The sequence below is a fragment of the Rana temporaria genome, chromosome 1 (assembly GCF_905171775.1).
Source record: "Rana temporaria chromosome 1, aRanTem1.1, whole genome shotgun sequence".
Lineage (NCBI taxonomy): Eukaryota > Metazoa > Chordata > Amphibia > Anura > Ranidae > Rana > Rana temporaria.
The window spans coordinates 167,327,018-167,463,357 of record NC_053489.1 but is presented as its reverse complement, the minus strand read 5'-3'; the positions used below and the strand labels follow the sequence as shown (position 1 = coordinate 167,463,357).

The window sequence follows — 136,340 nt, the reverse complement described above, 5'->3', positions numbered from 1 at the left end:
ACTGATTGGTGTGGGGAGAGGGGAGGAGCCAAACTGGACATGCTACGGTTTGTTTACAAGTGATCACTCCATTAGTGGACGGAGTGATCACGTAGTAAAGAGCCGCTGTTATTGGCTCTTTACCCCAATGCGTGACACGCCAGGTCTGGGAGACCCGACGGTCACAGACATTCCCGGGTGCATGCCCCTGAGGGCGTACGATTCTGGGAGGTCAAGCCTCCCAGAATTATCGAACCGCGCTGTAGCCATCATTCGGCTATGGCCCGATCGGCAAGTGGTTAACATCAAAATATGTTAAGGTACTGCTGCTAGTTGTATGTCATATACATTTTTAACTAGACTACTTTTCTAAGACTACTAAACTTCATTAAAAGGTGCTTTTTACAGAATATTAGATTGAAAGTACAACTAAAGTCATAACTTTTTTTAGTTTTGGATTGAGTGGAAATAGATTAGAACACCTATTAGATTTTTAATGCTGTCTGTGCCCCGTTAGGGAGATTCACTCTCTCTATTTGTCCTGTTAACAATTATAATTGAAAGTAAAATAAAATCCCCAATTTTGGGTTGTAGAAAAGTAATATGGGGGTAAATCTGCCAAGGGGGACACTAGTTCTGGTGACCTGGGGTCTCCAAGGGATTCCCTCAATTTGCAGGGATTTCCTCTCCCTTCCTTTTTGGCTATGAGACAGGAAGTGAAGGGAGATCTCCCCAATGGGACACAGATGGTAAAAAATAAACTGACAGGGGTTACGACCTGAAACAGCGGCTGCTGTTTCTCCAGTGAAAGCCCGTTGGCTTTCACACTGGAGCGGTGCGCTAACAGGACCGCTCCAAATATCCTGTTAGCCCCATCTTTGGAGCGGTGTGTTTACCGCTCCTTCCTATTGAAAGCAATTGGAAACCGCGGCTATACCGCCGGCAATGCACCTCTGCTGTAAATTCAGATGGTAAAGCGCCGCTAAAAATAGCGGTGCATTACCGCCACGGCACATCCCGCCCCAGTGTGAAAGGGGCTTTACTATATCCAAAATGCAAAAAAAATAAGTTTAGCCTATAGTTCTACTTTAAAGTGAATCTTCAGTCATTTTTTTCAACTTTCCATCTATTAAATCTTCCACCCTTGTTGTTTTAACTTTGGATAGTAAAATTTTTTTTTTCTGCTAGTAAATACCTTTATACAGCCCACTTCCTGTTTCTTGTCTGGTCAATAGCCTAGGCTTATGACATCATGCACAGCTGTCTCTTGCGAGCGTTTGGAGTGGTGGTGAGGGGGGGATAGTCATAGGAGGGCTGCAGGGCTAGAGGTGTGCCTCTGTGTAAATCCAGGAAGTCAACAGGCAGCAGCTTCAGCTGCCCACAGTTAAAATGGTTGCAGCCAGACTCAGTGAAGGGAGATTTCTGCAGCATATTTGGCAAGTTCAGAATCACAGTATATATAAAATAATATGCAAAGTGGTTGGAGGGAAGCTTCAGAATGGCAAATATGTTTTATTACAAGTTATGTGAGCAGACTGCAGTTCCTCTTTAAGTATTTTCTGAGTCTCTAAACTGGAACAAGTACCGTATACTGAAAGGTGAGAGAATGTCAAAAGTCACCTCTTTCTTCCAAGTTACATTCTGGTAAAACATTATTATAAGGAGGTCAGTAGTCTTGCTTCTGTCCAATTCTTTGACCCCCCGAGAACCCCTTTCAGCCCCAGGAAGTCATTGTCCAAAGAATCCTTACTTCTCTAATTAACTACTAATATTTGTTCAGATCTGTTTTGCATAAGACCATTCAATGAAGGATTTTATTTACCAAGGAAAAATACCTCAATAAATCCATTGGAAATGGTGCTGGAATACATGTACCATGTAGTTATGTTAAACCCAATAAGAACAGCAGTAAATTGGAGTAAATGATTGATGTATTAGGCCCCGTACACACGACCGAGTTTCTCGGCAGAATTCAGCCAGAAACTCGGTCGGAGCTGAATTCTGCCGAGAAACCCGGCCGTGTGTACACTTTCGGCCGAGGAAGCCGACGAGGACCTCGGCGAGGAAATAGAGAACATGTTCTCTATTTCCTCGTTGTTCAATGGGAAATTTCGGCTCGCCGAGATCCTCGGCGGCTTCACAAGGAACTCGACGGGCAAAACGATGTGTTTTGCCCGTCGAGTTCCTCGGACGTGTGTACGGGGCCTCAGGCTGTGTCTGTGCTTAAAATGAGAAGTTCTAGATACACATTTGGGGGATTTAAAAAAATAATCTGTATAGATATGTGCCAGCACAAATATTGTATATGAGTGTGAGTGAGTGAGTAACTTGTATAGCGCTGCAATTGAGAACTAAATTGCCTCAAGGTGCTTTGCATCCAGTGTCGTCCTGATCCTTCAGAAGAGGTGGGTCTTTCGTTTTTTCCTAAAAGCCCGATGGTTTTCTTCCATGCGGATGGTCGTGGGTAGAGTGTTCCAGAGCCGCGGTCCTTGGACTGCAAATCTTCGTTCTCCCTTAGATTTGTAGCGGGATTTGGAGGAGGCTTTGGTTGGTTGACCGGAGCACGCGATTGGTGACGTAGGGTTTTATTTTCTCGCTTAAGTATTGAGGAGCGTTCCCTTGTGCGCATTTGTGAGTGAGGCAGAGGGTCTTGAATGTGACCCGATCCTTTACTGCCAGCCAGTGGAGGGACTTCAAGACCGGGGAGATTGGTTCCCATGGTTTTTTACATGTTACCAGTCTGGCTGCCGTGTTCTGGACGACTTGTAGATGTGAAATCTGGTATTTGGGTAGTCCTAAATAAAGGGAGTTTGCGTAGTCGAGTCGGGAATTGATGATTTTTCCAACCACTGCTGCTGTATCCTCTTCCGGGATGAAGGGGATGAGTCTACGGGCTGCCATTGCTGGCTTTCTTCTGAAAATGCCTCCTGGCTGTAATGCTGACCCAATGGCTTCAATAATGTCTTGGGGAGGTAAAGAGTTCCCACCTCCTATGTATACTTGCTGTGTCAGAACCTGAAACTGAATATGCTGTGATTCTATTGCTGTGTCCACAGGAGCTGTTACTATGAATGAAACTGAGATTTAATGTCTGATATATCAAGAATATAACAAAATGTAAAAGATGACTTCCACTTCAAAGAGAACCTGTCATGGCAGAAATGTGTAGGCTGCCATTTCCAACCTCTCCTTTGAAAAAATGGTCTTTGACTGGCTGTCATGCTGCCAAAGCCTTCAATAATTTCTTAGTTGCTGGCTCAGACTAAAGTTCAGAGATAAGGAACTCTGCATGATTATTCCAGGTCTGTGATTAAAAGATTAAGACTGGATTCACACGTAAGCATTCCATTCAGGTAATAATAATTCATAATGAATCGCACCGCAATGCACAAAGAGCCGGTACATTGCCATGCTTTGTGGTAGCATGGGCGTTTATGCAACACAAAAGTATGGCTGGGTCCTTGAAACCAGGCAACTAGCATTTTCAGTAATGACAGCCTCCATATTTCTATCATGACTGGATTACTCCAAATGAGGAATAAACCCCTTGTGATTAAAAATTGTGATAAAAATGAGGTGTAAATACCTTGCGTTTTATAAAGACAATATTGTACTTAATAGAGATATATTTACAAAGCAGTGAAATTTACCAAACAGGTGCATCTTTCTGGTGCATGGATGTATTACAGTAATTGATTCACCTGCAATGAATTTTTGGAAAATGTCCCATTCACTGCATAGTGTTTTTAAGGCCTCATTCACACAGGTGGACTTAACCTGCCTGGCGGTATTCCCGAGTCTGACTCGGGGTTAGATTTTCCTGCTGCGAGCGGTAACCCCGAGTCAGACTCGGGCTAGCCTCACTAGATCCACAGGCTTGGTTTACTTACCTTGTCCCTGGATCCAGCGATGCCACCGCGCTGTGTGAGCGAGCGGGACCTCGCTCGATTCACACAGTGCCTCTGTGTGACGCAGATCTCCGTTCCCTGCGACGTTACGACGCACGGGGACGGAGAACGGCGCCAAATTCAAAAAAGTAAACAAACACTTTACATACAGTATACTGTAATCTTATAGATTACAGTACTGTATGTAAAAAAAACACACACCCCCTTGTCCCTAGTGGTCTGTCCTGTGTCATGCATGTCATTTTATATAATAAAAACGTTTCTTTCTCCCTGCAAACTGTAGATTGTCCATAGCAACCAAAAGTGTCCCTTTATGTCAAAAATAGTTTTAGATCAGCTAAAAAACAGCGATAATAAATAATAATCACTTGCAGAATTGTGCGATAGCGATTTGTGGGGAAATTCGTCATAAAAAGAAATAAATAATGACAGCGACAATTCTGCAACTGAGCAAATTTCAGTGATTTTGATTTGATTACATTGTTGAATATTTTTTATTATAATTATATTATTATTTGTTATAATTATTTATAATTATTTATTATATTATAATTTATAATTTTGTTTTTTAAAAAAAATCATACCCGGGATGCCTATTAGAATCTTGTTTGGACAGATTTAAATGAGTTATTTCTAAAAATTACAGGCCTACAATATAAAACGCCAAATTTCCTTGCAAATAATGGTACCGCTTTCAGCATGTTTTTTCTGAAAGAATCATAACGCCAGGGAGGTTAAGCATACAGTGTACAGTATATATATATATATATATATATATATATATATATATATATATATATATATATATATATACACACACATATACACGCACACACATAAAGATCCTTCACTCTAACATGAAGACAGAAAATATTAGTACAGTACTATTGGTAGTGTTTGAAAAAAATATATATACTTCTTTTAAAAAGGAATACATTTTATTTATTGTAATGTTGTAGTTAATGAATGAAAAAAAAAACACAGTCTAAAGAACTTTAAAAGAAAAGATGTACTGGCAATAAAAATTACACTTTCACAGACAATGAAAAATAAATACACAATATATGACATTTTGTAGACGGAGCATAAGTCAATTTTTTCCTGAGCCAAATGATTTGTTCTTTAGACGATTTGAGTTAAAATTACATTATTTTCCAAAATAAGGTCACATTTTGGTAGGTAATATGATAGTAATTTGGTTAGTAATCATTTTATTGTCAGTGATTTTCAATTAATTTTAAAAACACAGCAATCTTAAACTTTCTTGGATACATTTAAAAGGAAAATTTATACTGTAACCTTAATGCTTTTTTAGCTAAACAATCTTAAAAAAAAAGTGCTGATATTTTATACCAGTGTTTTTATGTATTATTTGTGTTTATATATAAATATTCCATTGAATGGTCGGTGTGATTGAAAGTCTGCAAGTCTGCTAATGATGTCGATCCCCCAGAAGCCAGAGACCACGTCATTTTTCCTTAGAGCAGTTTTTCAATTCGTGTTGTTTTTTGGCTGTTTTCACATGATGTACCAACATTGATTCATACAAAATGTCATTTTTGTAATGAAAGGTCCACTTTAGGTCTTTCTGTCAATTATTATTTTTTATTTTGATTATCCACGTTGTTTAATATAAGCTTGCACTCTCAACATTATTGGGAACAATTAAATATTCCCATTTAAGTTACACTGGCTGAAAATTTCTACCTAAGTGCCCGATCCACAAAGCACTTACCTAGAAATTTTCGGCTGTGTAACTTAAATCCGGCCGACGTAAGGCGTTCCCAATTCAAATGGGGCGAGTCCCATTTAAATTAGGCGCGCTCCCACGCCGGACGTACTGCGCATGCTCGTGACTTCATTTTCCCGATGTGCATAGCGCAAAATTACGTTACGCCGAGCTTCGTGAATCGCGCCGGGTCCAAAAAGTTGCGTCGGGAAAAAAAACGAGTTGCGGCGGGGAAAAAAATAAATAAATAAATAAAAAAGACAGCGTCGCTGGAAAGAAGGGTCTGCTTTTACAAGGTGTACTAACTTTACACTTTGTAAAAGCAGCCCTAATGTTACGATTGCAAACTAATACTTACGGAGAAAAAACGAAGCTGAAAAGCTTTGTGGATCTCCGTAAGTGCTAATTTGCATACCCGAGGCGGCATTTAGACTCCAAATGCCCCCAGCGGCGGATGCGGTACTGCATCCTAAGATCCGGCAGTGTAAGTCCCTTACACATGTCGGATCTTCTGTCTATCTTTTGGAAACTGATTCTGTGGATCAGTTCCAAAGATAGAAACAGGGATACGCAGGCGGAACAGCAGATCCGCCTGCGTATCTCTTTTGAGGATCTGGCCCACAGTAACCAATTATGTTCTTTAAAGCGGAGTTCCACAAAAAAATGGAATGTTGGCATGTCATTTTTTTGGGGGGGAGGGGGAGCGGATACCCTCTTTTTAGAGGCATTCAGCTCCCAATTCTTCCCATCACAGGTCCCAAAAGGTTGCCTGGCCAATCACAGCGTGCAGTGAGTACTTAAAGTTACACAATTCTCTAAAAAACATATTAGTTAATGAGGCTGGCCATGAATGTGATGGGCCAATAGTTAGGTAGGGGCTGGTGGACCAGAGCTGGGGACCAAAGAAGATGGTTTGCATATCATAGCACCCCAGTACTGGGAGTTACAAGACACCTTCACTTGCAGGTGTATATAATATAGTATGATTAAGTTTAATTTTTATTTCAATTAAAAAAATACCCATGTGTAAAGGGCCATAATGTAAGAGGTGATCATATCAGCAATCTGTCAGAAATGGTCTGTGTATAGACAAATCCTAAACCAGGGTTCTCTACATTATCCTTGCGTGTGGCCCAACATAGGGTCTGCCCTATTCCATCAAAAGAATTTGATCTCAAAATGCTACATGAAAATCAGATGAACTGTCCTGATCGGCTCTCGGAAGCTCTGTACTAATGATACGATTATCGAACGATCGTTTCGAAAGCGGCATTTTTCGTACGATTTTCGGATCGTGTGTACGGGGCTTAACTAACACATGTCTAAAGAAAACAGATACAAAAGCATGCAGCTGTTTGCACTTCTAAATATAAAAAAATTCTGAAATTTAAGAGAACTAATAAAAAACAAAATGGCTGATCTCCTAAACCAGATGTTCAAAATAATTAGCTGGGTGTGCCTGCCCTTTGTGAAGATTATTAGAATTTATTGTAAAGCACATACCAGTGCACAATCATCAGGGCTGTAATGTGATACACAGGAATGGAAACTCCTATTGGTTCCTAGGAGCAGAGCATTCATGGAAAAAAAAATTGCAAATAAAAAAATCAATATAGCAAATACAAATATGACACAATTCATATTGTAATTGAATGCTATAAAAAAAATGTTTTTTTTTTCAATCTGCAGTGGTGTAAATTTCTGTATGCAACCAGGTGTACAGAATGCCCCCCAGAAATGTCATTTCCTGCTTGTATGATTGAATTACTGATTTTCCCAGAAGTCTGCAGTAAAGCCGGCCACGGGTTGCAGGAAAGAAAAACACTACATTACCCCATCAACACAGTCAGTGCCGCTAGCAATAATAGCAGTTGATCAATCAATCAACGTGGGTACATTTAGCCTGCCCATACATGGCTGAACCGGTCGAGATTCAAACCGTCTATGGCCAGCTTTAGATACCAGTAGGATTTTGGGCATCCCCTGCAATAAAAGTGCCATTTCTGGTGAGATACTCCCAAAGTGAAATCGCCTCTAAAGGGATGCAGACTTTGCAAAATTCCTCATTAGAACCCTGGAAGTGCAGCAGCTGAATTTATCATTGTGAAATCACTGCTATTCACATTCATTTTGCACATGGACACAGTCAAAACTAATGCCGCATACAGACGATCATTTTTTGTGATGAAAAAAAAATGACGTTTGAAGTGATGAAAAAAAACGACATTTTTGAAACTTCATTTTCAAAAACGATGTAGCATACACACCATCATTTTGAAAAATGATGAACAAAGTGACGGCACTCTAAAGGGGAAGTTCTATTCGCCTTGAGGCTGCTTTTAGCTGGTTACTTGTTAGTAAAAGATGATTCGTGCTTTTTTGTCTGTTACAGCGTGATGAATGTGCTTACTCCATTATGAATGGTAGTTTTACCTCCCGTCTCAAAACTTGCTTCTGGGCATGTGCGGGTTTAAAAACGTCGTTTTGCCCACACACTATCATTTTCATTGACACAAAAAATGACATTTTGAAAAACGACACAAAAAATTCGAGCATGTTCGAATTTTTTTTTGGTCGTTTTTCTGAAGACATAAAACGAAATTTTCCCCACACACTATCGTTTTAAATGACGTTTTCAAAAACGTCATTTTTTTTCATCACAAAAAACGACCGTCTGTATGCGGCATAACAGCTATTTCTTCAGAATAACAAAAGTTAGGAGTCTGCAACAATTCTTTTTTTAAATCCCTGTGATGTACATAGATCACTTTAACAATGACATCATGAGGAACATAGATCTCTACAAACACATGTTCAGGCATTTAGTGTTGTTCTTTTTTAGCATCTGTGATAGGATATGGTCAGTTAGGAAGCAAATAGTACTTAAGAGGTTGATAGTCAGGGGCGGACTGGCCTGGGTGACAGGCATGCATCTTCCCCCCGGGCCGCTCTAATGTTCTGTACAAGGGCCGCTGAGCTGGCTGAGAGCGGCAGCTCAGGGGGAAGGCACGGCCGGATTTAGTACTGCAGCAGCGATGGGCTCTGTTCTGGGCTGACAGCCTGACACAGTCTCTGTGTGTCTGAGTTCAGCCCAGCCCCTCCCCTCCCTCCTCCACACGAAGCTCTATCAGGGGGTGGGTGGATCTGCTTGCTCTTTCCCTGCCCACACTGGCAGCCCGTGTTGTCTGAAGAGGATATGTGGGCGGGAAAGTTAAAACAGAGCAGTCTGCTGCTCTGCTTGGCATACACAGGCTTAAAAAAAAGAAGTGAGCCTCCTGGGACTGTCCATTGCCACCAAGTAAGTGACAAGTGACTGAGCCTCTCCTCCCTCTCTTCCTGCTCCCCCCCTCTGCATATTACCAGCAGCCTGTCATTACTAGCACTGCAGCCTGTCAGAGTTTCTTGCCCTCCTATGTTTTTTTATGTGGGTTCACACACACGTACGCTGCAGTTTGGTCGCAATGCTTGTGTACTGGCACTGTCTTGCTGCATGTTACCCTCGGTCCCGGTAGACTTCTATTAGGTTGTACATTTTTGCTGCATGTTCTGAAAGTGCACAAAAAGTCCTGCACGCTACATCTTTGGTGCAATTCTAGAAAATGCAGCAAAAACGCACAACCTAAAAGAAGTCTGAGGCACTGTGGCTATGGAAAACCGCCAGCACATCAGTGCAGTGGTGGCCAGTCCATTAAGGGTGCACAGGCGCTGCCCCCTCTATCATGCCACCCCCTATATGTAAAATTGATAGATTCCTGCCTTGCAGGAATCTATCCATGGCCGCCGTGCCCAGCCCCTATTTAGGTGTCCGTGTCCGGAGGGGATGTCATTTGATGGGGCACAGTGGCTGCGTTTGATGGGGCACAGTGGCTGCATTTGATGGGGCACAGTGAACAGTGGCTGAATTTGATGGGGCACAGTGGTTGCGTTTGATGGGGCACAGTGGCTTCATTTGATGGGGAACAGTGGCTGCATTTGATGGGGCACAGTGGCTGCATTTGATGGGGCACAGTGGCTGCATTTGATGGGGCACAGGGTACAGTGGCTGCGTTTGATGGGGAACAGTGGCTGCATTTGATGGGGCACAGTGGCTGCTTTTGATGGGGCACAGGGTACAGTGGCTGCGTTTTATGGGTACAGTGGTTGCATTTGATGGGGCACAGTGGCTGCATTTGATGGGGCACAGTGAACAGTGGCTGAATTTGATGGGGCACAGTGGCTGCATTTGATGGGGCACAGTGGCTGCATTTGATGGGGCACAGTGGCTGCATTTGATGGGGCACAGTGGCTGCATTTGATGGGGCACAGGGTACAGTGGCTGCGTTTGATGGGGAACAGTGGCTGCATTTGATGGGGCACAGTGGCTGCTTTTGATGGGGCACAGTGGCTGCATTTGATGGGGCACAGGGTACAGTGGCTGCGTTTTATGGGTACAGTGGTTGCATTTGATGGGGCACAGTGGCTGCATCTGATGGGGCACAGGGAACAGTGGTTGCATTTGATGGGTGACAGTGGCTGCATTTGATGGGGCACAGTGGCTGCATTTGATGGGGCACAGTGGCTGCATTTGATGGGGCACAGTGGCTGCATTTGATGGGGCACAGTGGCTGCATTTGATGGGGAACAGTGGCTGCATTTGATGGGGCACAGTGGCTGCATTTGATGGGGCACAGGGTACAGTGGCTGCGTTTTATGGGTACAGTGGCTGCATTTGATGGGGCACAGTGGCTGCATTTGATGGGGCACAGGGAACAGTGGCTGCATTTGATGGGTCACAGTGGCTGCATTTGATGGGGCACAGTGGCTGCATTTGATGGGGCACAGTGGCTGCATTTGATGGGGCACAGTTGCTGCGTTTTCTGGGCAACAGTGGCTGCGTTTGATGGGCAACAGTGGCTGCATTTAATGGGGTACCGTGGCTGCATTTGATGGGGCACAGTAGCTGCATTTGATGTTTTTTTCAGTTTGCTTGCTGGATGCAGTACAGCCAGCCTGTCCTTTTTTCTTTTTGTCGATCACTGCTGGCTGCTATAGCTGCCGGCAGTGATCACTGTATTCTGATGGCTGGGAAACGTTCACCTCAGAGCACAGCACACACTGACACATTTCTCTTACAGAAGCTTGGTAAATCAAATGCCAGGCCTAGCATTACACCTGTGTGGCTGCAACCAAGTCTGGGCACAAGCCAGCACAGGCTCCTGGAAACGCAGGAAATTGGCCAGTAAGAGGAAAGCACATTACTTGCATCATATCCATGCGGCTCCTAAATCTGCTCCACTGCCGCACCAGGCCAGTGCATAGGTCCTGGGGGCCAGTGCATAGGCCTGTGCCTGCACATGCACAGCACTGCCCACACAGAGAGAGGGACCACTTCACATTGACCGCACAGAGAGAGAGACTGCGCAACATTGCTTCCAGAGAGAAACGGCCATATGGATTGATTTATCTCTCTATGTTGGTAATGTGGATCGATTTTTCTCTCTGTTCCGGCAATGTGAAACGGTTTCTCTCTGTTTAGGCAACGTGGAGCAGTCTTTTTTCTGTGCCGGAAATGTGGGCAATGTGGAGAAGTCTCTCTCTCTCTGCGGGCAATGTGGAGCAGATGGATGGTGAGATGGTTCAGTGGGCCACTTGACTAGACTTGCCCCCCAGGCCTAAGGCTGCCAGCCCTCCCCTGTTGATAGTGGCATTTTTTATAAATTTATATGCATTTATTATTTTAGGTAAAAATTCTATTTGAATTATTCAGTAAACCAGGGTACATGATGATGTGATGTGATGTAATGTGATGTGAAAAAAAGGAGCTACTCAAATGACAGTCCGAAACTATTTTTTCTGGCTTCTTTAGAATAAGGTTAGATTTAGATTAAAAAGAAGGAAAACTTCTGGAGAACCAGACATCCTGACTTCAAAATATAGGCTAGCCCTAACAAAAACAGCACAAAAGTCAGATGACTTCTCTGAATCTAGCCCGCTTTGGTAGGTTAAACGCGAGCAGCCTCCAGTGGTACATGGGAGACCCAGCTAAAACAGCAATAACCACTTCCCGACCCGCGTATTGTAAATGTACGTCCTCTTTTTAAATATGGATATCTCAGTAACGGCAGCAGCCGCTGCCACAACTGAGGTATCCATATTTTCTGTGGGCGGCCGTGTAAACGATAACGGCGGTCTCCGCGGCGGATTCGCCGCGAGATCGCCGTTATCGGTGGCGGGAGAGGGCCCTCCCGCCGCTTACCGTAGCCGTCCGTAGCGGCGGAGGAGATCGGATGCTGCCGCCTGGAGAGCGAGGACTTGAGTGAGGGCAAGATGGCCCCCACCCGTCCTCATAGCTCTGCTGGGCGGAAGTGACGTCAAAACGTCAGTCCCGCCCAGCCTCTTAAAGAGACAATTTTTTTGTTGTCATTTTTTAAATGACAAATTTTCCTTTTTTTTTTTTTTTCTTGCATTTAAGTCTAAATATGAGATCTGAGGTCTTTTTGACCCCAGATCTCATATTTAAGAGGACCTGTCATGCTTTTTTCTATTACAAGGGATGTTTACATTCCTTGTAATAGAAATAAAAGTGATCATTTTTTTTATTTTTTTATTTCAGTGTAAAAAATAATAAAATCAATAAAAATAAATAAGAAAACCAAAAAAATTTTTTTTTAAAGCGCCCCGTCCCGACGAGCTCGTGCGCAGAAGCGAACGCATACGCGAATAGCGCTCGCATATGAAAACGGTGTTCAAATCACACAAGTGAGGTATCGCCGCGATCGTTAGAGCGAGAGCAATAATTATAGCCCTAGAGCTACTCTGTAGCTCAAAAAATGCAACCTGTAGAATTTTTTAAACTTCGCCTATCGAGATTTTTAAGGGTAAAAGTTTGACGCCATGCCACGAGCGGGCGCAATTTTAAAGCGTGACATGTTGGGTATCATTTTACTCGGCGTAACATTATCTTTCACAATATATAAAAAAATTGGGCCAAATTTATTGTTGTCTTATTTTTTAATTCAAAAAAGTGAATTTTTTCCAAAAAAAGTGCGCTTGTAAGACCGCTGCGCAAATACGGTGTGACAAAAAGTATTGCGATGAACGCCATTTTATTCTCTAGGGTGTTAGAAAAAAATATATATAATGTTTGGGGGTTTTAAGTAATTTTCTAGCAGAAAAAACAGTTTTAGTCTTGCAAACACCAAATCTGAAAAACACCTAAGGTCTTTAAGTGGTTAACCACTTAAGCCCTGGACCATTTTGCTGGTCAATGACCGGGCCACTTTTTGCGATTCGGCACTGCGTCGCTTTAACTGACAATTGCGCGGTTGTGCGACGTGGCTCCCAAACAAAATTGATGTCCTTTTTCCCCACAAATAGGGCTTACTTTTGGTGGTATTTGGTCACCTCTGCGGTTTTTATTTTTTGCGCTATAAACAAAAATAGAGTGACAATTTAGATTTTTTCTATAATAAATATCCCCCAAAAATATATAAAAAAAAGTTTTACTCAGTTTAGGCCGATACATATTCTACAAATCTTTGGTAAAAAAAAATTCACAGAGGGTGCGTGCCCCTCCGCTGGAAATCCCCCCATCCGCCGACAATAGCTCTCTGGCTCAAAAAGGTTGACGAGATCAGCTACATGGAGGACCTGATCCTCTCTGGGCAGCACCGACAGGAAACATACACCAAAACATGGCAGATCTGGAATGTGTTTAAATACTCGGAAGAGGGACAGTCCCTTAGAGAGGCGGACTGACCCTGGTTTAATTAAATTAATTAAAATTAATCTGCCGACCCTACAAAACTCTTTGTGTAAATTACGCCCTTAGGGGGCCTTAGGGGGCGCTTTGGGATGCTCGTGCTTGCGCAGCCCCCCCCCCCTCCCCTCTTCTCTTTCCCTTCACCTATCTTTCTTTCTTTCCCTGGGTACCTCTACTACCCTTACATTTCACTTCCTCGAGGAAAATACAGAAAATGGAAGAGGGAGCTGGACCCCACGGACCCCGGTTTTTTGGTTCCACATACATTTATGGGCGGCTACGCCCGCTAACCCAGAGAGCCAGAATTAGCATGTCAAAACTGCCCCGAGTGATACGCAGGGGAGTTGTAGGGGCTCTCAGTCTAGGAACCTCGCTGCCATCTTTGGAAGGCGGGGATCCTACAGAGACCCGTAAGTGAGGCCAGCCAAATGCTGCACCTGTGATGTTATATCTTGTGCGGTCTTCCCCTTGTTTGTATATTGATTTTGTGGACACTGCTGGACCGTATGTATATGTCGTGGTCCGGAACGGACCGGCTCCTCTGTTTGTTTATAAATAAAAAAAATTTAGAAAAAAAAAAAAAAAAAATTCACAATAAGTGTATATTGATTGGTTTGCGCAAAAGTTATAGCGTCTACAAAATAGGGGATAAAATTATGGCATTTTGATTATTATATATTTTTTTACTAGTAATGGAGACGATCTGCGATTTTTATCGTGACTTACTGTACATGAACTGCATGAATCTGCAGTCTGTAGGTCTGCTGTTGGGAACCAAGACTTGCTGGTCAGGTTATCTGGAGACAAAAAACCATCACCACCCTAACTGCATTGTAATATTTTATGATCATTTCAAATTACATCACCCTGGGATCCTAACTTGTAAAGTTTTTCATCAGTATATGTACAATATAAATTTACAACATCTGCCACCACAAAATATTAAAAACATGGGAACAATCAAAATAATATGTAGTTATCCATAACAACCAAGCAACTAAGGCCTCGTACACACGGTAGGTTAAACAGAGAACAACGGTCTGATGGACCGTTTTCATCGGTCAAAACCGATCGTGTGTGGACCCCATAGGTTATTTAACCATCGTTTAAAAAAAAAGCCAACTTGCTTTAAATTTAACCGACGGATTCCTAACCGATGGGAAAAAAAACGATCGTTAGTATGCAAAAGCATCGGTTAAAAATCCACGCATGCTCAGAATCAAGTCGACGCATGCCTGGAAGCATTGAACTTTGTTTTTTTCAGCACGTCGTTGTGTTTTACGTCACCGCGTTCTGACACGATCATTTTTTTAACCGATGTGTAGGACCATCAGTCAGCTTCATCGGTTAACCCATGAAACCGGTCCATCGGTCAGTTCTCATCGGATGTACTGATCGTGTGTACGCGGCATTACAGTTGTCATCAGTGCAGAGTAGTCAGAGTACAGAATTTTTTTTCTGATTGGTGGTTTTGTTTGTAGTACTCTGGCATTTGCTCTTTGCATTATTAGAGAAACAGTAGTAAACATTGTTCAAGTCTTTAGCAAAAATTTAAATGAAGTGCATCAGAAATATAAAAGTAGAATATATTAGTAGAGCAACGTGTGTATATTGCATGTCTGCTCAAAGCTTCTAAAACATTGTTGTACTACACAGTAAAACTACTCCCATCAGAAAATGTCTATTCAAGAAGTAAGTCACAGGAAATTACCCTCCTTAGGAGGAATTAAGAGATACAAGACATAGATAAACAAGCAAGAGATATGTGTGCTTTGTCAACATTGGAAAAATGTGTAAAATGTGTATACGCATACACACATCTTGTGCATACACAGTCACAATGGCTCATTATGAATTCATAAATAACGACATACACTATATTACCAAAAGTATTGGGACACCTGCCTTTACATGCACATGAACTTTAATGACATCCCAGTCTTAGCCTGTAGGGTTCAATAATGAGTTGGCCCGCCCTTTACAGCTTTAACAGCTTCAACTCTTCTGGGAAGGCTGTCCACAAGGTTTAGGAGTGTGTCTATGGGACTGTTTGACCATTTTTCCGGAAGCGCATTTGTGAGTTCAGGCACTGATGTGGACGAGAAGGCCTGGCTTGCAGTCTCCGCTCTAATTCATTCCAAAGGTGTTCTATCAGGTTGAGGTCAGTCAAATTCCTCCACTCCAAACTCGTTCATCTAAGTCTTTATGGATCTTGCTTTGTGCATTGGTCCAAATCATTTGGTAGAAGGAGGATAATGGTGTGGGGTTGTCTTTCAGGGGTTGGGCTTGGCCCATTAGTTCCAGTGAAAGGAACTCTTAAAGCATCAGCATACCAAGACATTTTGGACAATTTCATGCTCCCAACTTTGTGGGAAGAGTTTGGGGATGGCCCCTTCCTGTTCCAACATGACTGGGCACCAGTGCACAAAGCAAGGTCCATGAAGGTATGGATGAGCAAGTTTGGGGTGGAGGAACTTGAGGGGCCTGCACTGGGATGAATTAGAGCGGAGACTGTGAACTAGGCCTTCTCGTCCCCATCAATGCCCGACCTCACATATACGCTTTTTGAAGAATGGTCAAACATTCCCATAGCCACTCCTAAACCTTGTGCAAATCCTTCCCAGGAGAGTTGAAGCTTTTAAAGCTGCAAAGGGTGGGCAAACTCAATATTGAACCCTGCGGACTAAGACTGGGATGACATTAAAGCTCATGTGCGCGTAAAGGCCGGTGTCCTAATACTTTTGGTAATATAGTTTATCTATTTCTTAGACTAAGCTACAAAAGCCTGTAAAATTGTCATTGTGCAAAAGCACACATCTACATTTTTCCAGCTTGGTTCTGGCACATGAGTTTTCTTATCATTTATACTAGTGATCTCTAATGTACCGATCTCTAATGTACCGACTTAGACTAGTGATCTCTAATGTACCGATCTCTAATGTACCGACTTAGACTAGTGATCTCTAATGTACCGACATGCCATACTAGAATTTAATCATGTCAGACCCTTTCACAATATTTTCCATTGACTCAAATGGGCCCTGAGGTTCAGCTCCAACTAATTTTTAAGGGGCTATCATTACTTAAAGAGTGCAAATCTGAATTATTTCAACACAAATGTACAAAGATATGACCATGTATGGAGTCAGACCAAGATCAGATCAGTGACAATGGATGTAAACAATCAGACAGGAGGGAAAAGTTCATATAACATTCTGACTAGGCACTGTTCAATAAATGTGCATAATAGGTAACAGTGACTTTTACAGGGTCTTCTAGCCCATCATAGAACTAGAATAATCTCTAATGTATGGGTACCTTATATTAGCCTTTCAAGGCTCAGTTGCCAGCAAGAAGTGAGCCACAGCATTTTATCTCTGCCTACTGAATGTAAAGCCTCCAGTTTTTGGGATCAGCAGTACTGCAATCACAAGTTAAGCATCTTTATGCGGTGAGGGCATTGCATTTTCCCTAGGAAGGTTCCTGGAGACAACAGCTGTGCTCCCATTTCTATGCCTTCAGATTACTCTTTCCTGGTAAACACAACACTATAGCTGGCTGTCATGAAATTAATATTGCATAAATGTGTCCAATAATCTGCTCCAGCTGTACACACATACATCTTTGTATGAGACTCTCATTAAAATGGATCTTGACCCTGTCACTCGGTCCACATAAACAGTCCTGTGTTTGTACATTGCAGCAGGGCCAGAACTGTAGGAGTTATTCCTCTGTTAGGAGGCTCTTTAGTAGACTGTGTGCAACCTGAATTCAAGTGGAAGGTCTAAAGATATAGATCAGGGAACTCTAAAGCTCTTCCTCTGGAATTTCACTTTCCTTGTCTTGTGAGACTTCATTGTCTAGGTCAGAATTGATATCTGTAAAAGAAAATTGTCCATGTAAGTGCAAGCAACAACACTGTACATTTGTCGATAGCAAGATAAAAGTCCTTAGGAATGCCAGCGCAATGAGCAAAATGTCTACCGTATAAGCACATGAACACATTCGCCAGCACACCACGGATCGTATATAACGTCCAAAAGTTTTAATGCACAGAAAACATCACAAGAGGTGCAACGTTTCGAGGCCACGCAGGACCTCTTCATCAGGCAAGTGCCTGACAAAGAGGTCCTGCGTGGTCTCGAAACGTTGCACCTCTTGTGATGTTTTCTGTGCATTAAAACTTTTGGACGTTATATACCATCCGTGGTGTGCTGGCGAATATGTTCATGTGGTTGATTGTTCCAGTACCCAGCTGGTGATCGCTTCAGCACCCATTTTTGTATTTATGAGCCGTTTCCCCAGGAAGGTGTGCGATTGGAATATTTATTATACCGTATAAGCACTTCACACCTTAAGGAAATTATTGGTGGTTATGTACATATTGGCCTGGATTTAGAAAGCCTGGCGTAACTTTGTGCGGGGGCGTAGCGTATCTCGGATACGCTACGCCGCCGTACCTTAGTGAGGCAGGTTCTGTATTCAGAAAGAACCTGCGCCCTAAGTTACAGCGACGTAGCGTATGTGGTCCGGCGTAAGCCCGCGTAATACAAATTATCCAGGCAGTGGGCGTGTTGTATGTTAATGAATGGTGCCCCCACGTAAATGACGTTTTTTACTAACGGCGCATGCGCCGTCCATTGACGTATCCCAGTGCGCATGCTACAAATTACGCCGCAAAGCCTCATTGGTTTCGACGTGAACGTAACTTACGCAAAGCCCTATTCGCGAACGACTTACGCAAACGACGAAAACGACGCAAAATTCGACGCTGGCCCGACGTCCATACTTAACATTGGCTACGCCTCATATAGCAGGGGTAACTTTACGCCGGAAATGCGCCGGGCGGACGTACGTTTCTGAATCGGTGTATCTACCTAATTTACATATTCTACGTGTAAATCTCCGGAAGCGCCACCTAGCAGCCAGCGTAACTATGCAACTAAGATACGACCGCGTAAGAGACTTACGTCAGTCGTATCTTAGCCAAATTTCGGCGTATCTTGCTTTCTGAATACAGAAAGAAGATACGCCGGCGCATCCTAGAATTTACGCGGCGTATCAATAGATACGCCAACGTAAATTCTTTCTGAATCCGGGCCATTATTTCTTTATGTATCGTCAGAACTAAGAAGATAACTTTTATAAATAGTTTTCTGGTTTTTATCTAGGCAAGTATGAAATATTGCATATGAATATTTTGTATTCTCATACTCAGTTTTTTTTGGGGCTCAATTGTACATTTCTCTTTAAATATTCAATCTTTCATGCAGTAGACTTCTAAAAACTCCCACTATTGCCCAATTCCTCTGGACAGTCAAAACTCCATCATTTATTTTCACTAGTGTTGGAACTTGCCACTGTGCCGCTACATTCCTAGTTGCTCCAGAAATCTCAAACAAGAGGAAATAAAGCCCCAAAACTATCAGAAAGTGATGAAATACTGCCTGAAAAAATTGGCTGGCATTCCATTGTGAGAGGAGGGTTTGGGAGGTTGCTGCTGGAGATTTGTCTATTATTTGTCCCAAGTGTACATGGCCTTGGGAATCCATGAGAACAAGCAAACACTGTACTGTGTATGAACAGTGGTATATTTTGGTTTTGTGCTGCCCTAGGCAAGACATAACCCTAGGTAATACCCCCCATCTAAATGTGTCCCATCCAATCCACTTCAAAATTGTGCATGCCTGTGCAACGGAAACAAATGGCATAAGTTTTACTATTCATAGGCAACGTTATGCCCCTGTGCACTATATGTATAGAAGAAGCAGAGCCCATCCAAGCAAAGGCTGTTTAGCTCTCAGTGGGCTGCTCAGCAAAACTCTTGAACAAGTTGGGACAGGCAAGTATAAAACTAGGAGGGGTACACATTTAAAGGCTTATCATACTAAAAGTACAGTTATACTTTAAAAAAAACAGGAAATATATGAAAAAACACAATTTGATCTCTTTAAAAGGATTGTTCACCTTTACAAAAAAACTCCCCATGCAGGTAAGGGTTGTGGATTAAAAAAAACTGTGTAGCTCTGACAACAGTTGAATAATACCCTTGCTATAGGTGTAGGCCAGTGATGGCGAACCTATGGCACGCATAGGGTGACCACGTGTCCCGGATTTCCCGGGACAGTCCTGCATTTTGCAGGTCTGTCCCAGGCACCTTCATTCCAGGACAATACAGTGTCCCGGAATGAAACTGACACAGCCACCCTGGCCAATCTGATGCCCCCAAAAAAGGCTGCCACATCTCCGCTTTACTCACTGACAGTACTTGTCCTGACCGGGAATGCCTGGAGAAGCACAATCCCCCGCCCCCTGCTTGTGATTGGAGAAATCATAAATCCCACCTCTTGTGTCCAATCACTGTGCTGTGGTTCGTTACAGCACAAGCTGATTTTTGGGAAGGGGGGGTGCCCCTGAATGGTAGTTTGAAAATGTGGTCAGCCTAGGCACACATGCCACAGCTGGCACGCAGAGCCCTCTCTGTGGGAACACAAGCTTATGGAGGCAGTGCTGCCAGGATGGGGGGGGAATCCCCCCGCCAGGCAGTCACTTGCACTGGCGGTACAGGCAGAGGAGCTGGCTCCCTTCCTTGCATTAGTACCGGTGGCGTTGGCGGGGGGGGCTGACAGGGGCTATACCCCCGAGTGGGCCCCAAAAAGCCTTGAGTCTAGTATTTCCTGTTCAGAATCATTAGCCCCAAGTCCTGGGGTTGGCCAGGAACTCAGAGCCAGTGGCGTAGCATGGGGGGTGGGCAGCCAGTCATCTCGCCCCAGGTCCGACATTTAGGGGGGTGTAAAGTTATCCCTCCTCTGTCCCGAGGGTCTGTGCTGCGGCTTATTGCCACCCCAAGACCCCTACACCTTCAGTGAGGCATTTGAGCATTCCTCTCTGTGGCACCCTATTCCAGCTCCCCCTGCCCCCAAGACTACTTTGGTCCAGCCTGTCCCTCTTGCACTGCGACCTGTGGAATAGCGGAGGGCAAAAGGCGGTGCTCATAGCAGATCATGACCATGGGAGAGGTGCAGTGGCTGCTAGCTGACCTCCCGGCGGTGGGGATACCAAGCAGTGCCTGGGTGGCAGGGAGTCCTGCAATACTGCCTTCCCAGTGCTGGGGAGAGCTGAACAATGAGGACATGGAGAGGTATGGAAAATGATGGATCCTCCGATCTACATTATACTGTGTGGTGGGGAGATGGGGGTGAGCAGTGCAGGAAGTATGTGTCAAGTAGGTCAGTGTGTGTGTCAGGTAGGTCACTCTATGAGTGTATGTGTCAGGTAGGTCAGTGTATGGGTCAGGTAGGTCAGTGTATCTGTGTATGTGTCAGGTAGGTCAGTGTATGGGTCAGGTAGGTCAGTGTATCTGTGTATGTGTCAGGTAGGTCAGTGTATGGGTCAGGTAGGTCAGTGTATGTGTCAGAGGGGCTCAGTGTATGTATCAGGTAGGTCAGTGTAGGTGTCAGGTAGGTCAGTGTATGTGTCAGAGGGGGTCAGTGTATGCATCAGGTAGGTCAGTGTAGATGTCAGGTAGAGATACAAAAGGTAGAGATTCACAAAGAGATACGACGGTGTATCTACAGATACACCATCGTATCTCTGACTTACACTGGTCCTATCTATGCGCCTGATTCATAGGGCCAGATTCACGTAGCTCAGCGGATCTATAGATCCGCTCGATCTACGTGAATTAAGATCCGCTCCCGCAAGTTTAGGAGGCAAGTGGCTAATTCACAAACCACTTACCTCCAAACTTGCGACGGCGGATCCTAAATCCCCCAGCGGAATTCAAATTCCGCGGCTAGGGGAGTGTCATATTTAAATCAGGCGCGTTCCCGCGCCGATTTAAATACGCATGCGTCGTCCGGGGAATTTCCTGGCGTGCATTGCTCCCACTGACGTCAACAGGACGTCAGTGGTTGCGACGTGAGCGGGACTTGCGACGCGCGTGTTCGTGAATCGGCGTACGCAAACGACGTAGGAAATTTCAAATTCGACGCGGGAACGCCGGCTATACTTAACATTGGCTGCGCCTGATAAAAGAAAGGGTAAGTATACGACGGAAAACCGCTACGGAAACGACGTAAAAACAATATAGATAGGGCTTAGATTCGACAGTGTTACAATGTGTTACACTATCGGATCTTATTTTCGATTTAAAAATGGCGCCGGGGGCGTTCCCGCTGATTTACCTTGAATAATATGTAAATCAGCGAGATACGCAAATTCACGAACGTACGCAGACCCGACGCAGTCTTCTTACGACGTTTCCGTAGCGGCTTTCCCGTCGTATACTTACCCCTGCTTTTATCAGGCGCAGCCAATGTTAAGTATAGCCTGCGTTCCCGCGTCGAATTTGAATTTTCTAACGTCGTTTGCGTACGCCGATTCACAAACACGTCACGCTCACGTCGAAACCACTGACGTCCTAGTGACGTCAGTGGGAGCAGTGGGAGCAATGCACGCCGGAGAATTCCCCGGACGGCGCATGCGCATTTAAATCGGCGCGGGAACGCGCCTGATTTAAATAGTACACTCCCCCTAGCCGCGGAATTTGAATTCCGCCGGGGGATTTAGGATCCGCCGCCGCAAGTTTGGAGGTAAGTGGTTTGTGAATTAGCCACTTGCCTCTCAAACTTGCGGGAGCGGATCTTAAATCACGTAGATCGAGCGGATCTATAGATCCGCTGATCTACGTGAATCTGGCCCAGTGTATGTTTCACAGTTTATTCTGGGCGTAACGCACTTCTGATCCCTGCATTCTGAGTGAATCTGGCAGAATCGTAAGTTTTTGGTCCCTTAGGGCTCATTCAGAGGGATATTCAGTCTCATCCTCTGTACAGAGCCACTGGTAGGTTTAGTTCTGTGTTAGAACTTTGAAATATATAAGTTGGTTTTGTGTCGCTGTTTGGGCACTCGGGCTCAATAAGGTTCGCCATCACTGGTGTAAGTCATTTGCGTACCTTTTCAGGCCTGACTGGAATACTCCCAGGACATTGCTAAGTGAAGCCTAGTCATCACTGCTCACCTCCACCATGAGAGTGAGCTTTTTCAAACCCCCCTCACATACTCTTTTTCTCTCAGCTGATGCCGTAGCTCTGAGCCCAGCATTTGAGAGCTCACTCCTGTGATGGTGGAGGTGAGCAGTGATGTCTAGGCCTCACTTAGCAACGTCCTGGGAGTATTCCAGTCAGGATTGATAAGGTATGTACATTAAGGTGACCAGATTTTTAAAATGAAATCCGGGGACATATTTTTCTTTTACTAGCAATGGCAGCAATCAGCTACTCTCTGCCCATCGCCGCAGCCGCCCGCCTCACAGCCTGTCAAGTTTTACTCTCCGGGCCCCGGCTGCTACTGGGTGGGGTGCGGAGGAAGATCACTCCGCCAAGCAGGCAGCAGGCCGGGACTTGAGCCAAGGCAGAAGAATATGTGAGTGGAGCTGGATGGGCATGCACCCGAAACTGAAGAAATATTCCCTCCGCTCTGACCAGCACATGATCATCAGAAAGGGACAGGTAATGGAAAAAATACACCCCCCTAAGCTAGCGGGGGGGTGTAATTCAGAATTAGAATTTTTTTAATTCTGCACTGACTGTCTTTGAATTTGCCCCAGGCCCTGTTCAAATACAATCTGGGGACAAAACTGGGGACAGACTTGGTCTGGGGACAGTGTCCTCAATCCAGGGACTGTCCCCTGAAACCGGGGATGTCTGGTCACCCTAATGTACATGGCCTACACCTATAGCAAGGGTATTATTAAACTTTAGTCAGAGCTGTACAGGCAGTTTGTGGTAAAGGTGAACTATCCCTTTAAAGAAGATTCAAAATTTCTATTCAAAGACTGATAACAATTGAAGTCAGTTGTTGTACACTAATGACCTGACAGCAATAACACCAACATAATCAACAGAATCTTATTCCTTTCCTTGACTAGAAGAAAAACTGGCACTGACACGTTTTTCAGGCGGTTTAGCGCTAGAAATAGCACTGCTACACCGCCTGAAAAATCGCATTGAAATCAATGGGAAACCGCGGTAATACCGCCCGCAATGCGCCTCTGCAGAGGTGCATTGCGGGTGGTATTAACCCTTTTCCGGCTGTTAGCGGGGGTTAAAACTGCACCGATACCGGCCGAATATCACGGTAAAATCCACGGCACCTCCTGCGCCCAGTGTTAAAGGGGCCATAGATACTGATCAGAATACAACACCTTTAACACAGTTTGTGTATGTGTACTCCCCACCACCACCTCTAAACAATGTCAACTGACAGCTCAGCTTTCAAAAGAATAAGGAAGTTTATTAGATAAAGCTTTAGTTCCTCATTCAGACCTCCATGTTATGGCATGCTCGGGAGTCTTGTGGATACCAATTTAACTGCAGTAATGTCATATGCCCTTATGTTGTTATTTGACAAATTTAGGTATAAATAGTGCTTAGAAAATTTAGGATGTAACATGTTCCAGCTCCTGCCAACTTTCCCTTGAGCTCCCTTTCAGTGTGACAGTAGGCGGGGGATCTTCTCCCCTCATGCGCTGTCATAATTCAAAAACAGCATGCAGGGCTCTGCTATTCACCAGGCCGCATCATTCATTCACAGTTTCTTGTGACTGAGAAAACTTCAAGTACTGTCAACCACCACAACAGGTGGCTTGCAGCTCTGAATGAACTGCTGATTAGGCCCATGTAATGCATTTACAAGCCCTGCAGCCTTAAAACTGAAAGCTGCAGGGCTTGTCTGCAGAAGACTGACGTTGCACCCCTCATCAACTGATCAGGGGTGCAATACTTTCCAAGCACTTGCAGGAAAAAAATATAAATGCACATTGCCCCTCCTCCCTCAACCCAATTATACTTCACATATACCACTCTCCTCATATGGATCATCTTGTTCTTTTGGCATCTATGCATCTAGTGTTTGTTACTCTAAAAAAGAAAAAAAATCCTGTTTCCTTAAAGCATGTTATACAGCACAGTGTTTGTGCTGTGTAATTTGGCCTCCTGTATCACCTAAAATTGCTGGCTATACCCTCACCCTTGTAAACTGACCCTGGTGTATCATGGCTGCTGAGCCCTGACACAGTGGTCAGTTTACGTGCCTCCGTCATCTGCTGCTATCTGCGTCTCTCCTCTGTCCTCCTCCCCCTCCCCTCCCCTCCCTGCCTGTTAGCTCTCACTCTGCTCCTCTACCCACTGCTACAAAAATATAAAAGCTTTATACCATCCCCATTGTTCGATAACAACCTGTGTCCTAGTGCCTGTGTTTTTTTTTAAATAAAGCAGATTTCTACCTGATTTCACAACGCCTCCTGGCATTTATGTGACTCCTCCCCACTTTTCCAGCTGACATCAGAGGGAGCTCTCAGGCCCACCCGCTGGAGCTGTCAGACGGTGGAGAGGAGAGAGTCAAGAGTCACGTGAGCGCCAGGACGCTCTGTGAAATCAGTTAGAAATCTGCATTTTTTTTCCATTAAGCACAGGCACTAGGACACAGGCTGTTATCTAACAGAGGAGATGGTATAAAGATCACATAGTGGTTTAACAAGCACTTTAAGCCGGACAAAGACGAAGCAATTTTCCCCATCAACACTCCCGCTGAGCCATTGTGTGCTCCCAGCGGGTACTTGGGTACATTCAGCCTGCCCATACATAGTTAGAATCTCGGCCGGTCCCTGCTGAACTGGCCGAGATTCGAACCGTCTATGGTGAGCATTAGCAATCATGCATATATCTATTCCCTGATTAATAAAAAAGTTCAGGCCCTCACCTTACTCATGAGGACGCCATTCAGATCACTCATACATGCCTAATACTAGCTCCCTACAACCAGAGCTGTTGCACACTAAGGCCCGGATTCACAAAGGAGTTACGATGGCGTATCTCCAGATACGCTGTCGTAACTCGGCGCCTGATTCATAGAATCAGATACGCCTCACAGTTGCCTAGATACGAGCGGCGTAAGTCTCCTACGCCATCGTATCTTAGGGTGCATATTTACGCTGGCCGCTAGGTGGCGCTTCCGTATATTTCCACGTCGAATATGTTATTTAGATAGATACGCCGATTCACGAACCTACGTGCGCCCGGCGTATCAAGATACGTTGTTTACGTAAGACATACGCTGGCGTAAAGTTACCCCTCATAAAGCAGGGGTAAGTCATGTTAGGTATGGACGTCGGAAACATACGAACAGCGTCGTATTTTACGTCGTTTGCGTAAGTCGTCCGTGAATGGGGCTGTGCGTAGGTTACGTTCACGTCGACTAAGCATTGAGCGGGCGTAATTTACTTTGAAAATTCAACAAGATACTGAGCATGCACGCGCATGCGCCATTCGTAAAAAGCATCATTTACGTGGGGTCACAACACATTTACATACAACACGCCCCCTAACAGACTAGTTTGAATTAGGTGGGCTTACGCCGTGTCAGATACACTACGCCGCCGTAACTTAGAGCGCAAGTTGTTTCTGAATACAGGACAAGTTACGGCGGAGTAGTGTATCTGAGATATGCTACGCCCGCCTAAAGATAGGCGTTTGTATGTGAATCTGGGCCTAACTTTTTATAACAATGCAATCATTGTATATTCTGTATGCACTTAATAAAAACTAAAATTTGCACCCCATGTCATACTACTTACCAGCAGGCGGATAGTGAAATAACACTTGGTGTTTACAGATATTTCCATTTGCAGCTGGAGGGTTAGCGCAACTGTCTGTATAATGACCATTTTCAGCATTTTCAGTGGAATTTCCTACTTGTTCCGTTTCATCTTCCTCTTCTGATTCTACAAGAACCAAGACTTCAGATTGGCCGGACCTGTAACACAGTGCCAAGAACATGGAACATTCTTTCCATGATTGAGTCAATGAATCAGCTTATGACCTAAACAAGCTTTGCAAGTGTTGGAAACGTGCAAACTTTATCTTACAGCAGGGCTGCTAAAACAAGGAGGAAAATCAGGTTGTTGATTATTTCTGAAATATTTATGAAACTGATGAATATATATAAAAAAAAAAAACACAACAACAAAAAACAGGATGAGAATTACAATAAATACATATTAAACAAAATAAAGCTTTTATTACTCACCTGAAAGGGTTTGCTGTGAAAAAAAAAACAGAAAACATTATTGTTGCTTGATAATATTTGTCCAGACACTTGGGGGGGTTATTTGCGAAAGGCAAATCCACTTTGCACTACAAGTGCAAACTGCAAATGCAAAGTGCACTTAAAATTGCACTGAAAGTGCTCTTGGAAGTGCAGAGGCTGTAAATCTGAGGGGCAGATGTGAAATGAGGGGAAGCTCTGCTGATTTTATTATCCAATCATGTGCAAGCTAAAATGCTGTTTTTTTTTTTCCTTGCATGTCCCCCTCAGATTTACAGCGACTGCACTTCCAAGTGCACTTTCAGTGCAATTTTAAGTGCACTTTGCACTTGTAGTGCAAAGTGGGTTTGCCTTTCGTAAATAACCCCCTGAGGGTCTGTGTATAAAACGTTTGTTGTGCAGAAGTGACAAACATTTGCATGCTCAGGAAAAAAATTGCTGTCCTTCCTCTATTATGTGTGATTCTTATATTTTCAGTGCCATTTATTGGCAACAATGGCTCGGATTCAGATACATTGGAGTATCTTTGCGGCGGGCGTAACGTATCTCAGATACGTTATGCCGCCGTAAATTAGGGCGCAAGTTCCGTATTCAGAAAGAACTTGCGGCGGCGTAACGTATGTTGTCCGGCGTAAGCCCGCCTAATTCAAATGTGGATGATGTGGGCGTGTTTTATTTAAATTACATGTGACCCCGCGTATTTGACGTTTTTTTTTTCGAACGCCGCATTCAACGTTCGTGAAAGAATCCCAGTGTGCATGCTTGAAATTACGCCGCAAATCGTCATTGCTTTAGACGTGAACGTAACTTACGTACAGCCCTATTCGCGAACGACTTACGCAAACGACGTAACCTTTTCAAAATTCGACACGGGAACGACGTCCATACTTAACATAGGATACCCCTCATATAGCAGGGGTAACTTTACACCGGAAAAAGCCTAACGTAAACAACGTAAAAAAATGCGCTGGGCGGACGTACGTTTCTGAATCGGCGTATCTACCCAATTTACATATTCCTCGCAAAAATCGGCGGAAGCGCCATCTAGCGGCCAGGGTAAATATGCAACTAAGACACGACGGCGTAAGAGACTTACGCCAGTCGGATCTTAGCCAAATTCCGGCGTATCTTGTTTTCTGAATACAGAAAAAAGATACGCCGGCGCAGATTAGAATTTACACGGTGTATCAATAGATACGCCGACGTAAATTCTTTCTGAATCCGGGCCAATATGTTTTGTTTCAGGATTGCGTTGGAAAAAGTCAACTACTAAGTTTTCAGCCAAAATTCACACTATTTTCAATATAATCCGCTAAGAAAGTTGTGTGAATCTTGGGTGAAAACATTTATAAACAGACTTCACAGTATGTTTCAGCATATTTACACTTTGTCAAAAACCCTAAAGCCTAGGCAATTTTGTAGCCAATTTTTGTAGCATTTTCCAGATTCATAGCTAGTAATCAATGTAACATAGAAAACCTGCTTATTTACTCATACATATTACAAGGTAGACAACATGCCTGTGAGGTTGGTAGGCAACTTGTCATGGTGCCATAGAGATTTATGTACTGCTATGCATAACAAGTAAGCAAATGGATGAAAGCATGAAATGCAAGAGGTGAGACAGCAGCATAGTTTGCCTTGTCTTCTACTTCTATCTATTTAAAATCAAACTGCACTCAATTAAGCATAACTAATCCAATCCTAAAAAAAAAATTCCAAGCATCACATACACTGAGTTCTTTTTAAAGTTCCGAAGCAGTCAGCGCACAATTCTAAGCTGAATTATAGGCATGCAGATTTTTGCATAGTTACATTGGGTCAGCTTAGACTTATAGGGGCAGATGAATGAATGACTTGTATAGCGCAACGCATGCGAACTGAATCGCCTCTGGGCGCTTTTTCCAGCCAGTATCTGCTTGGCTGGTGCGGTCATTTTTACCCCGTAGGATCGTGACACGCTAGGGACACACAGTCATACACACATATATACATATATACTGGGCCAATTTGGACGAGATCCAATTTACCTACCAGCATGTCTTTGGAGTGTGGGAGGAAACCGGAGTACCCGGAGGAAACCCACGCAGACACAGGGAGAACATGCAAACTCCAGGCAGATGGTGTCGTGGTTGGGATTCGAACCAGCGAACCTTTTGCTGCTAGGCGAAAGTGCTACTCACTGCACCACTGTGCCTTTGCGCCGGGCGCAGCGTATCTAAGATACACTACACCGCCGTAACTTTATTATTTTTTTTCGAATCCTCAAAGAATTTGCGCCGTAAGTTGTGGCGTAGTGTATCTTTGGCGGCGTAATGGCGCGGAATTCAAATGGATGTAATGGGGGCGTGTTTTATGTTAATACGTCGTGACCCGAGGTAAACAACGTTTTTTTTTTAACTGCGCATGCGCCGTCCATGGGGGTATCCCAGTGCGCATGCTCGAAATTAACCCGGAACAAGCCAATGCTCACGACGGTGACGTCATTCTATGCAAATCCCTATTCGTGAACGACTTACGCAAACAACGTAAAAAATTCATAATTTTACGCGGGAACGACGCCCATACTTAACATTGAGTACGCCTCATAACAGCAGCTTTAACTATACGCCGGAAAAAGCCGAACGCAAACGACGTAAAAAAATGCGCCGGCCGGACGTACGTTCGTGGATCGCCGTAACTAGCTAATTTGCATACTCGACGCGGAATTCGACGGAAACGCCACCTAGCGCCGCGGAAAAATTGCAGCTTAGATCCGACGGCGTACCAAGACGTACGCCAGTCAGATCTACCCGAGATGCCGTCGTATCTTGTTTTGAGGATACAAAACAAAGATACGACACGCAAAATTTGAAATTACGCGGCGTATCAAGAGATACGCCGGCGTAATATCTTTGTGGATCTGCCCCATAGTATACAACTTATGTAAGTTTGTATACTATATTACCAAAAGTATCGTGACACCTGCCTTTACACGCACATGAACTTCAATGGCATCCCAGTCTTAGTCCATAGGGTTCAATATTGAGTTGGCCCAACCTTTGCAGCTATAACAGCTTTAACACTTCTGGGAAGGCTGTCCACAAGGTTTAGGAGTGTGTTTATGGGAAGGTTTAACCATTTTCTAGAAGCGCATTTTTGAGGTCAGGCACTGATGTGGATGAGAAGGTCTGGCTTGCAGTCTCTGCTCTAATTCATCCTAAAGGTGTTCTATCGAGTTGAGGCCAGGACTCCGTGCAGATCGGTCAAGTTCCTCCACCTGAACTCACTCATCCATGTCTTTATGGACCTTATTTGTGCACTGGTGCGCAGTCATCTTGGAACAGGAAGGGGCCATCCCCAAACTGTTCCCACAAAGTTGGGAGCATGAAATTGTCCAAAATGTCTTGATATGCTGACACCTTAGGAGTTCCCTTCACTGGAACTAAAGGGCCAAGCCCAACCCCTGGAAAAACAACCCCACACCATAATCCCCCCTCCACCAAACAATTTGGACCAGTACACAAAGCAAGGTCCATAAAGACATGGATGAGCAAGTTTGGGGTGGGGGGCCAGTCAAGTTCCGCCACCCCAAACTCGCTCATCCATGTCTTTTATAGAACTCCTAAGGTGAGACAACTCCAAAGGGTGAGCCAACTCAATATTGAACCCTACTTACTAAGACTGGGATGCCATTAAAGTTCATGCGTGTGTAAAGGCAGTCGTCCCAATACTTTTGGTAATATAGTGTATGTGCCATACCTGTGGGATCCATGTGAAAGCTCAAATGACTGTACTAGGTGTACCACTACTGAAGTGATCGCCACTGTCTTCCGAGTCCGGAACAAAAATTGTCTCTGGATAGCTATGACTAAGCACTAGTTTCAGTGCGAAACGCGTCAGTGTCGGGTTTTTATTTCATTTTGCTGTGACTTGTAGTGCTGTCCTTCTTTTAATAAAGGCTACATTTTGTTCAGAGTGCGGCTGTCCAGAGACAATTTTTGTTCCTGCTTTGCTAAGTGCATTGCCTGCACCTGAGTTATCTGCAACGGAGGATATTCATCTGGGTTCCCACCTGGAGCGGATACTCCCTTTTCACGGTCTTCCGAGTCCTGTGCTGAGCGGCTGCCCTGCTGCTTAGTGAAGGTCATTTAGTATGAGCGCCATTTAGAGAACACTTTGCATATCCTCATTAAATGCAAAGCATTCTTTGACTAGTAGAGATGGAGATTGTGGTATCATTGTCCCGCCTACCCATTTCGCCCAATCAAAGAACACTTGGCATTCATTCAGAAAATGCTAAGTGTTTTCTAATTGGTGCCCACGCTGAGCGACCAAGCTTCTGTTCACCAGGCACAGGACCTGGAAGCTAGCAGCAATCACTATAGTACTGGTGCCTACTACTTTCATTTTCAGCTTCCACAGGGATTGGTCAGGTATGGTCAAGTTGAACCGTATTTTCCGGCGTATAAGATGACTTTTTGGATGCAAAAAAATGCATCCGTGCAGCTGCGATCGTTCATAATTTCAAAGCCGCGCCGTCTTCTCAGCTTGTCCTGTGATTGGCGGAACACAAAACTTCCCAGCAGCGCCTCTGTTCTGTGTTCCGCCTATCACGGATGCCTTCTCATCCTCGGACGAGATGAGAAGGCATCCGTGATTGGCGGGTGGCCGCAGTGACAATGAAGACGCCGGCCGGGGAGGGGGGGAGAGGAGCGGAGCCCCGGCCGGCGCGTCGCTGGAACGCTGGAGCAGGTAAGTGTCTGTTTATTAAAAGCCAGCAGCTACACTTTTTGTAGCTGCTGACTTTTAATAAACATAAATATTGGCTGGAACTCCCCTTTAATACAAAATCGGTTGGGTTATTGTGGCTGGGGAAAAAGGCAAGTCAGATTTCAAAATGATGGTTTTGATGTTCTTAAAACAGAACTAAATGAACAGAATGCAATAAAAAAAATGACCCTTAAAAAAAGCATTACAGTATGAAACTGAATAAAGTGTTGCATAAGAGCGGCAAGTACCATACCTTTCCAGTAGACCCAAGGATCACAGTATATTATAATGCCTATAATAAGGCCTACCACCAGCAAAAAGAGGATCAGCAGAGCAGACACAAGTCCCACGATATTACTAGGCTCTGGAAAGTAAGAATTAAAACTCAGTGTGCCAATAAAGCTTGTAATAAGCAGACATTATAAGGTAAGTTATCCTATTTTTATCAAACTTTGTGTGCTCTAATGCAGCATGGATCAGCTGAATTTGCTGATATTATAATATTGTATCATGTTGGTTTTTGCAGTATTTTCAGAGTAATGCCGCGTACACACATAACTGGAAATTCCGACAAGAAAAGTTTGATGTGAGCTTTCGGTCGGAAATTCTGACCGTGTGTAGGCTCCATCTGACTTTTTCTGTCAGAATTTCCGCCAGCAAAAATTTGAGAGCTGGTTCTTAATTTTTTCAACGGGAAAAGTTCTTGTCGGAAATTCTGATCGTCTGTATGCAATTTTCGTTGCAAAAAAACATGCAAGCTCTGAATCAATTTGACGTATGCTCTGAATCATTGAACTTAATTTTTCTCGGCTCGCTGTAGTGTTGTATGTCACCGCGTTCTTGACGTTCGGAAATTTGTGTGACCGTGTGTATGCAACATAAGTTTGGGCCAACTTTCCGTCGGAAAAAAATCCACGTTTTTCTTGTCGGAATTTCCGATCGTGTGAATGTGGCATAAGGCTACTTGCACACTGAGGCGTTTTGGGGGAATCTATTGAAGAGAGAAGGAAAGGAGCCATTTGGGATGGTGGTAAGATTCAAGCGATTTAATCACAATTTATCTTATGATGACTATCAACAAAGTTAAAAGCAGTATGACAGAATAGAAATTTTGGAGCTGCCATTGCAGACTTATATCTAAAGATTGTAATGGCAGAAATCTTAGGTATCTCCAGCCCCTGTCTCTTGCTGCATGTCTCTAGTCTCCAGCCACCCCTGTTAACCAATGCTGACCACCTCCTACAGAATGTCAACCATCCCTGACAATCTTCTGTAACATTGTGTATTATATGATGCCCTTTGGTGGTGCCATAGGCCAATAAAGTGTCAACCATCCCTGAACGTCTTCTGTAACATTATGTAAACTGAATATTAAATAAAGCCCCTTGGCCTATAGGATGTCTCCTATCCCTGACAGTCTCCTGTAACCTTAGTGGTATGATAGACCTAGAGCAGGGGTGTTCAACCTATTGAAGAGCGAGGGCCACTTAAAGCGGAGGTTCACCCGCACAGGACACTTTTTCCCCTTAGATGGATGCTCGTTTTGTCTAGGGGAATCGGCTAGTTGTTTTAAAATATGATCCGTACTTACCGTTTACGAGATGCATCTTCTCCGCCGCTTCCGGGTATGGGCTGCGGGAATGGGCGTTCCTATTTTGATTGACAGTCTTCCGAGAGGCTTCCGACGGTCGCATCCATCGCGTCACGATTTTCCGAAAGAAGCCGAACGTCGGTGTGCAGGCGCAGTATAGAGCCGCACCGACGTTCGGCTTCTTTCGGCTACTAGTGACGCGATGGATGCGACCGTCGGAAGCCTCTCGGAAGACTGTCAATCAAGAAGGAACGCCCGCTCCCGAAGACCCATACCCGGAAGCGACGGAGAAGATGCATCTCGAAAACGGTAAGTACAGCTCATATTTTAAAACAACTAGCCGATTCCCCTAGACAAAACGAGCATCCATCTAAGGGGATTGTTCTGAAAAAATTGTTTTATGGTTGAACCCCCGCTTTAAGTGATTTGACAACTATTCAGGGGCCACAATGAAATTAAAAGGTTTAGAATTTCAATTTTTTTTTTTTAATAGCATAATGAAGATTTTAAACAACAGGATCATTGTTGTTTGTGTTTGCTTTACCTCACTTCGAAAATTATAACCTACGTAGCTTTCTTGTAGATTCAAAGAGCCTCCAAAGCCTCCATAAAAGTCTATGACAATGTTTGCTTACAGCACTTGAAGATTTTGAGGGGCCATTAGTCAGTGTTATGCCGCGTACACACGGTCGGAATTTCCGATGGACTTAGATAGAGAGCAGGTTCTCTATTTTTCTGCCAGAAATTCCGACAGAGTTTTGCCCGGTCAAAAGTCCAACCCTGTATACGCGGCATTAGCTTTGTTTTGTTTTGGAGGTATTGCAGATATGAGATATTCCATGATGCACTACAAAACCAACAAGCAATCCAGAAAGACATCATCAGCAGTCCCTTCCTGTTCATGTGTTTATATTCTGCAAGTGCCTGGTGTAGACATCTTATCTGGTGTGCAGTATGGAGAAGCAGGACGGTCAGTGGGGCCCCGAACTGCAGAGAAGTACCTAGCAGACAGCAACATGGGAACGCTCTAGTAGAAGGTCAGCATGGATTAGAGGGAGAGGACTGAGCAGCAGAGAATCAGAAGAGCTCGGGAACCAGAGGAAAATAAATTAGCAGATGGTGCATGTGGTGAGCAGAGAGAGGAGGATCAGTAAACCAGAGGATCAGCAAATCTGGGGATTACTACTGAGTGGGGTATCAGCAAAGCTTGGAGTACTACTGAGTGGGGCATTGGCAGAGCTGGGGTTACAATTAAGCAGGTGATCTGCTTAACGAGGGTACTAATAAGCTGGGAATCTGCTGAACAAGGGTAAAGTTGGGGACCTGCTAATAGGGGGTACTACTGATCCAGGGTTCTACTCGGCCCCTTTGAAACAAATAGAAAATCAACACACACAGGGCATCTTGCCAAGCTCCTTTAAATCTTCAAAAAAGCATCACCGAAGCATCAAAAACACATGAAAAAAGCATGTTGAAGTGATAGGTGCTTTAACCTCCCTGGCGGTATGATTCTGTCTGGAATTACGTACCAAAAGCGGTACAATTATTTTGCAAGGAAATTTGGCGTTTTATACTGTACAGGGAGTGCAGAATTATTAGGCAAGTTGTATTTTTGAGGATTAATTTTATTATTGAACAACAACCATGTTCTCAATGAACCCAAAAAACTCATTAATATCAAAGCTGAATATTTTTGGAAGTAGTTTCTAGTTTGTTTTTAGTTTTAGCTATTTTAGGGGGATATCTGTGTGTGCAGGTGACTATTACTGTGCATAATTATTAGGCAACTTAACAAAAAAAAAATATATACCCATTTCAATTATTTATTTTTACCAGTGAAACCAATATAACATCTCAACATTCACAAATATACATTTCTGACATTCAAAAACAAAACAAAAACAAATCAGTGACCAATATAGCCACCTTTCTTTGCAAGGACACTCAAAAGCCTGCCATCCATGGATTATGTCAGTGTTTTGATCTGTTCACCATCAACATTGCGTGCAGCAGCAACCGCAGCCTCACAGACACTGTTCAGAGAGGTGTACTGTTTTCCCTCCTTGTAAATCTCACATTTGATGATGGACCACAGGTTCTCAATGGGGTTCAGATCAGGTGAACAAGGAGGCCATGTCATTAGTTTTTCTTCTTTTATACCCTTTCTTGCCAGCCACACTGTGGAGTACTTGGACGCGTGTGATGGAGCATTGTCCTGCATGAAAATCATGTTTTTCTTGAAGGATGCAGACTTCTTCCTGTACCACTGCTTGAAGAAGGTGTCTTCCAGAAACTGGCAGTAGGACTGGGAGTTGAGCTTGACTCCATCCTCAACCTGAAAAGGCCCCACAAGCTCATCTTTGATGATACCAGCCCAAACCAGTACTCCACCTCCACCTTGCTGGCGTCTGAGTCGGACTGGAGCTCTCTGCCCTTTACCAATCCAGCCACGGGCCCATCCATCTGGCCCATCAAGACTCACTCTCATTTCAGCAGTCCATAAAACCTTAGAAAAATCAGTCTTGAGATATTTCTTGGCCCAGTCTTGACGTTTCAGCGTGTGTGTCTTGTTCAGTGGTGGTCGTCTTTCAGCCTTTCTTAACTTGGCCATGTCTCTGAGTATTGCACACCTTGTGCTTTTGGGCACTACAGTGATGTTGCAGCTGTGAAATATGGCCAAACTGGTGGCAAGTGGCATCTTGGCAGCTGCACGCTTGACTTTTCTCAGTTCATGGGCAGTTATTTTGCGCCTTGGTTTTTCCACACGCTTCTTGCGACCCTGTTGACTATTTTGAATAAAACGCTTGATTGTTCGATGATCACGCTTCAGAAGCTTTGCAATTTTAAGAGTGCTGCATCCCTCTGCAAGATATCTCACTATTTTTTACTTTTCTGAGCCTGTCAAGTCCTTCTTTTGACCCATTTTGCCAAAGGAAAGGAAGTTGACTAATAATTATGCACACCTGATATAGGGTGTTGATGTCATTAGACCACACCCCTTCTCATTACAGAGATGCACATCACCTAATATGCTTAATTGGTAGTAGGCTTTCGAGCCTATACAGCTTGGAGTAAGACAACATGCATAAAGAGGATGATGTGGTCAAAATACTCATTTGCCTAATAATTCTGCACTCCCTGTAGGCCTGTAATCCTTAGGAATAACTCACTTAAATCTGACCAAACAAGAGTCTTGTAGGCATCCCGGGTATGATTTTTTTTTTTAAAACAAAATTATAAATTATAATATAATAAATAATTATAACAAATAATAATATAATTATAATAAAAATTATTCAATAATGTAATCAAATCAAAATCACTGAAATTTGCTCAGTTGCAGAATTGTCGCTGTCATTACTTTTATTTTTTTATGACATATTTCCCCACAAATCGCTATCGCACAATTCTGCAAGTGATTATAATTTATCATCGCTGTTTTCTAGCTGCTCTAAAACCATTTTTGACATAAAGGGACACTTTTGGACAATCTACAGTTTGCAGGCAGAAAGAACAGTTTTTATTATATAAAAGAACATGTAGGGCACTGGCCAGACCACTAGGGACAAGGGGTGTGTGCATTTTTTACATACAGTACTGTAATCTATAAGATTACAGTATACTGTATGTAATGTGTTTGTTTACTTTTTTTAATTTGGCGCCGTTCTCCGCCCCCGTGCGTCGTAACGTCGCAGGGAACGGAGATCGGCGGCACACGGGGAGACTGTGAATCGAGCGAGGACCCGCTCGCTCACACAGAGGGGATGCATCGCTGGATCCAGGGACAAGGTAAGTAACTTGTCTGTGGATGCTGTGAAGGTAAGCCGCGCCGCTGCACGCTCTGCACATCTACCCCGAGCGTGACTCGGGGATACCGATCCCAGCATGAAAAAAACACCCGAGTCACGCTCGGGGATACCGCCAGGCAGGTTAATGTGTGTTAAAGTTGAAGCAAGTGTAAATGAGCTCTTAAAGTACACCTGGGAATCGCACTCCTAGTTCCACATCCTGGACGTAAAGATATACACTGGCAACCATACTGCCCTTCTTGCCAGAATTTATTAGAGAACCAGGCTAGACATGTAGACAGGAGAGCACTGATCACAAAGCATGAGTAGGTCTAACATACCTTTAACATTATCTGCCCTTTTCTTGATATTTATTGAACTCTAAATCCATTATACATAGACAGAAAATCTGTATTCTACTCACTGTTTACTGAAAGCCATACATAAAGATCTCTGGTGGCAAGGCCGTTCACTGCTTTGCAGATGTAATATCCCTCATCGCTTTCATGAGAGCAGTTCACAATGGTGAGGTAGGAGACTGTACTGTCCTGGATGATCTTGTATTTCTTCCCTGGTTGGAGCTCCACTTCAGGAGTGCTCAGGTTACGTAGCCATGTTATTGTAGCAAGGGGGTTAGCACCTGATACGGAGCACGAGAGTGTCACACTTTCTCCTGTCACGCAGCTTCTCAGGGGTTGGGACTGTAGCAGAGGAAGACCTGAAAGAGAGGGGCAATGTCATCGGCCATAACATGATCTCTGGACAGAACCTAAAAACATTTGATAAGAATACAAAAACTTTCAGCTTTAGAGGAATGCTTTCTGGCAAATGTATCTTCTGCATCCAAAATCTTCTGTTCCCTTCCAAACAGCCCTCACTCCGTGAAAATAATAAACAGGATGAAACCAAACTGATCTCTAAGGTGCCCAACTGTGCTTTGTAGTTGGCCTGTGTCATCTGCATAGGTGCAGCCATGTTTTATGGCATACTACATGGGCTATTACTAAAGCCCGTACAAACGGCATAAGAGCATAGGTACCAATAGATGTGTTTAGGATGGGCAGATGCTTTTAGATGTTCTGGTGCATCAAGCTGCCAGTAGTGATAAGTAAATGTGCCAAAATGTAATTTAAAAAATTTAATTGTAAAAAAATACAAACTTAAATTTCAAATTACATTAAAGTCAATGTAGGACTATTTTGATGGTCACGTTTTCTGATTTGGAGGGCTTTCAGGGAAACTATTGTTGTCCAAACAAGGGGATCTTTGCTAATAAAAAAAAAAAAAAAACACAATTATGAGGTCTTTTCATACAGCTTTGATAAAGACTTGTAAAATACAAAAATCGTTTACATTGCAGGTTGGTGCATGCCTTAACCACTTCCTGCCCGGTCAATATACAATTGACGTCCGGGAAGTGGTTGTGAAATCCTGACTGGACGTCTATTGACGTCCTGCAGGATTTCATGCCGGCGCGCAGCATGGCGATTGGTGATGCGGGGTGTCAGTTTGACACCCTGCATCTCCGATCTCGGTAAAGAGCCTCCGGCGGAGGCTCTTTACCACGTGATCAGCCGTGTCCAACCACGGCTGACAGACGCGAGTAGAGGAGAGCCGATCGGCGGCTCTCCTGACAGGGGGGGTTTGCGCTGATTGTTTATCAGCGCAGCCCCCCCTCGGATGCCAACACTGGACCACCAGGGAGTGCCCCCCGGTGCTCAATAGAGCAAAAAAAACACCAATAAAAAAAAAAATACACAATCGATGCCAATCAGTGCCTACAAATGGGCACTGACTGGCAACATGGGCACTGGCTCAAATGATGCCCAGCAATGCCATCAGTGCCACCCAGTGTCCATCAGTGCCAATCTATGCCCAGTGCCCACCTATCAGTGCCACCCATAAGTACCCATCAGTGCCACCCATAAGTGCCACCCATGAGTGCCCATCAGCGCCGCCAAAGAGTGCCCAGTGCCGCCTATGAGTGCCCATCAGTGCTGCCTATGAGTGCCCATCAGTGCCGCCTATGAGTGCCCATCAGTGCCGCCTATGAATGCCCATCAGTGCAGCATACCAGCGCCGCCTATCAGTGCCCATCAGTGCCGTCTATCGGTGCCCATCAGTGCCACCTCATCGGTGCCCATCAGTGCCGCCATATCAGTGCCCATAATTGAAGAAGAAAACGTACTTATTTACAAAAAACATTAACAGAAAAAAATAAAAATAAAATTTTTTTTTATTTGTTGCGCAAAAAAATAAAAGTCGCAGAGGTGATCAAATACCACCAAAAGAAAGCTCTATTTGTGGGAACAAAATGATAAAAATTTCATTTGGGTACAGTGTAGCATGACCGCGCAATTGTCATTCAAATTGCGACAGCGCTGAAAGCTGAAAATTGGCTTGGGCAGGAAGGTGCGTAAGTGCCTGGTATGGAAGTGGTTAAAGCTGTATGTGCTGTATGGACCATCAAAACTTTGAGCAATAGCAAACTTCACAAGCACATTGTTGAATGTGAAATTTATTCATTTATTTGTATAATTAGCTTTGCTTATAGCCACAGCACCCAAAGTATTTTCATTTGGATAAGTCACAAAAGGTCTTTTTTCCAGGAACAGAAAGAGTTTTTGTTTTTTTAGTAATTTGACCAGAAACAGGAGGTCAAATGCAGAGTAGGCCACAGAGTTTAAAGCCACAGGGTGGTGTCTTCCTAAAAAAAGAAAGCTATAGCCCTCAGGAAGGGATGAGTAAAACTTTCGTTTGATTGCAACACCAACCAGCCTAAATGCAGAGAGAACGTACCAACAACTGTCTTAAAAAAAATAAAGATCAAAGCATTTAGATTTGGGTGGGCTAAAAGTGGCTAGTAGAACCCCAGTCTGGCAGCAATGCCAACTGGCCAAAATACAGAGAAGGCATCTTTCTAAAGATTTTTTTTTTTTTAGTCCATCATACACGAATGCCCAGCACCACTGCCATGGTCTTTAAGCATGATGTCTATTTTTTCAATCTTTTTAAGTACATCTCCAAATTTTATTAGGCACTATGGTGATAGGGTTGTGAAGAATGTGGGGTGGCAGTGTGAAGTTGTTTTAAGTAACCATTAAAATAATGTAGCTAGGTGCTGCAAAAATAAACAAACAAACAAACTTACAAACACTAATTAAAGAAAAAATATAAAAAAAAACACCACAGCACACTCCTAAACTTTGTAAATTAGGGTTACCAAATACTTGGAATTATACCCAGTCAACGAACCCCCATTCCCACCTGGTGAGAGCGGGGTATAGTCTCATTAAGAAAAAGCAAGCACATAAATAAAGGATTACAGATCTAAAGAATTATCTTATACAGAGACACCTGATATTCGTAAAAGTATTAATTTTATCGTCCTTTTTATCTTTGCACAGGTGGTAGTGTGTCATTTTTGCAGTTTTATTTGTTACATTGGTTCAATAAAATAATACTTTTATGAATCTCAGGTGTCTCTGTATAAGATAATTCTTTAGATCTGTAATGTTTCAATTATAAACTCAAGTGAAAGTGAGTGAAAAAAAAACCTTATCACTACAAAATAAAAACAAAGACTCCCCAAAAAATACACAACCACTCAACTTCCATCCCCCAAAAAGAAGCCTGCCCCTACTGGAAATGATTGTGAGTCATTTTCATACCTTCACTTGTACAGCCATGGCCAAAAGTTTTGAGAATGACACAAATACAAATTTTCACAAAGTCTGCTGCCTCGGTTTTTGAGATGGGAAATTGCATATACTCTGGAATGTTATGAAGAGTGATCAGACGAATTGCAATTAATTGCAAAGTTCCTCTTTGCCATGAAAATTAACTTAATCCCATAAAAAAATTTCCACTGCATTTGTGAAGAAGGCTTCAGGGTGCCCAAGAAAGTCCAGCAAGCGCCAGGACCGTCTCCTAAAGAGGATTCAGCTGCGGGATTTGAGTGCCGCCAGTGCAGAGCTTGCTCAGGAATGGCAGCAGGCAGGTGTGAGCGCATCTGCACGCACAGTGACGCAAAGACTTTTGGAAGATGGCCTGGTGTCAAGAAGGGCAGCAAAGAAGCCACTTATCTCCAAAAAAAACATCAGGGACAGATTGATCTTCTGCAGAAAATATGGTGAATGGACTGCTGAGGACTGGGGCAAAGTCATATTCTCCGATGAAGCCTCTTTCCGATTGTTTGGGGCATCAGGAAAAAGGCTTGTCCGGAGAAGAAAAGGTGAGCGCTACCATCAGTCCTTTGTCATGCCAACAGTAAAGCATCCTGAGACCATTCATGTGTGGGGTTGCTTCTCATCCAAGGGAGTGGGCTCACTCACAATTTTGCCCAAAAACACAGCCATGAATAAAGAATGGTACCAAAACTCCCTCCAACAGCAACTTCTTCCAACAATCCAACAACAGTTTGGTGAAGAACAATGCATTTTCCAGCACGATGGAGCACCGTGCCATAAGGCAAAAGTGATAACTAAGTGGCTCGGGGACCAAAACGTTGACATTTTGGGTCCATGGCCTGGAAACTCCCCAGATCTTTATCCCATTGAGAACTTGTGGTCAATCCTCAAAAGGCGGGTGGAGAAACAAAAACCCACTAATTCTGACAAACTCCAAGAAGTGATTATGAAAGAATGGGTTGCTATCAGTCAGGAATTGGCCCAGAAGTTTTGAGAGCATGCCCAGTCGGATTGCAGAGGTCCTGAAAAAGAAGGGCCAACACTGCAAATACTGACTCTTTGCATAAATCTCATGTAATTGTCGATAAAAGCCTTTGAAACGTATGAAGTGCGTGTAATTATATTTCACTACATCACAGAAACAACTGAAACAAAGATCAAAAAGCAGTTTAGCAGCAAACATTGTGAAAACTAATATTTGTGTCATTCTCAAAACGTTTGGCCACAACTGTACCGTTCTCAAACTCTCTGAAAAACAATAAAAACTTTTGGAAATAATTTTAACAAAAATGTTTGCTGCAAAAAAAAGGTAGCCCACAAATGGATGGAGTCAGCAGCAACAAGTGACCTCAGAAAGAGGAGAATTGACCGCGCCAAATAGATGTGCTTGGCTAGAGACCACGGCGCTTACTCATGAATAAGCACTGAGGATCAGTGCGAAACGTCAGCTGTGTGTCCTTATTTTCAGTTTGCTGTGGATTGTAGTGTTTTCCATTTTTACCAATAAAGGACATTGAGGAATTTTTTCCTGGAGTGCGGCTGTCCAAACATTCTTTTTTGTTTTCAACAAGTGATCTCAGATCAGAAAAGACTCATATTAACTAATCGATCGCTAACAATCAATCGCTTGCTGGCACACCTTATTGGCTGCTCTGAGGTTGCTAAGCAGGGTCAAAGGATGTCCAGGGCATTATGGGTCAGCACCAAAATTCTAAAAGGTCAAATTCGGGAAAGTCAGATCAGATTTGTGTTTAACCAGAATTCAGATCTGAAGCTGGCCAGATATGGGTCAGATTGTTTCATTCAGCCAGTGGGTTGATTGAAAAGCCTGACCATTCTATGTGGATGCAGGAATCCTCCTCACTGTGATATTGTATTCTGACAGCGGGAAGATTACCCCGCTGTCAGAATACACAAAACAGCACTGCAGCCTACTGCCTGCAACAGGGTTGTTGAACAAAAGTCAATAGGTAGATCAACTTCTATCCAGCCACATTGGCCACACATGGATGGAAATTTTGCCAGTTCCTGCTGACCCAGCCAATTTTTAATCCATGTATGGCCAGTCTTAGCTGCCACACACATAAATGTGCCAGCCAGATTTAATGTGCTGACAGATACAGAAAGCATTTACGTGTAAATGTTTATGGGAATGGTCATATATCTGTGCAGGCCTTACCTGATGGGGAAGAAAATCGATTCGATTAATGTTATTGAGGAAAAAGAAATCTCGCGCCAAATGAATTACACTAAATTATATACTTGATAAATCAAGTGACTAACTGAGTGAAGCTGCTCCCAAATAAAATCAGGTGACTGACTTGCATATATTGTATAGTGAGGTGAGGGGCGCTATATCAAAATAGTGGATGCGTGTCACAATGTGCGTTTGAGTAGTACACAGTATAACTGTGTACCCAAATCTATGTGAAAAACCAAACAGATTATAGTCTAAACTCTATAAGTACAATAGTGCCAAATGCCGTGGAAAATAAATAAAATATAAAAAAAAAAAAAAAATTTTTTAAAAGAATGTCCAGCAAATAAATAGTTAAGTGCAAAATGGATCCAGTGTTGTATCAAGTCCAGGTGCAAAATGCAAATAATCCAAATCGCAGGGAAAAGTGCAAATGCTAAAGTGCTTGTGAATCTTCAAAATAGCCAAAGTGCAAGAAAGAAGTGATCCGCCTTCACCTATAGGTCACCAGAATAATAATGGATGGCTCCTTACCACACGGTGTTGACCAGATTACTTAAAATATGGTCAATCAGGCTTGTTTTAAACGAGGATCAGCAGGGTCTCATTGGATTCCAATGTCAGCGATTGCAGCAAATGGTGTACCAAGAAAGGAGAAGAGATACCACCATAGTGTAAAACCATTTAATATACGAAAGTTAAAATTACAATGCCAAATGGCCTCTTACTGTTGCTGGTGCCCGTTCCCGGCACTGAAGCTGTAGGTGGTGGGGATAGTAAGACAAGATAAGAGATGGCCGCGTCCTGGTCCACTAGCGTGCGTTCCACCGCTAGTTGTCCATCAACCAGTGAGACCGGAAGTGCGTGGCTATGCGTGCGCGCCCGGATACCGCCTCGACGTCATGTTTCAAAGACGTAGATACGCTTCCTGAAGACGGTTTAACTGAAACGTGACGTTGAGGCGGTATCCGGGCGCGCACGCATAGCCACGCACTTCCGGTCTCACTGGTTGATGGACAACTAGCGGTGGAACGCACGCTAGTGGACCAGGAGTGGGCCATCTCTTATCTTGTCTTACTATCCCCACCACCTACAGCCTCAGTGCCGGGAACGGGCACCAGCAACAGTAAGAGGCCATTTGGCATTGTAATTTTAACTTTCGTATATTAAATGGTTTTACACTATGGTGGTATCTCTTCTCCTTTCTTGGTACACCATTTGCTGCAATCGCTGACATTGGAATCCAATGAGACCCTGCTGATCCTCGTTTAAAACAAGCCTGATTGACCATATTTTAAGTAATCTGGTCAACACCGTGTGGTAAGGAGCCATCCATTATTATTCTGGTGACCTATAGGTGAAGGCGGATCACTTCTTTCTCGCACTTTGGCTATTTTGAAGATTCACAAGCACTTTAGCATTTGCACTTTTCCCTGCGATTTGGGATTGGATTATTTGCATTTTGCACCTGGACTTGATACAACACTGGATCCATTTTGCACTTAACTATTTATTTGCTGGACATTCTTTTAAAAAAACATTTTTTTTTTTTTTTTTTTAAATATTTTATATTTTATTTATTTTCCACGGCATTTGGCACTATTGTACTTATAGAGTTTAGACTATAATCTGTTTGGTTTTTCACATAGATTTGGGTACACAGTTATACTGTGTACTACTCAAACGCACATTGTGACACGCATCCACTATTTTGATATAGCGCCCCTCACCTCACTATACAAGATTAATGTTATTGCTTTTAATTTTTTTGCTTCTGTGTTTTCCCATTTCAGACCTGTGTGTGTGCAATCCTTTCCTCTCCTCTTCACAGGTACTACCCTTGGTCATAAGAATGATGGCTTAAAACGTCAGATCGCACATGCTCATGCACCTGCGAACTTTGTAACTCTATAGTAATCACTATATAATTTAATTGTACAATCTTCTTTGGATCTACCATCAACTTTACACATACAGTGGATATAAAAAGTCTACACACCCCTGTTAAAATGTCAGGTTTCTGTGATGTAAAAAAAATGAGACAAAGATAAATAAATAATTTCAGAACTTTTTCCACCTTTAATGTGACCTATAAACTTTACAACTTAGTTAAACAACAATTTGAAATCGTTTAGGTGGAGGGAAGTAAAAATAAAAAAATTAAATAATATGGTTGCATAAGTGTGCACACCCTTAAACTAATACTTTGTTGAAGTATTTTCTGATTTTATTACAGCACTCAGTCTGTTTGGGTATGAGTCTATCAGCATGGCACATCTTGACTTGGCAATATTTGCCCACTCTTCTTTGGAAAAACACTCCAAATCTGTCTGATTACAAGGGCATCTCCTGTTCACAGCCCTCTTCAGATCACCACACAGATTTTCAATGGGATTCAGGTCTGGGCTTTGGCTGGGCCATTCCAAAACTTTAATCTTCTTCTGGTGAAGCCAGTCATTTGGATGTATGCTTTGGTTTGTTGTCATGCTGAAATATGACGTTCCTCTTCATGTTGAGCTTTCTAGCAGAAGCCTGAAGGTTTTGTGCCAAGATTGACTGGTATTTGGAACTGTTCAATTCCCACTACCGTGACTAAGGTCCCTGTTCCAGCTAAAGAAAAACAGTCCCAATGCATGATGCTGCCACCACCATGCTTCACTGTGGGTATGGTGTTCTTTTAGCGATGTGCAGTATTGTTTTTGCACCAAACATATCTTTTGGAATTATGGGCAAAAAGTTCAACTTTGGGTTCCATCAGACCATAACACATTTTCCCATGTGCTTTTGGGAGACTTTAGATGTGTTTTTGCAAAATTTAGCCAAGCTTGGATGTCTTTCTTCATAAGAAAATGCTTCCTTCTTGCCACTCTACCCCATAGCCCAGACATATGAACAATATGGGAGATTGTTGTCACATGTACCACCCAGCCAGTACTTGCCAGATATTCCTGCAGCTCCTTTAATGTTGCTGTAGGCCTATTGGCAGCCTCCCTGACCAGTTTTCTTCTCGTCTTTTCATACATTTTGAAGGGATGTCCAGTTCTTGGTAATATCACTGTTGTGACATCTTTTCTCCACTTAATGATGACTGTCTTCATTGTGTTCCATGGTCTAATGCCTTGGGAAAAAAATTGTACCCTTCTCCTGACTGATGCATTTTAACAATGAGATCCCTCTGATGCCTTGGAAGCTCTCTGCAGACCATGGCTTTTGCTGTAGGATGCGAACAAGAAAATGTCAGTAAAGACCTATCAGAACTTTGTTTGAGGTTAATCAGGGGCACTTTAAATGATGCCAGGTGTGTACCGACTCCTATTTAACATGAGTTTGAATGTGATTGCTTAATTCTGAACACAGCTACATCCCCAATTATAAGAGGGTGTGCACACTTATTTTAGTTTTTTTTACTCCCCTCCCTAAAAGATTTCAGTTTGTTTTTCAATTGAGTTGTACAGTTTATAGGCCACATTAAAGGTGGAAAAGGTTCTTAAATGATTAAGCTTTTTCTATTTATTTTTTTTACATCACAGAAACCTGACATTTTAAACAGGGGTGTGTAGACTTTTTATATCCACTGCACTTTACACTATGACATAGTTTTGGTAAATGTAAAGGATATTGCACTAAGACTGTACAATGAGGGCCAGCTTAAGACTGTATGCTCCAAACGTCAGGCCAGTTATTCAACATTCCTCCATTCCACCGGCAACACATGAGTTTTACTGTTAGAAGCTTGCTCTCAATAGGCGCTTACTGTCAGTATTTGCATGCCCTTTGCAAAAGATATTTCCAAGTAAACATGACATATTTTTATAAAACAGCTCTGGTACTTTCCTTAAAGCATATCTATGTATCTATGGTCAAAATGTAAAATGGGATATTCATTTCCTCATTGTATTTCAGTTATTTCCAGCCTATTATTCTGAACCATCTTGAAGTTTATACATTTTGTGAAGATCCCCACAGATTTACTTCCTTGAATTCTGTGACACCTACTCACTATGCCCTGTGAGTAGGCCCTGCTGTGTCACACATTTCACAGAGCCTGCCTTCTGATCTACAGAGGTGCTGGGAGGAGGAGTTTCAGGAGGCGGAGTCAGTACAGGAATCACTGCTTGCAGGCAGCAAGGTACCATGGGATATGTAGTCCTTAGAAATTGAAAGCAAACAGCAGAGGAGACGTTTCAAAACATGCAGGAAATCTAGGAAGTTGTGGAAAGAGATGACCAGAAGAGAGACAGCACTCACAACATGAAAGGGAAATTTTCAAGTAAGCTTGTATTGCTTTATAAAATATAACTATTGTATTTCATTGTATCAGAATTGTAATAACAATGCAGTCCATGCTTTGATCATAGCTTTCCTTTAATGCAAATATCTTAGAAAATTGCTTTGTCTGCATCTGTATACTAGCAATAAAACAAAATAAAGGATGTGTACCTGTGATATAATTATGGAAAAACTTATAAAGGATGCGCTAGCCAATTATTAACAGAAATTGCCGCACCTGGGACTCCCTGAATACTGGGAGATAAAAATAGGTGAAATAAATGAAGTGTGCTGTCTCTAATGTAATGAGCAAACCAAAAGCTTACAAACACAAGTACTAGTGCTCTTTTTTTTCACAAGAAAAAGTACTAGTGCTCTTTAAAAACGCACACAGCTGTTCACTTTAAACATATGATGCAGCACAACAGATTGAAACAATGTGATTAAACTTAAAAGAATCGTAAGCCCTCAAGGTTTTTCACCCTAATGCATTCTATGACTTAAGGTGAAAAAAAATCAGCGCTGCAGCTGCCAAACAGAGCCCCCCCCCCCTCCTTTCTTACCTGAACCCAATCGTTCCAGCGATGAGCACAAGCACAGAAGCTCCAGCTGCTGTCTCGGGTCCTCATTGGATAGATTGATAGCAGCAGGAACTATTGGCTCCCACTGCTGTCAATTAAATCCAGTGACACGGGAGCTGGGGGTTTGGGCCATGTCCTGCTGTTTGTGTCAATGGACGCAGCAGCAGGACTCTGGAGCACCTCCATTAGGGTGCCACCATGGAAAGCGGCTCTCCGAGGGGGCACTTAATGAAGAGGAGGAGCACTGCCGGGACACCCCAGAAGAGGAGGATCAGGTTGCTCTGTGCAAAACCCTTGCACAGCGCAGGCAAGTATAACATAATAAGTTTGTTATTTCCGAATACAGAAAAAAATGAAAAAAGTCCCAAAAATAACTCTATTGCAGGTTGTTTAATCAAACATTCCCAAAAAATGCTCAAAGGATGCTATTCCAAAACCTTCAAAGTGCTGCATACATCACCACTGTGCTCAAAAGATAAATGGCAGCTTACCAGGCCTCAAAGGTCAATGGGCATGTGTACAGCTCTCAGCTGAGAGGCATCGATCTTTATCACAGTCTCTGTGGACCCTGGACAGTGCAGAGGCTTGCGGCTCACAGGTAGGAGTAAGAATGGCAAGGAGGACCAATAGTGCATTTTCCTTTAAATCTTATATTTATTAAAAAATAATCACACTTACAGATTGCTTGAATCTCGCATAGAATCTCATGGTGGCACAGCCGCCTGCAGTGCGGACCGTGATGTCACGTCTGACTCTGTCTGATGCGTTTCCCCTCATAAGACGTCAACTGGGATTGGGGCCTTCTAAAGGGGAAACGCGTCGGGCGGAGTCAGCTGTGACGTCAGCGCGCACGGATATTTCTGTTTCGGATGTTTAAATTTTATTATTTTAAATGTACATTCATTTATGTTATTATACATGTCACTATTGTTTAAGTTTGCTCATATTGTGTCAATCTATTGATGTTGTGCTGCACCACATGTTTAAAGTGATTAGTGAACAGCTGTGCACGTTTTTTTAAAGAGCACTAGTATTTGTGTTTGTGAGTTTTTGGCAAGCTCGTTTTATAATGTAGGCCTGTAATTCTTAGGAATAACTCACTTAAATGTGTCCAAACAAGAGTCTAGTAGACATTCCGGGTATGATAAAGTTTGAAACACAAAATCATAAATTATAATATAATAAATAACTATAAATAATAGCAAATAATAATATAATAAAAATGTATCAATAATGTAATCAAATCCGAGTGGGGGAGATTAGGGAATATATTGCTGACTCAGAGTTACCTTCACTGCCATGTGAAGCTACAGAGATGATAAAGAGGCCGATCACAGTAGAAGAAGTGCATGGAGTAATAGCAAATTTGACAATAAGAAAAAGCCCAGGGCCAGATGGCTTTACGAATTTATATTATAAAAAAAATTCTGAAAACCTGGGTGCCCCAATATGTGATTACTTCAATTCGATTAACATTCTGAATCCACTTCCTCCAGAAGCACTATTGGCACACATTACAGTCCTCCCAAAACCAGGAAAAGACCCCCAACATTGTGCTAATTATAGACCAATATAATTATAGACCAATTTCTCTGTTAAATTCTGATACGAAGTTATTATCAAAAATTGTGGCACTTAGACTACAGGATCATTTAGTGAAGCTAGTTCACCCTGATCAAACAGGCTTTATGAAGGGCCGTGAAGCTAGAGACAACACCATAAGAGCATTAAATGTCCTCCATTGGATGCAACACGGTCCGGACAAAGCCCCCAGAATAATATTATCTATGGATGCCGAAAAAGCTTTCAACAGGTTAGCTGGATGTTTATGACTGAGGTTCTGAGGTGGATGAAAGTGGGAGAGCGTGTGATGGGTTGGGTGCTGGCGTTGTACGCGTCCCCGAGAGCAAGAGTAAAGGTGAATGGCACTTTGTTAGACTATTTCCAAATATACAATGGTACGAGACAAGGGTGTCCCTTGTCTCCCTTATTATTTGCAATGATATTGGAACCCTTTCTCTGCAAAATAAGAAGAAATAACGGAATACAGGGAACGTGTATTGGGCCGGATGAACATAAGGTCTCGGCATATGCCGATGACCTGTTGTTCTATCTATCCACACCACAGACTTCATTACCTGCCTTGATGGAAGAAGTATCTAGGTTTGGGGCCCTATCCAATTTTAAAATTAATTTTGAGAAGTCTATATTATTTCCTAGCCATGTATCTTTAAGTATGGCGAACACTCTACAAGAAGCATATCGCTTCATATGGAATAAAAAATCACTAGTGTACTTAGGGACGCATATAACGCCTGACTCTAAACTTTTATACGACCTGAATTATGGTACCTTAATGGAAGGGGTAAGAGAGGATCTTCAGAAATGGAAGGGGCAGTTTTTAACTTGGTTTGGAAGGGTGAACGCAATAAAAATGAACATACTACCTAAAATAATTTATGTCTTACATACAGTGCCAATTTACCTCCCACAGAGTTTTTTTAAGGGCATACGGAAGGCTTTTGTATCCTTTGTATGGAACGATAAACGCCCTAGATTAGCCTATGAAATTTTGTGTAGAGAAAAGTCAGAGGGCGGAGTGGGGCTGCCAGATGTAACATCATATTATAGGGCAGTGGCACTAGTACGTATACTAAATTGGAATCACGATCACTCAACTAAAACATGGGTAAAATTAGAGCAAACAATGGCAGGAAGGAACCTAGCAGGAGCTCCTTGGATACCGAAGACAGAAAGAGGGCTCTCAAAATGGATGTCACCATTAACTAATAATACACTAAGGATATGGGATAAAATAAATCAATCAGAAGATTATGCCCCTGGGATATCCCCCCTGGCTCCCCTGGAGGGATTCCCGTGGTTCCCCCCAGGCGAGGAAGTAGGATCAATGAAGGCCTGGGGGAGGGACACCACATGCGGCAAATTTGCCCCATGTGGAACCCTGACCCCCTTACCTGAATTGAGACGGAGCTTGGGAACAGTCCCAATGGTGGAGTGGAGGTATCACCAATTAGGGTGCTTCTTTCAAAAGTGGAAAACCAGGATAAGGCCTCTTAATTCGCTTACTATATTTGAAACCAGATGTGTAAAGATTGGGAGGACCAAACACTTACTGTCTCAAATGTATAGATTAATCCTAGGGACACGGAGAAAAACAACACCTTACTATATTAAAGACTGGGAAGGAGAGCTAAATCACAGGTTTACCACGCAACAAATTAAAAAACTTATTGACTCCACACACTATACATCTGTAAGCTCACAGATTCAGGAGATGTCTTATAAATTTCTATCTAGGTGGTATAGAACCCCAGTAAGAGTGGCACAGATGTATAGGCTTGCGGACAATAGGTGTTGGAGGGGATGTGGACAAGAGGGTACCCTACTCCACCTGTGGTGGTCATGCCCAAAGATCAGAGGATTTTGGCAAGAGATTGCCCCTTGGGTTGGAAGGCTATCTCCCGAGGAAATAGAACTGACACCTTTAAACTTCCTATTCCACGGGTCAGCGAGGTCCATGGGATCATATAAGGAGAGTATTACGCCTCATTTATTAAATGCGGCAAAATTATTAATACCTATATTATGGAAACAGGATAAAAGGCCAACTATTCTTGAATGGAAGAGAGAAGTGAATTTAATTATGGAGGCAGAAAGATGGATTTCAAGGGTTAAAGATAGAAAGGAAAAGTTTAGAGTAATATGGTCAGAATGGGAAAAATGCTCGCTAGAGATTGAATAATTTAAGGAGCTGTAGGAAAACGTAAGTGGATAGCCTGTGGGGGGGGGGGGGTGTGGAGAGTAACTTGTTTGTCTTTTTTTTTTTTTTTCTTTCGTATTTATTTATTTATTTATTTTTAGCTCTCAATATGAAATCGGGGGGGGGGGGGGGGGGGGGGGGGGCGGGGTTAAGTCATTAGTGGCTTTATGGCCTGATAGAGGCCTCAGATTTCAAACACTTGGTAAAAGTGTTTTTAGGGGAGAGGGTAATAAGGAATAATAAGCGATAAGCTATAGAATGGCTTTTTAGAAGCCTCATATCTAAGGGATGACTTTTTTTTATTTGTATTTATTTATTTTATTTGGTGTTTGGAGGGGGGAGAGAGCCGCAGGGAATAAGTGAGGGTGGGGGGGATAATTTTTCTCCCCTTTTTATTTTTTTCTCCTTTTTTTTCCTTTATTTCCCCCGGGGGGGATATGGGATACAGATAAGGAAAAAAAAAAACAATAATGTAATCAAATCAAAAACACTGAAATTTGCTCAGTTGCAGAATTGTCGCTGTCATTACTTTCCATGTTTGATGAAGAATTTCCCCACAAATCGCTATCGCTCAATTCTGCAAGTGATTCTAATTTATTATCGCTGTTTTCTAGCTGATCTAAAACCACTTTTGACATAAAGGGATACTTTTTGGTTGCCATGGACAATCTCCAGTTTCCAGGCAGAAAGAACAGTTTTTATAATATAAAAGTGCATGTAGGACACTGGACAAACCACTAGGGACAAAGGGGGTGTGAAATTATTTTATACATTACTGTAATCTGTAAGATTACAGTATACTGTATGTATTGTGTGAATAGGGTAAGACGCATGCGCTGTCTGTGAATGGGGAAGGGTGGGGGAAAGGTCCTGATAAAGTCACGTGGTGTGACGATACGCGTCGGATTGGAGCGCTGGACAACTGTAGCACCTGACGGACGGCAAACGAGTTCACTACTCGTGGATACCATGTACCGTTCATCTGCTTAAATGTGAGTTTTTTTAAACGTTGTTTTTAATAAATTTGATATACTGGATTATGCGATGTGCCCTCCTTCCCTCTATTTTTTGTGACATCGCTACTGGAGTCATCTAGCACCCCCAGCGTGACACACGGAATACTCGGAGTGAGAGGAGAAGGATAAGCAGGACACTGACGAGCTCGCTGCTCGTGGAGATAAGCTCTTTATCCCTTTATTTCATGTAAGTGCATCCAGTGCTGGCTGCGTGCTAGGTTCCTTGTCATATGAGTATTACGCTATCTTGCTGTGTGTCTTTTCCTCGCATGTGTTGCCTGGGACTGGGACCTTGAGAATAGCATCCTCTACAAGACTAGACCTCCGTGTGCAAGTTTTTGATCAGGCTTTACATGTCAGCTTTGAGGTGAGCTGCTGGGACCACTAGAGGTGTGTGTGATACTCCGAGGTGTGCAGCTTGCCTTTCTCACAAGATTTGGTTGCTGGGTCCTCTACCATTCGATATACCTTTTCTCTTCTTCCATCCATCCGTTGGATTCAGACTTATTAGTGACTGTGTGCTTTTTGTTTTGTTTTGGACTTTTCTGCCTTATATCATATATGTGCCACCAATATATAGAGATTGTTTATTTTATTGCTATCATGTTGTAACACTTCACTTGTCGTCACTTGTTTTTTGGGTTGCCCAGATATTTGTGCCCTTTCCTTTTCACCCATATACAGCCCTAGTGTTACATTTTTCACAGCGCAGACACTTTTCACTTGTTTATTGTATGTATTGTGTGTTTTAACTTTTTTTAATTTGGCTTTGATCTCCGCCCCCGTGCGTCGTAACGTCGCAGGGAACGGAGCTCTACGGCACTCGGCACTGTGATTTAAGCGAGGAGGACATGGCTTGATCACACAGCGGGGAGACATCGCAGGATCCAGGGGACAAGGTAAGTAACCATGCCTGGATACTGCGATGCGATCCCGAGTCTTGCTCGGGGATACCGCTAATAGTACTGGATTTCCACCCCAAGCCTGACTCGGGATTACCGCCAGGGAGGTTAAAAAGGTACCAATTAATTAACAAATTAATCTACTCATATGTTTATTAATCACTTACCTAACTGAACTTCACAATGATCTTCTTTCACATTGTTTGCTATCTGATGTTTTCCTCTACATGTGAGTATTTGGCCAGTGCTGAACTGAGAACCATTTAATGAAGCCATCAGCATGTCCGAAGTGTCGTTAAAGTGGGTTTTGCCATCTTTTTCCCATTCCAGTATAGGAGCCGGATACCCTCCAGGCCAGCTGCATAGTAAGGCTACTTCATCGCTTATCCCTGTGTAGTTGGCACTGCACTGTATAGGAAGTGTTGGTGCATCTGTACGGAACAAAAAATAAATGTAATATATAACAATTATCATTTTAACATAAACCAACCTAAGCAACTGAGACTGAGGCCTCGTACACACGACCGAGACGAAAAACATACACACGACCGTTTTTCTCGGCAAAAATGCTCTGCCAGCATTTTTCTTGATGGATTTTGCCGAGGAAAACGGTCGTGTGTACGAGGCCTGAGAATAAGATGACAAATATATACGGTAAGTAGAGCTTACATGCAATGAAAACCACATTACAAAAGGACTAGTAAAACCAGATATAGAGGCAGCTGAAACTATTTGCAAACCTCCCGTTTCCAGTAAATCTAGTTTGAAACTGCATTGTCTCGCCTTCCAAGTCTCTTTATCATGATGCGTGGCCTCACTGGCTAACTAGGGCTGAACTCGGCTCCTAAAGAAGTTGCCTATATCTCTGGATTTGCTGATTGTTTTGAAATGCGTTTTTTACTGAAGGTAATCTTTGCTTATGCATTTTTTCATTATTATCAAGCTATAGAAATTAAAGCAGAGTATGTACCTTGAGTTTTTTAGTTTTTTTTTAACCAGCGAGCTGAACAAAGAAAAATTTACAGATTCCCGCATTCACACAAGTGATGTGGACAACAGGGACCCCCCTGTAAAGCCTCATAAACACGGTCAGATTATCCAACGGGAATTGTGTGATGGCAGTCTGTGGTCAGAAAATCCGACCGTTTGTACGCTCCATCGGACAATTGTTGTCGGATTTTCCGCGGACAAATGTGGGATAGCATGCTTTAAAATTGATGATTTGACAAAGTACATCAAAGTACATAAAGTACATCAAAATTTAATTTGCTTTTAATATTTCATTTTGGAATGAATGGACTTTACAAAATGAAAATCACATACACACAGGAGGATTTACTAAATCTGGAGAGTGAAAAATCTGGTGCAGCTCTGCATAGAAACCAATCAGCTTCCAAGTTTTATTGTCAAAGCTTAAAGGAGTTGTAAAGGAAAACATTTTTTTTTGCTGAAATGACTGGTTACAGGGTATAGAGACATAATCGTTAACTGATTTCTTTTAAAAATGATTGAAAATAGATAAAAATCAATCATATAATGTACCTGTAGTTTCAGTTTCGTTTTTGCATGTTTCCTGCTTCTCTGATGCACAGAGCCAATACAGGGCAGTGATGGTTTGGAAAACGAAACTGATTGGTGTTAAGGGGTTTTAGACACACAGTAATCACACCTCCTTGATTAGTAACCACAGAGAGAAGCTCCCATTAGGCCCCGTACACACGACCGAGTTTCTCGGCAGAATTCAGCCAGAAACTCGATCGGAGCTGAATTCTGCCGAGAAACCCGGCGTGTGTACACTTTCGGCCGAGGAAAGTGTCGTCGAAACCCGGCGTGTGTACACTTTCGGCCGAGGAAAGTGTCGTCGAGCCAAATAGAGAACATGTTCTCTATTTCCTCGTTGTTCAATGAGGAAAGTTGGCTCGCCGAGATCCTCGGCAGCTTCACACAGAACTCGACGAGCAAAACGATGAGTTTTGCCCGTCGAGTTCCTCGGACGTGTGTGCGGGGCCTCACTTTTTTCATCAGGAAACGGACAACCAGGAAGTGTTCAGAACAGAGAAGGATTAGAGCAAAAACGAACAATGAGGACATGAAACCAGGACTGCAGTAAGGTAAAGGAAGCTATTTAGCTAAAAAAAAAATCCTTTAGTGTCCCTTTAACAAACTGAACAAGTTGATGTTAGAAGCTGATTGGCTACCAAGCATGGCTGCACCAGATTTTGATTTTAGTTATTCATTTGAAAAAAACAAAACAAACAGATTTTCTTAACCCTGCAGTAGAAAACAAGCGTTGATTTTACCGTACTAACGAGAAGAAGATCCAAGGAATGTTCTTAAAACCAAAAAGTTTTGTATGGAATCCTACTAGTGTTTGGCCAGCTTTAGGCAGGAATAAAACAAATCTATTCCCATTAACTAACAGGCGTTTTTTTTCCTGTTTTTTCTTTATTCATAAAAAGGCAATCAAGGTGTGGACACAAATATGGCATGACTTCCACTAACCTACAAGGTAAGTTTACCTTTTCACAAAAAAATAAAGATCTGAATTAACTCCAAGTATCCTGGCCACCTCTCCAACAACTAAATAAATATAAAAAATGTCATTGAATAATTATTTTTGAAATAACATTAACCACTTGCCCAACTGCTCACGCAGATATACATTGGCAAAGTGGCATGTTCCCGTAAAACAACATATGGGTACGTTGTTCCCTTTAATAGCTGCCAGAGGCGTGGGCACGCGCAAGCTGTACAGGGCGGGACCCGTTTCCTTATAACCAGCAGGGTGCGATCGCTGCCGGGCACCCACGAGTACGAGAGCCAGAACGGACATGTGTGTGTGTGAACACGCAAATCCCTGTTCTGTCAGGGCAGAGTAGACAGATCGTTTGTTCCTAGTAAGTAGGAACAGCGATACCTCTCCTCCCCCAGTCAGTCCCATCCCTCCACAGTAAGAAACACTAACTAGGAAACACATTTGACCCCTTGATCGCCCCCTAGTGTTAACCCCTTCCCTACCAGTCACATTTACACAGTAATCAGTGCATTTTTATAGCACTGATCGCTGTATAAATGTCACTGGTCCCAAAAATGTGTCAAAAGTGTCTGATCTGTCCGCCGCAATATCGCAGTACCACTAAAAATCACAGATCACCGCTATTAATAGTAAAAAAAAAAATAATAATAAAAAATGTCATAAATCTTTCGCATAGTTTGTAGACGCTATAACATTTGCGCAACCAATAATATATGCTTATCGTGATTTTTTTTTTGTTACCAAAATTATGTAGAAGAATATATATTGGCTTAAAATGATGAAGAAATTAGTTTTCTTAAAAACATTTTTGGGGATATTTATTATAGCAAAAAGTAAAAAAATGTTAATTTTTTTCTAAATTTACGCTCTTTTTTGGTTTAGAACGCAAAAAATAAAAACCGCAGAGGTGATCAAATACCACCAAAAGAAGGCTCTATTTGTGGGAAAAAAAGGACGTAAATTTTGTTTGGGTACACCGTCGCACTTGTCAGTTAAAGCGACGCAGTGCCGTATTGGAAAAAATGGCCTGGTCAAATCTTCCGGTCTGTAAGTGGTTAATAACATATAACTTTAACCAGGGCTCGACAAATCCCGGTCGCCATGGCGACTAGAAATAGGGTCCTGGCGACTTGGCTTGGAAGGGGGGGCAAAAAAAAAAAAAACAACAAAATTTTTTGTTTTTTGTTTTGTGAGCTGGGGCCATCTGGTGGTGAGCCGTTGGTATTACAAGTTAAGCATTACAAGTTAAACAGCAATTCTAATGTAATTTTTCACTATTTTCACTGCCATCTTCTTCCCTCTAATTAGAACCCCCAAACATTATATATATTTTTTATCCCAACACCCTAGAGAATAAAATGGCGATCGTTGCAATACTTTCTGTCACGCCGTATTTGCGCAGCGGTCTTACAAGCGCACTTTTTTGGGAAAAAATTACACTTTTTTTAATTAAAAAATAAGACAACAGTAAAGTTATCCCCATTTCTTTTAATATTATGAAAGATAATGTTACGCCGAGTAAATTGATACCCAACATGTCACGCTTCAAAATTACGTCCGCTCGTGGAATGGCGACAAACTTTTACCCTTTAAAATCTCCATAGGCGTTGTTTAAACAATTCTACAGGTTGCATGTTTTGAGTTACAGAGGAGGACTAGGGCTAGAATTATTGCTCTCGCTCTACCAATCGCGGCGATACCTCACATGTGTGGTTTGAACACCGTTTACATATGCGGGCGCTGCTCACGTATGTGTTCGCTTCTGCGCCCAAGCTCGTTGGGACGGGCGCGTTTTCTGGCTCCTAACTTTTTTAGCTGGCTCCTAGATTCCAAGCAAATTTGTCAACCCCTGACTTTAACTCATTATATACTGTCCAGTCAATGCTGTGAACCTGTTATGAAAGGTAAGAATAATGTAGAGCATCATACTCACAATAGACCAGAAGCTGCAGAGTAGAGAAGATACGTTTACGGCTTGCCTGATTCTCTGCTGAACAATTGTAGATTCCTTGGTAATTACGAGGAAAGTGGAGCATAGAGAACTCAAGAGAGCTTCCATTTGCGCTGTTAAACAGCTCTGGACTGTTATCCGGAGCATAGAAAAACACACCTATCTCGGGCTGAGGAATGGAATCCGCGGTGCAGCTGAAGTTCAAGCTAGAACCAACTGATGTATAAAGTGTACCATTTGGCAAAATGTTGGTTGGAGATATCTTAAATGTCACATTGTGAGGGCCACCTAGGTCAATAAAAGGGAGATCAGTAAAAAAAAAACAACACAGTAACTAAAAAATAAAGCCAGGATGGCATATATATAAAAGATTTGTAACTTTGTTTTTTTGGGGGGAATTTTTAAATAATAAAGTGGAGCACAGAATATGGGTTAACGAATACAGCATAAAAAGTGGGTGGCATAAAAAGTACCCGACATCAGTACCAGAACACAAATACAGAGGCAATTTAAATCTCCAAAGGATATGCAGTTATTCTTAAAAGTAGGAAACGGTAAAGGGATGGAGTAATTTGCTCATGAACCAGACACTAAAGACTGGAAAATTAGGAAAAATGAGGAGAGACAGGGGAAGAGGAGAAGAAAAAGCACAAAAGAGGAAATTGGGACATGGGAAAGGAAGGGGAGAAAAGGGGGGACGGGGGTACAAAGACTTTCTCGAAAGCCTGACCAAGCGGCAACTTTTCTGGCCATGGGATCCCCCAAGAAGTTTCATAAAATGTTGTCTTCTGACCAAACTGTTACATCTTTTTCTCCAGATATAGGCCAGGATCCCGGTAAGTTTATTTGTTCATGATACTCAGAGGGGAGATTTACTTATACTGGTGCACACAAAATCTGGTGCATGTGCATGGTAGCCAATTAGCTTCTAAATTTAGTTTGTTCAGTAAGGCTTCATTCACACTTGTGCAACTTGTCATGCAACTTTGGACATCAAAGTTGCATGACAAGTTGTTCCCCATGTTTTCCAAGGTTTCCAATGATAACCATTTATATATGCACAACTTAAAGTTGCAGCTACTTCAAAGTAGTCAATGAACTACTTTGGTCGGACTTTCATGCAACTAGTGGGTCATAGAATTCAATGTTAACCTTCAGAAGTTGAATGAAAGTCTTACCTGAATGTTATACAATGCAACAGTTGTCCATTATCACTGGTCAAAGCCAAAGTTGTATCCAAGTTTCACCCATCCAAAGTTGCGTCAAAGATGCACCAAAGTTGCACTCCAAAGTAAGTGCAACTTTGGAGTTATTGTAGAACGAAATGTTTGGACAGCCGCACTCTGGAAAAACCTTCTCGGTTGCCTTTTATTGATAAAAGTATTCAAACACCACACATCACAGCAAAGACAGGGGCATACAGCTGACGTTTCGCACTGTCAATCAGTGCTTACTCATAGCTATGAGTAAGCACTGATTGACAGTGCGAAACGTCAGCTGTATGCCCCTGTCTTTGCTGTGATGTATGGTGTTTGAATACTTTTATCAATAAAAGGCAACCGAGAAGGTTTTTCCAGAGTGCGGCTGTCCAAACATTTCTTTCTACATTGCTTCGTGCATTGCCGGCACCTGGGTTTCTCTGAGGCTTCGTACACACGACCGAGTTTCTCGGCAGAATTCAGCGAGAAACTCGGTCAGAGCCGGATTCTGCCGAGAAACTCTGTCGTGTGTACACTTTCGGCCCGATGGAGCCGCCGAGGAACTCGTCGAGAAAATAGAGAACATGTTCTCTATTTTCTCGTTGTTCTATGGGAGAACTCGGCCCGCCGAGCTCCTCGTCGGCTTCAGGGCTGAACTCGCCGAGGAACTCGATGTGTTTGGCACGTCGAGTTCCTCGGCCGTGTGTACGGGGCCTGAGGCTTCGTACACACGACCGAGTTTCTCGGCAAAAACCAGCAAGAACCTTGCTGGGAGATATTTTTTTGCCGAGGAAACCGGTCGTGTGTACATTTTCATCGAGGAAACTGTCGAGAACCTCGACGAGGTTCGGCGTATATCGGCGTATATCGCGCACCCACGATTTTCCCCTGATTTTAAGGGGAAAAAAGTGCGCGGTATACGCCGATAAATACGGTAATCTGATCCATTGGACTAAAGCCCAAAGTATAAACACGCATGCTCAGAACCAATGCTGAAGATCAGACAACAATAGCAGAAGTTGCGCAAAGGGTGGCGGTAAAGAGCTGAAAAAAACATGTGATTTGGTGAAAGTTGTCTGGAAATGTTCTGCCATGTTTATGCAGAACAAGTTCACGGCCAACGCCCATTCGGACCAAATGCCACGGAAAAGTCAGATGGAAGTCCGATCGTGTGTATGAGGCTTTAGCGAGTGTGGTGCCTGCAGGTACCATGGAAATGAAAATGAAAGTATTCCGCTCCACTGCTAGTGAGGTTACATCCCTGAAACCAACCTGTGAATAATTCTGACTTCACATTTGTTAGGCCGAGTACTCACGACCAAACATGTTCGCTCGAAATGTCCGACGGGCTGTTTCCGGCGTACAAGGCTGTTTTTTCATTTGGCCCGCTGGCTTGTACACACCAGCGGACCATATTTCCCTGCGGACCTGAACGCGTGCACGTAATCCACGTTTGACGTCACTATAAAGGGAAAGGCCAAAGTCAATGGCGACGCCCTCTGTTCCGCTTTTGCTAGTTACGGCTTTGCTCGTGTTAGTGAAGGTTTGGTTAGAGCTGATTCGCGCTTCTCGGTCTCCAGGCTTTAGCAGGTAGTATTTTCTCGTTCAGTGCGTGTGCTTGTGGGTACGTAGTTGGCATTCGGGTACAGGCGTGCAGTTCGTTCTGCTTTGCAGTTTCGTACTGTGCGTTCGTATCTGTGTGTCGTGCGTTCTTTGCAGGTACCGCTGGATTTGATTGTGCTTTCTGTTGGAGTGTGTTCTTGACTGACCAGCCGGCCGGTTTGAAGCCATGATGGAGCAGCAGCGTCAATTTTCGCGAGTTGGTGCTGTTTATGGGATGGCTGCTGGATATGTTCATTATTCCAGTACTTTGGCCAGAAACAGGGGGCGGAGGCGTTTCTGGACCAAGAATTGGTTGCGCCAGCGTGACCAGTTCTCTCATATGCCTCTGCTTAGGGAAATCCAGGAGAATAATCCTAATGACTATAGGAATTTTCTCCGCATGACGGACCGCGTATTCAACAGTCTGCTGGATCTTCTGTCCCCCTATATCATGAGGCAGGACACTGTGATGCGCCAAGCCATCACGGCCGAGCAGAGGCTTATTGCCACGTTGCGGTACCTGGCGACTGGGAGGAGCCTGCAGGACCTCAAGTTCTCGACAGGCATCTCTCCGCAGGCGCTTGGGGTCATCATACCGGACACGTGTGCTGCCATCATCAAAGTTCTGCACGAGGAGTATATTAAGGTAAGTTTCCTCATTTTAACCTCACAATGTGTCTTTAATAATGTGGCAAACTAACTTTTTATTTTATTTCCCAGATATGCTGTGTGTTTAACTAACGTTCCCTTTTCTCCCTATGCATGTTGATATCAGCTTTTACATGTTATTTTTATTTTGGCCTACCTGCATATTTGGATCTTACCCAATATTAACCTGTCCAGCATGCTATCTTCGGGCCAACCCCCACCTTGCCACTTTTTTTTTTTTTTGTTATGTTTTCTAAAAACAGTTTAAACACCCCCCACCCCCCCTTCAAAGTGTTTTTGTCCCCATCAGAGGGCTGTGGAGTCTCTTATTAATTAAGTGGGCCTATCTATTTGTGCCCCGAAATTCTCCCTTCATAATTTGAAAATGCTATTTTAAAAATGTAAAGTTGCACAAGGATGCTTGTAGGATTATGTTTGCAATGTTTATGTGCCAAAGTACTAAATCTCTTTTTTTGTTTGTCCCCACAGCTACCCTCCACACCACAGGAATGGCAGTCTGTGGCTTCCCAATTTGCCCAGCGGTGTGATTTTCCTAACTGCGGTGGAGCAATAGATGGGAAACACGTCCGCATAGTGCCCCCACCCCACTCGGGGTCCTTCTATTATAACTACAAGGGTTTTCATAGTATTGTGTTGATGGCGGTGGTGTCGGCACAGTATGAGTTTCTATATGTGGACGTGGGGAAGAACGGCCGGATGTCAGATGGGGGAGTGTTCTCACGGACTGATTTCTATGATCGTCTCCAAACTGGTGGTCTGGCATTGCCACCAGATGAAGATAATGTGGAAGGACTTCCGTTTGTGTTCCTAGCGGACGAGGCTTTCGGCCTTGGACCTCACCTAATGCGGCCTTTTCCCCAGAGGACCCTCACCTCAGAGAGGAGTGTGTTTAATTTTCGGTTGGCCAGGGCTCGGAGGGTAGTCGAGAATGCCTTTGGGATACTCTCCAACCGGTTCCGCCTGTTCCTGACATCGATACATTTGGCGGAATATAAATTGAACACCATTATATTTGCCTGCTGCATTTTGCACAATTTTCTACGCAGGCACTCCCAGACGTACCTAGCCTCCATGGGCTCTGAGGCAGGACTACCCTCAGAGAACATTCCTGGCCTGGACACTGGTCGCGCTGGCTTGGCCCCCCAATCTGCTCGTGAGGTACGCGACAAATATGTTGAGTACTTCATGGGTCGGGGGGCCATTGCTATGCCAGATCATATTTCTTTCTAATTCGGCCCCCCAAAGAAAGGAGTATTCTCACAACTAATAAATAATTAGACCATTGGACTTTATACAGTTGTTTGTCATTACTGCTTTTTCTCTATTTTTCTGTCTTCCAGGTTCTCTACAAAAATAGTGCACTCCTAGTGCCAAATTTACTTACTCAGATGTATTAACTAACCACATTTGCACATTATTCACTCATCTACAAACTGGGTATTCAGTCTAGAAATAAGAAGCCACTCATTTTTCTGCTTTTGATGTCACCACTAAATTTTTTTATTTTACTCATTTTTCAACAATAAATGTTTTTTTTTTTGGCAGAAAACATTTTTTGCTCATTTTTTTTAGAAAATATTGGCTTTGAATTATTTATTTTTTTGTCTTTATTGACAGTGATTAGCAATAATACTGATCGAAACACAATGTAAGAATAATTTCACTGAAACTATACGCCAGAATTTTTTGGCTTGTCTCCTATATATCTATCTCTAGAGATAGATATATATATATATATATATATATATATATATATATATATAGATATATATATATATAGATATATATATATATATATATATATATATATATATATATATATATATATATACACACTTCTAAACATATTTTTTTTTTACTTTTGTTCAAAATTAAAGTTATTATTTAGTTTGGTTTTCAATAACCCAGAATAATTTATGTTTAATTTTTTTTGGTTATTTTTTCATTTTTTTTTTTTTATTTTTTTTTTAATTATTTTTTTTTGAGAAGACATTTATTTACATTTAGAAATGTTTGGGTCTTGTTTTTCTACAAAACATTTTTTTGCTTTGTATTTGTTTGTGTATAATTTTTTTCAAAATTTTTTAACACAACAAAAAATTATTTTAGTTTTTAAAGAAAATTAGTTAACTTATTTCTTTAGGTGAGATTTCTTGTTCGTTTTGTGATCTGAAACTGTAAACATTTACAAACCAAAAAAGATCAACACCAAACAAAAATTTAAAAAAAGAACAGCAGTCAGTCATGGATGGTGTGCTTTCACACTGGAACACGCCAAAATTTCTAAATGCACACATTCAGTGAAAAATCGCCAAATGTCATTGGTTAAACAGACAAATGGCCACATGTGCTATCTGACATCATGGGTGATCAATGTCTGTGTTTTGTGGGAGCAAACCCTTCTTCCTCTCAACTACTTGATGATCGAGGAGGTGTTTGTACCCACAAAGCACAGACAATAGATAGTCTGTGATGGCAGATAGTACATATTGGCACACTATGTGTGCATTTAGAAATTTTGGCGTATTATAAAGTACAAAAATTAAAAATGGTTTTGTGGGCGGGGGATGGGCTTTTGTGTTTCAGTCTTTGACACGGCCCATCATGTCAATGATATTTTTGTAATTCTGTTCGATGACTAGCATCCTTTGGCGCATGTTGTCCATTTCCGTGCTACACTCTGAAATGACATTTCGCACATTCTGCTCCATGACGTCCATCCTTTCCCGCATATTGTCCATTTCCGTGCTGCACTCCATTACTTGCTGTACAATTATTGAAGCACTTGCACGTGAAAAATGTGCTACACCATCTTCATCCCCTAAAAACCAAAAAATTGGCATTCAAAATATGTAAATAGTTTCCGGCCTATCTGCATATGTTTGGCCCTATTAATATTGGGGTGACACTGACCTGATGGCCTGATAATTTCCACATCCCCAATTTCTTCATCTTCTATCACTCCTCCTTCTTCCACCACCTCAGCCTCATCATCCACGACTCCTCCTTCTTCCACCACCTCCCCCTCATCTTCCACGACTCCTCCATCTTCTTCCAGAACTCCTTCTTTATCCATCACTACCCCTTCAAAATCACGCAATTCTGCTTCGTCCAGTTCCGCCTCATCTTCACCGAATTCTAAATCCAGAGTTAAGTCTTCCTCCTCTCTTCCTTCCACATCCTCCTCTCTTCCTTCCACATCCTCCTCTCTTCCTTCCACAGCCTCCTCCTCCTCAACATGTGGAGGTGTTTGATTTTGTGGGTGTCTGGCCCTCTCTGCCTCCTCCAATTGCTGGCGTCTTCTTTCCCCTATAAGAAATAAGATAAAACAAAAGGTATACTCATCAGCACACTGATATTGGATATCATAAATCGCACACATTGCATAGACGATACATTTATGATGATTTTTGTTTGTTTATTCTTTCAGCAATCCTCCATTTTTGGCGTAGTTCTAGGCCAAGCTCTGATCCTGCCCCTTTTTTGCAAAGAAGTGACACACATGGATGTCCCCCCAAAACATTAATTCTCGTCGACCCTCCAAATAAATATCCTTTGATTTTTGAGACACAGGTGCTTTGCATTTCCAGATGTTAAAACATCAGCTTTCTTTGCATTTTGGAGAATGAATCTTGTTTGCCTGTCACATTCACTCAATTTAATTTCTGTGATTTTGCTATTCAACAATGTTTGAAAACCAAGTTTGGGGCCAGTCAGCCATGTCCAGGTGTGTTGTTCCTGGAGTAACCTCGCATTTTTGCAAAACAATGTCATATTACGCGTGTTTACTATTTCAAAAAATTTGTTAAAGGTTGTTATTTTACATAAACACAATACAGTATCTACACGTGTTCAAAAGTACAAGCAGGCCAAGGAGGAAGATGTGAAAAACTACATGTCAACACATTATTGCAGACATTCCCCCCCCCCCCTTAAATAATATGGACTTACTTTTCCGCAGAATTTTGAGTATCTTCTTCATGTGATGTGGCTCCCTCAATTTTAAATCGGACCAACGCTTCCGGAGTTGCTCCTTGGACCTGGTGACACCAAACATTCTCCTCATTCTCCTTGCCACCTTGTCCATTATGTGTGACTTTCTACGGTTCGGTGTTTTGTAGGGCCCACATTCACCATCATAATCCTTCCTCCTCATGATGTAAACCAACTCCACCATTTCTTCAAACGCCATATTAGTGGCTTTATATCTTTTAGGCCTGGATCGGGACGGTCCTGCCTCTGTCCCTTCACTTGCGCCATGAGAGCTCCGTGCCCGCTCGTGTGACATCGCCATCTTTCCTTCCCACAGAGATTAGGGGCGTGGAAACGAGGAAATGTCCCGTCAGGGGCGGAGATTCTTGCATATGCGGAGTGTCGCGAATGCCAACAACGTATTGACGTAGGTTACGCGGAGAATATTCGCGCGATTCCAGAACCTACACAGTTAACGCCATATTTACTTTTTCAATTGATTAGGGGCATGGCAAAGGTGACGAGGGCGGCGTTTCATACATACGCGGAGTGGATAAAAGGCGCTTGACGTGATTACGTAGGTTACGTGTTAATTCATCGAGCGTAACAAACGAGGATTTTGAGAGAGGCAGGTAAGAAATTTAAACATGGGATCAGCAGCGGGCTATAAAATCTAGAGCCATGGGATGGGGGTTTGGTCTGTTGGTTGCACAGTTTTATTAAGCTATTATGTCTCTTGGATACCAGAATGTGATTTTCATACCCAAATGCTTTTGTAGACATCACAAAATAGAGAGGTCAAAAATGCTGTGACTCATTATCAATTATGTAGGGTGTATTCAGATCAGGCCAAGTATTGTTCTGTGTTGGTTGGACAGAGGTCATTAGGAAGTTTCTTTCATGTAATCAATGCTGAGGGGCAGGATATCTACACATGCAATAGTGCCTTGATGAATGCTGTCATTTGTAATAATTGTGTATGGTTCTAGATTTCTATTATTTACTGCAATGTAACCAAAGGGGCGGCATGTATAAAAAAAATGTTAGCTACAACCAACCAATGGGGCCGAGCTGGCCAGCATTTTCTAAACAAGAGACACTGTGTTTGTATTTCTATATAGGTACTACTTTTTAAACAACATATTCTATCAATGTAAATGCTGAGGCTTCTTTTAATTGTGTTTTTGGTTTCTTTTTCTTTTTGTAATCTAGAATAAAAATCAAAAAATCAACATTTAACAATGGATCTCCTGCAGACCCAAGAGATTATCCAGCACTTGCTGGATAAATTTAGGGAAATGCCCATCCTGTGGGATTCAAAGCAGCCCACCTACCATAACAAGGACGTACGAGCGGCAGCACTTGAACAGCTAGCAGCATACATGAGGACATGGGTGCCAGAATGCAGTGCCAACATGGTGAAGGATAAACTTGCCAACCTCAGGGGCACATATAGGAGAGCATACAAAGCTCACCAAAAGCAGCTAAGATCTGGAGCAGCAGCAAGACCACCAAAGGAACACAAGCTGTGGTATTACAGCCAGATGTCATTTTTGCGGGATCAACTGGAAGGCAGGCCATCTATGTCAAGTCTGAATCCCAACCTTCCCTCCACGCTACCTCCCAGCGGGACTTCCCCAGATCACAACAGCCCTGCAGAGTCGGATGAAGAGGGCCTGGCTGACAGAGAGGCAGATCTGCGCCTCTACGATGATGAGGTATAGTAGTTTCATAACTATTTAGGGAATAATATTAATTATTGTTTGATTCTTGACTTGATATTGGTTAATAAAATACAAGCTGGGAAGCATAAATCAAAAGTCGTGGGCAAACAAATAGGTGTCAGGGATGACAACTGCAGGGGTCAGAGGGTGAGTCTGTTTTCAAGTTTAAATTCACGGCAAAAAATAAGATTCAAGCATGAAAATGTGAGTGATTATATTTAAAAATATATTACAACATGTCCCTTTTTTTTACACAGGAAGAAGAGAACAGCCAGGAGGTGGCAGATCCTCTCCTCACTGACAGCCAGGCCGAAGGGGTCAGTGGCAGCCAGGAGGAGGCCGGGCCCAGTGGCGTTCAGCAGCTCCCCAGGACAACCACCACCAGCCAGGCTCCTCCCCTTTATATTAGGCCACCAGGCCGTAAGAAGAAATTGGGGGCAGTGGAGGAAGCCAGCCTCCAAATGATTAGGGAGGCGAGTGCCATCATGAGGGCCCCCCTCAACCCCACTGAGGCCTACAGTGCCTCCCTGGCACACGATCTAAATCAAGGCACGGAGGAGCAGAGGCTACTGGCAAAGGGTGTGATCAACGAGGCCCTTTGGTGGATGCAGAGGGAGCTGCTGACCCCAGACACTGGGCTATGTGACCCGGCCCGGCTTGCTCAACACCATACTCCTGCTGCCACATCATCCCCACCTGCAAGGGCCCAGGGAAGACCCGCTGTAAGGCAGCCTGGAAGGAAGGTTGCAAGGAAGAGGAGACGTTGATGCCCTGCCTTCCATTTGATCCCCCACAAATGGCATCTTGTTTGGACTACCACAGCTTGGGTTCCTTTGGTTATGTGCTGCTGCTTCAGATTTTAGTTTGTGTGCCTCCTGAGGTTGGCTAGTTTAGCCTTCACCATGTTTGACAATGCAAGTCTGCATTTATTTTGCTAGCTGTTCAAGTGCTGCCATTCTGTTTTTGTTCCTTTTTATCATTTGCTAAAATAAAAGCCTTTTTGTTGATTTTAAAAACGTGCCTATTGTTTGTAATACTGTGGGGATTATTTTAGGCATCAAACATTACAAACAAATAAAATGTTTAATCTAAAATATTCACTAACTCATGTGGGGGGGGGGGGGGGGGGGCATTTGGTGTGCCAACATGGTAGACAATTTAAACAACCTTCAAAATAATCCAGTTAAATATACAAACAAAAGCAAAATCCAAACAATTTCCTATTAAAAAATTCTAAATGGTGACATAACTATAAACACATAAATAAAGTGGGAAACATAAACATTAAACATTAAAAGCAAAAAATTATACATGTGGAGGACCACTAAAAATATGATACGTCGGGCCAATAAAAGATTGCTAAAATCTTACTACATCCCAGGCAACAAATGTCACTTTTCAGTATGGAACAACTCAGTTGAAATAACATGAGCTAAATAACTGATTATTTATAGCAAGAGAAGAATGAATAAAACGACGGCATCAAGCGTTGTTTATTGTGTGGTTTGCTTCAGTGTTCTATTGCTAGAATTAATCTTTCTATTGACGAATGTGCCATATCCCAAACAAACGTGAGTTTTACCTGAACGAGCGCTCCCGTGGCCTCATTTAGTCTGAGCATGCGCGGGGTTTTTGTACGTTGGTTTTGTGTACTCACCACCAAACATGTCCGTTCGGACAGGATTTCAGCGGACGGTTTTAAAACAAGTTTGCAAATAAATGTCTGCTGAAAAACGGCCCGGCGGGCAAATGTACGGTCAAATTCTGTACGCTCGTAACTACACACGACCAAACATGTCTGCTGAAACTGGTCCGCGGGCCAGTTTCAGCAGACATGTTTGGTCGTGAGTACGGGGCCTTAGAGTTCTTGATTCCAGTTCATGGTATATCTGATAGTAGTTAGTCACACTCAGCTGGACTATTCTGTAATGGTAAAAAAGTTCATAGCAACAGCTTCTTCCGAAGTGAAGGTAGTGTTGTGTCTGTGCTTCTGTGCAGTCACACTATTAGCTGTATTGTGGCAGGTCCTGCTTAGAATAAAGAAATCTTGGTCTACATCCCTCCAGCTGTTGGCATGATGGGAATTGTAGTTACTAAACAACTGGAGGGCCGCAGTTTGAAGACCCATGTATTAAACCCTCAACGATTTGTTTTTAGCTTGTCACATTCCCCAGTAAACTGTTTGTTAAAATTTTTACCCCATCACTTGCAGTTGATAACTTTCTTGTACAAAGAGTTTTATTGAAAGATTAAAGATCAACAGTACGATACAAAATGGTTGTGGACGCAGTTGATAACTTTCAATGCTGCTGGCTCCTGCTCTCACAGTGCTGCTTTCCTGAAGTTCTGGTCTTCACAGGAAGCGTTAATAGTGGACATTGAAGTCCAAGCCAATCTGTTAGTTTGGAGAAGGGAGGGCAGAGGAGGGGCAGGAGCAGGGGAGTGCCCTGTCATCCTATGCTATGGAGTTGTGAGTTTCTATTGATGCACACAGTGTATGGAGACACAACTCTACTTCCTGCATGCAGGATCATAAGACATTGCAAGAGAAAGGAGCCATGCTGCACCTGGAAACCTGGAGCAGCAGTCATAGAACCAGCTTATACTGGAACATACGCAAAGCTGCATACGCAGTAAGGCTATGGGGTGATTTACTAAAGGAAAATCCACTTTGCACTACAAGTGCAACTGGAAGTGCAGTCGCTGTAGATCTGAGGAAAAAAAATCCGAAATGAGAAGAAGCTCTGTTGATTTTATCATCCAATCATGCGCAAGCTAAAATGCTGTCTTTTATTTTCCTTGCATGTCCCCCTCAGATCTACAGCGACTGCACTTCCAAGTGGATTTGCCTTTAGTAAATAAATCCCTATGTGTACATTAGCAGCAGCCCTTGCTGACCCTAAGGCCACGTACACACCACCGGATCTCCGCTGGAAACGATCCGCCGGATCATTTCCAGAGGAGATTCCTCCTCCGGATTTGGATCTGATGGCGTGTACACACCATTGGATCAAAATCCGTGTGGAATTCCTCCGCGGTGACGTGTCGCGCCGTCGCTGCGACGATGATGCAGCGACGTGCGCGACGCTGGAAGGCAAGTACTTCCACGCATGCGTCGAATCATTACGACGCATGCGAGGGAGAGGAGCGGACGGATTGATCTGGTGAGTCTGTACAGACCACTGGATCAATCCGCTGGTCCCGATTCAAGCGGATAGATTTCTTAGCATGCTACGAAATTTCTATCCGCTTGAAATGGTCCGGCCGGACGAATCTCCGCGGATAAATATCCGCTAGGCCGTACAGGCGACCGGATTTGTCCGCTGAAACTGATCCGCGGATCAATCCCAGCGGATAGATCCGGTCGTGTGTACGGGGCCTTAGGCCTCTTGCACACGATACTCCTGTTTGAGCACCTACTTCAGTTTATTTTTTTTCATGTCTTTTGACGCATTTTCGCTCATATGCGTTCGCGCAATTTTTCGCGCATGTGTGGAAGCTAGTTCCCGGATTGACAATGTCAATGGACAAACCTGTGTGCATTTGCGCGAATACTGACCAAAAAAATCATATTTTTCTATTTTTACTTTTTTTTTACAGAAGAATTCACAGCGCTTGTTTACACGCCTGTGGGCTTAGGCACATTACAATTATTTTGCTATATTTTAGCTCAGTAAAAAAATAAGCTGTACTGAGCATTTTCAAGCTGCAGTGTGCAAGTGGCTTAAAGGATCACTAAAGGAATTTTTTTTTTTAGCTAAATAGCTTCCTTTACCTTACTGCAGTACTGGTTTCATGTCCTCATTGTTCGTTTTTGCTTTGAAGTTGCTGTAATCTCCACACTTTCTGGTTGTCTGGCTCCTTATAACCACAGTACTGGGAGCTTTTCACGGTGGTCTAAGCTGTCATTACTGTGTGTCTAAAACTTAACAGAACCAATCAGATTCATTTTAAAAACACTGCCCTGGATTTCTTTGTTTTTGTTCTGTGTGTCTCTCTAGTTCACAGGAACATGAAACCAGTTAAAAGTGAAACTAACCTGCAGGCACATTATATGATTGATTTTTATCTATTTGTAATCATTTTTAGAAGGAATCAGTTAACTTTTATGTCGCTATACCCTGTAAACAGTCATTTCAGCTAAAAAAAAAAAATTACCTTTAGTGACCCTTTAAGAAAACTGATCTTCGGCATATCTTTTCTAAGATGTTTGACAGGTGGTGAGGAGGCACATTTTTTTTGTAACCTTGTAAAGGTTGCACCACAGTGCTACAACAGTGTGCATTGCTGGCAGTTTTGGTGCTGCCCTCTTCACTTCAATAGGTCGCATTTGGCAGTGATCCTGTCCACTGAGGGGTGGATATTTCGGCCGCGGGTAAGAAGAGAGGCGTCGTGGCTGTGGCATGTGTTTTCAACCCTGCCTGGCTGTCCTGGCACCTTATGGGGGGGAGGGGGGTGGTCACGGAGCAGTAGGCTGGATTCACACCTATGCATTTTTAGTGCTTTTTGCATTTCGCAGATTTGCACTACAGAAAGTGTTCCATAGGAAACCATGTTAAATCCGCAAAAGCACAAAAAATGCATAGGTATGAATCCAGCCAAAAAAAGCGGCTCAACTGCTTGTTTTTACCACCCACTACCGCAGGTTTAAACAAGCCCTTAGTGATAAAAACAGATGATGAATGTGCTGCAAAAATACGATGATTTATTATGACTTTAATTATGTAGCATACTTACTTGTGACAATTAGCTGTATTTGTGGCTTCGATTCTGCGGTCTGTGAACAGTCTCTGCATCCATAGTTCCCTCCATCTTCCAGGCTCACATTCGTTATTACAAGAGAACTCACGTTGTCCCTCAGGAACCTGAAATCTGATGAACTATTTTTGTCACAGTTTAGTAATTCTTGTGTAGAACTCTCCAAAAACCAGGCCACATTTTTTACACCGTCTTTCACAGCAGTGCAGGGTAGAAGGATTTGTCCACCAATCTCTCCAATGATTGGCGTTAGTGAAGCTGCAAGACAGCAAAGTATAGTAAGGTACAGAGATTACAGGAATACATACGATACATTATTATTATTATTATATTTTTTGCTAAAGAAATAAAAACAGACTAAAAAATTTGAAAAACAAAATGCGCTTTTCTACGTTTCTGTTAAAAAAAAATTACAAATAAATAATCTTTCTTCATAAATTTAGGCTAAACTGTATTCTGCGACATTTTGGTGAAAATAACCCAAATCAATTTATAATATTTAGCCTGTAGGAAAGTTATAGAGCCCACAAACTATGGTATATATCTGAAAAATGTATCAATCTTAAAGCGGTGGTTCACCCTCCTTAACATGATTATAGCACAGTGGTGCAGTGAATAGCACTTTCGCCTAGCAGCAAAAGGGTCGCTGGTTCGAATCCCGACCACGACACCATCTGCCTGGAGTTTGCATGTTCTCCCTGTGCATGCGTGGGTTTCCTCCGGGTACTCCGGTTTCCTCCCACACTCCAAAGACATGCTGGTAGGTAAATTGGATCTAGTCCAAATTGGCCCAGTATATATATGTGTGTACGACTGTGTGTCCCAAGCGTGTCACGATCCTACGGGGTAAAATGACCGCACCAGCCAAGCAGACTCTGGCTGGAAAAAGCGCCCAGAGGCGATTCAGTTCGCATGAGTTGCGCTATACAAGTCATTCATTCATTCATTCATTCATAGCATTAAATTTGGCATCGTAGCGCGAGCTACAGTATGCCGGTCTTAAATTTTTAATCCCCGTACTCACTGTGCTATGGATCATTGAAGATTCTGACTCCCGCGGGGAATGGGCGTGCCTATGGAGAGGGAGGATGATTGACGGCCGGCTCTGGCACGTCACGCTCCCCGAAGACAGCCGGAGTAGGTCTCGGCTCTTCACGGCGCCTGCGCACAGGCTATGCGCAGGCGCCGTGAAGAGCCAAGCCTATTTCGGCTATTTCCGGAGAAGCGTGACGTGCCAGGGCCGGCCGCCAATCACCTTCTCTCACCATAGGAACGCCCATTCCCCGGAATCTTCAATGATCCATAGCACAGTGAGTACGGGGATTAAAAATTTAAGACCGGCATACTGTAGCTCGCGCTACGATGCCGAATGTAATGGTAGTAAAAAAAAAAAAATTTTTTTTTTTTTAATAGGGTGAACCCCCGCTTTAATGTACTAAAGACCTATCTAATTTCTTGAAGCCCTATACTGCCAGGACAGTACAGATATCCCCCAAATTACCCTTTTGGAAAGTAGATAGTCCAAGGTATTTAGTAAGAGGCATTACAAGTTTTTTAAAGGTAAATTTAAAAAATCTTTTTTTCCCCACAATTTTTTATTTTGTTTTAATCATATTGTCACCAGTGCAGTACAATGTCATCACATGGTGACACAGTAATCAGAGACACTGACTCGTGAAAGTATGTAAAATAAATAATTAAATCGTTTTTTTTTTCATCTTTATTACATTTTGTTCTTTTTTTTATGATTTTTTTTTTTTAACACACTGGGGGCCAGATTCACAGCCGAGATACGACAGAGTATCTCAGATACTCTGTCATATCTCTCAGAGTATCTATGGCCCAGATTCACAGCTGAGATACGACGGAGTATCTCAGGTACTCCGTCATATCTCTCAGAGTATCTATGCGACTGATTCATAGAACCAGTTACGCATAGATAGCCCTAAGATCCGACAGGTGTAATTGTTTTACACTGTCGGATCTTATGATGCAATACCGCGACCACCGCTGGGGGGAGTTCGCGTCGTAAACCAGCTTCGGGTATGCAAATTAGGAGTTACGCCGATCCACGACGGTTTTTCGCGTTCGCTACGTCGCTGCTAGTCTAGTTTCCCGTCGCAAAGTTAGTCGTCGTTTTGGGTGCCCTAACTTTACACAGCACACGTATGTGCTGTATAAAGTATGGCCGTCGTTCCCGCGTCGAAATGTAAACATTTTTTCTTCTTGCGTAAGACGTCCGGGAATACGGAAGTACGCTACGCACGTCGCCGTTCGAAAAAATTACGTCACTTCGCGCAAAGCACGGCGGGAAATTCAAAAGGGAGCATGCGCAGTAGGTCCGGCGCGGGAGCGCGCCTAATTTAAATGGCACACGCCCCTTTGAATTACGCGGGCTTACGCGGGCGTAGGTTTTCATTGCAAGTGCTTTGTGAATCAGGCACTTGCGATGAAAACTTGCGGCGGTGTAACGTATCTACGATACGTTACGCCGCCGCACTTCTGTGTGAAGCTGGCCCTATGTTCAGAGCAATACAGTGTTACCAAAGTACAACTACTACTCTGGGCAAATGAGCAGGATTTTTCTTTATTTATATGAATATATATTTTTATATCTATATCTATATCTATATATATAGATCTATCTATATATATATATATATATATATATATATATATATATATATATATATATATATATATATATACACACATTATGATTGCTTATACGAATTTCGGGGAATCGAGCGGGTAAAACTCAAGCTCAACCACCCCCTCTGTCACCTGCGTGAACTAGAAGGTCTCTGGCCATACACTATATGAAAAATTGTTTGAACTTGTTTTCGAATAACGAACACTCAGCCGTGAGAGCAAACAATAGTGCTATCATGTAATGACCGAAGTTCGATCTATAAATCGTTCAGTGAACATAAGTGAATCAGTTTTCCCTCCGTTTTTTCACATTTGCACAGTGCAAACAGTTACATTTTTTATTTAAAGTGGACCTTCAGTAATCTTTTCACCTTTCCATCTATTAAATCTTCTGCCCTTGTTGTTTTAACTTTGGATAGTAAAAAAAAAAACCTTATACTGTTTCTTGTCTGGTAAAAAGCCTAGGCTTATGACAACATGCACCGCTCTCTCTCACTCCCGAGAGTTTGCCAGGAAGAGGGGAGGGGGGTGTGAGTCATAAGAGGGCCAGTGAGAGCTGCAGAGCTGGAGGTATGTGTCTGTGTAAATCCAGGAAGTGAACAGGCAGCAACTTCAGCTGCCCACTTTAAAAATGGTTGCAGCCAGACTCAGTACAGTGGGATTTCTGTAGCATATTTGTCAAGTACAGAATTACAGTATATATAAAATAATATGCAAGGTGTATGGAGGGAAGCTTCAGAATAGCAAAGATGTTTTTATTACAAATTATGTGAGCAGACTGCAGTAAAGTGAAGTTAATAGCCTCATGTGATAGGCAGAGATTAAATAAATCCTGCTACATAAGTTTTACTTGATTATCTGCAGTCTTCTCTTGTCTACATCCTTTCAAAAGTGCAGAATTGTGATCAAATCCTTCTTCTTCGATCGGGACCAGAGAGGAGGGGGTGAAGAGCTGCAGCTTTTATACACTGTGTGAGAGCTGATTAGAGGAAAGGGACACAGGAATGAAGGAGCATACAGAGCTGTGTTGTGAATAAACAACCTGTGTGCTGAGCTCTCCCCACCAATCACACATTTATCTCATGTGTTGGGAAAACTTCTCAAAAGTGACTCATGCTGATAACAGAGGAACGAAGCCCCAGAGAGAAACAACACTTATAGCTGGATTCAGGTAGGGCATCGTAACTTTCAGGTGGCGTAGCGTATCGTATTTACGCTACGCCGCCTTAAGTCAGAGAGGCAAGTGCTGTATTCACAAAGCACTTGCCTCCTAAGGCGGCGTATCGTAAATGGGGTCTGTGTAAGCGTGCCTAATTCAAATGAGGATGAGGGGGGCGTGTTTTATGTAAATGATTGGTGACCCGACGTGATTGACGCATGCGCCGTCCGTGTACATGTCCAGTGTGCATTGTTCCAAAGTACGCCGCAAGGACGTATTGGTTTCGACGTGAACGTAAATTACGTCCAGCCCCATTCACGGACGACTTACGCAAACGACGTAAAATTTTCAAATTTCGACGCGGGAACGAAGGCCATACTTAACATAACATTGGCTAGGCCACCTAGGGGGCAGCTTTATCTTTACGCCGGCGTACCTCGGCGTATCTTTACTGCGATGGGCGCACGTACGTTCGTGAATCGGCGTATCTTGTCATTTGCATATTCTACGCCGAACTTAACGGAAGCGCCACCTAGCGGCCAGCGTAAATATGCACCCTAAGATACGAGGGCGTAAGAGACTTACGCCGCTCGTATCTTAGCCTAATTTAAGCGTATCTGGTTTCCAGAATACGCTTAAATTTACGACGGCGTAGATTCAGAGTTACGACGGCGTATCTACTGATACGCCGGCGTAACCCTACGTGAATCTAGCTATTAGAGTTTTGGAGAGAGACACTACTATCTATATGTGCTTTGTTCAGATTATATGACTGAGGAATTCAATTTTCCTACCTGTTCCTTCGATTTTTTTAGGCTCTGAAAAGTTAAAACCGATTTTCTATTTGTGCCGATTAACTGGACAGGAAACAAATGAACAATCTAAACAACAGATTTTCGTATGATTTTTCGCCTAGTGTATGGCCAGCATTAGCTCTTTATATCTATAGCGACAATTAGATGCAGGTTTTACCCCTTGTTCCTTGGTTTATTACATTTCCAAAAGGAATAGAGACCCTAACGTGGGCAGGAACAGAGCTGGTGACTGTGCCACAGATGCCTCCCTGCTGCAGTACCCCAGAAGACTGCAGACTTTACCAGTTATTGAAATATCCTTTTTTGGTGGGTGACACTTACATTTGTGTTTGCCACTGTCAGGCTCGGTTCACTTATATGCGAATTGGATGCGTTTTTTAACCACATCCGATTCGCATAACGTGTGAACTAGACTGGTTTTTAATGGAGCCGGCTCACACATGTCCGGAGCGACTGTAGTCCGTTTTTGAAAAAGGGTCCTGTGTGATTTTGGGTCTGTTTAGGTAAAAAATTTGCACCTAAATCTAACTTGAACCAGTGAAAAAAAACACGGCAAACCCTGGACTGCAAACCGCAGCTGGACATGCGTGAACCCGGCCTTAGGCCTCGTACACACGACGAGGAAACCGTCGAGGATCTCGTCGGGCCAAAAAGAGAACATGTTCTCTATTTCCTTGACGGGAATGGAGAAATTTGGCACGCCGAGATCCTCGGCGGCTTCACAAGGAACTCGACGAGCAAAACCATGTGTTTCGCCCGTCGAGTTCCTCGGACGTGTGTACGAGGCTTCAGACTCCAAGGATCTGGGTTCCAGCAATGATAGATGAACTGTATCCTGCTCTGCCGTTAGGCCTCGGTATTTCCACTACCGCACTCTATCAGAGGAGCTCATTTCACAACCCAGACAACAACAAACCTTAAACTTGCAGAAAAAGCAACTCTACCAGTATACAGTAACAGCCATTACAAAGAATAACAAGTCATATTGACACAACAACTGTAGACAGATAAGAATGTAACATCTTATCTATGTAATAAAAGATCTGCTACCACTGCTGATCACCGACATTACTTGTATTATAGAAGGAAATTAATGATTAATAGATTGTTTATTGATCATACAAAACTAAGCCTCCTTTCACACTTGTGCGACTTGTCCTGCGACTTGCAAAGTAGCACGACAAGTCGTACGCCATTATTTTCAATGAGTACCATTCAGGCCAGGTCACCTGCCACAAGTTGTGGATTGTCCACTGGCCACGTGACCTGGCCACGTCACCTGCCACATCACCTGGCCACGTCACCTACCACAAGTTGTGGATTGTCCACTTGCCACATCACCTGGCCACGTCACCTACCACAAGTTGTGGATTGTAGACTTGCCACGTGACCTGGCCATGTCACCTGCCACATCACCTGGCCACGTCACCTACCACAAGTTGTGGATTGTCCACTTGCCACGTCACCTGGCCACGTCACCTACCACAAGTTGTGGATTGTCCACTTGCCACATCACCTGGCCATGTCACCTGCCACAAGTTGTGGATTGTCCACTTGCCACATCACCTGGCCACGTCACCTACCACAAGTTGTGGATTGTCCACTTGCCACATCACCTGGCCACGTCACCTGCCACAAGTTGTGGATTGTCCACTTGCCACATCACCTGGCCACGTCACCTACCACAAGTTGTGGATTGTCCACTTGCCACATCACCTGGCCACGTCACCTGCCACAAGTTGTGGATTGTCCACTTGCCACATCACCTGGCCACGTCACCTACCACAAGTTGTGGATTGTCCACTGGCCACGTGACCTGGCCACGTCACCTGCCACATCACCTGGCCATGTCACCTGCCACAAGTTGTGGATTGTCCACAATACAATGCAAGCAATTACATATTTTTTATGTTTTTTTTATGGTTTTTCATCATTTTTGAGATTTCTAATGTAAAAAAATAGGTCACCTTTAAAAACGCCTATAAACAAAATTGCGGCAAAACGCTGGTACCGCGTTTTGCCGCGTTTAGCGGCGTTTCGCGTCTGAAACGTGAAAACTTTTGCGTCTGAACCCGTTTGTTTGCTTCGGAAAAAACGAGCATAAACGATCATAAACGCAACTGCCGAAAAACGCAGAAAAACTTGACTGTGTGCATGGACACATAGGATAACATTGAATGTGTTCAGGGGCAGTTGAAAAAGCTGTCGAAATGCCTCTGAACACGCGCTTACCAGCGTCTCGTGTGCATGGGGCCTAAGGGGCTTCATTCTATTTACTTTAACAACTTAATGCCTGAAGGTAAAACAGGTTTTAAAGAGGAAGTAAACTTCCTCTGCTGACAGTTACCTATAAGTAAACCTATAATAAGGCTTACCTACAGGTAGTGAAAATATCTCCTAAAACGTGTACAGTTTAGGAGATATTTACATTGCATGCAGCCGTTCCTACCGAGCCCTGTGCCGTGAATGGCGTTCGCAACAGAGCCGGAGCCTGCGATCCCCAGAAGCGAGACGGGTGAAAATGGAAGCGGCTGCAGCAATGACATTGTGGCGCTGGATCAGCTTTGTTTTAAGGTAAGTTTCACATAATGTGCTAGTATGCGATGCAATACTAGCACATTATGACTTTGCAGGAAGAAGTGAAAAAAAATTGTCCAGAGGTACACAACCATTTTAATGCTTGAATGAAGTTCTGCAACTGTGGCATGTGTTATCTTCACAACTACTTTGTGTATTCGGGGGAATCATTCCTTTTTTTTCAATGTGGTGAACGTCAAAAATGGCAAAACAAAATATGTTTTAAAATGTAGTTTCTTGCCATTACCATGACCCATCACCAAAAAAAAAACCAATCAAACAAAATAAAACAAATGGGGCAGATTCAAGTACAGCCGCGCAAAATTGTGCGGGCGTAACGTATCTGATTTACGTTACGCCTCCGCAACTTACACGGGCACGTGCTGTATTCTCAAAGCACTTGCTCCGTAAGTTGCGGCGGCGTAGCGTAAATCACCCGGCGGAATTAAAATTCGGCGGATAGGGTGCGTGTATCATTTAAATCAAGCGCGTCCCCGCGCCGAACGAACTGCGCATGCACCGTCCGTAAAATATCCCAGTGTGCATTGCTCCAAATGACGTCGCAAGGATGTCATTGGTTTCGACGTGAACGTATATGACGTCCAGCCCCATTCACGGACGACTTACGCAAACTACGTAACTTTTTAAAATTTTGACGCGGGAACGACGGCCATACTTAACATTGGCTGCGCCTCATATAGCATGGGCAACTTTACGCCAGGAAAAGCCTAACGTAAACGTCGTAACTTTACTGCGTCGGCCGCGCGTACGTTCGGGAATTCACGTATCTAGCTAATTTGCATACTCGGCGCGGAATTCGACGGAAGCGTCACCTAGCGGTCAAAAAAAAAATAATGCAGTTTAGATCTGACGGCGTAAGAGACTTACGCATGTCGGATCTAATGGATATCTATGCGTAACTGATTCTAAGAATCAGTCTCATAGATACGACGACGCAACGCAGAGATACGACGGCGTATCTGGAGATACGCCGTCATATCTCGGTTGTGAATCTGGGCCCTTGTTCCTACTTGTGACATTTGCAACAATTCCATATACAGTAAAACCTTGGTTTGAGAGCGTTTTGCAAGACAAGCAACAATTTTTAATACATTTTGACTTGATATACAAGCGATGTCTTGATATACAAGCACCGTCATGTCACAACAGAGTGTAAAAGAGAAGAGAGGAGCCTCTAAGTGTAGCAATATGGTTACATTCAATGAAGGTACAACATTTAGCAACATATTGCTACACTTAGAGGCGCCTCTCTTCTCTTTTATACCTTCTGATGGATTTCTGCTCCCCCTGTAGAGGCTTCCATTTGTGGATGGACATTTTATGGTTACACATACTGGTCACATTGCTATAATCTTTTTATATGGACTATAAACTGAAGGACCTATGAATAAATGGTTGTGGAACCAGTGGTGGTGCGTCTATAGAGGGCGCCGGAGTGCCACCCCCTCTGGCTCTCGCACCGCCACTGATTACAATAACATAGATTCATGCATTGCATGAATCTATGTTATTGTTGCCGCTGCCGCCGACTATTCAGATGGCCGGATGGTGAGCGTCGGCCACCTGAATAAAGGCAGCTGGTTGGCTGTGTGGAAGTGCCTTTCAGAGCCAGCGGGAGAAGACATCGAGGGACATGGAAGGAGGATGGCTGACCCCCAGAAAGGTAAGTGCTGGGCGGGGAGGGGCATTTTACAGGGCACAGCGGCGAAAATGGGCACAGTGGCGACAATGGGCACAGTGGCATCAATAGGCACAGTGGCAACAATTAAAGGGCACAGTGGCGACAATTGGCACAGTGGCTGCGTTTGATGGCATGGCACAGTGGCTGCGTTTGATGGCATGGTACAGTGGTGACAATTGATGGCACAGTGGCTGCGTTTGATGGCATGGCACAGTGGTGACAATTGATGGCACAGTGGCTGCGTTTGATGGCATGGCACAGTGGTGACAATTGATGGCACAGTGGCTGCGTTTGATGGCATGGCACAGTGGTGACAATTGATGGCACAGTGGCTGCGTTTGATGGCATGGCACAGTGGTGACAATTGATGGCACAGTGGCTGCGTTTGATGGCATGGCACAGTGGTGACAATTGATGGTACAGTAGCTGCGTTTGATGGCATGGCACAGTGGTGACAATTGATGGCACAGTGGCTGCGTTTGATGGCATGGCACAGTGGTGACAATTGATGGTACAGTAGCTGCGTTTGATGGCATGGCACAGTGGTGACAATTGATGGCACAGTGGCTGCGTTTGATGGCATGGCACAGTGGTGACAATTGATGGCACAGTGGCTACGTTAGATGGCATGGCACAGTGGTGACAATTGATGGCACAGTGGCTGCGTTTGATGGCATGGCACAGTGGTGACTATTGATGGCACAGTGGCTGCGTTTGATGGCATGGCACAGTGGTGACAATTGATGGCACAGTGGCTGCATTTGATGGGCCCAGAGGCTGCATGTGATGGGCACAGTGGCTGCATTTGATGGGCACAGTGAGGCTGCAATTGTTTTTTTTGTTTTTTTTCATTTGCGCCCCCCCAAAAATGTTGAGCACCAGCCGCCACTGTGTGGAACGAATCATTTGTGTTTCCATTATTTCTTATGGGGAAATTTGCTTTGATATACAAGTGCTTTGGATTACAAGGATGTTTCTGGAACAAATTATGCTCACAATCCAAGGTTTTACTCTATGTGTACATAATTTGTAGCCGTAGCAGGACCAGGGCACAATAGTGCACATTTTATTTTTTGTTTTACCTAAAACCTTGACATGTAGTTCATTTTTTTTTTTTATCCTAAAATATACTTGACAACTAACCTACAACAAGTCCTGATATAGTTATTTTATTATTATTTTGTATTTCGTTTATTTTTTTATTTTAGGCTCTATTCCCATGCACTCATTTCCAAAGTCATGTGATTTCCACTGTGACGTTGATGCGACTTTTGATGCAACTTTGATGCGACTTTACACTCAGTGGATCTAAGTTGCATCAAAAGTCACACCAAAGTAGTGTAGGCACCTTTTCAAAGGCCTCATGCACGCTGCGTGTTATAAAAATGCCAGGTGCGTTAGCTGTAAAATGGGGTTTTCATAGTTTTTTCAGTAGCGTTTTTTTTTAGCAAAATTATACTCCAACAAAAGCGCATGACTCAGAAACGCTGATAAATGGCGATTAGCCGAATTTTTCTGCGTTTTTAAGCTTTTATCAAAGTTTTAAGCTTTTACCAGAGTTTTAAGTTTTAAGCTGAAAAATGCACTTAGTTCTGGAGGTTTTTTTAAAAACATAAAGCGCCCTTGCCCAAAAACGCTGATAGCCTACGTGTGCATGGACATATAGGATAACATGCTGGGGAGTTTACTGGCTGCCGGAAAAAAAAACTCCTGAAGCCAAAAACAGCAGCTGTAAAAATGTCCAGTGTGCATGAGGCCTATGTGGCCACTGGAAAGAATGGGGTGCCACTTGTCATGCAACTTTGATGTCCATGGTTGGACATCAATGGAGATTCAGGTAGAATCGCCCTACGCTGCGGCGGCGTAACGTATTACATTTACGTTACTCCGCCGCAAGTTTTCAGCGTAAGTGCTTGATTCACAAAGCACTTGCTGTAAACTTGCGGCGGCGTAGCGTAAATCCGCCCGGCGCAAGCCCGCCTAATTCAAATGGGGCGGGGACCATTTAAATTAGGCGCATTCCCGCGCTGAACGTACTGCGCATGCTCCGTCCCTAAAATTTCCCGCTGTGCATTGCGCTAAATGACGTCGCAAGGACGTCATTGGTTTCGACGTTAACGTAAATGGCGTCCAGCGCCATTCATGGACGACTTACGCAAACAACGTGAAATTTCTAATTTCGCAGCGGGAACGACGGCCATACTTAACATTGGCTAGACCACCTAGAGGGCAGGTTTAGTTTTACGCCGCGTATCTCTACGGAAACAACGTAAATTTACAGCGACGGGCAAAGCGTACGTTCGTGAATCGGCGTAACTAGTCATTTGCATATTCTACGCTGACCGCAATGGAATCGCCACCTAGCGGCCGGCCTAGAATTGCATCCTAAAATCCGACGGTGTAAGTCACTTACACCTGTCAGATCTTAGGGATATCTATGCGTAACTGATTCTATGAATCAGGCGCATAGTTACGACAATCGTATCTCAGAGATACGACGGCGTATCAGGAGATACGCCGTCGTATCTCTTTTATGAATCTGGCCCAGGGTTTTTTATGTTTTTGTTTACATTTTTCTCCTATGTGTATGTATCTTTTTCTCCTATGACTATGGGGTTGATTTACAAAATCTGCAGCTCTGCCTAGAAACCAATCACCTTCCATTTTTTCAATTTTTTTTTTTTCTTTTGTCAAAGCTTAATTGATTGGACAGCAGCACCAGATAGCAGCACCAGATTTTGCACTCTCCGATTTTAGTAAACCAACCCCTGTGTATCTTTTCCTCCATTCAGAATGAAAAAAGAGAAAGACATTACAGTACAGAGGCGGTGAGTTGCTCCCGTCAGTGAGCTAATGGGGGAAGAGATGGGGCGGGGCTGAGCTGCAGCTCCATGTCTGAATGGACACACAGAGCAGCAGCTTGGCTCGGGTGCCCCCATAGCAAGCTGTTTGCTGTGGGGGCACTCGGCAGGAGGGAGGGGCTAGGAGCACCAGCGGGGGAACCAAGAAGAGGTGGATCTGGGCTGCCTCTGTGAAAATTCACTACACAGAGCAGGTAAGTATGACGTTTGTTATTTTTGTATAAAAAATAAAAATAAAATAAAAAAACAAGACTCAAAGCGGAGTTCCACCCATTTAAAAGTCAGCAGCTACAAAAAGTGTTGCTGCTGACTTTTAATAATCAGACACTCACCTGTCCCAGGGTCCAGCGATGCGGGTGCAGGAAGCCTCTTCACCTCCTCTCCGGGGCGCCGCCATTCTGACTGTGGGCACCCACGCTGCGCGTTGTGAATGGCCGGGCAATCTTCTGGGACCTGTGATTTGTCCCAGAAGATTGCAGCGAGGGAGGGGGGGTGATCTTTGGCGCCACGGATCCAGGAAAAAATGACATGCCAAATGTGGCATGTTAGGGGGTCACCTACACTTGAAGCGGAAGTTCCATTATTGGGCGAAACTCCGCTTTAAGTATCACTTGAAAGCCGAACACTTTTAAGGGCTTTTTTATCCCAGAATGCAATGCGCATGTGTTGCACTGCGTTTAAAACGCTCTGGATATGCGATATGTTGTAGATGCCAAAATATTCCCAAGCGTGGATCGCATACGCAGCTCGTTAGCCTGCGCCGGGTGGCATGGTATCACACAAGGGATATAGAGTATTGTACAGATTTACTAAGAACTTTGTCATAACATTCATACTCCTGTTGAGTTTGTGGGGCCCCAGGATCTATAGTTGCACCCCTGTCTGGAGAGTTTGGGGTGTTCTCGGGTCACCTAGGAGTCCAGCTGTCCCTCCTATGATCGGGGTGACAGGTGGTGGGACAGATAGTCTCCCAGCTCCTCCACACTTCCGGACATGGGGGGTGGGGGGAGCTGTCAGTGTCAGGCAGCAGCAGCCTGTTTCCAGCAGATCAGGTGGAGGGGAGCGGGGACTTCCTTACCTTCACAAGCACTCCACACCATTGCAGAGGCGACCAGCAGCGGCACCAATGCCCGGGGCCCCATCCACATCGCCGTGTGTTATCCAACCAAGGCAGATCGGGCGACTTCACTGGAGAGGGCTTCCCATGCAGGCGGCGATCGGCGGTGTCTGGGCTGGGACATGGGATGGAGAGGCGAGCGGAGGGGGGTAGAGCGGCTCCCGGTCCCTTCTGACAAGTCACACGCCGGCTGCACTCTATGGATGTGACAGTCCTTCCGGCTTTCTCAGCTCAACCACACACAGCCACGCCCCTCCCTGTGTGCCCAGGTAAGGGAAGTGCCCTCCTCTGTCTACACAGCGCACACCTACCGGGGGTGACTCCAACTCTCATCACTGCTACTGTCCGATCACCTACCGGGGTGACTCCAACTCTCATCACTGCTACTGTCCGATCACCTACCGGGGGTGACTGCAACTCCCATCACTGCTACTGTCCGATCACCTACCGGGGGTGACTCCAACTCTCATCACTGCTCATGTCCGATCACCTACCGGGGGTGACTCCAACTCCCATCACTGCTACTGTCCGATCACCTACCGGGGGTGACTCCAACTCTCATCACTGCTACTGTCCGATCACCTACCGGGGGTGACTCCAACTCCCATCACTGCTCATGTCCGATCACCTACCGGGGGTGACTCCAACTCCCATCACTGCTACTGTCCGATCACCTACCGGGGGTGACTCCAACTCCCATCACTGCTACTGTCCGATCACCTACCGGGGGTGACTCCAACTCCCATCACTGCCACTGTCCGATCACCTACCGGGGAGACTCCAACTCTCATCACTGCTACTGTCCGATCACCTACCGGGGGTGACTCCAACTCCCATCACTGCTCATGTCCGATCACCTACCGGGGGTGACTCCAACTCCCATCACTGCTACTGTCCGATCACCTACCGGGGGTGACTCCAACTCCCATCACTGCTACTGTCCGATCACCTACCGGGGGTGACTGCAACTCTCATCACTGCTACTGTCCGATCACCTACCGGGGGTGACTCCAACTCTCATCACTGCCACTGTCCGATCACCTACCGGGGGTCACTGCAACTCTCATCACTGCCACTGTCCGATCACCTACCGGGGGTGACTCCAACTCTCATCACTGCCACTGTCCGATCACCTACCGGGGGTCACTGCAACTCTCATCACTGCCACTGTCCGATCACCTACCGGGGAGACTCCAACTCTCATCACTGCCACTGTCCGATCACCTACCGGGGGTCACTGCAACTCTCATCACTGCCACTGTCCGATCACCTACCGGGGAGACTCCAACTCCCATCACTGCCACTGTCCGATCACCTACCGGGGGTCACTGCAACTCTCATCACTGCCACTGTCCGATCACCTACCGGGGGTCACTGCAACCCTCATCACTGCTACTGTCCGATCACCTACCGGGGGTGACTCCAACTCCCATCACTGCTACTGTCCGATCACCTACCGGGGGTCACTGCAACTCTCATCACTGCCACTGTCCGATCACCTACCGGGGGTGACTCCAACTCCCATCACTGCTACTGTCTGATCACCTACCGGGGGTGACTCCAACTCCCATCACTGCTACTGTCCGATCACCTACCGGGGGTCACTGCAACTCTCATCACTGCCACTGTCCGATCACCTACCGGGGGTGACTCCAACTCCCATCACTGCTACTGTCTGATCACCTACCGGGGGTGACTCCAACTCCCATCACTGCTACTGTCCGATCACCTACCGGGGGTCACTGCAACTCTCATCACTGCCACTGTCCGATCACCTACCGGGGAGACTCCAACTCTCATCACTGCCACTGTCCGATCACCTACCGGGGGTCACTGCAACCCTCATCACTGCTACTGTCCGATCACCTACCGGGGGTGACTCCAACTCCCATCACTGCTACTGTCCGATCACCTACCGGGGGTCACTGCAACTCTCATCACTGCTACTGTCCGATCACCTACCGGGGTGACTCCAACTCCCATCACTGCTACTGTCCGATCACCTACCGGGGGTGACTCCAACTCCCATCACTGCTACTGTCCGATCACCTACCGGGGGTCACTGCAACTCTCATCACTGCTACTGTCCGATCACCTACGGGGGATCCTTCTACTTGGGGGTTCCTTCTACCGGGGAATCCTTCTACTGGGTCTGGGGGATCCTTCTACTGGGGGGATTCCTCTACTGGGGGATCCTTCTACTGGAAGCAGTGGCGGCTGGTGCTCAACATTTTAGGGGGGGGGCGCAAACAAAAAAAAAATTGCAGCCTCACTGTGCCCATCAAATGCAGCCACTGTGCCATCAATTGTCACCACTGTGCCATGCCACCAAACGCAGCCACTGTGCCATGCCATCAAACGCAGCCACTGTGCCATCAATTGTCACCACTGTGCAATGCCATCAAACGCAGCCACTGTGCCATCAATTATCACCACTGTGCCATGCCATCAAATGCAGTCACTATGCCATCAATTCGCACCACTGTGCCATGCCATCAAACGCAGTCACTGTGCCATGCCATCAAACGCAGCCACTGTGCCATGCCATCAAACGCAGTCACTGTGCCATTGGTAAGAAAATCTGTGCGCCACGGTTGGACCTACTCGAGGGTAGGACCAAATTAAATCATAATTTACAATCAAAAAATGTAAATATATATACAGCTGCTCCCCAAAATCAGGTGACTGAAGCAATATGGAACATGTGAGGGAGGGGGCGCTATGTCTAACAAATAAGTAAACATATATAAACATAAATAAACATAGTGATAAATGAATAGTAGTCCATAAATGAAAACTTCCAAATAGTGCTGGTGAAAATAAAATAAAAATTATTATAAGTGGTCCAAAAATATTAGTGTATGAAAAATTGTTGAAACTCTATATGAATAACAAGTGTTCACAAAAGTCCATAGAAAATAATAGATCCTTAAAGTGAGATCTGTGCCTGAAGAAAAACAGTTGAAGCCTCCACCGATAGAATAACATTCACCCGACGTGAATAAATAGATTGGCTCCTTACCAACTTGAGTGGACCCTTTCTTAAAAAGAGGTCAAATCAGCTTTGTTACACAATAGTAACCATGGAATGAGCAGGTGAAGACTGAATAGGCAAGGACATCCCGATCAACAGTAAGACAGATGGCAGATCTCACATCCCATCCAAAATACAAAAGAAAGATCGCAATAGTATATTATCCTTTTATTTAAAAAGTAATAAAAATGACAGGACAGCCAAATGGCCTCTTACTTGGTAAAGTGCCAAAGTCCCGGCACTGAGGCTACTGCGCGTGTATCGATTGTATCGAATGTGGCAAAGAGCGGGTCCGCGTGTGTATCTGTAGGTGGCGTGCGTTCCAGCTCTCCCAACAGGACCCGGAAGTAGCGTGCGTCAGCTACTTCCGGGTCCTGTTGGGAGAGCTGGAACGCACGCCACCTACAGATACACACGCGGACCCGCTCTTTGCCACATTCGATACAATCGATACACGCGCAGTAGCCTCAGTGCCGGGACTTTGGCACTTTACCAAGTAAGAGGCCATTTGGCTGTCCTGTCATTTTTATTACTTTTTAAATAAAAGGATAATATACTATTGCGATCTTTCTTTTGTATTTTGGATGGGATGTGAGATCTGCCATCTGTCTTACTGTTGATCGGGATGTCCTTGCCTATTCAGTCTTCACCTGCTCATTCCATGGTTACTATTGTGTAACAAAGCTGATTTGACCTCTTTTTAAGAAAGGGTCCACTCAAGTTGGTAAGGAGCCAATCTATTTATTCACGTCGGGTGAATGTTATTCTATCGGTGGAGGCTTCAACTGTTTTTCTTCAGGCACAGATCTCACTTTAAGGATCTATTATTTTCTATGGACTTTTGTGAACACTTGTTATTCATATAGAGTTTCAACAATTTTTCATACACTAATATTTTTGGACCACTTATAATAATTTTTATTTTATTTTCACCAGCACTATTTGGAAGTTTTCATTTATGGACTACTATTCATTTATCACTATGTTTATTTATGTTTATATATGTTTACTTATTTGTTAGACATAGCGCCCCCTCCCTCACATGTTCCATATTGCTTCAGTCACTGTGCCATGCCATCAAACACAGCCACTGTGCCATCAATTGTCACCACTGTGCCATGCCATCAAACGCAGCCACTGTGCCATCAATTATCACCACTGTGCCATGCCATCAAATGCAGTCACTATGCCATCAATTCGCACCACTGTGCCATGCCATCAAACGCAGCCACTGTGCCCTGCCATCAAACGCAGCCACTGTGGCATCAATTGTCACCACTGTGCCATGCCATCAAACGCAGCCACTGTGCCATCAATTGTCACCACTGTGCCATGCCATCAAACGCAGCCACTGTGCCGTCAATTGTCACCACTGTGCCATGCCATCAAACGCAGCCACTATGCCGTCAATTGTCACCACTGTGCCATGCCATCAAACGCAGCCACTGTGCCATCAATTATCACCCCTGTGCCATGCCATCAAATGCAGTCACTATGCCATCAATTGTCACCACTGTGCAATGCCATCAAATGCAGTCACTGTGCCATGCCATCAAACGCAGTCACTGTGCCATGCCATCAAACACAGCCACTGTGCCATCAATTGTCACCACTGTGCCATGCCATCAAACGCAGCCACTGTGCCATCAATTGTCACCACTGTGCCATGCCATCAAACGCAGCCACTGTGCCATCAATTGTCACCACTGTGCCATGCCATCAAACGCAGCCACTGTGCCATCAATTGTCACCACTGTGCCATGCCATCAAACGCAGCCACTGTGCCATCAATTGTCACCACTGTGCCATGCCATCCAACGCAGCCACTGCGCCATCAATTGTCACCACTGTGCCATGCCATCAAACGCAGCCACTGTGCCATCAATTGTCACCACTGTGCCATGCCATCAAACACAGCCACTGTGCCATCAATTATCACCACTGTGCCATGCCATCAAATGCAGTCACTATGCCATCAATTCGCACCACTGTGCCATGCCATCAAACGCAGTCACTGTGCCATGCCATCAAACGCAGCCACTGTGCCATGCCATCAAACGCAGTCACTGTGCCATGCCATCAAACACAGCCACTGTGCCATCAATTGTTGCCACTGTGCCCATTGTCACCACTGTGCCCTTTGTCACCACTGTGCCCATTGTTGCCACTGTGCATGTCACTGTGCCCTTTAATTGATGCACTATGCCCTTTGACGCCACTGTGCCCTTTGTCACCACTGTACCTACCCATTGATGCCACTGTGCCCTTTGTCACCTCTGTGCCCATTGTCGCCGCTGTGCCCTGTAATATGCACTTACCTTTCTGCTTCCACGTCCCTCGATGTCCTCTCCCGCCCTCGATGACGCTTCAGTCAATCAGGTTACCGATAACCAGAATCGATGAACCTGATTGGCTGAGACGGCCGTCAGTCTTATCCAAGGGACGCAGCCCCCGTACGTTCCGAGAATAAGACATCCGGGAGCACTTCCGCACAGCCAACCAGCTGCCATTATTCAGGTATCCGGCGCCCCATGTCCGGCTATCTGAATAGACCAGCGGCAGCTGCAGAACGACATTCTAAATGTCTTAAAGGGCCCGTTTTTTTTCTTTATGACTACAGGTTGGGGGGGGGGGCGGCGCCCGGGCGCCCCCTATGTACGGGCCGCCACTGACTGGAAGGATCCTTCAACTGGGAGGATCCTTCTACTGGGAGAATCCTGAATCCTTCTACTGGGTGTATCCTGAATTCTTCTACTGGGAGAATCCTGAATCCTTCTACTGGGGGGATCCTGCTACTGGGAGGATCCTTCTACTGGGAGAATCCTGAATCCTTCTACTGGGGGGATCCTTCTACTGGGAGGATCCTTCTACTGGGAGAATCCTGAATTCTTCTACTGGGAGAATCCTGAATCCTTCTACTGGGGGGATCCTGCTACTGGGAGGATCCTTCTACTGGGAGAATCCTGAATCCTTCTACTGGGGGGATTCTTCTACTGGGAGGATCCTTCTACTGGGAGAATCCTGAATCCTTCTACTGGGGGGATCCTTCTACTGGGAGAATCCTGAATCCTTCTACTGGGGGGATCCTTCTACTGGGAGAATCCTGAATCCTTCTACTGGGGGATCCTTCTACTGGGAGGATCCTTCTACTGGGAGAATCCTGAATCCTTCTACTGGGGGGATCCTTCTACTGGGAGGATCCTTCTACTGGGAGAATCCTGAATCCTTCTACTGGGGGGATCCTGCTACTGGGAGGATCCTTCTACTGGGAGAATCCTGAATCCTTCTACTGGGGGGATTCTTCTACTGGGAGGATCCTTCTACTGGGAGAATCCTGAATCCTTCTACTGGGGGGATCCTTCTACTGGGAGAATCCTGAATCCTTCTACTGGGGGGATCCTTCTACTGGGAGAATCCTGAATCCTTCTACTGGGAGGATCCTTCTACTGGGAGAATCCTGAATCCTTCTACTGGGAGGATCCTTCTACTGGGAGAATCTTGAATCCTTCTACTGGGGGATCCTTCTACTGGGAGGATCCTTCTACTGGGAGAATCCTGAATCCTTCTACTGGGAGGATCCTTCTACTGGGAGAATCCTGAATCCTTCTACTGGGAGGATCCTTCTACTGGGAGAATCTTGAATCCTTCTACTGGGGGATCCTTCTACTGGGAGGATCCTTCTACTGGGAGAATCCTGAATCCTTCTACTGGGAGGATCCTTCTACTGGGAGAATCCTGAATCCTTCTACTGGGAGGATCCTTCTACTGGGAGAATCCTGAATCCTTCTACTGGGAGGATCCTTCTACTGGGAGAATCCTGAATCCTTCTACTGGGAGGATTCTTCTACTGGGTCTTCTTCTGGAGGATTCTTCTACTGGGGGGATCCTTCTCTAGGTATTACAATCTTTAATATAAATCTGTCACTTTTTTGGGGTACAGGTTACCAGATTCATTTGCCCAGAGAGTAAGGGTGGTGACATGGGACCTAGTGCACAGGGGTCACCATGAGGATTAGGTTGTAGCCGGTAAAAATGATATTCCAGGCTGTATTCTTAAAGTAAAACTAACGACAAAACGTTTCCATTTTGGATAGGTGACGTGTCACCAAGGCTCCATTCACACTTGTGCGACTTGTCATGCAACTTTGGACATCAAAGTGGCATGACAAGTCTTTTCCCATGTTTTCCAGTGACTTCAAAGTCAGTTAAAGCGACGCAGTGCCAAATCGCAAAAACTGGCCAGGTCCTTTACCTGCATTTTGGTCCGGGTCTTAAGTGGTTAACCAAAGACTCGGAACGACAAGACAGAACAAACTTGAGTGAGGAATCTTAAAATAAAACACTTAAAGGGGCTGAAGGAAAAATGCAGTAAAACCTTGCATAATTTGTTACGGAAACATCCTTGTAATCCAAAGCACTTGTAATTGAAATTCGAATTTCCCCATAAGAAATAATGGAAACTCAAATGATTCGTTTGACAACCATTTATTCATAAGCCGAGTCCATATAAAAAGATTATAGGAATGTGATAGGTTGTGTAACCATAAAATGTCCATCCACAAATCGCAGCCTCCACAAGGGGATTAGAAGCAAAATCCAGCAGGAGCTACAGAGAGGTGCCTCTAAGGCTGGGTTCACACTATCTTCACATGCAGGGGTACGGTGCGTCCCCATTCACAGTTTCAGGTCCGATTTCAGCCCGAATTTGGGCCTGAAATAGACCAAAAGACGCAGCGGAGATATGTGAACTGGCTCCATAGAGAGCTGGTCAAAATCTCCTGCTTTTGCGAATTGGATGTGGGGAATTGTTTATTCCCACCTATGCCAGGGCCTTTTCTGCTCCCACTGGCCACAGTCCGAAGGACTTCTGTACACACGATCAGATAATCCGACAACACACATTTGTTGTCGGAAAATTTTAAAGCATGCTATCCAACATTTGTTGTCGGAAAATCCAACAACAATTGTCCGATGGAGTGGACAAATGGTCGCATTTTCCGACAAAAGCATGCCATCTCAAAATTCCCGTCGGAAAATCTGGTCGTGTGTACGGGCCTTAAGAAACAATTTAATAAAACATATACGAGGGTGTGATGATAAGTATTGAGCTTTACCCAGAAAAAATTTAGTTAGGAAGCTGTAAATTGCAGAGTGTACTGGCCAATTTGTCTAAATTCAGTGGTGCAAAAATCAACTACCTATGATTTTATTTTTTTCAAATTCTTTATTTTTACCACTTCCATACACTTATACACCCTCCCGCCCAGACCAATTTTTAGCTTTCAGCGCTGTTGCACTTTGAATGACAATTGCGTGGTCATGCTACACTGTACCCAAACTAAATTTGTATAATTTTGTTCCCACAAATAGAGCTTTCTTTTGGTGGTATTTGATCACCTCTAGAATTTTTTTTTCTGCCAAAAAAATAAAAAAATGACCAAAATTTTTGAAAAAAAAAAGTTTTTTTTGTTTCTGTTATAAAACATTGTAAATAAGTATGTTTTCTCCTTTACTGATGGACACTGAGGGTACTGCACTGATGGGCACCGATGAGGTGGCACTGATGTGGTGGCATTGATGGGCACTGATGATGGGCACTAATATGCGGCACGGATAGGCGGCACGGATGGGCACGGATAGGCGACACGGATGGGCACGGATAGGCGACACGGCTGGGCACTGATAGGCGGCATTAATGGGCACTGATAGGCGGCATGGATGGGCACTGATAGGCGGCATGGATGGGCACTGATATGTGGCACTAATGTATGTTGTACTAATGGATGCCAATCAGTGCCAAACAATGCCTGCCAATCAGTGATGCCCATTGTGGGCACTGATTGGAATCCATTGCGGGCACTGATTGGCATCCATTATTTCTGTCATTGTCATCCCTGGTGGTCTAGGGTGGCATACCTGTGTTTTGCATTGTCATTGTCATCCCTGGTGGTCTAGTGGCATCCCTGGCGGTCCAGTGTTGGCATCCTCGGGGGGGCTGTGCTGATAATCGATCAGCACAAACCCCCCCTGTCAGAGGAGCAGCCGATCGGCTCTACGCGTCTGAGGCCCCGTACACACGTCCGAGGAACTCGACGGGCAAACTCATCGTTTTGCTCGTCGAGTTCTGTGTGAAGCCGCCGAGGATCTCGGCGAGCCAACTTTCCTCATTGAACAACAAGGAAATAGAGAACATGTTCTCTATTTGGCTCGACGAGGAACTCGTCGGCTTCCTCGGCCGAAAGTGTACACACGGCCGGGTTTCTCGGCAGAATTCAGCTCCGATCGAGTTTCTGGCTGAATTCTGCCGAGAAACTCGTCGTGTGTACGGGGCCTCACAGACACGAGTGAGGAAAAGCCGATTACCGTTTTTTCCGGTTTACATCGTGATCAGCCGTGATTGGACACAGCTGATCACGTGGTAAAGAGTCTCCGTCGGAGACTCTTTACCTAGATCGGTGTTGCGGGGTGTCAGACTGACACCCTGCAACAACGATGGCCACGATGCGCGCCCCCGGGGGCGCGCAGCGGCTCAATATCCTGAGGACGTCATATGACGTCCAGTGAGAATATTGAAACCACTTTGCCGACGTCAATCTGCAATTGGCGGGCGGCAAGTGGTTAAAATACAAATGGTAGCCAAGACAATGAATCAAATCTGAACAGTAGAAAAGTAGTCAAGTTAAATAAGTGCATCAAGTATACACGATCCTGCCTATGATTTTAACTTATCTTTCTTTTTCAGGTCCAAAGTGAACATGGCAGCACCTCCAGAAAAATACAGTGGCTTGTTTCCAAAACCTGGGGATAAGTGCTTTTGCTGCATTGAGCAAGTGAGGTGTTATCAAATTCTTATACGATCCTACTGGTTTGTCTGTACAATGGAGCAGGATGACCCATGGGTCGTTAGGAACCTCAAAACCTTGAATTTGTTTAATCCAATGCAATATGGTTAACCAATAGAGGCAAATGAGCAGGCAGAACCACCATACATGGGAATGGGTTGCCTTTTCTCCACAACCCCGCCAGCAAAGGGGGGAAATAAAGGGTAAAATCTTATGCAAGACCACTGGGGTGCAATGCCACCTTGTTAGCAACTTATAGTTCATTTCTGCTGTTTTGGAGGACATTGAAGAGGTGTGCGCCATTTGGAGAATTGTGGATCTTTGAGCATCTGACAGGACCTTGTGGAGGTCTTTCTCCCACTTGTCAAGGAAAGATGGCTTGTCTGATAGTGACAATGATTGCAAAGCTTGGTAAAAGTAAGAAATAGGTTTCTCAATTGGTTGTTCATCAAAAAGAGCAGATTCAATCGGTGTCAGGTCAGAAACAGAGCGCAGAGGTTTTGGAAGTGAGTTTATAAATGCAGAGAGCTGGTGGTATCGAGAAGGCCCGTTGTCTGTCTCTGTGCCTGTAAATGTGAAATCCATAACGACTTGGAAATGGGAAAGCTTGCAGTAAAGTGGATACCAAAAATTTTGACAACTAAACAAAACATAAAACGTGTGGAGATATTGGTGGCTGTCTTGGAACATTTTTTAAGAAATTACCGTATTTATTGGCATATAACACGCACAGGCATATAACATGTACCTTAATTTTAAGAGGGAAGTTTCAGGAAAAAAAAAATTAAGTAAAGAACTTTGAAACAAAATAAGTGTCGGTGCCCATCAATGCAGTCTGATCAATGCCCATCTGCAGCATCAAAATTGCCCAATAATGCAGCTTCATCAATGCCCATCTCAGGGAGGGGGGCGGGATAAGTGCCGTCAGATTACATCGAGAATCTCCTGTTTACTCAGCGGCCTCTTTAATACAAAGTCCCGCCTCCTGGACCGGCTTCTAAGATAGACAGAACGCTGGTCCAATGCCGGCCCAGAGGACGAGACTTCCTATTACAGAGGCCGATGAGTAAACAGTAGATTCTCGCTGTATGTAATCTGACGCGGCGCGCTCCAGATGACGTCAGACCGACGAAACCGGTAGAGCGATCGCATCTCTAAGCTACAGCACTTTGATCTCAAGGCTTTTTATCTATGTGTCAAATGTGAGTACCCTGTTTTATGTGAATTAAAGGATTGTGTTTCACTTATAAAACGGTATCACGCTATTGGGCGCTTTTATTTATCTCCTCTTTTGAGCGGCTGGTATTCTCATGCATGGAAAGTCCTGGCAGTACAGATATTTATTGTGAGAGCTCGTTACCCCTGTAGGGGTTTTTGGATCCGGTGAGTGCGGGACCATTGGGAGAGAGCACAGAGTGATTCACGGAAGGCTTGCAGCATTTTCTGCATCTGCACGGAGCACGCAGCACTTTATTTATTTATTTTGCATGTAGCAATATTGGAAATAGACTTTGTTTGATATACACTATTCATATTTGAAGAATATCACTAGCACTTTATTGCACAAACTTACATTAATTTATTACATTTAATTAATTCATTTATTACATTCTTTTATTCTATTTATTTATTTGTCTGGGATTTAGGCAACATCACTGAATTTTTGCACACCATTTATTACCACTCAGGTGGACATACTTAATTGATCGTTATTATTGTTCACATTTTACACTTAAGTAGGTGCCACCACCTGCTATTTCATTTTTCACTCGCCCTCCCGTTGTCTCCGATGCAGCCCAAATTGCAGTATCGGCTTATAACACACACACTATTTGCAACCGATTTGCAGGGTGAAAAAAAAATACGGCAATAAATACAGTAGTCAGATTTCCTGGACAAACTGGTAACTGGTGATGAGACATTGATCTACTGTTATGATCCTGAAACACAGGAACAGTCTAATGCAGCCTACACATGGTTGGAATTTCGATGGGAGCTTGTTGTCGGAAATTCCGACTGTGTGTAGGCTCCATCGGACATTTGCTACCGACAACCAAAATTTGAGAGCTGGTTCTCAAATTTTCCGACAACAAAAGTTGTTGGAAATTCCGATCGTGTGTAGCCAATTCAGATGCACAAAATTGCATGCATGCTCTGAATCAAGTACGAGATGGAAGCACTCGGTTTGGTAAAACTATCGTTCATAATTGACATAGCACATTCGTCACGCTGTAACGGACTGAAAAGCATGAGGCTGAAACCTTCCTTTACCAAACTTCTACTAACACGACTGGTATTAAACTTCCCTTTAATAGTGCCGTGGTACGTCTTGTACATCACCGCGTTCTTAGCGTTTGGAATTTGTGCGACCGTGTGTATGCAAGAAAAGTTTGAGCCAACATCCGTTGGAAGAAAATCCAGTTTTGGAATTTCCAATCGTCTGGAAGGAAAAGAGGCACAGTGGTTCCCCCAGGCAAAAGAAGTTCTGTGTCCAAAGGTCAGTGCAGAAGCAAATGGCAACAGTTTTTTGGGATAAGAAGGGAGTTCTGCTGGTGGACTACCTCCATAAGGGTTCAACCATCAATGCAACATTGTACTGTGCTTTATTGACGAAGTCGAAGAAAAATATCAAGGAAAGCTCTCCAAAGGTGCCATCCTGTTGCATGACAACTCCTCATCACACACTGCAGGTGAAACAATGGCAAAACTGACCTCCTTAAAAGTTTTCAAGTGATGCCCCATCCACCCTATTCGCCCAACCTGGCTCCTTCTGAATATCATCTGTTCCCCAATCTCAAAAAAGGCCCTTTCCCGTGTAGAAGGGGAACTTGATTATGGCCCTATGCTCTTCCACATTACATTTTTCTGGAGGTGCTGCCATGTTCATTTTGGACCTGAAAAAAAGAAAGATACGTTAAAATCATAGGTAGTTGATTTTTGCACCATTGAATATAGACAAATTGGCCAGTACACGCTGCAATTTACAGCTTCCTAGCTAATTTTTTTTCTGGGAAAGGCTCGATACTTATCATCACACCCTCTACACTGTACTGCTTTTGAAAGCCTTGTAGCAGGTTTTTCAGCCTAGGATTACAGCCAAATGTTGTTGCAGGCCTTCCAAGTGAAGAATGTTGATGATGATACAGATACTGTCTAATAGGTGGATTCATGTAGATTGCCACAACTTTAAGGCAGCGTATCGTATCGTATTTACGCTACGCCGCCTTAAGTCAGAGAGGCAAGTACTGTATTCACAAAGTACTTGCCTCCTAACTTACGGCGGCGTAGCGTAAATGTGGCCGGCGTAAGCGCGCCTAATTCAAATTAGGCTGAGGGGGCGTGTTTTATGTTAATGGGAGGCGACCTGATGTAATTGACGTTTTTTACAAACGGCGCATGCTCCGTCCGTGTCCATATCCCAGTGTGTATTGCGCCAAAGTACGCTGCAAGGACGTATTGGTTTTGACGTGGACGTAAATTACGTCCAGCCCTATTCACGGACGACTTACGCAAACAACGTAAAATTTTCAAATTTCGACGCGGGAACGATGGCCATACTTAACATTACCAGTCCAGCTATCTGATGGAATAACTTTACCCCTGAAAATGCCTTACGTAAACGGCGTATCTTTACTGCGATGGGCACACGTACGTTCGTGAATAGGCGTATCTAGTGATTTACATATTCTACGCCAAACTCAATGGAAGCGCCACCTAGCAGCCAGCCTAAATATTGCACCCTAAGATACGACGGCGCAGGCTGTCATATCTTAGATAGGTTTAAGTGTATCTCAGTTTGAGAATACACTTAAACTTAGGACGGTGCAGATTCCGAGTTAGGTTGACGTATCTACTGATACGCCGGCCTAACTCTTTCTGAATCCACCTATAAGACTACATACCCAGCAAGCCAACAACACTATCAGCTTACCTGTGTTCTTCTATATTATTTTTTTCCTGCATTACCAGAAATGTTGATTGGTGTTCTTTTTCCTTTATGTCTAATTAAAAAACAGAGGGGTTGGTTTACTAAAACTCGAAAGTGCAAAATCTTGTGCAGCTCTACATAGAACCAATCAGCTTCCAGGACTTTTTGTCAAAGCTTAATTGAACAATCTGAAGTTGTAAGCTGATTGACTACCATGCAAAGCTGCACCAGATTTTGCTCTCTCCAGTTTTAGTAAATAAACCCCAATCAAAAAAGGTGTGCTGGTGTAAATTTCTTGTACTGATTTCTGGCACACGTCTGGATTATATGTGCATCCACCCCACAAGTGGCACTGTCTCATTCCATGGTTGTGGCTCTGTGGCAGGTAAGCCTTCATCCAGGTGATTGACAGTAGGGAGTGACCTTCTACTAGGCTCAGTTATGAGACGCTATCAGCATTATCATAAATATATAAGGGGTCCATATAGTGAATTTGGTGTTGAGTTATTGACTTTAAGGTTATCACAGAGGACAAGGAGGCACTCTTTACATCTGGAGGAAAAGAGATTTAACCTCCACATTTGGAAAGGCCTCTTCACAGTAAGAGATGTTAAAAATGTGGAATAGACTCCCTCAAGAACCAGTTCTGTCCACCTCAGTAGATTTTGAAAATCCAAAAGTGGATGCTCCACTCATCTATCCCCCCTCTGATGCCACATTTGGCACCTTTTGGGGGGAGGGGAGAGCGAGTACCTATTTTTGACAGGTTCGTGTCTCCACTTTTACAGGAAGCTCCTGCACAGGGAGGGAAAGTCTCACACAGGGGGCAGATTGACATTGCCAGCGAGACCGTCTTCAAGTTGGCCGCACTCATCCTGCAGGGACCCGTGGAGACTATAGCAGTGATGAAAATGCATGAAAACATCTGAAGGTTTTGCCAGCTCTTCCCACCAGAACTCTGCAGGAACACCTCTCACCTACCTACTGTGAAGATCGAGTGATTGAACATTTAAAAAAACTGAAAGGAGTCACCAGAGGACAGGCAATAGTCCGGTATATGAAAATAGTGGAAGCTTTGCCCACATATGGTGTTCATTACTATAAAGTAAAGGACAAGCAAGGAATTCCCTGGTGGTTGGGAATAAGCTTTGAGGGAATTGGACAGTACGGTATCCAAGACAAAATAAAGCCAAGAAAGCTATTTCAGTGGAAACTGTTCTGTCCACCAGACGTATATTCTGATTTCTTGTATATGTGTTGTTGAAATAAGATTTAAGGTTTGTAAAATACATAAGACAATCATATGTGCAGTGCAGGCTCCATCTAGTGTTCTTTATTGGTATTGCTTAAGTTATGTTATTTGATTCACTGTGTTTAGTTAAAGGAGTTGTAAAGGATTTTTTTTCTTTTGCTGAAATGACTGTTTACAGGGTATAGAGACATAATAGTTAACTGATTCCTTCTAAAAATGATTTTAAATAGATAAAAATCAATCATATAATGTACCTGTAGTTTCTAGTTTCGTTTTTGCATGTTATTTCCTGCTTATGTGATGTACAGAGCCACAGAGCCAATACAGGACAGTGATGGTTTGGAAAACAAAACTGATTGGTGCTGTGGAGTTTTAGACACACAGTAATCACACCTCCTTGATTAGTGACCACAGAGAGAAAGCTCCCAGTACCGTGGTTTTCAGGAAACAGACAACCAGGAAGTGTGGAGATCAGAGAAGAATTACAGCAACTTGAGAGCAAAAACAAACAATGAGGACATGAAAACAGCACTGCATTAAGGTAAAGCAAGCTATTAACCCTCCTGGCGGTATTCCCGAGTGTGGCTCGGGGTGAGATTTTCAAGCTACGATCGGTAACCCCGAGCCACACTCGGGCTTGCCTCGCTGGATGCAGAAAGAGGTTTCTTACCTTTTCTCCGCGATTCAGCGATGAGTGTACGGCGGCCGGATGTCCACCCGATGCTCTGTGTTCCCCTGATTCCGTTCCCTGCGAGCGTCACGACGCAGGGGGGCGGAACAGGGGGGGGGGACGGCGCGAAATTCAAATAGTATAAGTAAAAACAAAGTAAAACACACTGATACTATTGGAATAAAAAAAATAAAAAATACAGTGACCTTTGATTGCCCCCCACCCCCCCCCCAGTGCTTTCCAGTGCCCTGTCTGCAGAATTACTGTACCAGTGTCTGTATACTGCACAGCAATCATGGCAAAGCGCGCCTCTACTTCAAAATCGCTATGCGACTTGCTGCTAAACAGCGACAGCGATACCGAATCTCTTGCGGAGGAGCTGAGTGACAGCGACGCGTGGGAAAGTTCGTCGTCGGACGCAGAAAGCGATGTGAGTGACGATCCTGCACCTGTGCCCAGCGATGTGCAGACTTGGTGCGCAATTGATTGCGCTACGGAGCACGTAGCGCCCCCAAGGTTTCCATTCACAGGATCACCTGGGATAAAAGTGGACATAGAGGATGACAATCCTTTGGAATACCTCTGACTTTTTTTGATGGATGAGGTGATCGACAAAATCGTTTTGGAGACAAATCGGTATCAAGAACAGCAATCTGCTACCCACCAGCTATTTTCAAGGCGCAGAAAATGGGAGCCTGTGACCAGCGACGATATCTGGAAGTTCCTTGGCCTCCTAATTTTACAGGGAGTGGTGGGGAAACCACTCCAAAAGTGGTACTGGACCACAAATAAATTATTGGCCACACCTTTTTTTGGAACTGTAATGTCGGAATATAGATTTTCATTGATAATGAAATATTTGCACTTTGCAAATAACGAGGAATTCGATGAACGTTCTCATCCAGCTCCAAAGCTGAAAAAAAATTGGGATATTTACGAAATTATTTTGCGGACCTATATACCTGAGAGGGACATTACCATTGCCAAAAGTCTCATGGCCTACAAAGGTCGCCTCAGCTGGATTCAGTTCATTGCATTTAAGCGCGCTCGCTTTGGAATAAAATACTTTATGCTGTGTGAATTCAGCTCTGAATATATCTGGAACGCAGTACTGTACACTGGCAAAGGGACCAAATTCTCCCCGAGATTCAGCGGTTTTGGGATGGCAACCGCTTCAGTTCTTTCATTGATGGAGCCCTTGCTCAACCAGGGCTACTGTGTCACTACGGACAATTTCTATACCTCCCCAGAACTGTACGAGTTCCTTCTTCTAAATAAGACGGACGCTTATGGGACCGTGAGGCCTAACCGGCGTGACATGCCGTCAGCATTTTCAAATAAAAAGCTCGGGAAAGGAGAAGAAGCTGCATGGCAAAAAGGGAAAATGTTGGCACTGAAGTGGCGGGACAAAAAGGACGTTTCCCTTATGAGCACAGTCCATAACACCTCGGCCGCCATGGTCCATACCAGAGGTGGAAAAGATGTTAGAAAGCCACAGGTTTTGTTGGACTACAACCACACGATGGGAGGTGTGGACAGGGCTGACCAGGCCATGACCTTTTACCCAGCGATGAGAAAGCAGCAGAAAAAATATTATAAAAAGATTTTCCGACATCTTTTGGAGCAATGTCTCTGGAACTCCTTCAGCCTGCTGAAAAAAAAAGTGTCAGGTCTATGGTCCATGCAGACTTTATGTGGAAGGTGGCAGAACAGATTTTTCTGAAACACCAAACGCCAACGGCAGTAAACCGTTCTGGACGACGGGCTTCTGGTGTTGTGAATTCTGAGCGACTGACTGGTCCTCATTTTTTGGACCACGTACCACCCACTCAAAAAAAAACAGCACCTACACAGATGTGTGTGATTTGCTGCTCCAAGCGCAACGACAACGGAAGAAAAATATGCAAAGAAACGCGCTACTGTTGTCTCGACTGCGATGTTGGACTTTGCGCCATAACGTGCTTTAAAGATTTTCATACCCGAGACATTTACTGAATAATGATTTTGCACCCTTGTTTGACCCCCCAAAAAATCTGAGTTTTTGAATATATTATTTGTTAAAATGTATTGAATAAAAAGTATTGTCATTAAATTATTAATTGTTATTATTTATTATATTATAATTTATGATTTTGTGTTTCAAACTTTGTCATAGTCTACTAGAGACTCTGGTTTGGACAGATTTAGGTGAGTTATTCCTAAGAATTGCAGGCCTGCAATCTAAAACGCCAAATTTCCATGCAAAATAATGGTACCGCTTTCAGCACCTTTTTTCTGAAAGAATCATACTGCCAGGGAGGTTAAGATAAAAAAAAAATTCCTTTACAAACCCTTTAAGGAAGTTGTTAGTAAGCAGGGAATTATGGGTAGAATCTTGACCGGAAGTGAAAACAGCCACCATGCTTTAAGAAAATACTGCAGGGTGCAGGACATGTCTTGCTCAATCTATCGCCATCACCCCTTAGAGAAGTTTTTACTATCTCATCTTGTATTGTATATCATTGTTACTGCTATGTATGCTGTATTGTATGCAATAGTGTAATTGTTGAGGTCTATTTGTGTTATTTTGTAGTTTTACCTAGCTTGTTCTAATAAAACTGAGATCAAAGAAATATGGTATCTGAAGTTTTTGGGAAAAGAAGGTTTAGCTGTCTGCCCTAGAGACAGAACAGAAGCAGCTGGAGAATTTGTACTTTAGAGAGAAATTTGCAGTGGATGTTTACGATTCCCGCAGAATAACTGTGTCAAGACGAACCTTTGGACAAAGCAGTTTTGTAGTTCAGACCTGGTATGCCAGCAATTCTCTGATCAAGTCCATATGGGTGATGGCAATTAGTCAACATCAGTTCTACCTGGACAGAAAGCAGAGCCAAAGAGCTTCCTGTGAATAGATGGATTATATCGCTTGAAGACTTCAGGATTTGAGCTTATATGCGAATTAACCCTGTAGGGATTGGAGGATCTGGTGAGTGGGGACCCGTGAGGGGGAGCACGATAGCTCACCTGCTATATCCTTGTCCCCTCGAGCCCTATTCATTTTGGAACTGTTCTGAAATTGTGTTGAATATTGTCTCTTATTATGGAATGAGAATTGCCTGGATGTGGACTTTGTTCTTAGATTAACTGCACATTAATCACATGTTTTATGTGTGGTTTTGATGTCTGAGACTATATAATTATCTCACTGGTTCACTAGCACATATGCGGTTTGTTTATTGCTGCTACACGTTTATAGACATACAGTATATATATATATATATCTTATTGTCACATATTATTATTTAGTTGTTACATATTGTTGCTGGTATACTTATTTGATCTCCTCTGTGACTACACTGTGGGTTGGGACCACCAGCTCATATACAGGGGGTCCCTGACTTACGAACAACTTCTACTTGCGAACGGGACATATGTGCTATTCTGCGCATGCGTGGCCATTTTCAACGGCGGGAACATTTGACGGAACATCGGAAAACGATGTATCTCCCATTAGGGCTGCACGATTCTGGGGAAAATGAGAATCACGATTCTTTTGCATAAAATGAAGATCACGATTCTCTCACAATTCTCAATTTTTTATTTTATTTAACCACTTGCCGACCGCCCACCGTCGTTATACGTCCTCACTTTAGAGATGAATATCTCGGTAACGGTAGCAGCTGCTGCCACAATCGAGATATTCATCTCTTCTGTGGGCGGCCGTGTTAACGATAATGTCGGTCTCCGCGGCGAATTCGCCGCGAGATCGCCGTTATCGGTGGCGGGAGAGGGGCCCCCCCCCCTCCCGCCGCTGTTCCGCGCCCTCCGCCGCTTACCGTAGCCGTCGGTAGCGGCGGAGGAGATCGCGACCATCCGGCAGCTGAGCGGGGACGAGACTGAAGGAAAAATCTCCTTCGCCCGTCCCCATAGCTCCGCTGGGCGGAAGTGACGTCAAAACGTCAGTCCCGCCCAGCGTCTTAAAGAAACATTTTTTTTTTTTGTCATTTGAAAAAATGACATTTCCAATTTTTTTTTTTTTTTTTTTTGCATTTAAGCCCAAATATGAGATCTGAGGTCTTTTTGACCCCAGATCTCATATTTAAGAGGACCTGTCATGCTTTTTTCTATTACAAGGGATGTTTACATTCCTTGTAATAGGAATAAAAGTGATAATTTTTTTTTTTTTCAGTGTTAAAAATTCTAAAATAAATAAAAATAAATGCGAAAAGCAAAAACAAAATTTTTTAAAGCGCCCCGTCCCGACGAGCTCGCGCGTAGAAGCGAACGTATACGCGAGTAGCGCCGACATATGAAAACGGTATTCAAACCACACAAGTGAGGTATCGCCGCGATCGTTAGAGCGAGAGCATTAATTTTAGCCCTAGGCCTACTCTGTAACTCAAAAAATGCAACCTGTAGAATTTTTTAAACGTCGCCTATCAAGATTTTTAAGGGTAAAAGTTTGACGCCATGCCACGAGCGGGCGCAATTTTTAAGCGTGACATGTTGGGTATCATTTTACTCGGCGTAACATTATCTTTCACAATATATAAAAAAATTGGGCCAAATTTATTGTTGTCTTATTTTTTTATTTAAAAAAGTGAATTTTTTCCAAAAAAAGTGCGCTTGTAAGACCGCTGCGCAAATACGGTGTGACAAAAAGTATTGCAATGACTTCCATTTTATTCTCTAGGGTGTTAGAAAAAAAAAATATAATGTTTGGGGGTTTTAAGTAATTTTCTAGCAAAAAAAAATGGTTTTGTCTCGTAAACACCGACTCTGAAAAACAGTGGTGGTAGTAAGCCCCGTTCTTGTGTTTTTTTTTTAAACCTACCTAAAAGCCATAATGAGCTAGTATGCGCATACTAGCTCATTATAAAATGCTTACCTTGGAACGAGTCGTAGGGAGCTTACCTGGTCCACGCCTAGGGAGATGTCATCTTGCCTCTGCGTGTCTTTCGGGTATCGCCGCTCCATCGCTGTGAGTGGCTGGAGTGTCGATGTCGTCACGCGCGTGAGACTTCTTGCCGGCAAGGTCTGACGGCTGACGGGCCTTTAGCCGAGGATCCCCGCTGCGCATGCGCCGATGCAGTCAGCAGCCCATTGCGAGGGGAATATCTCCTAAACCGTTCAGGTTTAGGAGATATTCTTTATACCTACAGGTTAGCCTTATTATAGGCTTACCTGTAGGTAAAAGTGGTAGTACAGAATTTACTACCACTTTAAATTTATTTTCAACACAAAACAGAGCTTATATGCTTAAAGCGGTTGTAAACCCGCATGAAAAAAAAAAAAAAATGTTTTCCTCCTGTAAGGCAAAAGTCATAATGAGCTAATATGCACCGCATATTAGCTCATTATGAAAGACTTACCTCGGAACGAGGTGCGTAGCACTTACCTGGTTCACGCCGAGCGAGATTTCATCTTGCCTCGGCGTGTCTTCCGGGTATCGCCGCTCCAGCGCTGTGATTGGCTGGAGCGGCGATGACGTCACTCCAGAAACTCGGGGAGATTTAAAACTCGGCAAGGTCCGGCGGCTGCCGGTCCTTTCGCCGTAGATCCCCCTGCGCATGCGCAGCGGCGCATTGCGAGGGGAATATCTCCTAAACTGTGCAGGTTTAGGAGATATTCTCCTTACCTACAGGTAAGCCTTGTTATAGGCTTACCTGTAGGTAAAAGTACAAAAAGTGGGTTTACAACCACTTTAAGTAAAGTATATGTAAATCTGACAGACTGTTTCCATGTTACATTTTAAAAGCCGCAGCAAACCTGCTGACCTCACATTCTTGCTAATGTGAAAGAACAAGTGAAAGTTATTACTCTGTTGGGTGTAACAGGATGTTCGCTTGCCCCCCTTCTAACTAACATTACTGTACAGGAGTGTGGGGTGGAGCAAGATGGCGGCGACGAAACGTCACTTCCTGAGGAGACAGCTGCCGCCGGGTGTACCAAGATGGCCGCGCTCCGGAGCTAGGCCGAAGCTGGGGACTTTCCTATGGCCGCACCCGAAAATCCCCGCGGACATTCGACGGAACATCGGAAAATTACATAATTGTTCGTAAGTCGGGGACCCCTGTATATATATATATATATATTTAATTATTCGTTTAGGAGAGTATGCCCTAATCGTCTCTCTTTTTCAAACACTATATTCACTATATCTGGGGCTTTGCTCCCATGATTACATTGGGCAGCTTTTGCCCCTTGCACAGCTGGTACTTATTATCCCTTTGGGGTCTGGCCACAGGGGGGCACCAATTTATAATTTATTGTTGGGTTTTTTAATAGTGCACTACTCCACATAGTCAACCACAGAGACCTGATAGATTACTCTTCAGGCCTTAGGTAGCGCCATAACCCTTATCCTTTTATTTAACAATTTTTAGAGTCCCTTTGGGAGCTTTTTAAGGGAGGCTGCAACCTTTATACCTAAGCGCGGAATTCTCTAGTTTTTATTTGTCTCCACTTTTGACGGACCTCACTGCAATGAGGTATGTCAGAAGTTCGGCACCCCTCCTCCTTCCCCGCCGCCGGGCAATTCAGAAAGTGCAGCACATGCACAGTAGGGAATCGGCTGTAAAGCCGCAAGGCTTCACTGCCGGTCTCCCTTACAGGCTATGGTAGCGGCGGCACCCAAGAACCAATGGAAACATCGCCTGGGGTGCCGACATCACTGGATTCCAGGACAGGTAACTGTCTAATAATAAAATCCAGCAGCTATAGTATGTGTAGCTGCTGACTTTTAATCTTTGTATGGGGGGGCTGAAGCACTGCTTTAAAATCACAAAATATAACTGGATACAAATTCTTAGGGGTAATAACATCAGGGGCAGTTGATGCAGGGAATGTTGGTTGCCTCATGGGGGTCCAGGAAGGAGCTAATTGGATCACGCTTTATTTTTTTTGCCCTTCCTCTGGATCAACAGTGGGTATAGGATTGTGTAGATGGAGGTTGTTTATTTTTTTTTCTATTGGTTGAACTAGATTTTTAACCTGACTAAGAAACTTTGTAACTATGAGTATAGCTTTAGGCCCTATCAAAAATAAGTAAGTACTACAGTAGTAGAGCGGAACTCCAGCTTTAGTTACATTTTACATAGTTCATTTGGGCAAAGCTGGCCCAAATAAACAATGTCTCTCACTAACATGTGAGGCCGCTGGATGTGCTGTATAAACTGTATGTAGCTGAGGCTACATACAGCATACCGCACTGTGTTCCGGGTTCAAGCTGAGACTTCCTGTCTCATACCTAGGACAAAATAGAGTCTTATCTGAGAGGCACTCATCCATTCATAGAAAGCAATGTATTCTAGCAATGAATACAAGCGTGCTCTGATCTACAGTTTATATGTAGAGTGTAACAAATGCTGGAGTTCCACTTTAAAAAAGGGTTGCTTCGGTACTGAAGCTTAAGCAGGACAAAGTGAACTCTTGTAGACTTTGCCACCTTTATATGGGAATGTTCAGGATTGTGAGGGTCAGTAATTCTGTGATTCTAAACAGCATAGCAGCCAAATAACTAGCATTTTCAGAAAGAAAGTTCAGCACTTTCCAAATCTGACAACTTTCCTTTAGGTTTATTAGGATTGAAGTGGTTGTAAACCCTTACATATACCCACTGAATTGAATAGCCTTGGGTGATACACAGAGATGAACCAAATACTCATACATAAGATGCATTTGTTTATCTGCAGCCTTTTCTTCTCTATAGCCATTCAAAATTCCCATATCAAGGGCTGTTTCTGAACTTCCAGGCAGGGGGCGGAGATCTCACATCACATACTGCACAGAGCACTGAGTGTAATCTGAGACCTGAGTGGAAGGAATTGACACACCTCCTTCTACACAGTCTGTATGTGTAGGTAGTATGTATTGTTCTCCAAATGCATCATGTCTTTTTGTGTTCCTTTACAGCTTCATAGTCAAGGTTGTCATACTTGAAAGCCTATTGTTGATCCCGGTGGGCCCGGGGCCTAATAGTCTGTGGTTAATCATGTTATTAAGGAGAATTTGAAAGTAACACTAATCATGAAATTGACTTTTTCCTCCCCCAGGCCCCTTTAATTTTGGAGGCTGATGAGTATCAGATTAAATAGCAAACACTCAATAGGAAAGCTGTGGATTAACCGGTTGCTGACTGCCCCACGTTTATGTACTGCCCAGCTCCTACAGGCAAAATCACGTACCTATATGTGGTCGCCTCTTCCGGGGTTTGTAGCGTGTGCGTGCGCCGCCCGCATCCAGCTCCCACTGTGTTTTTACACAGTGGGAGCCAATCAGCGTGTCCGGCAGACCCGATGTCCACCAGGACTCGCCAATCGTTCAAAAGAGAGGCAGGAGGGCAGTCTACCTATGTAAACAAGGCAGATCTCCATTCTGCTAGTAGGACAGACAGAGATCATGTGTTAAGCAGGAACACGGATCTCTGTCTCCTCACAGCCAAAGCACCCCCTCCCCCCCCCCCCCACACACACAGTTATAAAGCACTCACTAGGAGCACATTTAACGCTTTGATTGCCCCTGATGTTAACCCCTTATCTGCCGGTGTCATTAGTACAGTGACAGTGCATTTTTTAGCACTGATCACTGTATTGGTGTCACTGGTCCCCAAAAAAGTGTCACTTAGGGGTTGATTTACTAAAGGCAAATAGACAGTGCACTTTGCAGTTGCCCTCTGCAAGTGCAGCTGCTCCAGAGCTAAGTAAATGAGTTAAGTCTTCACTTAACAAAAAACAGCATTTTTGCTTGCACATGATTGGATGATGGAAGTCAGCAGAGCTTCTGCTCATTTACTAAGCTCTGGAGCAACTGCACTTGCCGAGTGCAACTGCACTTTTTGTCGTTATTAAATCAACCCCTCATGCCGCGTACACACGATTCCAACAACAAAACCGTGGATTTCTTTCAACGTAATGTTGGCTCAAACATGTGTTGCATACACACGGTCACACAAATGTTGTCGGAAATTCCGAGCGTCAAGAACGCGGTCACGTACAACACTACGATGAGCCGAGAAAAATTAAGTTCAATGATTCCGAGCATGCGTAGGATTTTTGTGCGTCGGAATTGGCTACAGAACTTTTGTTCTTGGAAAAATTGAGAACCAGCTCTCAAACATTTGTTGTCAGAAATTCCGATCGTGTGTACGTGGCATAAGTGTCTGATTTGTCCGCCGCAATGTCGCAGCCCCGCTATCGCCACCATTACTAGTAAATAATAATAATAAAAAATTTTTGCCATAGTTTGTAAACACGATAACTTTTGAGCAAACCAATCAATATACACTTATTAGGATTTTTTTAACCAAAAACATGTAGAAGAATACATATTGGCCTAAACTGATAAAGCTTTTTTTTTTTATTGGTTGTGTTTTTTAGCAGAAAGTAAAAAAATATTGTTTTTTTTTCAAATTGTTGGTCCTTTTTTGTTTATAGCGCAAACAAATAAAAAGCGCAGAGGTGATCAAAAACCACCAAAAGACAGCTCTATTTGTGGGGGAAAAGGACATGAATTTTGTGTACAGCGTCGCACGAAAGCGCAATTGTGAGCTAAAGTGACGCAGTGCCGTATCGCAAAAATGGCCTGGTCATGAAGAGGGCTAAACCTTCCACAGCTGAAGTGGTTTAAAAAAAGAAAGGGCTGAATTAGAATGTCTGTATGTAGAACTTACACTATCACCTTCAGGCCCCGTACACACGACAGAGGAACTCGACGTGCTTGGCACGTCGAGTTCCTCGTCTCGTTTTGGGATGAAGCCGCCGAGGAGCTCGGCGGGCCGCCTTCTCCTATAGAACAACGCGGCCAACGAGAAAATAGAGAACATGTTCTCTATTTTCTCGTCGAGCTCCTCGGCGGCTCCATCGAGCCAAAACTGTACAGACGACAGAGATTCTCGGCAGAATCCGGGTTTTGACCGAGTTTCTCGGCGAATTCTGCCGAGAATCTCTGTCGTGTGTACGAGGCCTTAGGCCCCGTACACACGACAGAGGAACTCGACGTGCTTGGCACGTCGAGTTCCTCGTCTCGTTTTGGGATGAAGCCGCCGAGGACCTCGGCGGGCCGCCTTCTCCCATTGAACAACGCGGCCAACGAGAAAATAGAGAACATGTTCTCTATTTCCTCGTCGAGCTCCTCGGCGGCTCCATCGAGCCAAAACTGTACACACGACAGAGATTCTCGGCAGAATCCGGGTTTTGACCGAGTTTCTCGGCGAATTCTGCCGAGAATCTCTGTCGTGTGTACGAGGCCTGACTGTTCACCTGATGATATAGAAATGTCTTGCCAGCGTTGAATGTTTATGTCGTAATTTTTCAAGGACAAAACCGCAAATAAGAAGCAAAGGCTGACTGGTTGTTGTTTACTAAAGCTGGCACTTTTCATATATGAGGCCTCTTAGTGAGTAACTAACTCAATAAATATGAAGAATTTTGCCATGCTTTATCAGTGCCACTTAGTATGGTCTATCACATATGAAAATAACAGATTCTCTTTTGATTTCATATTGGGAATCTACTTTTATTATTCGTAGAATTCATCAGTAGTTACTTTTGTTTGATGTTCTGCTATCTGCCAGTGTGACATTTGGACCTTAATAGAAGACGTACTGATAAGTATACCTTGCCTGAATAAAAACACTTGTGTTATCAAAGACTGCACTCGAAAATTGTGGCTATTTTAATAACTTAAAGGGGTTGTAAAGGTAAAAAAAAAAATCCATTAATAGCTTCCTTTACCTTAGTGCAGTCCTCCTTCACTTACCTCATCCTTCGATTTTGCTTTTAAATGTCCTTATTTCTTCTGAGAAATCCTCACTTCCTGTTGTTCTGTCTGTAACTCCACACAGTAATGTGAGGCTTTCTCCCTGGTGTGGAGAAAGCCTCTTGAGGGGGCAAGCAGGAGTGTCAGGACGACCACTAACACACAGCTCCTTTCTCTATCTGCAAAGTAGAGAGCGTCCTGACACTCCTGCTAGCCCTCTCAAGAGGCTTTCTCCACACCAGGGAGAAAATGTCACATTACTGTGTATAGTTACAGACAGAAGAACAGGAAGTGAGGATTTCTCATAAGAAATAAGGACATTTAAAAGCAAAATCGAAGGATGAGGTAAGTGAAGGAAGACTGCATTAAGGTAAAGGAAGCTATTAAGGCCCCTTTCAGACTGGGGCGGGAGCTGCGGTGGCGGTATAACGCCGCTAAAAATAGCGGCGCTATACCGCCGGAATTGCCGCGGGTATCAGCCGCTAGCGGTGCGGTATTAACCCCCGCTAGCGGCCGATAAAGAGTTAATACCGCCCGCAATGCGCCTATATAGAGGCGCATTGCGGGCGGTATTGCCGCGGTTCCCATTCTTTTCAATGGGAAGGAGCGGTGAAGGAGCGGTATACATGCCGCTCCTCTCACCGCTCCAAAGATGCTGCTGACAGGAGATTTTTTTGTCTCCCGCCAGCGCATCGCCTCAGTGTGAAAGCCCTCGGGCTTTCACATTGAGTCTGCAGTGCAGGAGTTTTTCAGGCGGGATAGTAGCGCTATTTTTAGCGCTTTATCGCCTGAAAAACTCCTCAATGTGAAAGGGGCCTAAGGGATTTTTTTTTTTACCTTTACAACCCCTTTAAGTTATTAAAATAGCCACAATTTTCAAGTGCAGTCTTTGATAACACAAGTTACACATTCTTTGGAAAGTAAGACAGACCACATATATAAATTTCAACTGTGGGGCAGATCCTCGTAGAATTGCATGGGCGCAGCGTATGGGAGATACGCTACGCCGCTGTAACTTACTTTTTGAAGCTTCGAATCCACAAAGAATTTGCGCCGTAAGTTACGGCGGCGTAGTCTATCTCTCGCGGCGTAATGGCGCGCAATTCAAATGCGGCGAGTATGGGGAGTGTTTCATTTAAATGAAGCGAGTCCCCGCGCCGAACGAACTGCGCATGCGCCATCCCTAAATTTCCCGCCGTGCATACGCGGGAACGACGGCCATACTTAACATTGCGTACGCCACCAGATAGCAGCTTTAACTATACGCCGAAAAAAGCCGACTAGAGACGACGTAAAAGAATGAAAAGAATGCGACGGCCGCTCGTACGTTCGTGGATCGTCGGAAATAGCTAATTTGCGTACTCGACGCGGAAAACGACGGGAACGCCACCCAGCGGACGACAAAGAATTGCATCTAAGATCCGAAGGCGTACGAAGATGTACGCCTGTGGGATCTAACCCAGATGCTGTCGTATCTTGTTTTGAGGATTCAAAACAAGGATACGACGCGGGAAATTTGAAAGTACGCCGGCGTATCAGTAGATACGCCGGCGTACTCTCTTTGTGGATCTGCCCCTGTGTGTTTAACTTTTTGTCCTGAATTGAGCTCTAATATTAGTCTTGCTTTTTAAGAAATATATGATCCATTTTTAATTCTGGTAACAATGGTAAAGGAACGCTACACCTGATAGTTAAAACAAGCAGCTGTTGGAAGTTCCCATGTCATGTCACGGGTGTGGGGGCTAAAGCACTTCTACGTGAGATAAAATGGATTATTTTCTGCAGTATGCCAGAACAAAAGAGATAGCTATTGAAATACAGTATAGCGGCGCAGAATTTCTAATGCTTGAAAAATGTTTTTCTAACTCTGTGGGTGGAGATATTCCAGTATGTGATCCAGCTACATGTTCATCATGCCATAACGTTGGAACAAATAAACTTTGTTCACATTTGAATGCAGGTTAGATCAAATGCAGTTAAATTGATGCTTGTCCGACAACAGCGGGCAGGTGCACACAGGCAGCTTTTTTACACTTCCAGTCAGTGTGCTAACCAATAGCAATCAGTCAGAATTTAAATAACTGGAGTCAGGCGGGAACATTAAATCTGTGTTTTCACCAATCATTTTCCAGGACAGCACATGAGGAAGTGGCTCCACCTGCCCAAAACAATAAACACAACTAAATAACATAGCAAATCTTCTGATCTCTGAAACTTTCAACTGTTTGTGCTTCCTTGTCTTAGCAGGATCAACTGAACAAGCTAGTAAGCAAGGGCCCTCACCCTTCATGCCCCATACACACGTGCAGGATTTCCGAAAAGTTCAGTCGGAAATCCCAAGGGGAAAGCCGAGAACATGCTCGGTTCAGTCTTTCCCGTACACACAGCCGGTTTTCCCAACAGGAAAACTGTGATGGAGCTTTGGCCGGGAATCCGGCCATGTGTATGCTCCAAAGTCCGCCGGCGGGAAAAAAGAGAACTGTTTCTCTTTTTTGTCCGGCGGTTTTTGGGCAGTTTTCCCGCCAGGAAAAAATAGAAGGAGTATACAGACGGCCGGGATTCCCAGCCAAAAGCTCTCCTCACAGTTTTCCCATCAGGAAAACTGGTCGTGTGTACGTGGCATAAGGCCTGATTCACACCTATGCATTTTTAGTGCATTTTGCAGATTTGCACTACAGAACGTGTTCCATAGGAAACAATGTTAAATGGACTGTAGTGCAAATCCGCAAAATGCAAAAAGCACTAAAAATGCATAGGTGTGAATCCAGCCTTAGGCCCCGTACACACGACCGAGGAACTCGACGTGCCAAACACATCGAGTTCCTCGTCGAGTTCAGTGTGGAAGCCGCCAAGGAGCTTGGCGGGCCGACTTTCCTCATTGAACAACGAGGAAATAGAGAACATGTTCTCTTTTTGGCCCGACGAGTTCCTCGACGGGTTCCTCGCTGAAAAGTGTACACACGACCGAGTTTCTCGCCAGAATCCAGCTCCGACTGAGTTTCTGGCTGAATTCTGCCGAGAAACGCGGTCGTGTGTACGGGGCCTCAGAGTAGTTCTCCCAGGACACTGGGCCTGAATGCTTATAGGAAAGGTGTTTAGGAGACTTTTTCTTTCCAGGGCACAAATCTTGATGTCTTCTTTCCTTTCTTCCTAATATTTTTGCCCCTGAAGTTGGAAGGGCATCTAATCTTCTCTTTTTGCTTTTGTAGACCTAGTGGGTTCTCCTGGAAGAGGTGTAAGGGTGACCACGATCTACTCAGGTACAGGAGTCTGTTTTTCTTTGTGTTTTTTATTAACCTGCTATACAATATTTCCCTTTACTTTTTAGCAGCAGGTGACACCGGACTGCATCAAGACAGGGGGAGGGGGGGGGGGGGTTTAGCTTGATGCTGTTTTGGTGCTTTTTCCCTTCTGAGGGAGAAACTTTGTTGAGTGGAGGTGATCCATCCAGTTTGCCCCATCAAATGATGCCAGTTTTCCCCATCAAATGATGCCAGTTTGCCCCATCAAATTATGCCAGTTTGCCCCATCAAATTATGCCAGTTTCCCCTATCAAATGCAGCCAGTTTGCTACCCCTCCCCCGGCACTTACCTTTCTCAGGTCATCGCTGTTCTTCACACTCCCTCCAAGTCCTCAATGTCTTCTCAGGGCCGGCGTTCCTGGCTCCTCCCCCTTGACCAGTGCCCCCAATAGCAATCCCACTGCTATGGGTGCACAGGTGCATGCTCACTCCCGAGCCCTGCTCTATGTGTCCATAAGGCACCCCCGCACCCCGCACCCCTCTCTCCTCATTGGCCTACTTGCTGTTATTGACAGCAGTTGGAGCCAATGGCTCCTACTGCTGTCTCAGCCAATGAGGAGAGGGAGTCCAGAGGAAGCCAAGGCTCTTGTGCACATCGCTGGATTGAGAGGGGATTCAGGTGAGTATTAGGGGGGCTGTGGGGGGGAGCAGCACACAGAAGGTTTTTACCTTCATGCATAGAATGCATTACAACCACTTTAAATAAATCTGTAAGGCAGACGTTGCCTGAGGGAGTAAAGTACACTCAGTAAAAGTTTTAGCCACATCCAGGGTGGAGGGAGCAGGTGCAACTTTGGAACAGATCTGAATTTCAATCACTTGGATACGTTTTCAACACAATAGTCAAACACTATAGAGTAGACCCAATATGCAATCTGAATCAAGCTTTTGACAGAAAGGTCCTGCAAGCAGTGGTCCTAAACTAATAACCCTTCCATTTAGCCTCTCATATGCCGTCCTGAAAGATTATTGAGGAAAACAAAGTCAATTGTATGATAACATATTTTCTGAGAATTTTTCAGGACAAAGGGGTATTCCCTTCTATATTATGATAATTATGCAGTTATACATTGCCATTGTTTCTCAGTTATTATTGAGTTATGCAGGGATCTTATGCGTTTTTAGTCTCTTGTGAGCCATGTTTCTTATTTTGGAAGGTGGAGTCCAAAATCATTTGTGAGATAATGTGATAACATGCATTCTCCATGTGAGATCTCCACTGACCCTTCTCGAATGTTCTCTCACCTTAAATATTTGACCTTCAACCACTAAGGTCAATATACGCATGTTTCTTTAACCACTTAAGGACCGCCTAACGCCGATATTTGTCGGCAGAATGGCACGGCTGGGCACATGGACGTATATATACGTCCCCTTCAAGAGCCCAGCCATGGGTCGCGCACGCACGCGACCCGGTTCGAAAGTCCGGGACCGCGCCCGCGGGACCCGCGGACCCAATCGCCGACAGTGTCCCGCGATCGGTCACAGGAGCTGAAGAACGAAGAGAGGTGTGTGTAAACACACCTTCCCCGTTCTTTACTGTGGCAATGTCAGTGATCTTCTGTTCCCTGATATAGGGAACGACGATCACTGACGTCACACGTCCAGCCCCGCTACAATTAGAAACACACATGAGGTCACACTTAACCCCTACAGCGCCTCCTAGTGAGTAACTCCTAAACTGCAATAGTCATTTTCACAGTAAGCAGTGCATTTTTATAGCACTTTTCGCTGTGAAAATGACAATGGTCCCAAAAAATTATTAATAAAAATGCCATAAAACTATCCCCTATTTTGTAAACGCTATAAATTTTGCGCAAACCAGGGCTCAAGTCCTGCGGGAACGCATGGGAACGTAGTTCCTGCACTTTTTTCACAGCAGGAACGCAGTTCCCTTTGCAGGACTAGAGCAGCCGAGCTGCCCGAGCCAATCCTTCACTAAGTGGCGATGCCCAGCTCGAGTCACTCAATGTTACTGCCTGCTTCCTGTATATGGATTCATCAGGTAGTGTGCGGGTATTCCGTCACTTCCTCAATGCCGCAATGTCTCCTGGGAGCTTTTGTCATTGTTCCCAGGAGACATTGCGGAGGTCTGCCGCGAGTTATCACAGGATTTGAGTGGAGTGGATCTTGGGTGGGAGTTCCCACACTTTTTCCCCCAGGACTTGACCCCTGGCGCAAACCAATCGATAAACGCTTATTGTGATTTTTTTTTACCAAAAATAGGTAGAAGAATACGTATCGGCCTAAACTGAGAAAAAATACTGTTTTTTTTATATCTTTTTTGGGGATATTTATTATAGCAAAAAGTAAAAAATATTGAATTTTTTTCAAAATAGTCGCTCTATTTTTGTTTATAGCGCAAAAAATAAAAATCGCAGAGGTGATCAAATACCACCAAAAGAAAGCTCTATTTGTGGGAAAAAAAGGTCGCCAATTTTGTTTGGGAGCCACATCGCACGACTGCGCAATTGTCAGTTAAAGCGACGCAGTGCCGAATCGCAAAAACTGGCCAGGTCCTTTACCTGCATAATGGCCTGGGTCTTAAGTGGTTAAATCCAAGGGCGATGTAGAGGCAGGTTAATGGAGCCAACATCAAACACCTCTAAATGGGGCTTGTCCATCAGCCACTCACAGCATATACCATTTTATTTCCAGGACCAGACAGCAGGCGGATTGTCAGACCCAGCCACTCATGTATATCTGAAATCATAAGGCTCAAGGAAGACAAAAAAAGGAACATAGTGCTTACCGCCGGCCATTTATTGGTTAAAATCAAATAAAATAATGAATTTACATCAATATAGTTGAAAACCGCTTTAGACCATAACAGGGCATGAAGCCGTGTGTCACTGTTCGCGTGTATCTCACAATCTAGCACTCACCAGCCAGCAGCCATACTCCTCCTACCCTCAAACATTAGACTTACGCCCAACGCCGGTTGTTACATTATCTCACAAATGATTTTGGACTGTTTTGAACTTTTACACAAACATGCTTTTGGAATTATATTTACATTTATATTGCTGCACTGATAGATGTATATGAGCAATTTATATATTTTTTTGTTTTTATCTATTTGTAATATTGAGTATCATGTTGAATACCGTATATATTAGTACAACTCGTATATATATTTATATATATATATATATATATATATATATATATATATATATATATATATATATATATATATATATATATATATATAGTGATTTTATGATTTTGTGTTTGCAACCCATATTTTCTAGGCCTGTGTGCAATTTTTTTTTTTTTTTTACACATAGGTTTTCTATGTATGTGTATATGTATAGAGTTAGGGCCAGATTCACAAAAGAGATACGACGGTGTATCTCAGATACACCATCGTATCTCGGATTTTTACTAGTCCTATCTATGCACCTGATTCATAGAATCAGATACGCAGAGATAGGGCTGAGATCCGACAGTGTCACACTGTGTTACACTGTCGGATCTTTTTTTTGATTTAAAAATGGCGCCGGGGGCGTTCCCGCTGATTTACACTGAATAATATGTAAATCAGCGAGATACGCGAAATTCACGAACGTACGCGGACCCGACGCAGTGTTCTTACGTCGTTTCCGTAGCGCGGTACCCGTCGTATACTTACCCCTTCTAAAAGCAGTGGTAAGTATTGTTAAGTATGGCCGTCGTTCCCGCGTCGATTTTGAAATTTCCTACGTCGTTTGCGTACGCCGATTCACGAACACGCGCGTCGCAAGTCCCGCTCACGTCGCAACCACTGACGTCCTATTGACGTCAGTGGGAGCAATGCACGCCGGGAAATTCCCCGGACGACGCATGCGTATTTAAATCGGCGCGGGAGCGCGCCTGATTTAAATATGACACTCCCCTAGCCGCGGAATTTGAATTCCGCCGGGGGAGTTAGGATCCGCCGTCGCAAGTTTGGAGGTAAGTGTGTTGTGAATTTGACACTTTCCTCACAAACTTGCGAGGGCGGATCTTAAAACACATAGGTTACACGGATCTAAAGATCCGCTAACCTTTGTGAATCTGGCCCTATGTGTGTTCAGTTGTATCCAATTCTCTGTGGCCAGCTCTCTGGACAGCATGTCTGATACATTTGAAATTATTTTTTCCAAAGAATTTTCTTTGCACATTTTTTAGAAGGTAGGTGGCCTGATCTTTCCTTAGCGCTCCCCAGTTGCTCTTGTGGATCTGGCATGTGGGATGTGATAACACATGTGCATGGCCATTTTTTTTACACATATACTAAGCTCAATATAGGATGTAACCAAATCACCTACCAGCATGTTTTTGGAGCATGGAAGGAAACTGGAGTACCCAAAGGAACCCCATGCAAACAAAGGAACAAAACAAAGAAAAAAACAAATACACTACCAGACTGTAGATGTTACTTTCTGATGGGTGTGCTGAGATTTCTAGTGCTAGAGAGAGTCTGGAGCAGCAGAAATCACATGCATCTGCATTACTGACTAGCTGGGCTGCATTATGTAAGCTAGGGACAGTATTTACCAATGTCATCCACTCCTTTAAATGCACACCTTGAGTAAATAGAGGAATGATTATAACAGAATAAACAATTATTAACGCAAATGACCATAAATCACTCTTACCAAACAGCAAATATGTTTAGACATCAGAAGGAAAAAATGTTTTAGTAACTAATAACTCTGACCTAAGCACAGCAATCGGACATCGAAGCAGCACTCAGCATGTGGTCTGTAGTAGCAGCATGAGCACAAGATTTGTTGCTTAATTACGCTCAAGACAAAAATAAATACAAATGTTTGAGTGGAGATTGTCCTTGTTACTATGTATGGTTTATACGGTATATATATATATACATATATATATACACATGACTGTCCAATATTACAATGAAACACAATAACTTAAAATCGGAAGGGGTCCCAGAAACATGTCTTAGTGGGGCAACAGTGACACGTTGTAGGGTTAGATTACTTACCTGAGCCGTGGAATTCACTTGGCGGTGACGTGCTGTCCTTCTCTCCACGAGGTCCCAGCTCTTGATTGGATATATTGATAACAGCGCAGCCATTGGTTCCCGCTGCTGTCAATCAAATCCAATGAAGCCCTTGAGGGACCCCAGAAGTCGCGGATCAGGGCCACGCTGTGTAAAACGAGCTGCACAGTGGAGGTAAGTATGACATGTTTGTTATTTAAAAAAAACAAAAAAAAACAAAGCTTTACAATCACTTTAAGAGTTAAAATTTTGACTTGCACTACATGGATATGGTGAATCTGAAGACAAAAATCTGCAGAAAATCTAACAGTATGTATGGGGTCTAAGGCCGGGTACTCACGAGCAAACATGTACGGTGAAACCGGTCCGTCGGACCGTTTTCACCGTACATGCCTGCCAGAGGGCTTCTGTACGATGGTTGTACTAACCATCGTACAGAAGTCCGCGCGTAAACACTACGCGGGGCGTGTCCGCGTCGTCGCCGCGACGATGACGCGGCGATGACGCGGCGACGTGGGCGGGCCTGCCATTTAAAGGCTTCCACGCATGCGTCGAAGTCATTCGACGCATGCGAGGGACGGCGGGCGCTCGGACATGTACGGTAGGTCTGTACTGACGACCGTACATGTCCGAGCGGGCAGGATTCCAGCGGACGGTTTTAAAACACGTCCAGGAATATTTGCCCACTGGGAAAAGGCCCGGCGGGCAAATGTTTGCTGGAATTCGGCCCGCTCGCGCCTACACACCCGCGGACCAGTTTCAGCATACATGTTTGGTCTTGTGTACGGGGCCTTAGACTTACATTTTGGAACATGCTACATATAAGATCCTGGGAAATAAATATTTTCTGTTTGTGCATAGACCCCAATATTTACCATATTTATTCTGGCATTATATTGGCAAATAATGTAGGAAAAAACACAAGTGTTCCGCTTGTAATATCACAGGTACTTGTCCTTTTTTCACCCATGTTGAAGCTCGTAAGCTTGATCTCTATACAAAAAGAAAGTGCAGTAAGCATATAAACATGTGTGAAAAAAATATACATGAACATAAATCAAATAGTGAACTACATAAATAACTTTGGTAAAAACCAACTTATATGAATGAATAGTGATACATGTATAACAAATAGATGAATAAATTAAAAAGTGTCCATACAGGAAAAAGTCCCAACAAAATTCCGTGCTGAGCAGAAAGGAAATCCAAGATAGCAGACGTGACACCAAGGGATTTTTAAGGTATCATGATAAATGGTAGATCCAAACAGATATAATAAACAAGCAATAATTTATTTGAAAATATATAACATTTTATAAAAAAGAGATACAAAACAATTGTATATCCCTGGGATTATTAACGGCTTCAAGGAAAAGCAGCAGCAGAGCCTGTTAGGAAGGTGCCCGACATGTTTCGCTCAGAAGAAGAGCTTCATCAGGAGCAATGTAACAGGATAAACTAAAAAATATAAAGAAATAATAATCCATAAGCATTGAGCATTGTAGGTAATGCCATAAATATAGCAATATTGGACAATACCATAATTGTCAAAACAAATATACAATGTAGTTAACGACTGAAAACAATCAAGTATTCCCAATACTTGATTGTTTTCAGTTGTTAACTACATTGTATATTTGTGCTTGGTCAGTGTCCCTGCCAATAGCTTGAATCCCCCCTCTGGTGACCCCAGACAGCAAAATAGCAATGGAAGGCAAATGGATGCTTCAAGGAGTCAAATCAACAGATCCTCTCTTATGTTACAAAGCATATGCAAGAAATAAAGCTCCACATAGTATAGCTTTGTACGGACATTGCATTTATTAAAAAAGTAGCACTTACATGTAAAAAGCATTAAAAAGGCATGATTCACATAATTGACCGTAGATAGGTGATTTTCTCATAACAAAGATGGCCAAACATCGTTCGCGCATGCGCAGTAAGTTTGATCTCTATAGTATGCCCTGAAGGTGAGCACACTGCATTTGGACATGACAACCCAACTATCAAATAATGATTGAGTAGAGTCACTGATTGATCTTCTATACAGAGTGTTTGAAATATCCTCCTGGAATATTCATGCGGATACATCTCTTAGGCCCTTTTCACACTACAAAATAAATCCGTTTTAATAATCCGTTTTAAAATCCGTCAGATAATGTTAAAAAACGGAAGTTATACGTCCTTTATAAAATATCATTAAAGTCTATGGGATTTTTTTATGTTCCGTAAAGATCCGTAATAGTCCGTTATAACATACGGACGTTAGTTATAACGGAATATGTGACGGGTCTTGCACTATTTTTTGTAAATTATTTGTCCGTTGCAAGTAACGGATATATTAACGTCCGTTATATTTTAACATTGAAGTCTATGGCACATGGGCGTTAGTAAATGTCTCCGTAAATGTCCGTTATGTTAACGGACGTTAATTTTACTGAGCATGGATATTCAGGGGAACCCCGCTGTCAATTTAAAACAAAAATGACGTGCGGTTCCCCCTAAATATCCATAACCAGACCCTTCAGGTCTGGTATGGATATTCAGGGGAACCCCGCCGTCAATTTAAAACAAAAATGACGTGCGGTTCCCGATAAATATCCATAACCAGACCCTTCAGGTCTGGTATGGATATTCAGGGGAACCCCGCCGTCAATTTAAAACAAAAATGACGTGCGGTTCCCCCTAAATATCCATAACCAGACCCATTATCCGAGCACGTTGACCTGGCCGGCCGCAGAAAAGAGGGGGGGACAGAGTGCGGCCCCCCCTCTCTCCTGAACCGCACCAGGCCACATGCCCTCAACATGGGGAGGATGTCCCCATGTTGATGGGGACAAGGGTCTCATCCCCACAACCCTTGCCCGGTGGTTGTGGGGGTATGCGGGCGGGAGGTTTATCAGAATCTGGAAGACCCCTTTAACAAAGGGGACCCCCAGATCCTGACCCCCCCCCTGTGTGAAATGGTAATGGGGTACACTGTACCTCTACCATTTCACGAAGGAAGTAAAAAGTATTGTAAAAAAACACACTGACACAAAAGAATAAAGTCCTTTATTAAAAAAAAAAAAAAAAAACTCCAGCGCTGAAAAATCCACTCGTTCCCGGCTTCCAGCGTTGTCCTGATCCTGCGACGGGTGCGGGTGATCTCCCGCGATGAGAAGATCCAGCGTCGGGTGATCTCCGCTCCGGCGATGTGAAGATCCATCCATCCGGCGCAGCAGCATCCCGGACCTCCTCTCACCGCTGGGCACAGCCCAGCGAATGAGCGGCTGAAGCTGTGACATTTCTTATATAGAGGAGGCAGAGCCACCCGTCACGTGACCCTGCCCCCTCTGACGTACCTCTGCTACATCACTGGGTAAGCCCGAGAAGAGGAAAGGTCTTCCCTCTTCTTGGTCTTCCCCAGTGATGTAGCAGAGGTACGTCAGAGGGGGCAGGGTCACGTGACGGGTGGCTCTGCCTCCTCTATATAAGAAATGTCACAGCTTCAGCCGCTCATTCGCTGGGCTGTGCCCAGCGGTGAGAGGAGGTCCGGGATGCTGCTGCGCCGGATGGATGGATCTTCACATCGCCGGAGCGGAGATCACCCGACGCTGGATCTTCTCATCGCGGGAGATCACCCGCACCCGTCGCAGGATCAGGACAACGCTGGAAGCCGGGAACGAGTGGATTTTTCAGCGCTGGAGTTTTTTTTTTTTTTTTTTAATAAAGGACTTTATTCTTTTGTGTCAGTGTGTTTTTTTACAATACTTTTTACTTCCTTCGTGAAATGGTAGAGGTACAGTGTACCCCATTATCATTTCACACAGGGGGGGGGTCAGGATCTGGGGGTCCCCTTTGTTAAAGGGGTCTTCCAGATTCTGATAAACCTCCCGCCCGCATACCCCCACAACCACCGGGCAAGGGTTGTGGGGATGAGACCCTTGTCCCCATCAACATGGGGACATCCTCCCCATGTTGAGGGCATGTGGCCTGGTGCGGTTCAGGAGAGAGGGGGGGCCGCACTCTGTCCCCCCCTCTTTTCTGCGGCCGGCCAGGTCAACGTGCTCGGATAATGGGTCTGGTTATGGATATTTAGGGGGAACCGCACGTCATTTTTGTTTTAAATTGACGGCGGGGTTCCCCTGAATATCCATACCAGACCTGAAGGGTCTGGTTATGGATATTTACCGGGAACCGCACGTCATTTTTGTTTTAAATTGACGGCGGGGTTCCCCTGAATATCCATGCGACTTCTGGAGCTGGACTTCAAGAAAGGGTGAAATGTTTTTTATTAACGGACGTTAGAAAGGAATGATATAACGGATGTATACGGATATATACGGATAAACATTATCCGTTTTCAATAAAGGAAGAATGGTAAAATATTTATCCGTATGTATCCGTTATTAAATCCGTTAATAAACGTCCGTTAATAGGTGTAATACGGATATTATAAAACGGACATACAATCCATAGTGTGAAAGAAGCCTTAGTAGGGCCAGCTGGGAGCAAAAACAGAATTCTCCCTATCCCCTATCTACCACCTTCAGAGATCCTATGAGTGGAACAGAAGACACAAATAACATTTTATGACCTGTTGAACAAGTCTTCCTCAATCCTGCAAGCATGGACATGATTCGCTGAGACCTGCTGAGACCTGCCTGATGGGAGTGTTCCAAGAATAGACAGAGGACTTGTGCATTTGAGAGAATGAGTACAAGAGAGTTTTTTCCTTACCTACCACCCATCACCCTAGTTTTCCTTAACCCCCTCTCCTCTAGCTTGTATTTCAAATGTATGCATATCCCCAAGCCAACCCCGCCTTTTAAAATCCAGTTACTATTTGCTAAAATAAAAGTAGAACTATAGACAAAACTCTTTTCTTTCATTTTGAATAAAGTATGGGAGGAATATACCCCTTGTAAGGTTCATTTTTTTCCATCCTTCCATCTTGGGGAGAATTACCTTCACTTCCTGTCCCATAGCCAAAACAGGAAGTGAGAGAAAATCCCTGCAAATTAAGGGAATGTTTTGGGACCCCCAGGCCACCAGAACTAGTGTCTCCATTGGAAGATTTCCCCTCTATAACTTTCTATGGACAACCAAAAAGTTGGGATTTTCTTTTAAAAATAGAGAAATAGAGAGGATGAATCTCCCTAACGGGGACACAGACAGAAATAAAAACCTGGCAGGTGTTATGATCCATCTCCACTCTATCCAAAAAAAAGAAATTGCCTTTAGTTATATTTTAAGGCAACCCAGCCAGAGCACATTTTATATTTTCCACCCCAGAAAGAGTGTGGAAATTCTAAAGTCCACATAGAACCTACAAGACAGAATCACTCTGCTTCATGTCTAAAGTGGATGTAAACCTGATTAATGAAATTTGACTTAAAGTGGAGCTCCACCCTAAAGTGGAACTTCCGCTCATCGGATTCCTGCCCCCCTCCGGTGCCACAATTGGCACCTTTCGGGGGAGGGGGACAGGATACCTGTCAAAGACAGGTATTCTTTCCCACTTCCAGGAGTCCGGCCGCGGCCTTGACGTGGCTATGATGTCACAGCGGGGCTTCCTCCTCCTCCCCTGGTCACCGGGCTAATAGGAGAGAGGAGCGGGCCTCGCGCATGCGCAGTAGGGTTCCCGGCGTAAAGCCGAAAATCAACACTGCCGGGTTCCCTTACCCGCAATGGCGGCGGCAGTGTAGCCTTTCGGCTTCACGCCGCAAACCTTACTGCGGACATCGCTGGATTTCAGGACAGGTAAGTGTCCATTTAGTAAAAGCCAGCAGCTGCAGTATGTGTAGCTGCTGGCTTTTAATAATTTATTTTTTCCCGGACCTCCTATCTGTAGTGTTTTCTTATCTCTCCCCAAAGCCCTGAGTCCCATGTCTTTCTGCTGCTCCATTCTTCTGTTATCAGCCTGATAACTTCTGACAAGTTTTCCGACAACCAGCCTGAAATTTGTGTCGGGGTGGGTGCTATAAATAGATTAGCAAAGAGCTGGTCTATTCACAGCTCAGCTCTGCAAGTCTCTGCCTATGTGGAGAGGGGGTCTCTGCCTTTCCTCCAATCAGCTGTCTCACAGTGTATGGCAAGAATTCATACCCACAGGTGAATCAGGAAGAGAAAATTCTAACAAGACGTGCACTTTCTAAACAGTGTGTAAAGATGAAGACAGCAGATATACATGTAAAATGTATGTAGGGAGATTTGTTTCATTGCAATGTATAATCTGAGGCTATTCACCTCACTGGGTATATGGGATGGTTTGCATGCACTTTAAGAGAAGTTTAAGGAAATTTAGGTAAATGAACAGACTTGCTATAAGGATCTCATTGTAAAGTATACTGAATCCTGGACATCCCAGAAATTGGAAGGGTTGGAAATGTGGTGATCTTTTTTATTTTTTTTACTTTTTTTAACACAAGTTTTAATTGTTTTGTTTTTCTTGAATGCATGGGTAGTTTATGTTGCACCTGTTGCTGCACAGACTGGGCTGTCACTGAACGTGTCACACATGTTGCAGCCTCTAACACACAGCCAGTGCTGCAGTTGTTCTCCCTCTCGTTGGCTGCCAGTGAGGAGAGGAGGAGAGAAACAGAACATATTTACATATTTGTATGAGCCGGAGGAGAGCTTGCATACTGCTCCAGGCTGCTGAGGACACTTTGATTGGCTGCCGTGCAGCCTGGTAGGAAAGAGGACTGGTGGGAGTCACCTGGGACGTTGGGAAATGCAGTCCCCAAAGACAATTAACTGCTTGCCGACCAGCCACCGTCATAATGTGGCAGGTTGGCACGGCTGCGTGAATCACCGTAGTGGCCGCTTTAAGAGTTAAAGGGGGCGTGCACGAGCTGATGCGCGTTGCCGGAAACCGTTCTGTCAGGAAGGTAGAGAGAGATCTGCTATTCCTAGTAATCAGGAACAGTGATCTCTCTCTACTCCCTGTCAGTAAACTGCCCCCACAGTTAGAAACACCTCCCTATGGAACACGTAACACCTTGATCGCTCCCTAGTGTTAACCCCTTCTCTGCCAGTGACATTTATACAGTAATCAGTGGCTATCTTTAGCTCTGATCGCTGTATAAATGTCAATGGTCCCAAAAAAGTGTCAAAAGTGTCCGATCTGTCTGCCGCAATGTCACAGTCCCACTAAAAATCGCTGAACCGGTTGAGGGCCTCCACCGCGGAAAAGAAGCGTTTTTTTACTAAGCAGGCCTACTATGAGGAGTGGGAGAAGACTGGCTGACTTTTGGCCAGGATAGCCAGGTCTCAGCAGGCGTCCCCAGCCATTGGAGCAATCCGTGACTCACAGGGGCGGTTGGTGAATGACCCTGAGCAGATCATTGCCGAACTAGCAGCCTTTTACACAGATCTGTATAGACCCTGCGATGACTATCCTGATGGCGAGCTGCAAGCTTACATGGCTGCTGTGGTCCTCCCGTCTCTGGATAGAAGGGCCCGAGCAGAGATGGACGCTCCTCTTACCCTAGAAGAACTAATGGAGGCGGCTGCCTCCTTCTCCACCTGTAAGGCCCCCGGGAGATGACGGGATCCCTATGGAAGTGTATACCCAATATGGGGGGGGAGATTCTCCCCAGGCTGCTGGAGGTTTTCAACTCCTCATTTGACTTAGGGAAACTTCCCCCATCTATGGCAAGGGCTAGTATTATCCTCCTGCTGAAGCCAGGCAAGGACCCCCTCGACCCAGGCTCGTACAGGCCCATTTCCCTGCTACAGAGCGACGTGAAAATTCTAGCGAAAGTACTGGCCATGAGGGTAAACAAGGTTATCTTATCCATAATCCATCCAGACCAGGCTGGGTTTATGCCTCGTAGTTCCACCGCAACTAACCTCTGGCGCCTATACTTGAATATGCAGACTCCTTCGGATTCCGTCGGCCGCAGGGCACTGTTGTCACTTGATGCCAATAAGGCTTTCGACAGTGTCGGCTGGCGGTATCTGTGGGCTGTGCTGGCCAAGTTTGGTTTTGGCCCCAATTTCCTTAGGTGGGTAAGACTGCTGTATGACGCGCCACAGGCGGCCATACGTGTGTCGGACAGGATGTCTCATGCTTTTGCCCTGGGCAGGGGGACCAGGCAGGGATGTCCCCTGTCCCCCCTGCTCTTCGCTCTGGCCATTGAGCCCCTGGCAGCCCTGGTGCAGAACTGCCCTGCAGTAAAGGGCTTCAGCTATGGTGACATGCACGAGAAGATCATGCTTTATGCCGACAACATGCTCCTATTTTTGGAGGATGCGGAGGATTCCCTGAGCCGGGTGATGTCCCTTGTGGCAGGGTTTGGACGCTTTTCAGGCCTTACCATCAACTGGACTAAGTCCGCTCTGCTGTTTCTGGATGGGTCTCCCTCGTCTGGTGGTGGACCCCCATGCCCTGTCCCTGTAGTGACTTCCTTCAAGTACTTGGGGATACATGTCTCCCCCAAGGTGACCGATTATTGTCGCTTAAATGTTTTTCCCTTCTGACCCGGTTTAGAGACAAGATCCACATATGGAATAAGCTGAAAATGTCCCTAGCGGGCAAGACCAATCTCATCAAGATGATTTTGATGCCACAGTTGTTGTATCTGCTCCACAACTCCCCGGTAGTTATTACCCTTAAAATATTTAGAGTTGTTAACTCTCTTTTTAGGCAGTTGCTCTGGCACATTAGAGCTCCCAGGATAAAGCTGGAACAATTGCAATGCCCCAAGGAGGGAGGGGGGCTGGCTCTTCCTAACCCTTGGATTTACTACCTAGCTGCGCAGCTACAGCATCTGATTGGTGCTATGTCCCCGGTCCCGGCGAGCTCCTCGGCCAGGCTCTTACTGCTTGGCTCGGGGGCCGCTTCGATACCAGAGGGACTTGAGGCCCAACGGTTTCAGAAAACTAACAAGAGAATGCCCACATATGCACTCCTTCAGAAAGTTTGGAACAAGGCGAGGCAGCACCAGGGGGTCACAGGGTTCACTGAATTCAGCCCGCTCTGGGGGAACAACACATATATTGAACTGGCCAAGTTAGATCAGGGCCCTCGATGGCGCCTTCTGGGCATAACACTCCTCAAACAGGTTTTCCGTGGTGGTGCACTGCTCCCGTTTAGTACTTTACAATCTAGATACGTGCTTCCTCCATCCATGTTTTTTTATTACTTGCAACTGCAACATGCAATTAAAGCCCAGGGGGATGCGGTGGAGTGGGCTTAGTCCCCCACTCCGGTCTTCCGCATCCTACGGGCTGTGTCTGAGACTAAAGGTATTATTTCACAGTGTTACAACATGTTGCTTGATTCATTTTTAGAGGTGCATCCCATGAAAGTGGCAGCTCAGTGGGAGGCAGATGTTGGACCAATAACAGGGGAGATGTGGGAGGAGGCGCTGCAGACAGTCAATAATTGTTCGCTTAACGTAGCATAGAAGGTGTCTCAGCTATACATTCTACTGAGGGTCCATTACACCCCAGTCAAACTTTTCAAAATGGGCAGGGTTCCTGACCCGATGTGTAACAGATGCAGGGTAATGTCTGGCGATCTGATTCATCTGCTCTGGCGCTTCCCCAAGCTCCACAGGTTCTGGACGGGGGTTCTGGCTACACTTAATTCAGTGTTCCAGACCAACGTCCCCCTTGACCTGCTGTACTGCCTGCTTGGAGTTTTGAAAGGAGTGGTAACGGAGGAGTTGACTCGAATGGCATTTAACAGAGCGCTATTCCAGGCCAGGAAGACCATTCTCCTGAAATGGAAATTGGAGGCGCCCCCCACGATTAAATTCTGGTTGACACACATGGGCAGGATGCTTATAATGGAGAAGTACATTTATCAGCACAGGGGAAACGCAGGTAAATTTGACAGGCTGTGGGATGCATGGCTTGCCACACCTGGCTTGAGTCCTACGGAACTTGTTCAGATGAGGCTGCTGGGCGGTACTTAATTTTGTGAGTTACAGGTGGGTGGGGGCGGGGGGCTTGCTACTGGATATGACCACTACTTGTTATGTTCTTGACGGAGAGATTCACTGTTAGTGTATTTTACATGTTATGTACGATATGTCATATTGTATGTCAAAAATGTATTTTATTTTTTTATTATTTTATTTTGGATATTTATTATAGCAAAAAGTAAAAAATATAGTTGTTTCTTCAAAATTGGCTCTCTTTTTTTGCTTATAGCGCTATTTGTGGGAAAAAAGGGACATCAATTTTGTTTGTGTACAACTTTGCATTACCGTGCAATTGTCAGTTAAAGCGACGCAGTGCAGTATCGCAAAATATTGCCTGGTCATTAAGGGGGTAAATCCTTCCATGGCTAAAGTCGTTAAATCATGGACAAGATGGGCTACATTAGGCATGTGCAATTTTTTAAGTTACGAATAAGTTTTCTGTCAATTTTCGTTATTTTAGTTGATTCGTTAACATACGAATGAACGAACGGTTTAGCGCAATTAATAACGAATAACGATATTTTCAAAATAACGAATATGAAAAACAACAAAGATACGAAAGATGAAAGAAACGAAAACATAGAAACAGCGAAAATACCGAACCCCATAAAAGTAATAATTACGAAAAACAAAATGAACGAAAATGCAAACTTACTAATATTCGAAGACCGAAAAGAAAACAACCGAAATGCCGAACAAAGAATAAAAAACGAAAATCAAAACTAACAAAAAATAAATTACGAATCTTCGGAAAACGGAAATGAAAACAACAAAAATACGAAATAATGTAAATTAGCTTTCGTTAGTACTGAAATATTTCTGGACATTGACCAATAGCCACTGAGCGCTGTCCCTTTCCTCTGAAGAGGTTTGTTCCTTCCCCCAATGAGCTTCTTTCTCATTACCTCCTGGCTCCTTGTGTCTTTTTCTGTGTTAGACTGCAGTGCATCTAATTTCATCTAATTTCTAGATTTGTATTTGTAATATCTGACATATTTTAGTTTTCTTCTACGTCAGACTTCATTCTAGACTAACTAACAGTCAGTTAGACTAACTAACAGTGCTAACTAAGACAGTCAAGTCAATCACAGTAAAGTACGAATTACAAAATTACGACGAGTAGTGTGTCGAATAAACGTAAAATGTATTCTAACAGAATTACGAATGCAATAAAATCTACAAAAGTAAGTTTTTACAATCAAAGGAAATTAGACACAAAAATACGAATGATCATAAAGCAACGAAAATACGAACGTGGCATGATGGAAAATATAATGTAAATACAAATAGCAAAACAACGAAAATTAAACTAACGTAAAAACGAAGGAACGAATAAAATAATTTAAGAAATACGAACGCGGCAGAATACAAAATATAACGAAAATACTAATCTCGATTCAACGAAAAATAAACTAACAGAAATAACGGAAACGGAAAAAAGAGTGTTACGAAAATACTAAAGAGTACGAATACGATAACTAACGTCTTACGAAATTACGACTCGTTACGAATCACGATAAACGAACAGAAACAAAACAGAAATAAACGAAATTTTTTGCTGTGCACATGTCTAGGCTACATGTCCCAGTAGGATGAGGAGCTGGGTCCTAGGGTTAAGGCAGTTGTGTAGAGGACAATGAGAGGTGACTGTCAGGCCTCGTACACACGGTCGATCCAAACCGATGAGAATGGTCCGACGGAACATTTTCATCGGTTCAACGCTGAAGTGGCCTGATGTTCTGATGTGCGTACACACCATCAGTTCAAAAACCGATCGGGTCAGAACGCGGTGACGTTAAACACATGACGTGCTGAGAAAAACGAAGTTCAATGCTTTCAAGCATGCGTCGACTTGATTCTGAGCATGCGCGGGTTTTGAACCGATGCTTTTGTGTACTAACCATCAGTTTGGACCTATCGGGCAGCGGTCCATCGGTTCGATTTTAAAGCAAGTTCTAAAAATTTTGACCGAAGGACAATGGACCGATGGGCCGTACACACGGTCGGTTTGGACCAATGAAACTGGACTTCAGGCCGTTTTCATCGGTTTGGACCGACCGTGTGTACGGGGCCTTAAAGTGGGCTGCTGTGATGGAGAGCTGCCTGCTGGAGGGCTCACCATGGTATCTGAGAAATAGAGAGACTCTGCTGCCACATTACCACAGAGGTCACTACTGTGAGAGATTGGCACTGTGAGGTCCTGTGTCAATGTAGACATCACCAGTTTGGATGCTTAGTGGCCATTGATATAAACATTTAAATTAAAGTTATTATTTAATATGAATAACTCTATGATGAAAAGAGTAGGTTCGTGTGAAGTATATACTGTCTGTATGAATGCCTTGCAGTCTTCATGACTGTGTAATTTATGAGCTGTGATAAACTTTGCACTGTGTGACTGTACCAATCCATTTACTGCTGAATTCAGGACAAGATCTATACCAGAGTGTGTGTGAGTGTGATAAGAGTTTACATATATCACAAGTACAGGATCATCTGGTTGCTCATCTCAGTTATTCATACCTCCCAACATTTTGAGATTGGAAAGAGGGACACCTACTAGAAAACGTAGGTAGGCATATGACACGCCCCTTGCCACACCCCCTTAAAGGAGAATTAACCAAAAACAAGGTTCATTAAATCCACAAGCGCTTTTTTTTTTTTTTTACCTCTACTATTACTTTATGTTGTCTTTTAACCTCCCTGGCGGTATGATTCTGTCTGGAATTACGTACCAAAAGCGGTACAATTATTTTGCAAGGAAATTTGGCGTTTTATACTGTAGGCCTGTAATTTTTAGAAATAACTCACTTAAATCTGACCAAGCAAGAGTCTAGTAGGCATCCCGGGTATGATTTTTTTTTTAAAACAAAATTATAAATTATAATATAATAAATAATTATAAATAATTATAACAAATAATAATAATATAATTATAATAAAAATTATTCAATAATGTAATCAACTCAAAATCACTGAAATTTGCTCAGTTGCAGAATTGTCGCTGTCATTATTTTTTTTTTTTTGACGAATTTCCCCACAAATCGCTATCGCACAATTCTGCAAGTGATTATAATTTATTATCGCTGTTTTCTAGCTGATCTAAAACCATTTTTGACATAAAGGGACACTTTTGGACAATCTACAGTTTTTAGGGGGAATTTGACATTTTTTATTTTTATAAAAGTACATGTAGGGCACTGGGCAGACCACTAGGGACAAGGGGTGTGTGTATTTTTTACATACAGTACTGTAATCTATAAGATTACAGTATACTGTATGTAAAGTGTTTGTTTACTTTTTTTGAATTTGGCGCCGTTTTCCGCTCCCGTGCGTCGTAACGTCGCAGGGAACGGAGATCGGCGGCTCACGGGGAGACTGTGAATCGAGCGAGGAGGACCCGCTCGCTCACACAGCGGGGTGGCATCGCTGGATCCAGGGACAAGGTGAGTAACTTGCCTGTGGATCCAGCGAAAGGTAAGCCGCGCCGCTGCACGTCCACCCCGAGCGTGACTCGGGGATACCGATCTTAGCATTGAAAACCAACCCCGAGTCACGCTCGGGTTTACCACCAGGGAGGTTAAGACAAATGCAGCAATTTAGAATGTAGATGAAAGGTTTATACTGGGAAACACTTTTTGAAAGATAAAAGTGCATTTTCTAATTGACTATATAGATCAGACAAAAATGAGGGACAAATGAGGGGGAAAGAGGAAAAATGGGACATTGCTCCAAATGGGGTAAAGTCCCTTGAAATCAGGGACAGTTGGGACGGAGCTATGAGTTATTCCCTTATGTTATTCTAGTATAAACCCTATGCACAGACAGCTACAAATATTTCTTAACCAATTTTACGGATACAACATAAGTACCTGAACTTGTGCTAATATCTGCTTCCTGTAATCCACTGGTATCACTAATGCGGTGCATGCAGGGTGTCATAGGTGTGCACAATTTATTGCACCCCAAAGCTCAAACATATACAGTGATACCTTGGATTGCGAGTAACGCGGTTAACGTTTTTTTTTTAATCCTGACTTGGTTTGCAAGTGTTGTCTCGCAAAACGAGCAGGATTCAAGCCACAGTGGTGTGTAGTACCGCATTTGGCCAGAGGCGGGGGGGGGACGCTGGAGCCGAGCAGAGCCAATTCGAGCGATCTGAGCCGTTCGGAAATACTCTGGGCCTTTCTGAGGTTTTCCGAGTTCAGCCGACCCTGAGCCTTTCCGAGTATTTCTGAGGCTCTCCAGCACCACCCACCTCTGGCCACATGCGGTATTGCATGCCATAGAAGTCAATGCGGAACAAATTATTTTAGTTTCCATTGACCTCTATGGAGAAACTCACTTTGATATGTGAATGCTTTGGAATATGAGCATTCTCCTGGAACGGATTATGCTCGTAATCCAAGGTTTCCGCTGTATGTGTATGTGTGTATATATATATATATATATATATATATGGCACCGGATAGTGTTAATAGAGCAGCAGACAGTGTCAGTGGAACAGTCAGTGGTGTCAGTAGAGCAGTGGAGGTATCAGTAAGGCAGAGGTTGGTGTCAATAGGAGGACAGTGGATGGTGTCAGTCTGTAGAGCAATGGATGGTGTCAGGAGGGCAGTGGGCTTTGTCAGTAGGGCAAAGGATGGTATCAGTATTGCAGTGGACAATGTTAGTAGGGCAAAGATTGGTGTTAGTAGGGCAGTGGACAGTTTCAGTAGTTTTTTTCATTTATTATTACATTTTTTATTATTTCTTACAATTGTATTTTTTTATTATTTTTGCAATATTACTTTTTATGTTTTTTTGCAATATTACTTTTTTATGATTATTTGGTAATTCTTTTAGGAGCCCACTTAGGGGGCTTTTGTGCGATATCAGGGGTCTAAACAGGCCCCTGATGCCTCACTTTTGAGACAGAGAAAGGGACTGAGGACTGAGATTCCCCAGTTACTTTCTCTCCAGCCTCAGCTGCACTGGACAGTGAATGAATGGGAAGTGATCTGGGCTGAGCGGCTTCCTATTTATTCACAAACTGAAGCACAGTTTAAAATGATTCAGCTATAAATGGACCCAGTGAGTAATATACCCATCACTCACTATGTTCATTCAGAAAAGGAAGAGGCCAGTAAATGGCATATTTACTGGCCCCTTGCCCCGCTCTCCATCCTGAAACAACCCCTGCAGTAGCTGGGCTGCAGGGGTAATCTACACTGCATGGGGTGTACCCCCTGTGCACACCTATGGAGGGTATACCAAACAACATGGATTATATAAGAGATGAAGAGGAGAAGAGGAGGAAACATTAAAAATGTCTCATGGGCAGCATGGGGTATCCTATGTTCCTAGTCAGAGGTGTTACAGAAGAAGGGAGATAGAGGCAGGCCTTGGTAAAACAGAAGTAAGGTTACATGATGGACTGGGGAAGTGAGTACACACTTCGTGTTACCCACCCAAAAATGCTGCATTCATTGAGAGATGTTACATATCGTCCAAATGCGAGGTGTGCGCAATAAGGAATTGCCATATACTCAAAGTCAGTGGCAGCCCATCCATAGGGGGCGCCCGGGCACCGCCCCCCCTCCTGTAGTCACAGAGGCTGCATATGATGGGACAGGCTGCATTTGATGGGACAGGCTAGAATTGATGGGACAGGCTGCATTTGATGGGACAGGCTAGAATTGATGGGACAGGCTGCATTTGATGGGACAGGCTAGAATTGATGGGACAGGCTGCATTTGATGGGACAGGCTAGAATTGATGGGACAGGCTGCATTTGATGGGACAGGCTAGAATTGATGGGACAGGCTGCATTTGATGGGACAGGCTAGAATTGATGGGACAGGCTGCATTTTTGGGAGTCAGTCCCCTTTCAACTAGACTAATGTTGAAGACATTTCACCACTCATCCAAGTGGTGAAACTCATCCAGTTCTTAGGAACCTGTAAGAGTGGAGAAACATCTTAAGGTGGCCAAAGAGTATACAATCAGATTGTACAATCTTCTTCAGGTTTACCGAAAACTGTGTAATATTATTATTATTATACAGGATTTATATAGTGCCAACAGTTTACGCAGCACTTTACAATATAAAGGGAGACAATACAGTTACAATACAATAAAATACAAGAGGATTAAGAGGGCCCTGCTCAGAAGAGCTTACAATCTAATGTAAGCTCATGGGCAGCATGGGGTATCCTATGTTCAATATAAGGACATACCTAAACAATCCATTCATTTAGTATCCAGTCAGGCAGGCTACATGGTAGACCCAAAGGAGATTGTACAATCAGATTGTATAGTGCATGGTCAGCTTTAAATCTTGCTAAACAAGTCCCGTTGAATGTGACTGACTACTATTTGCTGTTGAATGTACTCCATCTGACGAGTAGTACAGCCTTGTAGCCAGTAGATGTCACTAACACCTTGTAGCTACAAATGAGAGCAGTCAATATAATAATACAAATCTCCTGACAGCCTGCAATGATACTACTTCACCAAAAACAATAGGCTTATTTGTAACTGAATTAAAGCAGTGTTTCACCCTAAAAAACAACTTTCTAGCATGTCATTCAGCATAGTAGCGGGAGCTACAGTATGCCTATATATTTTTTTTTGGCGCCGTACTCACTGTTTAATCGCGTAGTAAAGTTTCAGACTCCCCGCGGGGAATGGGCGTTCCTATGCAGAGGGCTCGTGATTGATGGCCGGCTATGGCGCGTCACGCTTCACGAAAATAGCCGGAGTAGGTCTCGGCTCTTCACGGCGCTATACGGTGCCTGCGCACAGACATCAGAGCTGACTGCGCAGGCGCCATGAAGAGCAAACTCCTATTTCGGCTATTTCCGTCAAGCGTGACGCGCCATAGCCTGCCGTCAATCACGAGCCCTCTGCATAGGAACGCCCATTCCCCTGAAACTTTACTACGCGATTAAACAGTGAGTACGGTGCCCAAAAAATATATAAAGGCATACTGTAGCTCACGCTACTATGCTGAATGACATGCTAGAAAAGAAAAACATTTTTTTAGGGAGAACCCCCGCTTTAAGCAGTAGAACATTTTTCACAATAAATAGCTACAGTAGGTGTTTGTGATATTGTATTTTTAGCACGACAGCATCGCGCTGATTCTCGGCGACATGGTGCCGAGATCTCGCCGACATCTCGCACTCACTGGAATAGTGACAGCACATCCCAGCAAGCGCGTCATAGAAGCGACGGGAGATCCGACTTGGATTCCCGCCAATTCTACACGTGTGCGGCGTTTGTTATGAATCCCGAGGGGGAAGTCCCCGCCGGATTTTAAATAAAAATCCGGCATGGGTTCCCCCCTCAGGAGCA

At 44.0% G+C, this 136,340-nt stretch overlaps 1 protein-coding gene across 3 annotated transcripts; it reads right to left on the bottom strand.

Annotated features, from left to right (window-relative positions):
* Positions 1 to 16,076: 16,076 nt before the first annotated feature.
* VSIG10 (V-set and immunoglobulin domain containing 10) lies at positions 16,077 to 84,546 on the bottom strand. Of its 3 annotated transcripts, none has more exons than XR_005748047.1 (10): positions 84,286 to 84,546; positions 71,421 to 71,699; positions 57,500 to 57,805; positions 53,198 to 53,461; positions 37,020 to 37,313; positions 31,470 to 31,580; positions 26,447 to 26,459; positions 25,995 to 26,173; positions 16,334 to 17,235; positions 16,077 to 16,290 (listed from the first exon to the last, which is right to left on the bottom strand). XR_005748047.1 is itself a non-coding variant. In XM_040345794.1 (9 exons), the coding sequence occupies exons 1-9, from the start codon at positions 84,353 to 84,355 to the stop codon at positions 17,165 to 17,167; spliced, it is 1,587 nt and encodes a 528-aa protein (XP_040201728.1). In that variant the 5' UTR covers positions 84,356 to 84,546; the 3' UTR covers positions 16,077 to 17,164. The 3 variants fall into 3 exon arrangements, 1 of the variants encoding a protein (XP_040201728.1); XR_005748048.1 differs by having other exon boundaries at positions 16,077 to 16,247; XM_040345794.1 differs by having other exon boundaries at positions 16,077 to 17,235.
* Between the last annotated feature and the right edge of the window lie 51,794 nt (positions 84,547 to 136,340).

What these genes read in the sequence shown, in the direction of transcription:
- VSIG10 (XM_040345794.1), bottom strand. Translation starts at nt 84,355, where the DNA reads ATGTGGATGGGGCCCCGGGCATTGGTGCCGCTGCTGGTCGCCTCTGCA. An exon ending in AATACAGCTAATTGTCACAA is followed by an intron (nt 57,806 to 71,420) that starts GTAAGTATGCTA and finishes TTATTGACCTAG; the next exon opens with GTGGCCCTCACAATGTGACA. An exon ending in ATTTCACTATCCGCCTGCTG is followed by an intron (nt 17,236 to 25,994) that starts GTAAGTAGTATG and finishes TTTCTTTTACAG; the next exon opens with ATATCAATTCTGACCTAGAC.